This window comes from Diplotaxodon limnothrissa, linkage group LG7 (genome assembly GCF_057381915.1).
Source record: "Diplotaxodon limnothrissa isolate DT_005_m linkage group LG7, D_limnothrissa_male_GT1.1, whole genome shotgun sequence".
Classification (NCBI taxonomy): Eukaryota; Metazoa; Chordata; class Actinopteri; order Cichliformes; family Cichlidae; genus Diplotaxodon; species Diplotaxodon limnothrissa.
The window spans coordinates 60568990-60695781 of record NC_140602.1 but is presented as its reverse complement, the minus strand read 5'-3'; the positions used below and the strand labels follow the sequence as shown (position 1 = coordinate 60695781).

The window sequence follows — 126792 nt, the reverse complement described above, 5'->3', positions numbered from 1 at the left end:
TTTGGGGCTTCCATACAACCCAAAAAAAAAAAAAAAAAAAAAGAAGAAAATAATAAATACCCCTTAAAACCCAAGTGTACATATTTAACCCAGTGTGACTCCAATGCAATAAGACAATCCTTAGCAATAATGTTCGTAGAAATTCAGACAAAGACCTGAGAAACATGACAAAATACAACAATGCAACCCATTCAATATTATTGTACTGTGAGATATGATATCAGATATGATAGTTATCTATTTAAGAAAGAGGGGGGGGGGGGGCAGGAGGGGGAAGAGAATAAAGATATGATGCACCAATGCAGACCAGTTCATTGCTATTAAGAAGTTGGATATGGTTATTGTCCGTGAGAGGGGGGCAGAGAGTTCAGGAGCCTCACAGCCTGTGGATACAGGCTGTTGGCCAGTCTGGATGTTCTGGCCTGTATAGACCTGTACCTTCTCCCTGAGGGCAGCAGATGGAAAAGGTGGCGCGCAGGGTGATGTTGGTCCCGCAGGATACTGTGCACCCTCCTCAGACAGCGAGTGGGGAAGATATTACTGATCTCTGGCAGACTTGTTCCAATAATTCTGCCAGCTTCCTTCACCACCCGCTGGAGTGCTTGCTGATCGGCCTTGGTGCAGCTGGGGAACCACACTAGAAATCCATACGTCAGAACGCTGCTGATGGCACAGTTGTAGAAGTTCAACATCAGAGATCTGGGAATGTGTGCGCTCCGCAGTCTCCTCAGGTAGTAGAGGCGCTGTTGGGCCTTCCGTACAACTGAGGTGATATGGTTGCCCCAGGACAGGTCCTCGGTCACAGTTACCCCCAAGAATTTAAAACTGCTCACCCTCTCCACCGCCTCACTGCCAATGAAGAGAGGCAGATGGTTGTTATGACCCCTCTTCCGGAAATCTACAATGATCTCCTTGGTCTTTTTGGTGTTTAAGACCAAGTTATTGTCGTGGCACCATGACTCTAGTTGTTGCACCTCTGTCCTATAGTTTGTCTCATCATTGTTGGATATAAGTCCGAGCACTGTAGTGTCATCTGCAAACTTAACAATGAGATTGGACGCGCAGGAGGAAATACAGTCATGGGTGAAGAGAGTGTATAGCAGAGGGCTCAGAACACACCCCTGAGGGGCACCGGTGTTGACCACAAGGGTGGAAGAGGTGTTCTTACCCACTCTATGTGATGAATACCTCAGTCAGGCTCTAGCCTTCTTAGTCTCTGTGTTGTTGTTTAATGTCTTGTTGTTGATACTTTGCAATAGGATATGTTAATCTCAATTTTAAAGAAATTGAGATTTTTTGAAATTGGGCCTGGGCTTGTCCATAGTGGACACTTTTATTAACCATGTATCCCCACAGTGTGCACACACTACATAAAACAAGAAAGTCTAGTGCACCACAGTAGTAAAAACTCATACTTACTTTCCAGAACGCACAGAAACCAGTTGCACTGGTTTTATGGTCTTGTACTCTGAGAGAAAATAACACAAGTGGAGTTGGTCCCACTGGAATGAGGACATGTTGTGCAATTTACAGACATAGTCATAGACCTGTCTTGCTAGATTTTCACTTTGCCTGAGGATGAGAAACATCATGAGTATAGAATTTCCGTCAACAGAGTTTCTATCTCTGTAAGCATCTAGATGTAAGTGAATACCAGCGTGTTGACACGTAGTACTCAACTCTTTTTTTTCTTTCTTTTTTTTGTTAATGCCATCAGTGGCTTTTAAGTGGCTGTTTGAAGCAAGAGTGAATCAGGTCAGATGTGCATGGTCCAGAGGTCATACAATAGATTTGCCTCCATTTTCACTGTTTGCTTTCCAAACAGACCAGTTAGGACTCTGTGAATGTTTACAATTCATACACAGGTTCATTTGGGGAACACAGTGTACAACATCATTAAAAAACACAGCTGAATCATCTTCAACACCATTGTGTTCATTCAGTTTGTCACGTGGTTTGTGCTCTAAAATATGAGCGGCATATCGTGAGAAGTACACTCAACAAAAATATAAACGCAACACCTTTGTTACTGCTCCCATTCCCCATGGGATGGACGTAGAGACCTAAAATTCATTCCAGATACACAATATAACCATCCCTCCCAAACAGTGGTCACAAATCAGTCCAAATGTGTGGTAGTGGGCACATCTGCCATATTGAGATAATCCATCCCACCTCACAGGTGTGCCACATCAGGATGCTGATCTGACATCATGAGTAGTGCACAGGTGTACCTCAGACTGCCCACAACAAAAGGCCACCCTGGAATGTGCAGTTTTTTGCGCTATTGGGGGTCTGGGGACCCAGAACCGGTCAGTATCTGGTGTGACCACCATTTGCCTCATGCAGTGCAACACATCGTCGCATGGAGTCTATCAGATTGTCAATTGTGGCCTGTGGAATGTTGGTCCACTCCACTTCAATGGCTGTGCGAGGTTGTTGGATATTCGTGGGAACTGGTACACGCTGTCGTATACGCCGGTCAAGCACATCCCGAACATGCTCAATGGGTGACATGTCCGGTGAGTATGCTGGCCATGCAAGAACTGGGACATTCTCAGCTGCCATCTGCCCTGAACAATGTGAACCATGATTCATCCGTCAAGCGCACACCTCTCCAACGTGCCAGACGCCATCGAATGTGAGCATTTGCCCACACAAGTCTGTTACGGCGACGAGCTGGAGTCAGGTCAAGACCCCGATGAGGACGACGGGCATGCAGTTGAGCGTCCCTGAGACGGTTTCTGACAGTTTGTGCAGAAATTGTTTGGTTGTGCAAACCAATTGTTCCAGCAGCTGTCTGGGTGGCTGGTCTCAGACGATCTTGGAGGTGAACCTGCTGGATGTGGAGGTCCTGAGCTAGTGTGGTTACACGAGGTCTGCGGTTGTGAGGCCGGTTGGATGTGCTGCCATATTCTCTGAAACGCCTGTGGAGACGGCTTATGGTTGAGAAATGAACATTCAATGCACGGGCGACAGATCTGGTTGACATTCCTGCTGTCAGCATGCCAATTGCACGCTCCCTCATTGCTTGTGGCATCTGTGGCATTTTGCTGTGAGACAAAACTGCACATTCCAGGGTGGCCTTTTGTTGTGGGCAGTCTGAGGTACACCTGTGCACTACTCATGTTGTCAGATCAGCATCCTGATGTGGCACACCTGTGAGGTGGGATGGATTATCTCAATATGGCAGATGTGCCCACTACCACACATTTGGACTGATTTGTGACCACTGTTTGGGAGGGATGGTTATATTGTGTATCTGGAATGAATTTTAGGTCTCTACGTCCATCCCATGGGGAATGGGAGCAAAAACAAAAGTGTTGCGTTTATATTTTTGTTCAGTGTAGATGGAAAACAAGCTAAGCGCCTGTTAAATTCCCCCACATATTTACTAAGAAGAAAAGGGCCATCAGTCCATCAACAAAAGGAGAAGCATCAGGGCGAGGCATGAAATTGTGCATGAAAGTTTTTTATCTTTTTACACTGAGTGCCAGTAGGGACATGATGAGTTGGAGTCTTGTTTCAAGGTTGGTTGCATAGCAGGATCAAGGAAACTGAAGTCAGTCTATGGGATAACTTTATAAGTGCTGGGAGTAGATCCAGGATGGGCAACACCGCCACTGAAATCTGACTCTGACAGCAGATGACTGTCATATATACTGAGGTTAAACAAAATACACAACTGTGTTTTTGTGATACACACAGACACACAAACAAACACAGACAGACAATTTCCTGTGTTTAGAGCAGGTAAACACGCTCAAAATTGAATGATCACATCCACCCTAAAGGTGCACTTGTATATTTGTCTCGGTCGATCTGCTCAAAGCCTGCAGAATGCCATATCATAGATGCACCTTAATCCGTGTCTGCTGTGTCTGACTCATGTAGCTACGTCTGTCTGTCTCAGTTACCCTGCAGAACAGTTACCAAGACCCCCAAGAGACCTGGGAACAAGTGTAGCAGAATTTTATGGTCATTGTAGGAGGCTGATGTTCAGCTGACAGACCTCTGAAGTGGTGGGTGCTTTAAAAATAAAATAAACAGTATATTAAAGATGGACAAATTGATAAAAAAATGACTTAAACGTCCATTCTTTCTAACACCTTCAGGAAACAGTTTACAGTCTCAATCATTAGTTTCACATTTAACTGAGTATAAAATTATGCTTTTAAAACAGACTTGATTCTGTTCATCTGGACATAGCGTTTTCAGTGGGAGAAACAATTTGTCACTCATGCAAGTGACTTCTTCAGTCTAGAGACCGAAGATTGCCATTTCCCTTTCAGACGTGTATTTCCCACAGGTTTCCATTTACATCCTACCGACTAATATATTAGGAATAATGTCAGAATGAATTTAGAGGTTATTCATGTTGAAATTCTTCACATAGCACAGAGTTGGTTTACAGTGCTGACTCTGCATTACAATTATGAAAACACATTCCCACAACTGTCCCAGACATAAATTTCACCGCCCACTTCAAAGGAGCGAAAGGATTTTTTTGTCTGGGAACATAAAGTTGTCCCTTCAAGAGGGAGTACAGCACTGATGGGAAAAGGTTTGGGAAGCGAAGACGTGACAGAGCGCTGTGGGCGAGTGCCTGTTCGGCAGCTGTTTCCTGTTCCTTTTCAAAGGAATCTGAGGGTAGGCTGACCAATGAAATAATCAAATACACAATAAAATATACAGTCAAAGTCAGGACTGTTCAGTGCTTCCCATCATTCTCAGTGATACTTTCTTGCAAACCTGTGAGATATAGCAGTAGAAGTGGCATTTAATACACCTTCCTTGCTGTTGAAATGGTAGGTCACAGTTTTGCTGTATTAAGATTTAAATGACTTTTACATAATGCTTTTTCTTTGAACTGGGCACTTTAAACATGCATTAATCAACACTTGACTTTTACAACTGATCCTGTGAGATATGAAATTAGTCAACAGTAATCATGAGGCCTAAGAGAATAATTAACCAACTCAACAGTGGGAGCCAAATTGTTCTCAGCAGAAGGAGGTGGATGGTTTTAGTTCGAAAAATGTTGTGGAAAAGCAAATCCATGCTAAACAGAAAGGTTAGAGTTTAAGTTGTGAACATGTATACTTTGAGACTATAAACTTCTCTGAGTCTGCGAGGTGTTAGGTCAAAATTTAGCTTGTTCTTAAACATGTGCAGCAAACAGAAACTTTCAGTGGTAAAAAAAAAAAGAAAAGACACTTCCCCTCTGGTAACTCAGGTAACCAAACTAGACTTCTTGAACATATTTTCTCTAGTGTGCCCTTTAGAACATTTTTAAATAAAATTATTTGACAAACACCATTACTTAAGTTCATAGAGAAATTCTGCTAGTGCCTTGGTAACCATGCTAGCTAATATTTTTAGTTAATGTTAGCAAGCATTAGCATTAAATGTTAAACAAGAAAACTTAAGCTGAGGTTATCCTGTTTAAATGTGGTCATTCTGTCTTCAAAAAGTCAGGACAGTGATACCCATCTATTCGAAAGCTAATCCTATCCTGTCCACCAGAGAGCTGCAGTTTTTTATAGAAAAAACTATTAAATTATCTAATGGCACTCGTTAGCCTATTGTTAAAGTTAGCTATTTTCACAAATAAAAAAAAGTAAAATATATATATATAAAGAATAAACACAAAGTATTAAAGAATGAAAGAAATATAACGAAATTGAGTTGTTTTACCTGTTTAGCTGATATCAGTATATCTACTAATAAAGACAAACTAAATCATTCATCACTGTATGGCTCAATCCCACTAAAGTAAAAAAACAGACATCAACGTCCTTGAAGCTAAGAAAAATCTGTGGTTGCCTGATGATTTGATTAATTAATATTTTTGTGTCCATTTGCAAGTAGTTGCAGCAACCAACTGTTGTCCAGAGATTCACCTTGCAACACCCTCAACCTCTAGTCAACCACTTTAAGCTCAAGTTGACTGCACAGGTTACCTGATGGGTGGTAACCTGTCTCGAGATAATCCTTGACTGACTCAGACAAACTGCCAATGGTTTGCAAATAATTGCCAACATGGTGCAATCAACCCGAGTCAGTCTGCGCTAATGAGTCCAACTCATCTGCTTTGTGCAATGGGGGATTTGACTCAGCTGGTTGCCACCTCGGTATATTGTAGTTGTATTCCTACATAAAAGCAAAATTGCCTGAATATTGAGCACATATGTCATGTTGTTAAATTGCCATCATGCAGCAACTACGTTGCTATATGTAGAAGAATTTATTTTCAAATCTGTGAGTTTTGGCTTCACTTAAGAAGTTTGAATTTCTGTGTATGTGGACAACAAAATATTTGCAATTTTCCAGATTTATTTCAATTTATTGCCGTATTATCACAAACAGATTCGAAAAATATGCTGAAAAAACAACATTTTGGATACATGTGACATCTGGATATAAGGGACCAAAAACCACCAATGCATACTTTGAGGTGAAAATGTTACTTATTTAGTTACATATAGTAAATTATTCTACTTTAAAAAAACAAAAAAACAAAACAACCTGTCGTAGCAGATGACTGACTCTCCCTGAGCCTGGTTCTTCTGAAGGCTTCTTCCTGTTAAAAGGGCGTTTTTAATTTTCGTGGTCAACACCCTGAAATTCAAAGGGGCATGTTTGATTGTTGGGTTTTTTTCTGTATTATTATAGGGTGTTTCCCTTAAATATAAAGCACCTTAATCGACTGTTGTTGTGATTTGGCACTATATGAATAAAACGGAAATTTTAAAAATTTTATCATTTTGTCCGGAATTGCACATTCAGTGCAGTTTCTATGTGACATAAAAGAAGTTTCAAGTTTCATTGTCATGTACAGATAACAGTGTAGCCACATTTATCCATAATGAAATTCTTTGGCTTGTGCTCCTCAGCTTTACATGAGCATATAGAGAGTGTGCATTTACAGTGGGGCAAACAAGTATTTAGTCAGCCACCGATTGTGCAAGTTCCCCCACCTAAAATGATGACAGAGGTCAGTAATTTGCACCAGAGGTACACTTCAACTGTGAGAGACAGAATGTGAAAAAAAAATCCATGAATCCACATGGTAGGATTTGTAAAGAATTTATTCGTAAATTAGGGTGGAAAATAAGTATTTGGTCACCTCAAACAAGGAAAATCTCTGGCTCTCACAGACCTGTAACGTCTTCTGTGAGAAGCTTTTCTGTCCCCCACTCGTTACCTGTATGAATGGCACCTGTTTGAACTCATCATCTGTATAAAAGACACCTGTCCACAGCCTCAAACAGTCAGACTCCAAACTCCGCCATGGCCAAGACCAAAGAGCTTTCGAAGGACACCAGGAAAAGTATTGTAGACCTGCACCAGACTGGGAAGAGTGAATCTACAATAGGCAAGCAGCTTGGTGTGAAAAAATCAACTGTGGGAGCAATCATCAGAAAATGGAAGACATACAAGACCACTGATAATCGCCCTCGATCTGGGGCTCCACGCAAGATCTCATCCCGTGGGGTCAAAATGATCATGAAAAAGGTGAGCAAAGATCCCAGAACCACACGGGGGGACCTGGTGAATGACCTGCAGAGAGCTGGGACCAAAGTAACAAAGGTCACCATCAGTAACACACTACAACGGCAGGGAATCAAATCCCGCAGTGCCAGACGTGTTCCGCTGCTGAAGCCAGTGCATGTCCAGGCCCGTCTGAAGTTTGCCAGAGAGCACATGGATGATACAGCAGAGGATTGGGAGAATGTCATGTGGGCAGATGAAACCAAAGTAGAACTTTTTGGTATAAACTCAACTCGTCGTGTTTGGAGGAAGAAGAATACTGAGTTGCATCCCAAGAACACCATACCTACTGTGAAGCATGGGGGTGGAAACATCATGCTATGGGGCTGTTTTTCTGCCAAGGGGACAGGACGACTGATCCGTGTTAAGGACAGAATGAATGGGGTCATGTATCGTGAGATTTTGAGCCAAAACCTCCTTCCATCAGTGAGAACTTTGAAGATGAAACGAGGCTGGGTCTTCCAACATGACAATGATCCAAAACACACCGCCCGGGCAACAAAGGAGTGGCTCCGTAAGAAGCATTTGAAAGTCCTGGAGTGGCCTAGCCAGTCTCCAGACCTCAACCCCATAGAAAATCTGTGGCGGGAGTTGAAAGTCCGTGTTGCTCGGCGACAGCCCCAAAACATCACTGCTCTCGAGAAGATCTGCATGGAGGAATGGGCCAAAATACCAGCTACTGTGTGTGCAAACCTGGTAAAGACCTATAGTAAACGTTTGACCTCTGTTATTGCCAACAAAGGTTATGTTACAAAGTATTGAGTTGTATTTTTGTTATTGACCAAATACTTATTTTCCACCCTGATTTACGAATAAATTCTTTACAAATCCTACCATGTGGATTCATGGATTTTTTTTTCACATTCTGTCTCTCACAGTTGAAGTGTACCTCTGGTGCAAATTACTGACCTCTGTCATCATTTTAAGTGGGGGAACTTGCACAATCGGTGGCTGACTAAATACTTGTTTGCCCCACTGTATATTGAGAAGAAAATAACAGAAAACAGCAGTGGTAGTAATATAATAATAATAATAACAACAATAAAAAGGAGAGGAAAGAGTATTAAATATTAGAGAATTTAGTTGATATTTGCATTTAAGACAAGTTGGTATTTTATAAAGTACCAAAACCCAACAAACCAGTTTAGACTGCATTCAGAACCAAACAGGAATCCCACTGACTGAAGCCCTTTGTCTCAAATATCTGAAAAACTAAACAGGCACATCAGAGAGGCTGAAGAGGACACATGAGAGTCGATGAGGAGGAGGAGCAGCTGGCCTGGAGTTCAGAGGAAGAAAGGGGCTCTGGATGCAGGTTCCTGTTTATATCTGTGCCTTTAAGTAGAGGGGATTGTGACTTGTTGACCTAAAACAATTCCCCTCGAGCAAAGATGAAGATGAGGTCTCGTCTTTGTTTCATCTCCCATCTTCACTGACGGCCATTAAACAAGTCACTATGGTGCAAACCAAACCTGCCTTTGTTACAAGTTTCATTTAAAACTATCTCAGAGTGGACGGCAAAAGAGGCATTTTTAAAAGTTGATGAATATTTTAAGACAGCATCTCACCTGTTTAATGCTTCTTCCTGTTTCTTGATTTGGGGCATTTCTTTCATTAGAGCATCCCAAAAAACACAGAACTAACCACAACGTTGAATGTACAACCCACTATGAGAAATTCAAAACTACCTTGTCGTCACATCGTGTCAAACTGGACTACAAATGCAAGATTGTGGAAGCTGGTTCTGTCCAAGTTTTCTGATATTGTCAGTTCAGCATGCCCTGTTATCCTCTACACACACACACATATATATATATATATATATATCCTGTATATAATCGTTGTTGTATATGCTTTGAAGTCTAAAATTAGTCACATTCATTGAGCAGGTTTGAAATCTTTTGGTCATTCATCCACTTCAAAGACACGTGCACGCTTATAGTACACACACGCAAACATATTGTACAGTTCAAAGCAGAGGGGTGTCCAGTCAGTCTGTCCACATTCATACAATCGTGGGAAGCCTGCAGACCAGTAAACACAATAAACACCCCCAGAGGTCGCCTTCAATCGCCTCTCCTTAGGCTCGACTCAGGTGGAGAAGCTGAGCACACCCTCCCACGGTAGCCGTGTAGAAAAGAGGATAAACAATCCATCCCCAGGACCCCAGGCGACTGGGTGGGGGCCAGCAAACATCCCCTCTCTGTGTCATGAGGGTTTCAAAGGCAGCTTGAGGCAGTTAGAAGTGGTTTTCATATCTCAAACATGTTTCTGCCCTGGTTCCTCAGTGTTTTAGGAAAGAGGTGTGTTTTTAAGGAACAATGGGGGTTGTTTAAATTTGCTGAAAAGACTGGAGCTGAACCAGCACTACAAAGATTGTGTGGATGAGCTGCATCAGAGATGGGGTCTAGCAGACAGTTTCCTGCTACTGCTACTTGTCAACTAAAGTAACCGGGCTCCTAATTCTAAGCCTCAAAAAATTAAAGTGGTTTATTTAAAAAAAAAAAAAAACTTTTCAGTTTTTTGGATCATGCTGTAAACAAGCCCATTTCAGTGCTGAAGTTAGACATTTTGTAGGAAGCGACTCATTTATGGAGTCAGTCTCAAATGGGCATTTGAGGGATTGCACTTTTTGAACAATTCAGCTGAATTTCGTTTATACTGAGAGATTGCTGCTTGTGAACCTCCTGTGACTTTGACGGGCTGTTTAGTATGCAGCTGACTTAAGAAAAACAAATAAAATCATAAAATAAGATAATAATAATAATAATAATAATAATAATAATAATAATACAAAGATAGCACAGGAAGCATTTTTACATCACATGATACTTTATTATTTTACATCATTTATTAACATCAGTCTAACTACAATCATGTTTCCATCGATGTTGGGTGGTTTTCAATATCGCCACCTGAGGATCAGGAGGGTCTTCCAACATGCACTGCTGGATGGCCTAGCAGGGCCCTGCAGGGCAGGAATGTGGGCTACACACTCAACAAATAAACAGCTAAAATATGCACTGCATACAGTGTACACATCATACACCTGCTAAAACATCACAGTGAGCCACAGAAGACTAGGAAAGATGAAGTAAAGATGCAAAATATTTTTTAATAAAGTACAGTAGAACCTGTAGTATCTCCATGATTAGAAAAGCAGGCAATGATATGGATTAAAACACAAAAAAATGGAAGACTTTATATTCTATTAGATTTCATTGATGCAAAAATATATATAATATTTAGCAGTCAATCAAGAAAAGCACCAAAAACAGATTTCTAGTGCCTCATACTTTGATAGATCAATCCATTTAAATAATCAGTCTGCACTGACTGTGAGCATTGTAATATGTTAATATTAACAGCACTGCAATTTTTTTTAAAAAGGCATAAGAAAGTAACAACATGAGTAAAAAGCCATGAAAAACCACAGCAGATGATGGTGCACAATTCAAATACATGAATAAAATACAGCTGTACACGATGAAGGCAGCACTGGGTCCCTTGTCTCCCGTGTTAGTACAATACACTGAACAAAGAAGAAGAAAAAAACCCCAAGCACACCACCATATCAAATTCCACTTCAACTTCACGCTAAAATCTTTTCTGCCTTCTGCGGGCCCCTCACTGTTTATCTAGCCAGTCTGCAGCCGTCACAACAATTAACATCACCCAGTGCACATCGCATCTTTTCAATACATGTCCACTGAAGTCCAGTCGCTGTGCAGCTTCGTGCTCTGCTTCGACTGGGGGGCCAACGGATGACCCGCGGGGGAGATGGAGCAGGGCGTTAAAGAATCACGTGAGCCTCGGTGACAGGAGGAGGGCAAGTTTGGATAGTTGCATTGTTACAGAGGGATCATTAAGACAGCCATGACCTCTCACCCCACTTCACCACCCGGTGGCGCCAGTGTCCGGCAGCCTCGCCTCTGTCAGTGCGCCCCAGGGTGGCTGTGGCTACAATGTAGCTTGCCATCACCAGTGTGTGAATGTGTGTGTGAATGGGTGGATGACTGGATATGTAAAGCGCTTTGGGGTTCTTAGGAACTAGTAAAGCGCTATATAAATACAGGCCATTTATTGGAGAAAACCTTTGCACACAGATGACGTTAGAAGTGGCCAGATATGGTGCGATGTTCCAGTTTGCAGTCCTGAAATAAGACCAATCTCAGAGCCAGACAGGTCTCTGCATGCATGTCTCCTTCTATCGTTCCATCAGTACCCTCCTCCTCTCTCAACTTTACCTCAAACTTCCTTTTAGCTTTCTGACGTTGCTGCACAGTCCAATTTCGAGCACTGCGGCTGCTGGACATGAGCCAAAGCATGACAACTGCTAAACCTTTCTAGATGATGTAACATTGCATTAAAATCGTTCCCGATTTCAAAACCTTTGTGTCCCTGCACTGGATCTGCATATCATTTTAATTTATTCTAGTTTACATCTTTAAAGGGAAACTACTATGCTTTTTTTCTTCATATTCTGTCATATAATTATGCTAAAATGATGAATCTTCATATTCAGTTTTAAATGGTGCACTGTGAGACAAAAAACAGGCTTATCGCTGCTCTAAATGGCAGATATTTTTGCCTGTACAATGTCACAGGTGACAAAGCACTCTGGCACACAGCTCTCTGTGAGTGCAGAATCCCCACCCACCTGTTGTTTATGAACAGCAGCCAATCAGAAGAAAGAAATTCATCCTGAACCATGAATTAACCAAAGCTACTCAAGTAGAGACCAAGAATAAAAATATGTCGATGGAAACAAGCATAATAGGTCCCCTCTGGATAGGTTACAGGTGAAACTCAAATAGTGGAATCCTTGTATATAAAAATAAAAACATGCTGCAACATTAGAGGTAATTTATCCTCCTGTGACCTATCCAAGTACATCCTGCAAAAGGTCTTTAGCTTTAAAACATCAATCGTAATAATAATAATAATAATAATGATGATGTGGATTCTACATTACATTTTATGCTAAATATAACTGTAACTTTAAACCCCTTCCAATCCAAAAACAGCAGACTGATTTGTTCTATCACATTAGTGCGATTAATCTTCTGTTAAAACACAACAACTGCACCACAGAGACTAATAAAGACAGCAGCTTCCTCCCAATTACAACTCGATTCATTCAAATTACCAGACAGGTGTACTATGAAGCAAGTTCAACATAGTCAGGCTTTCTTTGTGTTGGCTGGTTCAACAAAGCCTCAAACTGTGGTTAATCCAGACTGCTGGCCTGCTTTATTCAGAGGTCAATAAAACCAACAGTGATGTTACCAATAAGTCATAAGCTCAATGCTGAAGAAAACTGTTAATTCTGGGATTTTATATGCAAATACATCTTTAGGTTACCATGACAGCTGCAACTTTAAAGCTTTACACCTGTGCATGCAGGTCTGATGCCGTCCCATACTGTAATGAAGAGAGATCAGTGGAATCAGTTTAGTTTTTGGCCAAGCCAAAATGAGCTGAACTGATAACTGACTCTGCTGCAGACCAGGTTACGAGTTCACCATAAGTAGGTATAGAGCGCAAACAGAGCTTCCTTTGTAACACTGAAAACTGACTCTTCACTTCTTAGTACACCTGTCTGGGAAGTAAGAGGTGAGCATCGCAGTAAATAGCAGCTGAGCCTCCACCATTTCTGAGAGTGACCACCAACCACTGTACCCGAGCTATATCTTGGGGGAACAGATACTTTCCATCCTGAGAGGGGTGAGGGTGAAGCTGCCAAAAAGCAGTGAGCCACACAGAGAACATTTAAAGGCACGGCGGTTATAGTGTCTAATGGAGATCACTGTGAGCCAGAGTAACTGGGTGCACCAGTGTGACACAGGTACATGCACTCTGGGTCAATCAGGATGCGTGTATGTGCTATAGTAACCAGGCATGATTGTGCGTATTACACAGGTTCTATGTAGAAGAACCAAAGCTTAGAGTCAGCTTTCAGACTCTTTAAATTATAGGATGTCCGAATAAAACAAAGATGTATAAAGTATAATATATAAATGACTCTTTATAGGCTACGACACTAAAGGTTTAAAGTGTGTAGATGGAAAAAAACAAAACAGTAAATCTTACAACTTTAAGAATGAAAAAAGTGGCATTGTGGTACAAGTGGTAAAACACTGATGATTTTAGATATGTTGAGTATTTTACTGGGGAGGCACGTTCCCCCTGACGGTTTGGTAAAATCTCCAGGGCATTGTGTTGTAAACTTACAGTAGCTCCTGCCTCCTTATAAGGATAAAAACATCACAGCGAGGAGATCAGAGCACTCTCTGCTGTAGCTGTGACCATGAAGTTTGTACCTGCAGCTCGGTGTGACTCCCTACACACAGCTGTAGCTACAAACTTTACATACAGTAACTGAAAAGACTGTAAATATAGAATAAATACCATTCTTATCAATATTCTTTTTCCCCACAGCAAGCATCCCTTATTGGCTTTTGGTCTGCAACAGTCAAACCAAATTGTAAAAGAAAATAAAAACCGCAACCAATCAGAAACAGTTTGCTTACATCCCCCCTACATTGTGCTACACTCTAAAAACCTGCTTCCAGCATCAGATGTTGATGAGCAACAACATGTTCTGACAGCATGAAGAAAGGAAAACAACAGAAGTGTGGACAGTGGTCACTGTGTGAGTTACTCTAAGAGAAGACAAAAGGGTCTAGCAGCATCAGTGGTTGTGCTTGTCGCCTTCAGTGGATGGCGCCTCCTTCAGGAAGGGATTGAAGGAGGAGCGGACGGCACGGCCCCGGAGAGGCTGCTGCACACGGAAGTTGTTCACCATGCTCTTCTGCATATCCTCCTCGGCTGAGGTGAAAAGAAGGCTCCGGAAGACAGCCAACTATAGGGCAAGAGAGTCAGCGGTAGACAGCAGAGATTTATATCAAACTTCTTCAAAAGATAATATCTTTAGTTTCTGGGTAATTTCAATGAACTGGGAATCCTGAAGCTGAAATGTTGCTGTGCTGGTTTTTATGGGTGTGGGTGAAAATAAACACACCTTCACATAAACCTCAACTGTCATCGGAAACCACTACTGAAAGTTACCTTGAAAGAACAGTTGTTCCCAAAACACAACAGCACATATCCAAAGGTTGGTGTGCAACTCAACTTAAAGTTGCACCAGTGATTCGTGCCCACCATGGGGCAGCAATAACTCTCATACAGCCATTTTCCACTAGTACCTGCTCGGGTCAGCTTGACTTATCTTAGTTTTTAGGGTTTCCCATTAGGTGGTATGTACTTTTTTAGTACCTGCTCGGCTGGAATTCCAATCGATCTGAGATGATCTGAAAATGTGACATCAAGAGACTGCATGCCACCGATTGGCTAGTCAGTGGCATCATGAATCATTAGAGCATCTCACTCACAAAAATCAAAAACCTGGCAACGAGGGAAACAGCTACACAAAGAAGCACTACTTTGGCAGCAGGTATGCCATTGCCTCAACGTCCTCCACTGTTGTGGTGTTAGTGTTGCATACAAATGACAGGACGTTTGGCCACAATGTTGTTATAACAACCTCAGACTCTATTGTAATGCCAAACATCCCAAACTGAGCCATGTTGAGTTGGCTGAGTAGGTACTAGTGGAAAAGGGTTAATAGTAGTCATGGATAGCACGTTAGCAACCAGTTCTACACATTTGGAACAGTGCTTATCCTCAATTTTGATCCCCACTCACTCAAACATGTGTTAATACAGTGTTCATTTACATCTCTGCCCTTATTTGTCTGTATTTGGTCTTAGGATGGACCACATCCTAAGATGTTAAACCTTTTAACATCTTAGGATTTTAACAGAGGAAGGTTTAACAGAGGAAGAAGGATTGAAAAAAAGAAAACAGACACCACCAATCACACTGCACATGAAACGTCGACCCATTGTTAACATTCTTTACTTTTTTGTGTTGTGATTCTTAAAAACATCGTTCTTACCTGCTCATGGCTGACTTCTATGTGCTGTTTCATAATCATCCAGGTAACAGACTCTGTCAGAGGAGGCGTGGTCAGAGAGCCGTGGTACGTCCAGTAGTCATCTGTGTTGGTGGGCAACAGACAGCCGGGGTCGAACCGGTTAAACGCTACTACACTGTTCTGCAGAAGACCAAAGAAACAAATATTCAGTTAAAGCTTGTGGACTTTGCATGATTCACACTTCAAACTGATCCTTAGTTCTGCCTGAAACAAGCCGTTTTAGCTCCTCTCCCTGTGAGTCAACATTTTTCTGCGTACGTCTCAAGTTCACAGCTTCCACTCACAGCCGTGTTGATATTAGCATCCGCAAGTGTAACAGTACAAGTATATTACAGAAAATACACAACAGCAGACTGGATGCACTCTGTGGAAAATTGTAAAATTTTTAAAATCATTAAATGTTGACTATAATATAAATATATTTAAAATTTGTTTGGTATGTGTTACACAACATCTGTTATTTAGCACACACTTCTTATTATATTGTTGAACCAACATTCATATCAGACCTTATTAGTGATAAGCTGTGAATTAGTAGTGATAAAAAACAAGGGGAAAATACAATCTGCAGTGAGTCACCTTCAAAAACTACAAGCAACAGTGTAAAGGAAATATAATCATATCTCAGGACAGGTCTATAATGACAGATCAACATGTTAAAATCAAGGGAAAAACTATATCACACCACCACCACCATTAGCAGCTTGAACTGTTAACACCACGCATTGTGGACCACGGATTCGTCTCATTATCACCAAATTCTGACTTGACAATCTGATGTGGGAGCAGAAATCATGATCTGTCAGGACAGTCTGTCGTCGTTTCAAGATGAAAACTGTCTAGGTATGGTAAATGTGTGCCCAATATAGTCTTGGTTTCCTGTTCTAAGTTAATAGAGTACAGAGTGCTGATGCAACCGCCCGCTTTTGCACGCCACCCTCTACAGCTTTCCAACCACAGAACTGTAGTTTATTGAGTGTTTGTAATTTTCTGCTACACTCTCTGAACTAGACTGTTGTTCGTGGAAAAAAAGCAGACCAGAAAAAGCATATCACCAATAATCAATAATTTCTGCACCAATAATCAATCCAAGGTTAAAAGCACTAAGCTCTTTTGCTTCCTCCCTGTTGTTTCTTGCCTGCATTCTTTTCATATAGCGAGCTGCCTACATATGCTACATTTATTAATGCACAGAGCTAGTGTAATTTACCTCATCTTCAGGTCCTTGGATGCAGTGAATACACAGCTACTGATTCAGTTTGACTTCAGTTCTTTTGACTACTTGGTGAAAAAAAAAAATGAAATTCTCTGTGTGAAAGAAAGCCTGAACCACTAGAGGGCACCACCTCCCTATAAACTGACAGGTACAGAATTGTTGGTCTGTGATGCTCTTTGTCAAAGGTAAATACACTTTCTCATTAAAGCAGAGAAAAAACACAACAGGTATACACACATATGTGTGTGTGACTAACCTTGTGTCTGATTGCAGGCAGAGCGTCCACCAGTTTCTGCAGCCCCTCGTGTCTCTTTCCCACCTATGCAAAGATTAGACCATAATCTGGATTATCGTCACTCACAAATCAGCTGGACGGCTGTTACCATTCTCTCACATAAACACACTGCTGAACGCAAATCAAAAGTAACCCAAAACATATGATTTTGGTCATTGTTTAAGGACTTGAAAGACAGTGTGTGATGTACCTTCAGAAAAACTCCAATAACCGCCAGCCCGTTATCCTCCATCACTGCCTCCTCAAACAGACTGTACTTGTCAGAGTTCCAGTGGACCAAGTGGAGCTAAAGCGGCACACAAAGCAAAGACATGAGTTTGTCTGTATGTGACCCAAACTGTAACAGCTATAATCTTTGTTTTCCTGTTAAATCCTTCCTGCCTTCTTATATTTTTATTTGACCTAGTGTAAAAATTACAGCTTTATTAATTGTATTAAAATATGACACAAAGATCCCATGAAGCTGTGACTCATAACTGCAACTTGATGCTCTGCGCGCGCACACGCACACAGTCACTGGAGTGGAGCTTCTTACATAAGTGTGCGTGAATGTAACGGAACAACATGAAAATAGATGTTCTATATACAGGACAAATGTACGAGTCTGTAAACTCAGATGCTGACAGACAAACACACACTTTGAGGTTCGAGTCCGAATTTGGCGATATAAAAAGAATTAGAGAAACACAGCTGGATGAAAGAACCACAGTTGTATGGCTTAAACAATGTAACCAGTTTTGCACAACGCTTAAACATTTGAAGAACAAACAATTCGAACAGGGTACATGAGTACATATAAAAGGACCACAAACTAAGGCAATATTTGCGCTGTTTCAACAGCACACTGTTGTTTTTTCCATTACTCCTCTCTGTTAACCTTAAGAACTAAAAACTGACTTATACTGAAGGATATTACATGTAAGATTACAAATAGTAAGCATAAAATACCTGCATGACTAATCTCAGTTTTAGCTATGGGCAGTTGGAATTGTTACAAATATGTTTTTTTTTTAAATACTTTTCCGTTAAATCTACGTTCTAGTTACATCGTAAGCACAAAACCCTCTGAAAACCTGCAATGTGGCCTACCCTAACCCAACACGCACTTCCCCTGGAAATACAACGACACGTCCTGCAGCTATCGTGACGGGCCTGTGCAGTACTGCCAATGTCTCTGATGCATTTGCAGATACGTTTTTCACAGTTTTTCAATCAAAAAAGAAAAAAGAAATCATAATATTTATCACCTCAATGTAAGGACAAACAAATGTCAGGTAGTTGTGGGAACTATTAATGTCAGGAAACATATGAAACGGAAAAACCTGTGGGACAAATATGTTCATCACCAAAAGTTAAAAAATAAAGTAAACTGAGCAAACAAAGAATGAGGACCCAGGAGGGGAACAAAGTCCCAGGTTTAAATTTGTTTCCCCCATGGGAAGCACCACATAACAAAGAAACATGAGCACAAGATAACTGACAACATGTAAAAGTAGATTACGTCGTAGGCATGAATCTTCCAAAGTTTTATTGCAGAAGTTTAAATGAGCTGTTCCACTGTCCACCTTTTAACAAGTGTCAGAGGTACAGACCCACAGACGCTCAGACTAAGAGGACCACCGTGACGCTCAGGTGTGCAGACAACTGCTAACTCAGAGCATGACAACAGGAAAAAAAAATTAAATTTAGACCCAAGAAAAACCTGCAAGGGTTTAGTTGAAAATCGTTATTTTACTCAGGAAAAAATGTCAGAGACTTCATCTTAGTCGCATCTTTTCTTATTGGCCACATGCCACTGCGAGGAGGCTTGTTTCTCTGTTTGTGTGTGTTGTATTAGCTATTAAACATGTGGGTTGAGCTTTAGTTATAACATTCTTGTGTACTACACTGAGAGGAATGCACTGAATGAGCAGCCTAACAACCTGAAAATAAACTGTACCTCTAATGAGCAACTCCACTTGTCTCTGAAAGGATACATTTACATTTAAACTGAGTGATTGCATTTTGTTTAAAGGAACATGAATTTTACAGGTTGGTGTCAATGTAAGAGCCTTAGGAGCATCCATTGTAGTTATAAAAAGTATTTTGCCGCTTACAAATAAACCTGGTCAGCTTTTTTTTCAGATTCTGTGAGAAATCTACATCATAACTTACGACTCCCCCATGCCGTCAGAGATGGAGGCTTTGGAACCAAGGACTGATAACAGGCAGGATAGTCCTTCTCCTCTTTAGGAACAAATTTTCCAGACCTTTAAAGACAGTTTATCACCTTTATTACGAGACATGTTCATTGAGTCATTGGTTTCAAAATGTCTTCCCCTAACGCTTCGACAAGCGACCATCTCACTCCTATTGAAGCCAAATAAGGATCCATTAGAGTGTACATCATATCGTCCTATATCACTCTTAAATGTAGATTTTAAAATACTGTCAAAAACACTTGCTCTCAGGCTAGAGAAATATCTACCATTGTTAATTTCTCCAGATGAGACAGGTTTTGTGAAGGGTAGGCATGGTTTTTTCAACCTGCGCAGGTTTTTAAACATATTACACACCAAGTCAACTACAACCCCTGAAATTGCCTTATTACTCGATGCTGAGAAGGCATTTGACCGGGTGGAGTGGGATTATCTGTTTTATACTCTACATAAATTTGGATTTGGCCCTAATTTCATTTCATGGATTCAGTTACCTTACTCCTCACCTATGGCACGTGTTAGAACAAATTCGTTATTCTCTTATTTCCCACTTCTCCGTGGTACGAGACAAGGTTGTCCCTTATTCCCTCTTCTTTTTGCATTATCAATTGAACCACTGGCAATTAAACTGCGAGCTGACAGTTGCATTAAGGGCATCTTCAAAGGTGACCAGGAGCACAAAATATCCTTATATGCTGACGACCTCCTGCTGTATATGTCAGAGCCTTTATGCTCTCTTCCCCGTGCTCTTGCCATTTTTGAATGTTTTGGTAATATTTCAGGTTACAAGTTGAACCTGCATAAAAGTGAACTTCTCTGTGTCAACTCTATAGCCAGAAAGATTTCATTTTCAGATTTTCAATTTAACGTTAAATCAGGGTATGTGACCTATCTGGGGGTTAAGGTTACCCACAAAGATCTTTATGAAAGAAACTTTGTCCCGCTGCTTAAAAATACTGAGACAGATCTTCAGAGATGGAACAATTTACCACTGTCATTAACTGGCCGCATCAATTCTATCAAAATGAACATACTACCCAAGTTCCTTTATTTATTTCAATGTATCCCATGCTACTTACCCAATAAGTATTTTATAACACTGAATAAGCATATCTCTGCATTTATTTGGAATGGCAAAAGTCCACGAATTCGTAAAGATTTCATGCAGAGGACTAGGCCACTGGGTGGATTAGCCTTGCCAAACTTTCAGTCTTATTATTGGGCAGCAAATATTCGTAATATGCTGTACTGGATGAGTAATGTTACTACAGAGACTCCAGCTTGGCTCCAAATTGAGTCAATCAATTGTGGCAAAGTTTGCCTATCAGCTTTGTTGAGTTCAGCTCTCCCATTAGAACTATACACCTATAAACGTAACCCTTTGTTGTATGACTCGCTCAGAATCTGGGTGCAATGTAGGAAAAGGTTGGGGTTACACTTAATGTCAATTAAAGCACCTACCTGCTCAAATCATATGTTCCCACCCTCCATGATGGATTCTGCCTTTAAAACATGGGAAAGTAATGGCCTTAGAAATATCAAAGACCTTTTTGTAGATGGGATTTTTGCCTCATTCACGCAGCTCCTGAAGCAGTTTAATGTTCCTCGGCAAAATTTTTTCCGCTATTTACAAGTTCGTCACTTTGTAAAGAGTCGATTTCCTTCATTTCCGGAACTACCTGAGGAAACTTCTTTGGATAAAATTATTAATATAAACGTTCATAAGAGAGGGGCGATTAAAGAAATCTATGCTATACTATTAGATCTTCAATCTCCTTCTCTCTTCATCCTTAAAGCACAGTGGGAGAAAGACCTTGGGATGACTATAACAGATGAGCTCTGGCAATCTTTTCTCCGGAGGGTACACTCTTCTTCGATATGTGCCAGGCATGGGCTCCTTCAATTTAAGGTCCTACACCGATTACATATCTTCAAGGAAAAGTTAGCCAAGTTCTATCCAGGAGCTGACCCTCTGTGTAACAGATGTAAAGCAGAAACAGGTTCGCTCCTTCATACCTTTTGGACATGCCCCAATCTTCATAACTATTGGGTGTCTATATTTAGCACTCTGTCAGAGATGTATAACGTTAAATATGATCCTTCTGCTCTAACGGCTATCTTTGGGGTGATACCTCAAGACATCACTTTGCCAAAATGCTATTCGAATTCTATTGCCTTTGCTTCACTTATCGCAAGGCGCCTTATACTTTTAAGATGGAAGCAGGAAGCTCCTCCCACACATGAACAGTGGCTTGCAGAGCTCATGAGGTTTTTACATTTAGAAAAGATGAGATATACACTGGCAGGTTCAACCACCAAATTTCTTAAGGCATGGCAGCCATTCCTGATGTACATGGAAACATTTAAAATGACCACCTTATCATGACCGGATGCCATATCTCTATATCACTATCATAGTTAACTGTACACTGAATGTCCCTTATACATTTTATTTTTATATTTGTTTGTTGTTGTTTATTTGTTTTTTGTTGTTTTGTAGGGGTTTCTTTGGTTTGTTTGTTTTTTCCTTTTCTATTTCTGTTATCTTTTGGGGTATTGTAAATACTGAACAGCATACTACTGTATGCTCAATGTTTTTTTGTTAACATGCTGCTGTGACTGAAAATAAAATTTATAAAAAGAAAAAAAAGAAACAAATTTTCCAAAAAGCATTTCATAGTTTGATTTGTCTGATCAAACAACAGTTTTCCTCTTTGCCTCACTCCATTTTAAATTAGATTTGTCCCAAACAAGACAAGCATTTCCAGATCATGCTCATATATGGATTCTTCTTTGCATGATAGAGCTTTAACCTGTGGATAACAAGGAATCTGAAAATTGTACATTTCCTCAGTTCAAACACATGATATATTGTTCTATTAGAGATGGCACGATACCACTTTTTTATGTCCGATACCGATACCGATATCATAAATTTGGATATCTGCCGATACCGATATGAATCCGATATACCGTATTTTCACGACCATAAGGCGCACTTAAAAGTCTTAGATTTTCTTCAAAAAGTACGGCGCGCCCTATAGCGCAGCGCGCCCTGTGTGTTGTAAGGAGGACGTAGTAGAGAACACCATGAGAACGCTAAAGGGTGAAGTGTGGGCGTTGATCGTATATACCGGACAATCGCACATACCTGCATAAAAGGACAGATATGTGCATTATGTGGAACATCGTTGTTTTAACAACCCTGAAAATGGCAAAGAGACATGCTTATGAAGCACAGTTTAAACTGAAGGCCATCAGCTATGCGGAGGAACATGGAAATCGAGCAGGGGCGAGAGAATTTAAGATTAACGAATGGATGGTTCACAAATGGAGGAAGCTAGAAAACAAGCTCCGGCAGGTCAAGAAATCGCAGCTGAGTTTCCGCGGACATAAGGCGAGGTGGCCCGAGTTGGAGGAAAGACTCGAGCGGTGGATCATCGAGCAAAGAACGAGCGGGAGAAGCGTTTCGACGGTCACCATTCGGCTAAAAGCAGTTTCACTAGCTGAAGAGATGAACATTGAACATTTCCTTTTTTTTTTTTTTTTTTTTATTTCTTTTTTTTTTTTCCATTTGATTCACCTTTTATTGTTTATTTTATTTTCACTTACTGAATACGGGACAGACTTGACTGGGGGAAAGAAGGGGAGAAAGAAAGAGGGAAAGAGAAACAGCTGAGAAGAGGGACGGGGGAGAAGGGCAAAAGACAAAAACCAACAGAACGGGCAGAGAAAAAAAAATGCATATATCAATCACCTGGATCACCTGCTGAGAAAGAAAAAAGAAAGCAAGCAGAAGAGAACAAGTAATAGAATAAACAACATCACAATGATATATGGGAATATGACAGTAAATACTAAATGTTAAACATTATTGTGCAGCACATAAGATCAACAGAACACAGTGTGCTTTGAGGTAGGAGCCAAAAAGGGTGTAGTTTGTGGGTGTGATCACCCGTGTGTACACCTGTGAGCATGGACGCGCTTGTTTTTTGTTTTTTTAAAAGGTTCCTTCATGTAATAATCTGCTAGAGGGTGTGGGGGGGCCACAGCCCCGTCCTCCAGGGCGTGAAGCAGGTGTGGAGGAGATCAAAACTCCAGACATCCAGAGGCCCCCAGAACACAAGAGACCAAGGAAGACCAACAGAGGGGCAGCTGCGCCACTGTCCCGGAAAGAGCTGAGGAGAGTCCCAGATGAGGGCTCACTCAGCAGCCGCGGAGCAGAAGCCAGGGGGAGTTGCAGTGACGCGCCCGTGAGCTCCGCCGGCAGCCAGCTGCGCCTGAGTGACCGAGCCCCAGGCCGAGAGGCCGGGGGCACCCCACCTCCGAAGTGGCCCGAGCGAGCCCCAGGCTCCAGGCCCCGATAAGCGGCCGCCAAGGAGTGAGCCGGTGTGTACCTGGACGCCCATCCCCGGACACAAAGAACCACCAACGCACCGATGTCTGAGGGGGTCCGCCACTGGCAGGGGAAGTGGTGGTAGGGGGAGATAGGCCTCCAAACCTTGGAGGGCCTGAGATGTCCCCAGAGAGGTGGCGCCTGACACCCAACCTGACATATAGACACAGACATACAGGCACACATAGATACAAACATCCATTCCCACCCTCATGCTCTCATATGCACTTACTCCACACTCAACCAACGTGGAGACAGACATAAAGAGACGTTGTACACACGATCACACTCCCCAAGCGTACTCTACAAACCGGGTCTAGGTGCCCCCGCCCCTGGAGGGGGGAACTGCACCCAGACCCAGGTGGTGTTTCCCTTTTCCCTGCGGTGGGGGGAGGCAGACCGCCCCGACTCCGCAGCAGCAGGAAGGCTCCACACTCCAGACCGCAGTCGGACGGCCAACTCCTCCTCCTAGTCCTAGCCCCCCTGCTCCAGCAGGTCGCAGAGAACGGGGGTGAGAGAAGACTCCAAACCTCCCTCCACCCGCTCATTGTAATGTTGATGCATGTGTGTTCTAAGGTGCATTTAAAACCCAGGAGGGCATGGAGCTACCTGCCAGAGAGCAGCAGGTAAGCGCATGGTCCCTCCTGCTAGCCCTCAATGTCTACGTGTATTTAAAATTGAGAGGTGGGCAACGATGCCAGGGGTGGGGTGTACACCCTGATGGTACTTTGGACTCCGTGTATCGTGCCCACCCCCAAGATCCTATATGTATGTGTAATGAGAGTGTGAGTAATGTGAATGTCTAAGTTGTGGGATAAAATTGAGGCAGAGGCAGCCAGAAGGGGACAGAGGGGGGGGTAGCCTCCTCTGCACCCTGGTGACATACCCCTACTCCAAGGCCCTGCATGTGTGGGTGGTTGTGGTGGAGCGGGAAGAGGGAGGCAGCTGGAGATGGGGAGGGAAGGAAGGGAGGGGCAAGTGACCCCTCCCTGGGGCCAGCTCCCCCGCTGACCCCCATACTCCGCGACCCGCCAGGGAAAGGGGGCCCAGGCCCATCCAGACCGGGCCCAGTGCAGCAGCGCCGCCCGGCCCCACAGAGCCCGGGACAGTCCACCCAACCCCACCACAGAGAAAACTGCACCCACCCCACCATCCACTCATCTTCCAGACTACATAAGACAATAAACACCCAGGCTGAGATCTTCCTCCACCTCTCCTGTATCTCCCCCTCCTGCAGAGGGAGCTCCTGAGGAGAGGAAAGCTCCTGCAAGATGTGACAATCTCCCCCACCAGTTGAAGAGCCCCCCAGGTGGCTCGACGCACCGGCGGCACCCTGCTCCAGGGCTGGGCCCCCATGCACCCACCCGCCCACAACCCCGGCAACACACCAACCAGGACCCAAGCCCCCGAGGCCCGGTCCGGGTCCCAGCCCAGAGACGGAGCGTCCCCAGAACCTCACGCCCATCCCGGACCCACCCAGGGCCAGCCAGGCTACCAGGTCAGTAACCCACGTCCGTCAGCACAGACCCTCCCCTAGCCCCGCTGCACGCAGCCGCGAGGAAACAGTCACCGGAGAGCCAACAGAGCCCCTAACCGGACATGACCGCTACCCCGGGTTGAGCCCCCCAAGGAAGATGCCTCCGGGGAACCCCCCGACGCCCTAAGCCTGTCCCTACCCCCACACCAATCACAACAGTGAAGGCGGGACCAAACTATGACCCCCCACCCCCACTAGGTGATGGAGCTGATCAAAGGAGCCCAGAGCAATTGATCTGATGTGGTGGCAGAGGCTGTATCAAGACTAATGTAATCTAATAGATAATTTCTATATTGGTTAGAATTAAGATTATTTTTATTTTTCCAGTTCATGAGGACTGTTTTCTTGGCTATGCATAGGGCAGTGAAAACCATATGGGCGATATTCTTTTCTGAAGTGACATTATCTAAGCTGCCCAACAAACACACTAAGGGGGAAGTTGGAATGTTACATTTCAGACACTTCGATAAGTCTTCACATATCTCGCGCCAAAACTTCTGAACTGGTGGACAGAACCAAAGAGCGTGGATATAATTGTCCGGTGAATTGGTTTGGCAGTGTGAGCAGTTGTTGGTAGACGTAAAGCCCATCTTGAACATCCGATTACCTGTATAGTGCACTCTATGTAATATTTTGTATTGAATTAATTGAAGACTGGGATTTCTAATTAGATGAAAGGTTTTTAAGCAAATCTGAGACCAGAAGTTTAGGTCTAAGTTAACTGATAAATCCGCTTCCCATTTTGCAATAGGAAGTGATATTGATTCATCTGTTTTAGAAAGCATTCTGTATATTTTGGATAGTAATTTGGGGGGTTTAAGAGTAAGAAATTGAACCACACTTGGTGGTGTTTGTAGTTCAACTTGACCCGGTTTAAATTTCTTTTTTACTATGGATTTAATTTGTTGATATTCTAAAAATCTTTTCTTGTTGATCCCATATTGTGTAACTAGTCCGTCAAATGAAATAAATTCTGTTCCTTCTAGTATATGTTCTAAATATTTGATTCCTTTATCACTCCAATCTGAAAAGTTTATCATATTATTGTTTTGTAATATGTCAGGGTTGTTCCAGATAGGTGTACGTTTGCATGGGATTAATGAAGACGCCGTCAATTTTAGAAACTCCCACCATGCTGTCAGAGAAGAGCTGATGTTGATGCTTTTAAAGCATTCATGTCGTTGGATGTTTGAGCTGATAAATGGTAGGTCTGAGATCTCTAGATTATTGCAGAGTGCTTGTTCTACATCTAGCCAAGGTTCATCTAAGAGGGTGTGTTTTAGCCATCCTGAGATAAACTGAAGCCTGTTGGCTAAGAAGTAGTGCTGAAAGTTAGGCAGTTCTAGTCCTCCTTTATCCTTGGTCTTTTGTAGTGTTTTTAAGCTTATACGTGGGGGTTTATTTTTCCAAAGGAATTTGGACATACATGAATCTAGAGATCTGAACCAATCTTGTGGCGGTTTAGTTGGGATCATTGAGAATAAATAATTTATTTTTGGTAAGACCATCATTTTTATAGCGGCAACCCTTCCCATGAGTGATATGGGTAGACATTTCCATCTAGCCAGATCATCTTCTACCTTCTTTAAAAGTGGGATATGGTTTAATTTAGTTAGATCTGCAAGCTTGGGAGAAACATTAATACCTAAACATTGAACATTTCCAAGGAGGTCCGTCTTGGTGCTTTCGTTTTATGAAACGGTGCCATTTTTCCATCCGGACCAGGACTACGGTAGCGCAGCAACTTCCAGCGGATTATAAGGAAAAGCTGGCCATCTTCCGCTCCTACTGCAGCAAATGCATCGCCGACAAAAACATCCAGCCCAGCCACATCACTAACATGGACGAGGTCCCGCTCACTTTTGACATCCCGGTGAGTCACACTGTGGAGAAGAAGGGGACCAGCACGGTAGCGATACGCACAACGGGGTATGAAAAGTCTTCTTTTGCTGTTGTGCTTGGCTGCCATGCTAATGGACAGAAACTGCCGCCTATGGTGATTTTTAAGCGAAAGACTTTGCCTAAAGAGAAGTTTCCAGCAGGAATCATCATTAAGGCAAATGAAAAGGGCTGGATGGATGAGGAAATGATGAAAGACTGGCTGAGGGAGGTGTATGTAAGAAGACCAGGTGGTTTTTTCCACGCATCACCATCGCTCTTAATCTGTGACTCTATGCGTGCCCATCTCACAGCCGATGTGAAAAAACTAGTGAAACAAATGAACTGTGAGCTTGCTGTCATTCCGGGAGGCCTGACAAAGGAGCTCCAACCGCTGGACATCGGTGTGAACCGCCCGTTCAAAGTAAGGCTGCGAGCGGCCTGGGAGCGATGGATGACCGATGGAGACCACAGTTTCACCAAGAGTGGAAGGCAGCGCCGGGCGAGTTACGACACAATTTGCCAATGGATTGTAGATGCTTGGGCTAACATGTCTGCTGGCACTGTTGTTCGAGCTTTCGCAAAAGCTGGCATCATTTCCAAGGAGCCGCACGGCACGGAAAGTGACTCTGACAGTGAAGAAAGTGAACCTGGCATGTTTGATGGAGATTTAGCGCAGCTGTTCAATTCAGACACAGAGGATGAGGACTTCGATGGGTTTGATTGATGATAAAAATGTGAGTACCAAACTTTGTTTTGCTCCTGCTTTATTTTTAAATATGCACACTTGTATGCTTGTGTGTTGTTGATGATGACGATTACTGGTAATAAAAATGTGAGTAAGGTACCGAACTCAGGTTTGCTCCCGCTTTATTTTTAAATACGCATACGGTACTTGTATGCGCCCTATAATCCAGTGCGCCTTATGTGTGTGTTAAATACAGTAATGGCACACATAACTGAGACTGCGCCTTTTAGTACAGTGCGTCTTATGGTCGTGAAAATACGGTAGTCTTTTTTAATCAACAAAACTGTTTTGTTTTTTTAAATATCTTGCTGCATTTTGTATAAGTTCATACTCAAGTTTAAAACAACAACTACACTAAAGCTATTCTGTTATACCTATATGCAAAAAAAAATATTTCATAGTTCCGAAATACTGATCAATCTAATAAACTTAAACCTACACCATCCTCCCTATTCTGGTATTTTAAAGAGTACTTAGCGTAAATATTAAGCAACCTAACTAATAGGGTTCCAACTCCCAGCAACAACAAAAATAAATAAATAAAAAATAGGGAACCACCCCCCACCCTCCACCTCATGATGCTTAATCGACGTAATCAACCTTAATTTGATGCAGTGTGAAAGAAAATGCACAGAAATCAATTATTTTTCAAGAAATATTAAATAGATTCAACATCTTTCTTCAACAAAATTGCAGACTGCACAGATGGTACCTTCCCAAAGGAAAAAGTACTATAGCTTACTAGGGTATATATATATTAGACTTAATAGTCACTATATACAGTAATTGACTTCTATTCATTTTACATCAAATTAAAACTTTGGGTGTCAGATAATTATTTATTAAAAGCTAGACATTTTAAATGAGAATAAGAAAGAAAAGTATGACTTTGTGTCCCTCTTTTCCCTGTTAATGCCCTATCGCCCCCCCTGGCTAAACTTTGATCCGCCCCTGCACAGTTACCAGCTGTCAGCTACGTAGAAAAGGATCCTCGAGTAGAAAGTAATATTAAATACATTCTAACAACAGCTTATCAAGCTTAAACGTGCTGCTGTTGTTCAGCCGCTGGTTTCCTCTTTCTGGTGCAAAGTGGGCCAAAAACAAAGAAGAGAGATGGAGTCCCGACAGAAAAGCCGATCAGCTGATCGTTAAGCAGTTTCATGATTGAAGTAGCAGCAAGAAGAGGCAGTCGCTTGTTAAGCTTAACGCAGGAATGCTTTACAAACATTCAGAGATGGACTTACACACTTGCTTTACTTCTCTCGGGGATAACTTTGTCGGAGATGAAATGCCGGGTTGCTAGCGAAGCTCCACATGCTATCCAGACCACCGACAGGTCCCACATGCCACAGCCGCTCTATCACGTGATGCATACTGCTCCGACGTGCTAACGTTCTGAGGCGAGTTACGGCGTGTTGCAAGTTTTGTGAGGTGCTTTCGTGATATTTAATGGATCGGATTACATTTTTTATTTTTCTCCGATATCCGATCCAGTAATTTAGGTCAGTATCGGACCGATACCGATACGTAATATCGGATCGGTCCATCTCTATGTTCTATATTGAATAAAGTAGGGGTTTATAAGATTTTAAAATCCCTCTATTCTGTTTTTAGTTACATTTTAAACAGCGTTCCAACCTTTTTGGAGTTGGGGTTGTAATATTACTTGAGTTGAGTTCAGGCAAGCATCAATACAATAGTGGGTTCAGTGAGGGGTTATGTAAAGATCCAGTGATGCAGAAAGTAATTGCAAATGACTGACAGCGAATTACCCCCCCTCCCCCTCCCCTCTCTCTCAATTACCTGCTTCTTAAGTAATACCTATGTGAGTTTCCATTCAGCGGCTCGTTAAACAATAGCATACAGTGTGCAGTGCTTCTGCACTTAGCATGCTACATTAATCCAGCTGCTGCAAGGTCAGGGCTTTTTAAGCATCAACAGAGTGTGTGCATAGGGGAACACTGCTGTTACAGGTATGAACACGCTCATGTACTTGGTGGTGTTTTGATCTCAGGTGATGCTAATATTGTGGCTTTTGTTAAAAAAATAAAATCTTGTAAATCCAAAATCTGTAAAAAAAACAACAACAACAACAACAACAACAAAACAAACAAAAAACAATCTTATTAAAAAGCATCTAACATCTGAATTTACTGCACTGATGCTGAAGTCCATTCAGTCAGTCACTAATAGATGTGCAACAGACTTTTAATAAGAGAGAACTAAAACAATGCCTTTCAGGCTGAAGTTTTAATGGTAAAGAAGTGGAATAATCTCCACTGGCTCAGTCTCTTCCCCGATGTCAACCAGACGGAGCTGAACATCACTAAAAGCAGAAAGACCCACAAACAACCACTTAAAGCAGCCACAGTGAAGGTTAGCAAAACACCACTAAGGAGGAAAGCCAGTCTTTGGTGACGTCCATGAAAAATAAGCACTTCTGTTATTGTTGTGCGAGTTTATCCTATTAAAATTAAAACCCAGAAAATAAGGAACTGTGCATAAAATAGCTGCATTTTGACATATTATTATTATTGCATATAAATATTAATGTTCAACTTCTTAAATTAAAACCTTAAGAGTTTCCAGGTGAGCCTGTCTTAGTTGTGTAACTGCAACTTGTATATGGTCAGCATAAATTACAAATCCCACAACACATAATCTTGTGCATACTTTCCAAGTAATATATAAATGTTACGAGCTCTTAGATTGACCAGCGACATAATCAAACAACATTAGTGAAAATTAGTGCACATCAGAAGGGGACTTGGATAAATTCATGGTAAAAATGATGGCTGTGAACATTTACGTGACCCCATGTTTTCCATGTGTTTGTGTTGGTGTATGGAGGTGGCAGCACTGCTGTACCTCAGCGGGGAACAGCTTCTTGTCCACGGTGTGCTCTGAGCCCCAGGCGTTGGTCTCACCCCAGTGGAAGTGGAACTGGCAAAGCCTAAATTTGTCTTCCATGGGGCCCCCTTGTAGCGCTGAAACCATAAAGTTCAAGGACATGAAAAATCAGTGCATCAAACATGGATTCGTCCAGAGGAAATAGCTTATGTTTCAAGGAATTTTTAATTACTTGTTTCCTCCTTCAAAGGGTGGAAATTATCAGACAAAGACTGACTGTTCAGAAACAGGTTGTTCAGGGAGTAATACTGACATCAAACATCCAGGAAACATTAAGGTGAGAACGAGGCTATGAAAGAATAATGTTTTATTGTCCTCACAGTATCTGTACACTGACAAGGCCTCTCGTTCTCCAAATACAGCAGCATAAAGGTTTCTGTTGTCAAAAAAATAAAGGCTAAAGTTCTTCACAAAGTGAAGTTTATAAACCTGTTATTGTTCTCGCAGACTAAGCTTTAAAGCTTTTAATACAAAGACTGGCAGCATGTGACACCCTATAAAGTGTATTGTTGTAATCTCACCAAAACATGATTTATATTTAGAATCTTAATGGGTAGTAAAGTTAGTGTTTTGGCACACCCCAGTAATTATACCAAAATGACACTTTAAGGACAGGGTACGTTGCACTTTTAAGGGTCAGCACAAACATACAAGTCACATGACAGCCCACATGGCACCTTTAAGAGCAGTATTGCTTACTGGATTTTCCTACATATTGAGTGCTCTTTAAGGGGGAGTGCAGGAAAAGATAATCCCCTTGTGTAGACCAAAACATACATTCCTACAGCTGAGATTTCCCTTAAATTCTTCCCGATTTAAATGGAAGCTACAGACCTGCTGCCATCTGAGCAGGCAACAAAGAGGAACTTACATGGTACAAACTGTAATCTTACTTTCTAGGTTTCTAGGGAGTAATTACCTGAATAACTTAATGTGTACTGTTTGGAGTATTTTAACTAAATATATACATGCAGATTACAAAAGAGTACTTACTGGACTTGTCTGTAGTGTCATCGTACTCGACCAGAAACGAGTAACCGTTGTTCCAGATTTGTTGGCAAGTATGCGGGTCGTATTTGGTAACCAGAGGCTTCAGCTTTGAATCAAAGATGCTCTTGCGTACGACAATATCAATTGGCGACTGACGATCCCCTCCTGGTACCACGAGGGGTCCCTGCCACATGGGATGCACTGAAGGAGATGAGAAGGAGGAAGAGGAAAATGTAAAAAAAACAAAACACAAGTTAGTGATATTGAAGATTATCGTTTTCCAGTCAGAGTTAAAAATTCTTGACAAAGGGAACAGCAGAAAAGATTACCCAAAAAAACCCTTAAACCTACTTTTCATGTTGCACTCCGCTGCTTCCTGCATTTTTGTAAAATCCATTATTTAAAAAATAATAATAATTAAAAATGCTTCATAAAAAGAAGATTCAAATGGTGACAGTATTAGAAAGACAGGTACAATCCTTCTTCCCCGAGCTCTTAAAAGGAACTGACTGAAAAGTCAGCAAGTAAGCAATCTCACTTCCTTTTAGTCCGCTTACTTTTTTTTCCCTAAAGGAAATTACTAAATAAGAGAGAAGTGGGCCGGCTGTACAGAAAGTGACACGCGGAATGTCTTGGCACGCCCTCAGCTCGCCTCCACAGCAGGAGAACCTGACCAGGACCTCTGGCCAGTCAAACTGCATGCTCAGTCCAACATCTGTCAACAGACCTGACTTCTAATTACTCAAAGCTCTGCTTATTCTCTCTGCCTCCCTATTTAGGTGTTGTGCCTCTGCTATTGAAATACATCCAAAACTATTTTAAAAAGTCTTTTCCTTAGAAAAAGAAAAGGACACACACAGTTTAAAAGACTATTTCACTCATTTATCTGAACCTAGATCAACAAGAAAAAGAACATGCGCAGTTCATAGGGCACAAAGGCAGTTCAGTCTTTTATTTTCCTTATCATTCATTCTCTCCGGAGCATAAGGTTTCCACTGAGAGCCAAGCTCAACAGGTCCGACTGGGACATGACCTTCATCTTCATGGGATTTCAGTGGCTCCTCCTAGGAGAGTCGGCTGCCTGTCTCAGTTATTGCATGAACAATAACTGCTTCCAAAGCCATGCATGCTCTTGCACTGCAATTATCAACTGTGGAGTTTATATGGCCTTGAATCCATAAAAGGGACTCACTTCAGGAGCATATCACAAATCACTTATCCTAATTTAAATCAGGGTGGAGGTACCGAGCAATTGCTCGAGTTTTCCTGGCACAGGACAAGATGTTTATATCTTGCCTTGCAGACATCAGCGAATCTGCCAAGCTCGCATTTCATTTCCCATAGACGCATCATAATAAAAGCTTCACAAATGCAGGGGAAAAAAAGTCATACCATCCAATGTGCAAGACTGGTAACTGTGATATGATAGTGTCGCTCCACATCCTGGACACAGGGACCTGAATCTTTTCAAAGACTTTCACAACAGTCTTGAGTAACCAGCCTAATAACATGTTCTGAGCCAATTAGTGTATTGCACCTCACTGGGGGACCATCACAGCTGAGCTCCAGTCACTCCTGCTACCAAACAGAAGAGTGTGCTTGGAGTCATTCTTCTTAATTAGCAAACAATCTCTGATATAAGCGAGCTCGTAAAAATAATAATCTGAAAGTTTTTAACAGGTTCTGGCAAATTAAACTTACAAATAAGGAATTAAAAAAGAATTAGAAACGAATGATCTGAGTAATATATTACATAAATGTCAAATAAAATGGACTCCTCGCCGACTAAATGATTACTATGTATAATGGTTCTGAAAGAAGGAATGGTTTCAGCAAAAACAGTAACAAAATACTGTTTTCTCTGTATACTCCAAAGACCTCAGTAACTCCAAAGCTCTGCAGCGAAAAACTTTGTGCCCTGAGCTGAGGCTTGCAGGTAGAATCTCTTTATGTTCAGGCTTGAGGTCTGGACTGAGTAAACCATCTGAACCCACTGAGGTGAAAATTTTTTACCCAACAGGCACTACTGAGGGAACAGAGTGCACCATTGTTCTGAAGCTGGCAAGATATCAGTATGCCTCCCTGCTACTTTTGTTAAGAGTGTACGAAGAGCGAATGTGTCTTTACACAGATATCAAACTGAAGACCAAGCAACTAGCAAAAAAGAAGAAAAAAAATCCCACTGACCAGTTCAAAACAACCCAGTCTTTTGGTAATGCTTTGTACAGACACAGACGGACACAACAAGCTGGTAAAAGTTAAATATAAACTCTAGTTTATTACAATGGTTGAACATAAAAGCTTTGCTGGAATGGACAGTTTTTCTACTCCCAAACAGCCAACTACTCATTTAAGTCTGACCAACAACATTATTTTTCTTCCAATAAGAAAGCTGAGAGGAGCTGAGACTGATTTATTTTTATTTTAGGAACAAAAGACTCCACTTCAAGAGATTCAGCAAATAACCACAGCTTTCCACAAAAAAAATCCACACAGAAAATTGTGTAAAACAAACAATAAGTAAGAGTGTAGCACACCTGGCACATTTTTTAATATACATCCTTGAGCTTCAGCTGGACGTCAGTCAAAATTATAGTAAAAACTTTACCTTTTAATAGGTTTTTCCCTTTGACTATTTTTAAAGCTACTAGTAGAACTTGTTATCACTTTTTATTACTTCACCAGTTTTTTTTATTTTGCCTTTTTACTAAGTGGAACATAATGGCCTTGCCATGTTGGTCCATTTGATTGACCTTTATTATTATTATTATTATTATTATTATTATTATTATTATGCATTTATTTTATTTTCAGTTGTTACAGATGGGACAGACATGACTGGGAGAATGAAGGAAGGAAGGAAGGAAGGAAGGAAGGAAGGAAGGAAGGAAGGAAGGAAGGAGGGAGGGAGGGAAAAAAGACAGAGGGGAAGAGGGACAGTGAGAAAGGGCACTTAAAAAAACCTGTTGAGAGAAGAAAAAACAGAAGAGAAAACAAGCAAAGGGGAGAGCAACATAATAAACACAACACCATCGCAATAATCTAGCTAACAGTAAATAACAGCAGCCAACTGCGCCAGAGTGGACAGAAACCCAGGTCCAGGGGCCAGAGGCCTGAGGGCCCCCCACCCCCCTGAACTGGCCCAACCAAGCCACGGGCACCAACCCCTGTCATCTATCTTAATTGCCCCTTGGGGATAAATAAAGTTGTTTTGACTTGACAAGCAGCCACTGGGTAACCCGAGCGCCCAGCCCTGGATACCAAGAACCACCAATGCACCGACATCTGAGGGCATCAGCCACTGGCAGGGAGTGTGGTGAGGGGAGATAGGCCTCCATACCTTGGAGGGCCTCAGGATGGCCCAGCTTTAAAGTAGGTATGTCTATTAGGGCTGCCACGATTAGTCGACTAGTCACGATTATGTCGACTATTAAAATCGTCGACGACTAATTTAATAGTCGACGCATCGTTTGAAGCTTTGTAAGATCACAAAGGACGCAGGAATGAGTAGCAGGATTTAAGAGTGTAATAACGGACTGAAACAGAAGATGGCAGCACTGCATGTACAAGGATGCCAGCTGCCGTTAAACCCCGAAGAAGAAGAAGCTGTGTCCCAGAATTCATAGCGCAGCCCAGCGCAGTTGTCAACAATGGCGGCAGCTAGTTAGTTTTAACTTTACTCTTATTATTCTTTCTGGGTCACAAAATAAACGTTTAACATATTTTCAGGCGAGAATGTAGCTGTGTAAACCTCAAATATCTGCTCAGTTTATCAAGACACCACATATTTTCAAAAGCGCTCCGACGTTTTCGGAGACGTCTGTTACCCACTAGCTCGTTAGCTAGGCGGGGGCAAGGCTAACTAGAGCCGTGAGAACACCGGACTCCCGGCAAATCGTTTTCAAACCCACCGCCGTCTTTTGCTAGTCAGGTTAAACATATATATAAGTCACTTAGATAACTTAAAAATGTTATTGTTTGGCTTTCTTTAGTATTTTATTTGTTCCTGAGTAAATCGGTTTGGCTGAGATTAAAGTTATAGTTTTTGCACAGCTAAAACTGTCAAGCAGACAGCTGATTATCAGAAGTGTGAGACTCTGGAGAATATACTCCGGTGTCCTGTTATATTTTAGAAAGCAAGGAGTTTATTAAACTTCACCGAAACAATCTGCAAATTTCATTAAAAATTAATAAACTACCATCTTGTCTTTATTTTTAGTTAGCACAAACACTTCAAGCTGTAAGCTAATGATAGTTATATAAGACCAGATGCTGCTGGTGCAATAAGCTGTACGTCCAATGGATGATGATCTGATTAGTCGACTAATCGCAAAAATAATCGGTGACTAGTCGACTATCAAAATAATCGTTTGTGGCAGCCCTAATGTCTATTAATCCGAAATTATTCATATTCCTGTCAGATTTTGATCGATGTTTTTAAAGAAATTTTTGAGATGTCAAATTTAATTTTGCACAGTCAAATAAGAAAAGGTGGCATACAGCTATGAGAAGTACAGTCACGTGAATTTGATAGATTTAATACTTTTAAGTATTTTGACAAATTTAAAAATAAAGCATGTTCATGTCCATACTGATTCATAGCCTCTCTTAGTAAATGCCCAGAAAACCTTTTATTTGTGACTATAGCACAGGTCACCTACTAACTATAAAAAGTAAGACAGCTGAAATAAATAACAAACAGGAGAAATATATACAAAACAGAAAATAGAGTGGAGACTGCGAGTCAGGCCAACATCAGAAATTACAATAAATAATTCTAAATATTGTAGAAAGCCTACCCAGAAGAGTTTAAGCTGCTATAGCTTCCAAAGGTGGGCTGACATCATATTAAACCTTATGAATTAATAATGAAATGTCATTCAAGTTTATATGCATGTTAAGGCAATCGAGCAATTACTTTCGCCAATATACTGCATTTTTCAATGTTGACTCTTGTACTTGGCTGGAGACAGCAAACAAGGCAATACTGACATTACCAGGGCGTGTTAGTGAAATTATTAAAACTGCTCAGACAAGCTTGAGTGGTTCAGAAAGTCTGTGGTCTCATGAAAATAAAAGGTGGTGACTCATTAGTTGTGAAACATGCGAATGTTTCATGTCACACATCTGCCAGGAGCACAAGTACATACTGTAATGTAACACGTGACAATTTTTTTTAATTTTTATGTGCTCTCAATAAGGATATGCACAGTGGAAACGGCGATTAAGGCGAAATTTCTTTAGTATGACATAAAGTGCATACAAGTAGAAGGTATATAGGTCAAAGGGCGTCAAAGGGCCCCGGTGTGGGGCACACCGATCAGCGGTTATCAATAGGTGTTTGGAAAACCTGGAGTCTGAACACTGCCGAGTCACCAGAGAGGCGACTGATCGAAATCCAGGGATGATCAAAGTCCAGCTCCAGGTTTGCACAGCTCCCCGCGCTGCTGTGGCATGAAAACAAAAGTGACCAACAAACGATGCTGTGTGTCAGCCGCAATGAATGAAACAAGCCGACCACTGCCGAGCTGACACACACACACACACACACACACACACAGTGAGGGCTGCAGAGATAATCTGTGTGACAATGACCAGCTGACCGCCGGCTGGCAGGCAGGATGCCCAGCTAACGTTACCACACATGCCTTATAAACAAAAGTACTCACTCTGAGACAGCACATATTTGCTTGAGCACGCAGTCAGGTTACATCCTCTGACAGGCGTTATCCGGTGACTCCTGGCTTGTCTGGCGAGCTGTCGGTGAATCTGTGAAGCCAGAGGTCTAACCAGAGCCGAGAAAGTCATCATTTTAACCGAGTTACCTGCTTCCCTGCAAACGAGTCGAGTCGTTAGCTTTTACACTCTCCTAAAGTTAGCTAGCCTGCCGAAAACAATATATCGGCTGGCTTCCCTCCTCCTCCCGTGCCCTCCTCCTCCCGTGCCCTCCTACCGTTTTTCTGAAGTCGGGGGAAACAACACACATTCAAATTGTGACCGCAGAAAGCAAACAAGACTCTACTAGGCTTTACAGTGAAGCAATAGCACCAGAACAACACGGTTAAACACACTTGTTCTCGGCGCACACCTTCGATAACCGATAACAGGGTTGTCGTTTGCGCTAGAGAGGTCGGCTGGGGAGGGGGTGTAGAGCGGACCAATCAGCGACGTCCTTCGATGGGCGTTAACGTGCACGATGACGTCGAGAGGAAGTACAGCCCCCTTTGAGTAAATAACATTACGTGAGGAAATTTTTCTGGGATAAAATTACTTATATCTTTGAGCTTCCCTTTGAAAATTTATTGTTTTGGTTTCTTAAGATTCTGGAAAAGTGTAATTTTTTTCAGCCTCCGAGTTTTATATCCACAAAACAATTCAATATAATTCACTTTCTTTCTTACTGCTATTATCGTTTCAGTACGAAAAACCTTCATCGGGTAGTTGTTTGATGAAGTTTTATATTATAATATTTATATTTATATAAATGTAAAACTATACTAAACTACACATCAAGTCTATATTAACAAGAACAATCAACAAAGAAGCTCTTTGAATTTTTAAGTTGCGCTGTTTTGTATGGTGGCTTGTTTCTGACACCAATTGTAAATAGATAAATGTTTCTTTTTTCCATCCATAAGAAAAAAATTTTGAGTTATTATTTTAACATTTGGATTTAAAATCTAAGATTTTGAGTTTTTATCCTAAATTGTGAGTGATTATTTCAACATTTTAAGATAATAACCTTTGGGGGAATATGTTCAAACCTGGCACAAACATTCATGAGGTGGGAGTCAAGTCAAAGGTCACTGACCAAGCATGATTTAGGTCATTACTTAAGGATTAATGCACCAGTTATTAAAAAAAAAAAAAACAACCCCAAAAAAACCATTTAATGCATGATTAATTGAATAAAATTAAGTGATGAAGTTTTACTTCTAAAAGGTCAAAGATCAAGTGCGGGCAGACAGGTTTCCGCATGTGAATGTTAATACTAACAGGGGAAGCTGCTATGTTTACACATCCATGAGGCTTACAAGGACCTTCCGTGCCACCACCTCAGCGATTGCGACTGTATTCATGGTTCCTGCACACAAACCCCACTTAAAATGCACCAAACCACACAGCACGAACATCAGTGTGCCTGAATGGTGTTGTTTTGAGCTTTCCTTGCAACAACTCTGTGATTGGGGATTAGAGATGTCCTCTCACTGACATCATACAGAGCCAAGAGTGGAAAAAGATGTTTGAAACTGAGCATTTAGAGCAGTGTAAGGTCTGAGCTTTCAGCTCATATAGAATACTTGTACATTTTATTGACTTTATTTTCTGTCTCTTGAATCATGGAGCAGTGAACCTTTAGGCTTCCTGTACACATATAAATGTCCAATCTCTCTATTTGTTAGCCATAGTTCTCTTTAAAGTCTAGTTTAAAATAATTTATCCCTATCAACAAATCATACTATATAAGCAACACATATTATTATTTAGTATTTCTTTTTTATCCTACATTTTCATATTCTTATCTTAATTTTCTACTGGAAACAGTGACATTTAACCTAATCACGCTACATTTTCTTAAAACTGTTTATAGTAAAGTCTAGTCTCTGTTTTGCATCACAGGAATTTGGCTCATGCATATCTCATTCTTTAAAGACACTGTGAGTATTTAGCGCATATCCTGGAATGAGGGAAGGGTAAAAAGCTACAATCTGTTTATTTAATTTCTTTTATTCCAAATGGCAGTTTGCATTTTTTTCTATAAATGGCCTGTATCTGTATAGCGCTTTACTTCACACACACATTCACACACTGGTGATGGCAAGCTACATTGTAGTCACAGCCACCCTGGGGCGCATTGACAGAGGCGAGGCTGCCGGACCCTGGCGCCACCGGGCCCTCTGACCACCATTAGAATAGAATATGAGATCCATATTAGAATTATGGATCTCATATTATCACAGCCAAAGTTTCAGTTGATGATGTCAGAATATGTGCTGGACATCCCTGCAAGTGTTTCCTTCACTTGGGTCTGTATGAAGCCATTGAGAGGTTATATCGCTAATACAACCAACTCAGGCAACATGGTTATCATAGTTAACTAAGATTCAGTTCAATTCAATTTTATTTATATAGCACCAAATCACAAGCTGCCTCAAGGTGTTATACAAATCAAACTGAACTGAATTTTATTGCCCTAAAACTAAAAACTAGATGTAAAGAAGTACAACTAGATGCGAAAAATGCAAAGTAAAACCTGGACTTTTGAAAAAAAAAAAAAAAAAACCCAAAACCCTAAATAAATTATGTTATGAACTCAGTAAACTAAAGAAAAATACAAAATATCCTTAATAAAGAAGAAATTTCCTCAGTTTTAGCATTTGTTTAGTTTGGTAATTTCGTATCAAACTTGTCAGAGACTTTCATGGATGTGTTTATTGACACATAGAGAGTCAGCTGCTTTAAAAAGTTGTCTAAATCCTGCTTGTCATACAAACTCCCATCTGTTTTCATACACTTGTCCAGTTCAGGGAGTCCACTCCTGGTCGATGCCAGAGTCTCAAAAAACTGGCCTCTCATTTCCTGAAATCCCTCCCGACATCTTCTGTGCTGTTGTGTTGGTTTAATGATCTTTCTAAACCCTACACATATGAAGTGTTCAACCACAGAAAACCTCCTGGTCTATTTCAGATATACTTTCCCCAATCAGGGTTTCCATTACCAGAAGGCAACAGATTCACATGGACACAAAGACCTGACAAAACAGGAAGCATCTGCAATTTTTGAGTTTATTATCTTCATCAAATTGGTCCAAAGGGCTCTCATAGCTTTTCAATAAGTCAGATCACAATAAAACATGAAATTATGGACATCAACACAAGGGTTAGACGGGAGAAGACAGCAGGTCATGAAGTGCCCGTGGCTCTCACGTTATTTAAGTGCAGGACACTGCTGCCAGACAACCTAGTTTAACCTCTGCAGCATCAAACAGGACAAACTGCTGCTCTGTTTTTTAACCGTTTCTAGACTCAAACAGAGCCAAGAAAAATAAAACTGTAACATGTTTAACATTGAATTACTACTGCCTTTAAAAAGTGTACAGTTCAGTCATTGCCATTTCCCCAGGGAGGTGTGTTGTCTCGTCTCCGTGGCTGTTCGAGTAACTTGTTCTCTAAGAGCTGGACACCTCACTGCGATGAAGTGATGGAGGGCATGTTTACCTTCTTGGAGCCTAAACATGTCAGTTCTAGAAAAGAGGTAGCTAACAAACACCCCTTGGCACAAACTTGCCATCAGTGCCTCTGTGCTTTACTGACCTGCTGACAGACGTCAACAGCACCTACAGGCCAGCCCCTGTCCACACCCACCCAGACTGATTCAGCACAACCTGCCCCCCTAACCCCTCTGTCCCCATCTTCACAAAAACTGAGATCAATATTACAACCCAAGAAAATGTTTTGGTTTTTTAAATCTTATTCCTTTGAAACTTGACATCAAAGCACAAAAACACCCTGACTTGTGTAGCATGAGAAATACAGTACGTTTATAAAAAAATACAAAAAAAATGCACTTTTTGTTTATTTAACCAACAAGAGAAGTAGAAGTGACATAACAGGAAGTCTATGTATTTTTTTTCGTCAAAACCTTTTCTCCCCCCCCCCCGTAGGATATATTGTAGGATCTATTTACAGCATCATGTCAGAGAGTGGAGGGAGTACCAAAGCACAAACACATTTGGGGGGGGAAACTGTTGAAAGAGAAGCCCGGGTTGTAAACGGTTCTTCATGAAGGAGGTGTTTTATTTAAACCTACTGTCTGTCTCGAGTCAAAATTACGAGCAGTCAAAGAGTTTGCAGTCCCTCAGGAGAAAGGGAGGGGAGTTAGTCCAGAGCGATTATGTCATCGTCGTCATTGTTGTCGCCTGCCGATTGGTCTGTCCGTGGGCGCTTGGTGGAGGTCTCGCCAGTTTCGGCGTCTGAGTGCTTCCTCTTTGTGCCACCCGTCGCTGCTGCTGCTGCTGAGCTGGAAGCCGCCCCATCCTCCTCATCAGAGTCGACTATCATGATGTCGTCATCCTCTGACGGAGCTGAGATCGAAGAAGAAGAAACGATACAGGTTTATTTGCACAACAGAGAACAAACAACGATTGCCCTTTTAGACCGTAGTGCTCAAAAACAAGATAAATAGTAGAAAAAAGTAAAAAAGAAAACCAAGCCATTTATTTTGGTTGTTCAGCTAAAATATGTCCACTTATATTCACTAATTACTGCAGCGGTTACCCTAAAGTCTGGAGCAGGACACAGCTCTCACATTATGCAGTGCTGCAAGTGGATAGTGCTCCAATAGGGCCTAGTTTTTGCTGCACTGGCTTAGCTCGCTGTGTTAAGGAGAAAACCCATTTTCAATAAGACTAATGCAGAGGCTGGGATTGCCCCAGCGCTCTCTCCACTGGCCTGTCTCAACAAAGCCTGGAACGCCCCAAAAAACTATTGAAACAAACAAACAAAAAAAACTTTCCATTCGATGGAGCTGATAAGAGGGACACTTAAGTGCTCATTTTTATTTATACTATCATTTCTTTCTTTCTTGTTAAAATAAGCTTATATAGTCATTTTTAGAATGTGTGTTTGTGTGCGTGATTATTTTAAAGTAAAACTAATCCATCACAGATTTACAGTACAGTAGTGACACTGACCCTTGGTTGGTCTTTTTGCCAAACCTCCACAACTGCCAGCTTATTCAGGACTGATCTGTTGAGCACACCTATCGGCTTGAGAGCTCAACTTCTGACACAGAACTAAGTCTCTTCTAACTGCTTGTGTCAAAGTGTATATATAATTACAAAAGGACAGCAGAAATGTAACATGAATGTGAGGTGAGCTTTTAGAGCACAAAAATAGTGTACATGTAGGCAAAGATGTGCTCTAGACGAAGAAACTCAAGAGTTGTTTGGCCATCACAGTGATGGGCATGCTGAATGTGTGTTTTCAGGAAAACACCCTCATGCCAACTGTGAGTCATGGTGGTGGAAATGTTACTGTTTGGGGTTGCTTAGCAGCCTTGCTGCGAGACAAACACCCAGAAGTCAGTGGACCACCAAGGACCAACTCAAAAAGAGGAAACCAAAGCTTATGCAATGAATAAGTTGAAGCTGAGAATCTCATCAAAATGTTGAAAAGCATACAGATAATGACAGCGCAATGGAAAACCCCGAAGGATCCCCAAACTGAGGCAATTTTGAATAAACTGGTCAAATTTCCCACCGTCAGATTCCGATTTTCCTTCAAAGAACTTTTGGCTTCTCCAAATGTCACACTATTAATATTTGTCTTGATTTGGACTAACATATTTCTGAAATCTGTATCTGTAGGCTTTTCTGTAGGAGGACAAACGTACTGAAAACGTCCACAGCAGTTCCAGAGGGCGTCACTTTATTATCATTTTTACAAGACTGTATGTTAACGCCTCCAGTCATGGCATTAGCATCGTGACCACTACGATGCTGACCTTTAGAGGATGTTGACGGCTGGGCGGAGTCCTTGTTGCCGTTGGTGATGCTGTTAACCTCCTCTTGGTTAGTCTGAGGGGGTGGAGCCTTATCTGGGGCCTCACCTACTACCTCGAATTCCACATCCCGCTCTAGGTCCTCACTGCCAATAAGGAGAGATGCACACACTTTTCAGCTTTGGTCCCTTAGAGAGGCTGACTGTAAACTGTGAATTTCATTCATGCGTTCATGCACACAGGTACATACACGTGCAGGACATTAATGAGGAGTGTGTAGTCTTGGAGGAAGTCGTCAGCTTGGAGCCGGCTGCCGTTACGGATCCCAAAATCAGAAAGAAATTTGTTGTTGTTGCCTGTGAAGAGAAAGAATAAGTATAAATGTAAGGAGAATGCATTCTTGAACCTATAAAGACCGTAAATAACACAATTTCATAATTTAACTACCAACTACTAACTAACTGTTAGTAGTTAAATTAATTCCTACTATAAAAAAGTTATTATACTCCTTTCAAACACTGTATCAGTTTTATCATTAAAGCTGTTACAAATTAAAACGGAGATCCAGCCGACTAACTGAGGCGTTTCTGTTTTTGCCCTGGAATGACTTTTACCTACAGACATCCTGACAAATGCTATTAGAGCACCCTCTTCTGTCCATATGGACACTTTCCACTTGCACTAAATGAAAAACAACTCCCATCTATATCTCTATAGGCAGATATTATCTTTAGCATCATTGTCTGGTACGTTTTATTTTGCACTCCTGTCTTGTGGGTAAATGATCTTACTCTTGCTAATTATCTACTGCTAATTTAAGACTAGATTTAAACAACCGTAGCATCTGCAAGATAAATACCATTTGTGCAAAAGAGGAACTGTTCTCATGAAGATTTGTTAATGCACTAACACTTCCCTATCACTAGTGAGACTTACATAGCAACAAAAACAGACAAAAGGCAGCATGGTTTTACTTACTCTTGCCTGTCCCTCTTCTTTTGGTCTGTCCATCCAGTCTTTCCTTTTTACCATCTCTCTCTAGATCTCCTTTGAGATGTGATTACAACCATCATTTTCATCTTTTCTTCTCTGCCTTGCCTTTTCCTCTATCCTCTAAAAGCCCCCGGTCAAAGCTTAAAGTCTTACATCCCCCCCGCCCCCTTCTTCCTTACCCTCCGTCTCTCCTTCCTCTGAGGAAATGAGGATGGTTCCCTTTCCATCTTCTATCTGAACGTCTGGAGCCACCATACCAAACCTCTCCTTCACAATCTGCACAGAAAGACAAGGAACACAAAGTAAAAAGTAAGTAAAACAACATCCTGTCATGAAAAAAATGACATTTTTGTGACGCTTTACAATCCCATGTAAAACTAAATACATCCTTACTGCTTTCATAGGAATTACAGTATAGTAGCAGCCAGGCGCTGATAATCATATGCACTTGATTAACTGATTATTAAAAGCAGTGTTTACTGAGCAGTAATACACTCTCACTAGCACATTTATGAGCTTCAGTTCAGGAAGAAAAATGTGAGTCTTGCTCAACAGTTGATCGTTTTAAGATATCACAAAGACATGTCACATTCCATATGTCATATTTCTATGGGCCAGTGAATTACAATGGAGGCAGTGAATTAAGGTACTGGAGCTCTTTAGTTAGAGGCTTTTCCCCATTACCTACAAATGCACTTAACCTGCTAGATGTAATTGAACTGACTCTAACCAGATTTCTGGGACCAAAAACTTTAAGCACCGGGAAAGATTCATCAGTGGGACAAGGTGTAATCTGTCACGGCAAGATTTTACGATTCTACAAAAGCATAAACTGACACAGTCGATACTGGAAACTGGTGCAGTCTGAACAAGGCAAAGGAAAGGTGTCTGACAGGATAAGCGATGCTCAGGAATTTTACCAATTAATGACATCGTCTTCGATACTGGACGTGCTGTAACATTACCTTGTCTTGCAGAGTGAGCACCATGGTTTTGTGCACGTTGAGTTTGACCGTGACTTCAGGTTTGCTGGCGCAGACGTAGCAGTTAGCGCTGGGCGGGTCTAGCACGCAGGGGACCAGCAGCTTCTTCCTGAGATTGGGGCACTTGTTCAGGAAGATCTGATGCAAGAAAAAATAAGATGGACATAAAAAGAGGCTTATTATAGGAGCCGTATTCTAGTTATGACAAACTCTGGTGTAGTGGCTCTTAACATAAAAAACTAGGCTGCTCTTTGTCGCTTGTGTATGAAAGTTGCACAGGACAATAACAAAAATATGCAGGCATAAAGTCAGAACAAATATTTGACAATATTTTTCAACATTACACTTAAATATACTCCCCCATTCTAGGTTGCTTTAGCAAATCACACGTTTTAGGAGGGTGAACATACTGGTCTATTACCACCTGTGGGTTGGACAAAATGCTAAGGCATTTTCATCTAACAGTGTGCATTAAATTTGGCATCTGAAGCCAAAGGCAGTAGGTACACAAGTGTCAAGAGTCATATATGATCCACTGCTAAAACAGATAACAGCAAACTGACCGTGCGACAGGATTCCAGTTCCCCAGATAAAATCTTGAGCCCCTCCAGCACGATGAGTCCAGCGATGACAGCATTGGTTGTGGCAATAGCTGGGATGATGTTACCTGCCATTGCTGAAGAGAAATTAACAAACACATTTAGAATAGAATAGAATAGAATTGAATAGAATTCAACTTTATTGTCATTGCACATGCACAGGTGCAAAACGCATTTAGATTTTTGGTACTGATTTGTGAATAAAAACTCTGACATGACTGTTTTGTAGCCTTTGTGCGTGACTTACACTTGACATCAAAGCGACTTTTCATGTTCATACTGAAGATGTGCATACGCAGGTTGGCTGCTGCAGTAACAAAGTCCATGGCTGGAGGGTCATCCTGACAGGAAGAGGAGAGGGAGACAGGTAGAGCAGGGTGATAGGACCAAAAATATTTATCACGATATACATTTGAAAATTTGCGATAACGATATAACTGACGATATAATTGACACTACACAAAATACTTTACAACTCCACAACGTTATTAGTGCAAAAAAAAAAAATCAATGTATTTTCACTTAAACAAGCAGCTGTTTTTTATGTGCATTAAAGTTATATAAAAATTTAACAGTGCAAATCCAAATTTCTTGCAGACAGTTTAACCAAAAAGGCATTTCCAGTGGAAATTGGCCGACATATCCTCAGCATAACCATGTATAATATCACAAAACTGCCACAAAGCAGATAACAAATAACAAAAAAGGTTATATACACACAATACGGTAATATTATGTTGAAGCTCATTACGTATCACTCCGCGAGGCTCCTACCTACGATAGTCGTAGTGCTCCGACAATCCATCAAGCGGTGCGGGTTCGTAGCTCAGCAAAGTCGTACTAAAACATTTGACAGATTTTCGAGCGCCGTGTACCACATAAACTCATTTCGAGGTCAGTAAACACAACCAGAATTCATACATAAGGCACACGGGATTATAAGGGGCACTGTCGATTTTCAGAAAAATCAAAGGATTGATTTTAAGTGTGCCGTATTTTCCATAAACCACGGTAATAACGACGGTCCGCTAGCATGTGCTACCAAAAATAGTGCTTTGTTGTGTATCTGACGGACGAAAGCTAAACCAGTTCCACACCACTGAAGTTGCAGCATTTTTACAAAACAATTCTGGTTCATCCGTTTCATTCAACGATCCACTTTCACCCTTCTCATTCTCCTTCGCCGCTGTGCTTTTTCTGGCATGTGCGTATGAAAACAAACAACATTATACCGGTATTACCGTGAACGGTATGATATGACCCAGCATTAGAGGCAGGTATTCATCATCTGTGTGCAGCATTTCATTACATCTGGAGCAACTTTCTACTGGAGTAACATTGTATCTGCTGGCTGTCAGTTTGCAAAGCCATTCAGATGAATGTACAAAGTACAATTACTATACTAACATACCAAATGAAACCTGCCCAACAAGTGAAGCTCAGCGACCAGGGTTGACTATTATAATGTGTACTTATTCTGGCAGCCAGCAGAGTGCAGCACTACACTCACAACGCATACTCCACTGAGTGAATGGGCTGTTTTATGTCCACCAATTTTCATTCATTGTCTTAATACATCTTTATTGTTTCTGCAATACAGTCATACTGTGTCATTTATTTAAAGCACTGGCTACATTGTATGTTTGAGCATTTTAAAAAATATTACACTCAATTATGCTCATAGGTCCCGTTAAGCTCATTTCCAACACCATATTTTTGGACTGTAGAGTAGCTTTGCATGAATAATCATCTACTTCATTGACTAAAACAATTTTAGCTCCTCTTCCTTCAAGCCAACTTACTTCTGACTGGCTCACACTACACAAAAATAGATTTGAACAGTAGGTTTGTTGGGCTTTTGTGTGTACTGCCAGAACTATTTTCCTGGGATTACGGATAGCCACTCTCATTGACATGATACAGAGTAGAAAAAACAAAGACTGAGTATCCAGAGCAGTCTGACCTCATTTTCAAAGCTGTGGGCATGTTTCATACAAGCATCCACCATTTTTATATGGAAAAATCAAGTGAAAAACTAATTCACAAGAACGTCTTGTCTTTACCTTATCCCAGACCAGCTCAGCACCCTCGCCCTTTTCCTGCAGCTGTGAGCGGAGCGTCTCCACGCTGTGCTGGAACAGCTGGCAGTAACCCCAAACATCCAGAACCTGCTGGTCCTTCAGACCTGAAGCTGGAGTCCCCTCCTTAGGACACTCTAAAGCCAAGAGAAAGGCACACAATATTGTGGTTAATGAAGCCTTTAAAGCAGTGACCCTTTTTATAATTAATATAAATCTGACATCTCGCAGTTATGTTCCTTGTGTAAGCGAACTGTAAACATAAGTAAATTCCTCCACAGGCTGCACGCTGTGCAAACAGCTGTTCTTTATTACATGTGTCATGTGCTTTTGTTATGTTTGTGAGGACACAAAAAATATTTGCTTCGTTTAAACTTACAGCTAATGTGCAGCTCAGTATCTTCCCAACAAAAAGAAGCTGGACATGTTCAGAAGTAAAACTTATACACAAGTAATAAACTCACAATTTAAAATATTTCGAGTTCTTTTCTCGGTCTTCCTGACTCAAACAAGTTGAAATATGGCCCCTAAACACACATGCGCGAGCACAGGTAACGCCAGGTGATGCTGAAAGCCTGGATGGGCTTAAGCTCCGCGTGCATAAAGGACATACCACTGTTCTCTAGCTGGTGCCAGTCTAAAGGTGTAGGAGCTTTCCTCTTCTTCCATAACTTGTCCATGGTCAGAAGGTACATGATGTCATCTTTGAACAGCTGGAAAAAAAAGGAGCAATCATAAACAACTACTCTACGTCCGTGGTGATGCTATGCTAAATGACTAAACTCTAGGATTCTCAACATTTTCTGCAGCCCACATAAGGACAGAATGATCGCTTCTTCAACGGTTGTGTTCTTGACGAATAATCTGCTAGTTTTTAAAGGAGAGGGGAAAAAAACTTGAAATTTAACTAGTCTAAAAGAAAACAAACAAATATTTGCCAAGCAAACTGTGTACTTCGGGTGTAATATGAAACCATTAATTCCTTTCCTCATTAATCTAACGTTCAAATACGTCGAATAGCAAGGGCAACCACCAGTCTACTCAACATCTCGTGCCCATCCCATTTATACTCGCTTGCTTATTTATTACCTTATTGAAGAGTTTGACAGAATCATATCCGGTGGATCGAGCCCATTCCTTGGTGGAAACACGCTTGATGTCCCCATCTTTATCTGAAGCGGTGGCACGAGCCGCCGTCTCTTCGGGATTCCCTTTTAACCGAATTCACAGCTTTTACACAGCAATTAATTTTAACCTACGTTAATATTCATCCTGCTGTGTGACCAAACAATCAAAAAGGATCCCCGCAAAAACCAAAACAGGGAATTCAAAATTGTGAATCCACATTAATGCCACTCTCTCTCTCACTTACATGCAGCCTCTGGGTCCGCTGTGTCCGGCGACACCTCTTGATCTGCATCTTCTTCTCCAAACAGTTGACTGTAGTGGCAACATACAAACAACAGAAGATGACATCATCACACAGCCTATTATCCGCTGATGATTCTGAAAGATCATCTGATGGTTTAGAAATGGTCATATCTAGATTAGTGATTAACAACTGACGAGGTCCCATCTAATCGTAAGACCTCATAGCACTGAGTCACTCCAACAGTGCACTTTGTTCTCAGACTGCTGATTTACTTTTGGTCCCTCAGATATTTGTGTGGGAGGCAGAGCCTCCAGCTTTCTGTCTCCATCCCCTTACTCCCAGATGGTCACAGCAGAAGGCTGCCCCTCCTTGAGCCTGATTCCACTGGAGGATACTTCCTGTTAAAATTTAGTTTTTCCTTCACACTGTTGCCAGCTGCTTGCTTATAGTGGGTCGTCTGATTATTGGGTTTTCTCTGTATTATTGTAGGCTCTTTATCTTACAGTATAAAGCACCTTATGGGCAACTGTTGTTGTGATTTGGTGCTATATAAATGAAACTGAATGTAGTAATTTTCATACACGTGCAGGAACAGTTTAATCAAGATCACACTCTACTCTACGTCCAGTCTTAACTGGAAAAAAGAAGATAAAACCGCGTGTGTCAAAAACTGCACGCAGAAAGTGATCAGATCATGCAGAAAATATCCGATTGTTCAGTCTGACGTCACTAGCCGTGTCTGGGTCTAAACTCCGCTGCAGCTCCATATATCAAACGATCACTGTGGCATTACTGAGAGTTGAAAAACTGTCTAAAGTCTTTCATCTTTAACATCCAGGCATCCATGAAAACGGAATTTATGACATTTAACGGAGTTAGAAGTTAGCAGGGAGTTAGCTCGCTAGCTTCTATCTAAATACAATATAGTATGTCCTGACTGCGGGGTTTTGGAAACAAATTAAAACGTACAGCTCTGTTAGCGACACAGCTATGTTAGCATAATATAAACAAGCTAACTTTTTTTCCACTCGATAAAAGTTAACGTGTGTGTTCACGGTGGTCAGGAACAAATGTAATCGCATGGCAGGATGCTGTAAAAGGACCAAACTTCAGCCAGGAGAACAACTGAGATAATCCATCCACAATACGAGGTTAGTCATTCATGCTGCTGCATGGGCTGGGCTGTAGTTACATCCTAAGGTTTTAAAAACTGAGCTTAAATAAATGATTAGCGGTAATAAAAGCCGAGGGAGGTCAACAGGGATCACTGACTGTTTTAGGAGCTTTTTGAGATAAAATAGAAGAAAATACATAACATTAAACATGTTAACAACACAAAAGCCATATTAAACGCAGACTACTTTAGACCCGGAAGTAGGATTCGTCGCGTCATCACTGAACAACCGGATTTAGAGGTAGTGAGGCACAGTGGGATCACATTTCATGATGTGTTTTTCACCTAACCTGTCCTCTTCCTGCAAGATCAAGCCTGGCAAAAGCCACTAATATTTGCTAAACTAATACGCAGACTGCAATCAAATGTAACTTGAAGCCCAAGAATGCATGCGTAAAAAGAACACGGCTTACTTGAAGAGATATTTGGCCCAGACGATGCAGTGAATGGGCTCAGATGGTGTGTTTCTTATGGTGCATCCTGGGAAGGTCTTCTGTGCTGGTTTCGGCTGGCACTCGTAGCACTCTGTCATTCCCTGGGTAAGAAGCAGCAGAGAAGAGACATGTTCACCGCCCTTGCTCAAAAATCTGCAGCACAGATCAAAATCAAGGCCCTTGATGAATTTTAGTCTGACCCCCATTTCCCTTTGGGTTCTTGGCTACCTTACACACAATGTAAAAAGAGCTTAAAGACATGCAGCCAAATTGTTGGTTCTCTGTGTGAAAAAATATCAGTGCTACCTTCTTGATGACCGTGACCTGTCCCAGGTATCCAGCAGTGCCACTCTCTATCAGAGGGATATCAGCTGCCAAACACATCCTGTTGACATGGTTACGGGCAGCTGGGGAGGCAACACGTGGTTTTATTTACCTCATTTGAAAGCGTTAGCAGTAAAAGAAGATATTTCGGTAATGCTGTAAGACGAGGGTACCTCTGTTATCCAGGGCGTTCATCACAAGCATGAATTTTCTGAAGAACTCCACGTTGTATTCAGGGCTGTTAAGGAAAAAACAAACCACGGTCAGTCCCACATCAGTACATTCTTGAAGGAGCTAACCTCAGACTGACCAAACTGTGAAAAAAAAAAAAGAGAAAGAAACGTGCTTCATGATGCTGTCGTGGTATGCAGTGATGTTGGCACTGGGGCAGAACTGCAAGGCGCTCTCTTTGGCCACCTACAAGACAACAAGAGTAAGGGACGGATGTATAAAGTGCACAGAGGACGTTTAAAATAGCAGCTCAGACAGAACTCTGCAGCCTGCAGGACTAGAGGTGAGTTACATACCTGTGCTTTAGACTTGCCTACATGCTTCTTCTGAAAGAGGAACTGACGGTTCAGGTTGCTGACATCAATTGTGTCCAAGTCAATCTGCCAAAATCAACAGGGTTGTAAAGTCAGTCGAGTCCAATCCAACAATCAAACACTTTTCTATTTGTTTGAACAGAAACGCCTGCTAGGTCACAACAAACAGGGGTAAGTCAGTGCGACAATCAGAGGACTGCACGAGCATTTTAAACACCAAGAGAAACAAGTAATTCTCTGCTGAACGTCTTTCTTTTCATATAACTATTTTACTGCATTTTAATTGTTCTAGATTTGCATTAATGTGTTTTCTATGTGCTGCGTTTGGATACAAAGTTAGAGAGGCAAGACTGAGATAGTTTGGACATATGCAGGAATAGATAGATATGGATATATTGGACAAAGGATGCTGAATATTGAGCTGCCAGGCAGGTGAGAGGAAGACTGCAGAGAAGGTTTTGCACAAGGTTGGTGTGAGAGAAGGGGATGATAGGGAGAGGGTGAGACAGAGTGTTCTGTGTGTATAGCACTGCTGCTAATTCAGTCGGTGACAAATAAAAGTTTCACAATGTTATCTCAATTCTAGCCAAGAGGTTAATTAAATTATTTAAACAGTAGCTGGTTAACTGCTACAGGATTACAGGCACAAGCAGCAAAAAAACCTCACACAGGGTGTTTGCAGGTACCACTGAGATGATGACAGTAAAGTAAAAGATAACCAGAAGACTTTACGACCTGTCGTTGACCCTTTTTAAGAGGGAGAGGCTGTAGTAGCCTTAACTAATGAAGTCTGTGGTGGATGCCAGATGACAAAAAAAATGAAACTGTTTATGTAAAGAGCGAGGACAGACAGGATGGATTCTACTTTCATAAATAAAATACTGCAGCGCCGGTTATTTTGGCTGCAGACATTAAATGCACGCAGTCTCATGTTTGACTCTGGGAGACTGATACCAGCAGGATAAGAGAGAAGGCGAGCACAGGCTCAAACAATGTCATCAAGAGTTTACTGAGACAAACTAGACACTCCTGACTTTTCTAGCTTATCATGTCAATGTCATTCTCAAATGTCCCCCAAATACAGGACACTACACTCAAGAGAGGGGTAAGCAAATCTGAAATCAATCTGCAGGTTCTTATTTGGTTGTATCAATTATAATGTTACCAAAAATATAATAATTAAATAAAGAAATACAATAGCGTAACCAGTGCAAACTGCTTCTAACAAGAACAGAATAAGGAATAGGAGCAAACTTGAGACATCACTCTCTAGTTTGAAAACCAGAAGCCTCACAGACCCTCAATGGTGACAAAGTTCAACGCAGACCTTGTCACTGTGAAAAGGAAATGTCTGCGTTCCCACTACATTTACCCAGCTTCCTGAAGAGAATGGCACTTGCCGAGGTCATGTAGGACCCTCAAAACACCAAAACCTACTTTTGGGTACTCTCTTATTCACAAAGGGTTGCCACAGTGGGTCAATGCACATCATTTGATCAGATCTATTGCTTGTCAGGCAAATGTGTAAACCACTACTCTATGGACAGTGACAAAAGAAACAGAGGTCAGAGGGTGCCCTGACACATATAAGATCTGTAATAGGCACAGTAATGCAGTAGTTAGAAATGTCCCCTCACAGCATGCAGGCTTCTGGCTGAGGTGACTGTGTGTTAAGTTTGCATGCTCTTGCTGTTCACTCTGGCTTCACAGTGAAAAGATATGCACATTATGTTAATTTATTATTCTAAACTGACCATTGATTTGAGGTTGGTAAAGAGTTTTAAGTGTATAGATTATGATGCCCAAAGAACGTATGGTTAAGTGCCCGAAGTGTTAATTAATAACAACTTAATAATATAATAACTGGTAGTTGATATAGAAGTAAGCTCTAATTGTTATACATAATAAATCTCAACAGTTCCAAAGTGCTCTTGCCATTTCCATTTTCAGTAACACATTTCTTAAATCAATGTGGTGGTTGTGTTATATCTTAGGTACAACAGTGTGATGACAATACAGTGTGCTTGGTGTTTTTTCCTCCTACCAGTGTTGTGAAATTTAAAGCCTCTATTTATTAATGTCAGATTGGCCATTTATGCATTCTGCAGTTAAAAAAATGAAATGGTACAGACACAAAGGGGGGGGGGGTCCTTGGCTCTAAACCACACAGTACGTAAGGGAGAATTTAATACACAATTTAACAGCACTTTCTGAGCACCCGTGAACTCCTCACGCTCAGCCCCCAACCAGCACGCACATACATTCTATGAATAAAGAAACTGAGCGTTTTGCGTTGATAGATACAGTGAGGATGTTTTTTCCCTATAATACACCGTCCATGGCTAAGCACGGAGATGTCTAAGCACCTCCATGGTGGCACACAGCCCGCGGTGTCCTTACAAAGAAGTTGACTGGCTAACTTAGCAGTGATAATGGCGCCAAATATCCCGGCTACATCGCTACGATCTTGTTCGACTTTTTTCCACCCTCACAGATAGATATCCTTGCCGGTCCATTTGACGCTGTTCACGCGGTGTTAACAAACCACCAGCGAGATAGTAATACAGCTCATCTTTGAATGCCACGTCTCAGCAATTAGCCTGAGCCCACACGTCTCCTCTTGACACACTCATTGCAGCACAAAGAACCAGTTAGCATGCTAGCCGGCTAGCTACCAAAGACACAGCCACACAAACAAACAGCGTGAACAGGACGGACCACTTCGATGTTTTTGAAGCCGGTGAGTACAAGGTTCTTCAGCAGCTCGCAGCCGATCCCTCCTGCTCCCACTACCAGGACCTTGCAGGTGGAGATGGAATCAGCCAGCTCTTTTCGGAGGGAACCCACAAGTTGGACCATGTTGATGGCTAAAGACAGAACCTGCAGCTCCCGGAGGCTAGCTGTTAGCTTCTTCTTCTACACAACCCAAGACCCACCCACTTCCGGGTCACACACTTTTTCTTTTGTGAGAAAAAGTAGTAGTTTGTCATTTTAGCGCCCTCTTCCAAATGCCACTAGTATTTACGATATAAAAGATAAGGCTTTTATAATAGGGATTCGCAATTCCAGGCTTCAACGGCTGGTGTCCTGCAGGTTTTAGATGTGTCCTTGATCCAACACAGTTGATTCAAATGGCTAAATTACCCCCTCAACATGTCTTGAAGTTCTCCAGAGGCCTGGTAATGAACTACTCATTAATTCAGGTGTGTTGACCCAGGGTGATATCTAAAACCTGCAGGACACCGGCCCTTGAGGCCTTGGAGTTGCCCACCCCTATTGTATAAGATATATATAAGATAAAGCTCCTTGAATAGCATTGTCTAAATCTAATTTCTTGTCATTTCATTAGTATTTATACTTAACAGCAATTCTCTTCTCGTTCCCCTCACCCCCCAACCACTCACTGCAGGTGGCTGCCCCTTGCTGAGACTAGTTGTGCCAGTGGTTTTTTCCTATTCAAAGGGAGTTTTTTCCTCTCTACTGTTGCCAAATACTTATTCATAGGGGGTTGTTTGATTGTTAGAGGGTTTTTTCTAGTATTGTAGGGTCTTTACTTTACAATATAAAACACTCTGAAATGACTGAAATGACAGTCCTGTGGACTGTGATGTCATATTTGTTACAAATTCTGTCAAAAATGACATTTTTCGCGTCATTGGGACTTTACACCTAGATACATTGGGGTTATATAAAAGTCACTTTGCCAAAAAAAAAAAAAACTGATTGGGGATCTACCTTAAGACTAAAACGTTCTTTCTGGCTCAGAACGACTTATGATGTATTTATCCAGGTTAAACGGCTCGTTGACAGTAAAAGTGTGTTGTTGTTGTTGTTTTAAAGAGAAATCTGGCCAAGAGGGTAGCAGAAATTGAGAATAAGTCATTTCATTATTTTAAAAATAACTCCTTCTTAAATCCTGTAGACTATAAGATAATTACCCAAAATAAATAAGGATATTGAACATTTAAAAAATGTAAAACATCAGGAATAACCTTTTGGGGGCAGATGATCATTTTTATATTAAAGTCTTTTTGGAAATCTCTCTGTGCATACATTCAAAGCTGGTCTGTGAAGAGAAGTGGGATACGTTCACTTCAGCTTCACGTTGCACACATCACATTTGGCTTTGCTTGCTTGAAAAAAAAATCAGAACATTTTCATTAAAAAATAGTCTTTGTCAATCATTTGCCTTCTGAGGCGTAAATAAACACACGTAGGAGGGATCGATAGGGCGGTGTACCCGTACCGTACACGTTTTATTTGCTCCTGCATGCCACTCTGACCAGACACTCTTGGCGCAGACCTTGAGAGAATTAAACGTGGTTCCCGCAGCACTCAGCAGCCCAGGACGTGTGGATGCACTTTTACTTCAGAGATGGTAAACACAGGGTTTCCTCTGGTGTGACCTCGCGTGTTTTCTTCCCGGCTGGCCCGCCTCTGCCTCCGCCTCCAGCTGCAGCGCACAGACTGAGCTCCGTCCAGAGCGCCACAGCTGCCCGAAGGAAAAGATGGGATCCGCAGGACACTTGAGCTTAGTGCTGCTGCTTGCATTTCTGCTGGGGCTTCATCACTCCTCAGGTTTCTGGATCGTCAACGTTGTCTTTCCTCCCCCAGCCAAACCTAAAGTACCCAGCAACAGCACTCCTCCACTTATTATCGGTAAGTACAGGGTCTGTCTGTTTGTTAATATGTATGGAAGATTAAAATATACTGCTGTGATATATACCCGAGATTTATTGTTGATTTAGCTGGACATCTATGCGGAAACATGTAGCACGAAGGTCCAGTACAGTCGGGGGGTGGGGGTGTTTTTAGGTCACACACAGCACTCTGTACATTTGACCCTGCAGGCAATATCAGTGTTTTCTCATCAGGAAAGCTTTAGGAACACAATTTAGTGACTGTGCTTTGGATAAACCTCCACGCTCAAACTGAAAGACTATTAAACCTGTTCTTTTCCTACATATAATTTAAAATAAATCGTCCTCTCTATCTCAAGAAATTTCTTTTAAAGTTCAGCTTGCCTTTTTATGAAATCTCAAACATCCAGAGAGAGACATTTTCGCCTCAGAATTTGAAGAAGTGGTATTTTTATTGTCTTTGATATGATGATGTTTAAACACTGGACTGACCAGATCGCAGAAGAACTGCTGTGTACGCGGTGCAAATAGTGTAGCTGGGTAACGGTAAATCATGCAGCTTCTCCTGTGGGTCAGGGGTCAGTTTCGCAAATTCAGAAACAGATCCAAATATTTGCATTTCACAAAACTGTCTGCTATGTCAAATACACCTTATTTGCTGAATTCTGGGTAAATTAAGACTAAAAGAAAACATGTGACCACATCAAGGTAATCATCGTAAATCACCCACCCCGGGATAAAGTGTTTTGGTAGGTTTTGTGCTATTAGAAATTAGATGATGTTATCCCTTTTAGGCTTACACTGTACCATTTCCCTCTTTCTGCTGCTTGTGATTCACAGTTAGCAGTCAAAAAGTCATCGTCCAGTCAGGGATTTGTGCAGTCTACTGCACAGGAGCTCCAAGTAAAGGACAGGCAAACAAAATGAGGAGATTTTGACTAAAAGGAGATAAAGAAAATGCTTTGAGTTCTACATTGATTGCTTTAAGTGAACCAATCGACTGACATTTATTTAAACTCAAAAAACAATGTGACTAAACAGCACTAACAGTTTTACCCATGACTTCAATATGATTTTGTGAAAAAAGTAAGTGAAATAAGTGGAAGAGATGGGTGTAGAAATGTCCTTACCTATAAAAAAAGGCAGATTACTGTCGGCTCGTTTCAAGAAAGACTGGTAGGTGTCAACCGACAGCTTTGACAAGACCTTAAAAGTGTTCAGCGAGAGTAGAAGTACCAAAGAGTCAACATGAAACACCTGCAGAAATCTCTGCAACTTCCTGAAATATATCTTTAACACTGAAAAAGAATGGTGGTTATGGAAGGACAAAGAAAGGAAGCAACCACTCAAAATGAAAAACAAAAACAAACAAACAAAAAAAAGCGTTGCTGAAATTTTAAAGTTTGCAAAATGCCACCTCGATGTTTCACATCACCTATTTAGCAGTCGTCTTGTGTGCAAAGATGCTAAGTCTGAAGGAATAAAGGCAACACATCATCACAACTCTAAGGCATGGTGGAGGGAGCATCCTGGCATGGGCCCTGTACTTTGAAGCAAGTTCAACATTACCAGGTCACCTTTCTTTCTCTGGTTTCAGCATTAGCAATCAGGCTAAGCCGTCGATCAAAGGTGATTATGAGCTTGATAAGTTAACCCAGGATTTATCTATCGAAGCACGAGTGTGTTCGCATGAAAGGGGCGATATCTGGGAGCAGAGCAACTGATTCAGGTAAAACTATGTTATTATAAGAGGTTAACCACATAAAAGCAGTGATGTGAGCGACTGCAACATGAAAGGAATCAGACAGTAAATTACAGCACTGAAAACACCTAAAGTGTGTGTTTGTGCTATAAGTGCTCTTTCATTAAGTCATAAAAGAACAGATGTATTATAATTGTTATTACTCATATTTAGATAAGCAAAAGATAGTTTTAGTTTTTATCATTTTCAGCTGCAGCCCTGGTGATGTTTAAAGGTCTGAGAGCAACCAAAGAATAAATCTCAGACCTTCCCAACCGCAGACGTTTCCTTCTTAAAGTGAAAATGAGATCATTAATATAACAACATTAGATAAATTGGATTCCACTGTTTGTTTTTGTTTTGTTTTCTAAATTGTAGTGTGGTTTTTATTTCCAACTTAAATTATATAACTCTTTAATGTGGCAGGAAATTAGCTTATCAACATCTGGTCTCAGGATCCTCCAGAGCAAAGCAGCTGTGCACATTTTTTAATTGCAAAACAGGAGACAGAATATTGACAGGATATCAAGGAGAAACAGAAAAACACAATAAGACAGAGTGTAGGTAGGGGTTATTATAGCTTTGTATTTTCTAATTAGTTTTAATTTTAATTTTATTTTGACCTGTTGTTTTGAATTCTGACTGAATTCTATATATATGAAATTTAACAAAATTGAAAAATAAAATACAAAAAAAAGTACAGGATAGTGTATACTGTATACATTCCCAAATTTAGTTGCAGATTTTAATTCAGTCTTTCTCCAGTTCCTCAATGTTCCCAGTCTTTAATCTCAACGTTCCCAGTCTTTAATCTCAACCTCCCCAGTCTTTAATCTCAACCTCCCCAGTCTTTAATCTCAACCTCCTCAGTCTTTAATAGCTCCAGAAGCATCTTCCAAATGTCAAAAAATTCTGATGATCTTTTCCAAAAAGTATAGTTTTTATTTTTATTTCCTATGACCAGTGATCTATAGCAGTGGTTCCCAGCTCTCTGAGCTGGTGACTCTTCATCATGCAAAAAGTCACTTTGCAAACTCTTATCACAGCTTTAATTAATGAATAATCTCTTTGATTTCTTTCAGTTCAATTAAATGATTCCTCAGTTTCATGTTTCATATTTCATACAATATGAAACTGAAGAAGTCAGAGAGCTTCTGATTCCTTCTGATGACACGCAATCTGTAAAAAAAAATATGATTAGGATCATTGATTTATGACAGCTGTCTGGGAAGTCCATCAGTTCATCAGTTCTTTGTTGCATGGTTGTTAATAGACCTCTCTGCATTGAATCATACCTGTTATTAATCTCTGTCTCTCTTCCACAGCATGTCTTAATCCTGTTTTCCTTCCCTCACCCCAACCGGTCACAGCAGATGGCTCCGCCCCTCCCTGAGCCTGGTTCTGCCAGAGGTTTCTTCCTGTTAAAAGGGAGTTTTTCCTTCCCACTGTCGCCAAAGTGCTTGCTCATAGGGGGCCATTTGATTGTTGGATTTTTCTCTGTATGTATTATTGTAGGGTCTACCTTATCTCACAAAGTGCCTTGAGACGGCTGTTGTTGTGATTTGGCACTATATAAATAAAATTGAATTGAATTGAATTGGAAGTTTGCTGAACTTCGGCAGCAGTTTGCAGTGCTGTGTATTGGTCCCACTTTTTCCTGCAGTACAATTAACATTTGACACACTGTTGTGTTTGCATGTGCCCTCCTGCTCAGTACCGGGGAACCTGGGGAACCGTCTGGAAGCCAAAATAGACAAGCCGTCACTGGTCCACTGGCTGTGCTACAAGAAAACTGAGAAATGGTTCCCACTGTGGATCGACCTCAACATGTTCATACCCATAGGTGTGGACTGCTGGATCGATAACATCAGGTGAGACCTGCTGTCTGCTCTCACATCCACGTTTAAGCAGTTTAACAACACCTTTGATCTACAACTTTGCCTTACTGTAGGTGACAGCTGAGGAACAGACTTTTATGTTATGCTTACGCTTGTCAGTTTTGTTTATCTTTAGTCAGGTTTTTCATCACTGAATACATGTTTTGCAGAATTTGAAAACTTAGCCATGTGTTTCCACATTTGTGCGTCCTGCAGACTCGCTTACAACAGGACAACTCGGCGGTCATCCAACTCACCCGGGGTGCAGGTGCGAGTGCCTGGATTTGGGCAGACCTATTCCATTGAATATCTTGACTATAACAGACTGGCTGGTGAGAAAAATACATCTGTGTTGGTAAACTGGTAAATTTGGGGGACTAGTTTCTGACATCTTTTAATGTATTTCTACACTGAGTAACAGAGAAATGTTTAATGGTCATGAAGGCAAAAATATAAAGGAACATGTAGCCCAGTGCTTTATTTCCATACTAGATTTGGACTCTTAAACTGACCGAGTCTGCTACTGTTCTCTGAAGGTTACTTTTACACCATGGTGGAACATCTGGTCAACGTGGGCTACATCCGAAACGAGACCGTCCGCGGAGCACCGTATGATTGGAGAGTAGCTCCTAGTAAGTCTGTATTATTTTTATGTTAAGAGAGAAAGCACGGTGCTTTGCATGTGTTTGCTTACGAGTATACAAAAGAAGTTTCCTGAGCAGCTCAGCTTCTGCTGTTTTTTCTTTTTTTTTACTAATTATGCCACGCAAGGGGGGTCAATGATAAAAATCTACATTACTAAAGAACATTAACTTATGCTTTTATTTAATCATGTATTAAAGTCATGTTACTTTTTTTAATACAATAGGAGCAATTTTCAGATGTGCTTCCTAGTATAGTACAGATAATTGTGGTAATTACTTTGACTTTTAATGTCTCCCAACTTCTGAGAAGAAAAGTCTTCACTAGCCACTTTAACAACTATATACTTCACTATGTTCTTCTGCAAGTTGCTGAATTTAGTGCTGGAAAGGTGAGTTTGTTATGTCGGTGGGAGAAGCAGGATTGAACCAAGCGATAAAGTTGTCGGTCGAGAATACTAATATATGCTGATGCTACAGTATTGTACACCCCATAATTTGGTAGCGTGTAGCAAATATAACTTCAAGTATTTGTTTTCTGTGTGACTTTGTTAGATTCTTACATTGCTGTAGAGGAAGTTTGGCGCATTCTTCACATTATAACAACTCTTCTTGAAGTTTTTGGGCAATTGTTTTTGATGTCCTGCCACATTTTAATCAGGTTGAAGTCAGACAAATGGTTTCACATTTGACTCTAGAATACTTCTATATATAGAGTTCATGGTTGACCCAACTACTGAAAGGTACCCAGGTGCTATGGCTGCAAAACAAGTCCAAATCATCACCTCTCCACTACCACTGGATTCAGTTGAAAACATTTAATATGAGGGATTTGTGCTGATATGTTGTATTTGGTTTATGCTACATGTGATGCTGTGCATTATGGTCCATATGTCCACTTTTGTCTTATTTTTCTAAAGGACATTGTTCCTGAGGTCTTTGCTCAGATGCAACTTTGCAAACCTAAGAAGAGGCTTTCTGTTGGCAATCAAGCCAAACTTGAACAGCCTTTTTTTAACATGCTGACTGAGACCTGTAGAGTCTGAGATGTAGCTCCTGGGGTAAATTTGCTGGTATGTAGATATCATGAATGTTTTCGTCTTCTCACTGTACAATGATGGACTTCAGACTGTATGGGAATGGCCTTATTGATTATTGCTGATATATTTCCTCCTTATGGGCGATCGTGGCTTAAGAGTTGGCAGTTCGCCTTGTAATCGGAAGGTTGCCGGTTCGAGCCCCAGCTTGGGCAGTCTCAGTCGTTGCGTCCTTGGGCAAGACACTTCACATGTTGCCTACTGGTGGTGGTCAGAGGGCCCGGTGGCGCCAGTGTCCGGCAGCCTCGCCTCTGTCAGTGCGCCCCAGGGTGGCTGTGGCTACAATGTAGCTTGCCATCACCAGTGTGTGAATGGGTGGATGACTGGATATGTAAAGCGCTTTGGGGTCCTTGGGGACTAGTAAAGCGCTATATAAATACAGGCCATTTGTCATTGTGTTAACACATATCTGAATGCTGCAGACCATCAAACTGCCAAAATCTCAATAATCAAACGCTCTGATTAGCAGCGCCTGGCTGCTATTTATCCTATTAATTCCACTGGAAGTAAAAGGAGTGTATTTTGTTTTTCACACACTGCTTCTGCATGTTGGTTTAGCTTTTTAAAAATATATATTGACACAGTGTAGCATATCACAGGTTGCTTTTCATCTGAGGTTGCAGTTACCTCATTTTAATACCTGCTAAGGACCACGTGATTTTTATTTACCAGCTGGTTCTTAGAGCTAACCCTAGAGAGAGGAGTGGATTTTCTTTTAGGACACCAAAACTCTAAAACAAACTCACTAGTTTTTATTCACACACTGACTGTGAGTACATTTGGTGTTGCATGTCCTGATTGTGGCAGCAGGTTCTCAAGTTATTTTGACCAGATGCAACCAAATTTTAATTACACTACATAATGACGTTTGATGTGCACCTCTTAAGGTTCTTGCTGTGAGCCTGTAACGTTTTTATTTCCCTTCGTCCCCCCACAGATGAGAATGCAGAGTACTTAGCAAAGCTGCAAAACCTGGTTGAGGAGATGTACAACCAGTATCAGGAGCCTGTCTACCTGGTGGGACACAGCTTGGGATGCCACTATGTCCTCTACTTCCTCAACCAGCAGCCTCAAGCCTGGAAGGACAAATACATCAGAGGCTTCATTTCTCTAGGAGCGCCATGGGGGGGTGCAGTAAAAGTACTCAGGGTCCTGGCTTCAGGTAATGATAAGAACGCACAGAACAGAATACAGATGGAGGGGCTAGAAAGCGGTGTGAACCTGAAACTCTTTACAGGAGTAAATGATGGCCTCTCGATGATTTCGAACCTAAAGATTCGGGAGGAGCAGAGGATGGTAACCACCAATGCGTGGATGCTTCCTGTAGAGGGCATCTGGCCAAGTGACCACGTATTCATCTCCACGCCGAACTTTAACTACACTACAAAGGACTACCAACGGTTTTTCAAAGACATTGATAATGAGGAAGGCTGGTAAGAAACAGTTTGGTTGGTTTGGTTGGTTTTAGAAAGTCTTGATTGCCAAAAGTTAAAAAAGCAGACCAGAAATTGTATAGTACCAGTGGTCATCTGTATTTACTGCTTTACCTCTCCTTTGAGAGCAGAAAGTGTGAAATTTCTGGGCTCTTTGTCTTCTACTTCTATTTCTATCTAAATGGTAGCATCTTGCTTTTTCTTGAACTATACCTTTTTAGCATATAGATCAAATACTTCTCTTTTTGGTGTATTTTTTCTAATAGCAAACAATGATCATGCCCTCTTGTTGGCTCCAGGTATATGTTGGAGGACACCAAGAACCTCACTAGTGATCTCCACCCTCCTGGCGTCGAGGTATGGTGTATGTATGGCATGGGCCTTCCAACTGCCGTAACAAACATCTACGACGAGGTCTTTCCCAACGGGGACCCAGTGGACTTTGTTTATGCCGATGGAGACGGCACGGTGGACACGTTCAGCATGAGTTTATGCAAACGCTGGGTGGGGAAGCAGGAGAAGCCCGTCCATATCACAGAGTTCAGAGGGCTGTTCCATCTGGATATGGTGTTTCACGAAAAGGTGCTCAACCAAATCCAGGACATCCTGGAGGGCAAATCGGACACACCCACAGAGGTTGATGTCAGAACTGACACTGAATACAGGCGTTCAGGAGTTTGAAGCCATTTACAGTGCTAGAGTCTCACATAGGTGACTTTTGAGCCAGATCAAACATCAAGCTTAAAACAAATACCAGTACCGTCTCTTATCTCAAGCAGGTACAACAGCTCAAAACTAAACGCTGCTGACTCAACAATGTGGGTTTTAACCCTGACCTGATTATTACTAAACTGAGGTCATGTGTTTAGTTACCTTACGTCTGAAACTTGGTGGCAATTATGGAAATATAATAATCACAGTAATTAAAAATGTAGTAAGAAATTTTTATGATGGTTTTAGTTTTCTTGTTTTCATCTGTGTCCTCCTGTTACATCATCATTATCATTTTATTATTTTCATGCATAAAGACCCAATAAATATGAGACATTTTGTTGTGTGAGATTATTGGATTATTCCCTCAGAAACTTTGTTTTTGATAAGTTATGAGCAATGATCATGAATATTTTTTGAAGTGCTGTTGTGTAAACAGCCGTCTGAATGGTTCACCTTAAAATTACAGCATTTAAGGTCACAAAAGTCCACCTGTGTGGGTCACTTGTTTGGTTCCAGTACAAAAGTCAAGCCTTTATCTCATCTGTTGTTCGACAGCATCTGCTGCTGTGGACTCTTGACTCGCTGAAGTTGCGTTACAGCCAGGTGTAGTGCCAAAATAGTTGCCCCCGTCAGAAAGTGCCTTCCCATCCTCAAGAGAGCGCAGAGGAGCAGGAGCCACGGCGCGTTCATGACTGAAAGAAGAGTTCGCGACTCCTCTTTCAAAATAAAGTCTGTCCTGCAATCAAGTGTTTTAAGAAATAATCTGGATAATTGTGGTCAATATAATTTAATTTCCTTTATGTTAACTGCAGAATTTTAAACTGTAAGGAACACATAATGCTAATCTTTAGACAAAGCTAAGATTCATAGACATATATATTATTATTCTTTTTTTTCAGGAGTCATTGTGCAACAATTATGTACATGCAGGACAAATAAAAGCTTCCTATGCTGGCGGATATTTTACACTGATGTCACACTGAATCTGTAAAATAATAGTTTAGAGTTAAAAAAAGATTTCAAAGGAACTCTAAATAACTTGATGCCAGCATCACACTGTTTTTCCCTGCAGAGGGACATTGATTTGTCTTGTCACATGTTTCACATGTTCTTTTTGTTTGTTTGCTTGTTTGTTTGTTTTTAAAAAACAGTTTATACTGTATACTGCACTTATTACTTTACTCAAGACCCCACATTATCATATTACTTCAGAGTAGTTTACTCTCAGACTGCTGGTTTACTTTACTTGTGGTTCCTACAATAATTAAAAGTAGAATGTATCAGGGCGAGGACACTTGTGACAAAGACTCCACTTGTGTGGAATGTTTGTGTCACAAACTCCAGCTTGACATATGGGCAGGTGTAAAAGTCATGCAGTGTTTATTTGCCATTTATTATGTGTTAAAAATAATAGAGTTAACAAAAGAAAAATGTGGGGGAGGAGGACCAGGTGGTTGAGGCAAATCAAAGAAATTAATAGTGCCTACAGCTTCTCTAAAGGTCAAGTCAACCAATGCTCAAACAAAAAGGCCCATCTACACAAGGGGTCAGTCAAAACCATTCAAGTGTTAAGAAATCAGTTTCACCCCGGTTCTTTTTATTCCTCGGGCATCCAGAGACGGCACCGGAACTCAGTAGTCATTTTCACAAAACCTTTATTCATCTTTATTCATCTTCATTTAAGCATGCATCTCCTAGAAGGGAAGACGTGCAAGAGTAAGAGTAATCTCCTCACCTAAGCTACACCAAATTCCTCTACACAACAGAGAAAACAGAGTTAACATATTACAAACACTGGTAACTGGTAGACCCCACCCAGGTCTCCCCTGGGGAATTTCCACTCAACATTAACTTCTCTTTGTCTTACTTTCACAGTTCAAAATGGGGAAGGGCCTCCTAGAAATCTACTCCTAAATTCATTACACACTCAGGCCTTTATTGCATCCAGGGCAGTGTCAGTGTCTCTACAATAATTCTACATCCTACCTAACACATTTTTAAACTCTCAAATAAGCTACGCATATCTTCACAAGAGAGGTATCAACCGCACACCCTAGTGTTTCTAATAACTGTTCCTCTGTTACATATCTACAGGGTACCCCCAAGCTTACCTGTCCAACCTCCTAACACAACCATTCTATTCACACACAAAATCTACTAAGTCACAGAGAGTCAGAAGCAGCCTCAGCTGGCCAGGGAGCTGCCCTTTTGTAATTGGCTTACTACGCCCAGATCAGCTAATAGATGTATGCCAATTAAGTTTGAATGGGCCAATAGTTGGAAGCTCTACACATGGAAGACGAGAGAAACAACAGCGCCACTTATTGTGGCATAAAACATAAAACATAGGCTTTCAAAACCTCAGCTAATTTGAATAACTGACAGGTACAACCACGTGATCTAAGAGGTTGGAGTTGGACTGACTTGTTAAGGAGAAAGATCTTTATTTTCATGAGTAAGTTTTTTTTTAATGTATTTGCTAAATAAAACACATTATGGTAGAAAAGAGAGGATGGATTATATGGATTATATGGATAGAAAGAGGGGACACTTTTTGGTAGCGTATAGTTTAAGGTAAATAATCATCCAAACGGTACAATTAATATATCCATCCATCCATCCATCTTCATCCGCTTTGTCCGGGGCAGGGTCGCGGGGGCAGCAGCCTAAGCAAAGAGGCCCAGACCTCCCTCTCCCCAGCCACCTCCTCCAGCTTATCCGGGGGAATACCAAGGCGTTCCCAGGCCAGCCGAGAGATATAATCTCTCCAGCGTGTCCTGGGTCTGCCCCAGGGCCTCCTCCCGCTGGGACATGCCTGGAACACCTCACCCAGGAGGCGCCCAGGGGGCATCCTTGTCAGATGCCCGAACCACCTCAGCTGGCTCCTTTCGATGTGGAGCAGCAGCTGCTCTACTCTGAGCCCCTCCCGGATGGCCGAACTTCTCACCCTATCTCTAAGGGAGAGGCCAGCCACCCTTCGGAGGAAGCTCATTTCTGCCGCTTGTATCCGCGATCTCGTTCTTTCGGTCACTACCCACAGCTCGTGGCCATAGGTGAGGGTAGGGACGTAGATCGACCGGTAAATTGAGAGCTTCGCTTTTACACTCAGCTCCCTCTTCACCACGACGGACCGGTGCAGCGTCCGCATTACTGCAGCTGCAGCCCCAATCCGTCTGTCGATCTCCGGCTCCCTTCTCCCATCACTCGCGAACAAGACCCCGAGATACTTGAACTCCTCCACTTGGGGCAGGAACTCATCCCCGACCCGGAGTGGGCACTCCCCTCCTTGAATCGCTACCTTATCGTGGTGGAGGGGTTTGTGTGTCACAGGGATCCCAGGGGCTATGTTGTCTGGGGGCTTTTGCCCCCTGGTAGGGTCTCCCATGGCAAATTGGCCCTGGGTGAGGGACCAGACAAAGAGCGATTCATAAGACCCTTATGAAAAGGACACCGAGGGAACAGTTTACCCTGCCCGGGATAGGGTTACCGGGGCCCCGCCCTGGAGCCAGGCCCGGGGAGGGTGCCCGAGGGCGAACGTCTGGTGGCCGGGCCTTAGTCCATGGGGCCCGGCCGGGCACAGCCCGAAGAGGAGACATGGGCCCATCCTCCCGCAGGCCCACCACCCGCAGGAGGCGCCATAGGGGTCGGGTGCATTGTGTGCCGGGTGGCGGCCAGGAGCGGAGGCCCTGGCGGACTGACCCCCGGCTGCCAAGACAAGACAATTAATATATTGATATTAATATTATTATTTCCTCTACTTGTAGGCCTATCAGAAATAAGAAGCTTGCAGAACAGTGGAAGCTTTTACTTTGAAAGAGGTGACTCCTCCTACCCCTCCTGTGGATGGCAGGAGGGGCACTTTCTTAAAGGCGTAACTGTTTTTCGCAAAACACCGTGTGCTCTTAAAATCCGGAACTCGTGATCGTCCACAGTGGTAGTTTACTCGCAGCAGTGGGCTTTAACGGCAAACCGCAGCCGGCTCCACACATCGCGGAGGTATTATGCTCTTCAGGCTATGATATATCAGGAGTCATGGCGGGTTGGCACCGGGTAACTGCCTTCTGTGTCGGGCTTTTATTAATGCTGTTGTCGGCACCCAGCTCCGAGAAACCGGCGGGGAAATGTCTCGGCGAAAAGCCTCGTCCATCCCCAAAACCCCCGGTCGTCCTCAGTAAGTGTTTCCTTCATCAATTTATTCCTTAGTTTGTCTTCTGTTGCCAAATAGTTGCACAACTTGCTGTCGTCCGTCAGTTAGCTAATCGGCAGCTGGCGATTTCGAAAGGAGACCAAACTCCATTTAAAGGGGGTCAAATTTAAGTTCTCCTGATGTTTATCAGCCATCATGTTAACTTAAAAATAATTCTGTATTTATCATATTACTACTTGGCAAGTCTTCAATTCGGCTTCAACATATTACACATAAGTCAATTCATTTTGAACTTTTGTAAATGTTTGGCCTGTTGTTGTGCTTGTCATCAGCTGCCAAAACAGAGAAATCCTCGTGTGTGCATCTCGGTGTTCAAGACTCTCTTATGATCAGATAATATGACGTTTCATTATTTTAGCTGTGCTGTATCAAAATAAACTCTAAAACACGTTCCCACAATAAATGCAGAGTTAAAATTTGCTTTCAAGCGAGACGTCCTTAAATTGTTGGCTTCTTGAACGAGGGTTGGTTCGATTTACATAAGAAATAAGAAATAGGCTATCTTCATCTATCTGAAAACAAAAAAAGACATATAGCTGTACTGCTGTGGACAAGACTGACTGATTAACGTTATTTGAGGAAAGATTTAAACCTGCCAGCTGCGTCTGTGCCTGTGTTAAAGGGTAATCGTTTACAGCTCAGCCATCAGGTCATATGACAGAACGCGACTCTTCAGCTCAACAGCCAATCAGCTCCTCCAGACGCTGAGGGAGTCTCCCCTCATACCTTTCTGGGCCATGTAACCTTTAGGAGTGACTTTAAAATAAATAAGAATAAAAAATGAAATGGGTTTTACCTCAAAATCTCATTTTTCATTTCATGTTTTATACTTGTTTGGCTGTACTGTAGACTTTTCTTTTTTTTTTATACAGCTTACAGAATGAAAAGCACAGGTGTAGTGACTTGTTTTATTCAGCTGAAACCTTCCCTGACTTCTGAATGTAAGCATAGCTTGTTAAGAGTTATAATTACACCTGTACACATTACAAGTACTATGTCCGGCATTAAAAATGCCATAGCTGACAGACAGGTAGGAGTATATTAGAAAGAAAAAAAGAGCGTAGTGGAAAAAGGAGAAAGATGAGGATAAGGGACAAAGCGCCAACTGCTGCATTTTTTTATTTAAAAACACAAACGGCACTTGAAAGAGAGAAGGGGAAAAATAAAAATAGATATGATCGTGTGAGTGTCACGAAACACATTTTATGAGGAAGAGAAAAAAACCACAATGCCAGAGGCAGAGAGGCCCAGGAGACCCGGACCATTTGTCCCACCCTCCTCGCCCTGATGCCAAGGGGCAAGAGCCCCACACTATCGGAGGTAACTGGGAGTTGACTCCTCCAGAGGCCGCCCATGCCGTCATGAGCTGATGACGATCCCAAGGACGAGTGATTTTCAAGACACATCTGTATCTGCAGCCTCTGGCGCCCCAGTAGTTCTTGTTCGGATTTTTGTCAGAAGGGAATTTTTGCTTCCTTCTTGATACATATTACAGTTTCACACAATCACTCAGCTTTGCTGTTTCTGATTCAGATTCTGTGCTAATTTGAAGTAGTCCCAGTTTCTGTGTGGTTTACAAAATCACTTAATGCAAGCACCATATTGGTTTTTTAGGGACTTCTCCTGACAGATCATGTGTCCTACACGACAGCTGCTGACATCTGGCTGAAGCCATGAATTGTTTTTGTTTTTTTGGGGTTTTTTTTGCAACTCTGTGTTTAGATTTTATATTTCCTCATTTATTTAACCAGTGGGTCATCCGCCTTGGTCAGTTGTGGCTTGCTTCACACAAACTGCAGTTTTCCCCCTTAACGTCCACCCGTGTGGAACCTGTGTGCAGAAACTGAGCGTCCCTTTGACAGAAGTCTTTAAAGGATTTATTTGTATTCTACTTCATGGACTAAAATAAAAGTACAGTTCACATGGTGTCCACCTATAGTTTTGATTAAAGTGTCACTGGGGAAGTTCTGGGAAGGTTTTTGGAGTATGGGAACAGTAATACAAACTCCTCAACTGCTTCAGACCAAAGGCTGAATTGCAGCTGAATGTCTAAAGCATGTTTTTAAAATTATTGTACAGTCAGATGTGCTGCATGCATGATGAGACTGACTACTCTGCTGGATCCATGGCTTCTTAACCGATACATAATGGCAGATTAAATTTCTGCAGTTCATCCACTCCTCCGCTGGCTTCTTGGGATTTAGAGTAATTTGCACAGCTTCTATATGGTTACATAAGTGCATGTTAATAGTCTAAAGGCTAAGTGCTGATCAATGTCCCTGATAAGTGAATCATTGCTAATGTTGCTCATTGCAGTTCCAGGAGATCTGGGAAACCAGCTGGAGGCGATGCTGGACAAACCCACTGTGGTCCATTACATCTGCTACAAGAAGACTGACACATACTTCACACTGTGGCTCAACCTGGAGCTGCTGGTGCCTGTAGCCATAGACTGCTGGATAGACAACATTAGGTGGGTGTCGGTGCCTGAATTTGTCACGTGAAGAAGAGAAAAGTGCTGTTTGTCAGTCGCTGAATTAATTACCATTAACCAAGTTGCCCCTTTTTACATTACTAGCTTTTATTGTTGTTTGTCTTCATTGATTGTAAAAAATATAAAATCTTAATGTGCTGTTTTTTGGTGGAGAAATGCTGAGGTGCCAATACCTGGATAAGATAGTCCTCCCCTTTATCAACAAGGTCTAGAGGATAACAAAGTGCAATCTGCTCAAAGACATCAGGAATTGAGTAAACCTGTACTTTAGTACAGTCATAAGAATGATAAAGTAAAACATCTGGAGAGAGACGTGTAAGACAAATTCTTACTTTAGTCCTACTTTGGACTCGGATTGACTAATCTGGGTTGACTAAATCGATCATGGAAATTTTAACCTGACTTTCTTTGCGCTGCAATTTATTTTCACAAAGTATGAGCTTTTATTTTGAAATCAAAGCAATGGGAATAGATCGGTTCTCACCTGACTGAATGATTTTTCTGCAAGCAGCACATTTGTACTGCAGCTTGACCAGGTTACCAGGTTTTCAAGGGGTGACTGTATCCCATTATTGTGGCTCTGTGGCTTCAGATCATGCCAATACCACTTTGCATCTCTGCTGTAGAGATCCCTGGAAAAGAAGTGCTTATATTTGCCAATGTTGTTAGTGATCTTCACTTACTGTCATTTCAGTTTTGTTGGAAAAGTCCTTATTTACCCACATTTCTACAAAGGGATGGAAACTGCTGAAGGAGTCAGTCCTACACACATAACAGAATTATTAACTGGAAATACCCCAACGTAAAATGTTAGTTTGGGTTACAGCAGGGTACCTCCACTTGTTGCCTCTATAGTACAATGTAATGGCAGATTTCACTCGAATAAGGAACATGACCAAATGCGTTTAAAGCTTGGCATGTTCTCAGATGCTCATTTCTGCTTTTCATACCAAACATCTTTACTTTCATCTGCGTTGTATATCTACAAACCGCACATGTGGAAGTTGTTGTCACACATAAATAACAAGAAGGTGGAATAACGGAGACCTAAAACGAGAAGTGTTTCTGTTGCCTTGTAAAGGGCGCGCGTGTGTGTCTTTGGTTGACCACAGATGCAGAACTGAGATAAATTGAATATTGCAAACTTGTGTGTGCAGGCTGATCTACAACCAGACCACACACACCACCTCTTCCCCACCAGGTGTGGACATCCGCGTCCCTGGGTTCGGGAAGACCTTCTCAGTGGAGTACCTGGATCCAAGCAAACGCAGTGTGGGTGGGTTAAATGGCCACATTTTTAACTGACGTCCTCTCACTGTGACCAGATTTTGTTGCTGATCAAATTTACCCTGATACCATATTTAATGCTTAATGTTTTCTCATGTGTGTGTGTGTTGCAGGAATGTATTTCTTCAGTATAGTGCAGGCACTGGTAGACTGGGGTTACACCAGAGATGATGATGTGAGAGGAGCACCCTATGATTGGAGGAAAGCGCCCAGTAAGCTACCACACTTGAAAAACCAGGCGGAAACATGGCCAGAAGTGGTGCATATTTAAATAAAATAAAAAATCACAAAACTGTCGAGGGTAACAGGTGTATTTCATATATTTACCAGAACTGCTTTGCTCCAGTTCCCCTTTCAAAAGTTGATTCTTCTAGACCAGAAACCTCTTGAGTTTTGGTTTCCAGCAGTTGTGAAGATAATGATGGGGATTAAAATTATTAGTTGTATATTTTCTGCCCTCAAACGGGGTCAAATTTCCTTTTACATCCATGCCCAAAGTGCTTGAAGTGAGCGTGTCATGCAAACCGACGTCCACTGTTTATTTTTGAGCAGGTGTCTTTAAAAAAGATCCCTCATTTCTAACTTTCCTCCATAGACCACTTTGTGGTTGTTGCCCATTGTGATATAAGAACAGGCCAAGCATTCACCTCGGCTCGACTGGCGCTCTCGAATTTCCAAATTGGAAACTGCAGTCTGCCTTCTTATATTCTCAGTCTAACTGTACCAGAATGGAGTGAAGCCACCACCAGCTCATTTGTATTTCAGTCCACAGTCTGTTAGAAACAACGCAGTTCAGGCGTGATGACCTGTGGTATCTTGGACATGTGATATTTCAACTAGCTTATTACACAAGCATTAAAGATCTATATGCAGCCAGCTGTTTTGCAGCAGCACATGAGTGACTCCTCAATATTTGGTTGGCCGGGACTTTCCTTAGTTTTCTAATGAACTAGTCTTATGAGGTGATTGCATAACTCTTAACATGCATCTCTTTACTGGAACAGAAGGACATATAAAGCACAGTAGCCAGTATTTTGAAGAACATGTTCGTGCTATAAAGCAGCTGACACATTTGTCATGCACTGCATTTCTGCTTTCATGCCCTGAGCATAAAAAGGAAGGTTTAAGTCTTCCATGATGGCTTTGTCTCTTGAAAAAGTAGACTTGTGTAGAAATGGATGTGAGAAAATTGATTAAACCGTGAGGGCTGACTGGGTTTTCTTGAGTGTTCTTCTCATACTAAAGATTTGCCATCTAGTTTTATTTGTTTGACAGTCGTGAATGTCATAACGTTTTGTGTGTGTCATCATCTGCTCTCATGTCTTCGTCAGATGAGAATAAAGATTATTTCTTGGCGCTGCAAAAGATGATTGAAGAGATGGTGGAGAAGGCTGGAGAGCCCGTGGTGCTCATCGCGCACAGCATGGGCAACCTGTACACTCTGTACTTCCTCAACCAGCAGCCACAGGCTTGGAAAGATCGGTACATCAAGGCTTTCGTCTCTCTCGGAGCGCCGTGGGCCGGCGTAGTGAAGACCTTACGTGTGGTCATCTCTGGTAAGAGACGAACCAGCATTACAAAAAAAGTACTGATATACATGTTGTTGACTGCCCGGCATAGTCACAAACTCTGTGCCTCGGCACCAGAATACTGTGAACAGAACATTTTTGGATCAGACATGCTTTTAAAAAAAAAAAAAAAAGTCTCATAATTGGCTTATTTGTGCATAAAATTAAAACAGTTAATGTAATGTAGAGAGGTTGTTCAACCAGCTCACAGTTTGCCACTAAAGATGAAACATTTACTGATGGGAATATTCAGACATATTAGATATACTTGGCTCTATGTTTAGATATGTTACTGTAACAACTGTCCTGCTAATTGAGCTACAGCTACTAGCCCTGACATTAGCTTCCTCATTCATAGTTAGTTCTATGCAAAATATATCGTATGTATAATTAATGCTGAACTGTAGCATCTTAATCGCAATTATCAGACATTTGCTGCTTTAATTGGCCAAAGATTCAGACTGAGAATCCCAGCTGAGCACCAAATTGAGGGCCCTCAAAACTACATCAGCAAAATGTAGTTTGACTGGTTTCTTTCTAATTGCAGATGCAGTCTTCACATTAAAAATGTGTGGAACGTGAAGATGAAAAACATCTTTGCATGCTAATCTAGAAGTTTTTTGCATTTTTGGAAATGCAATGATCAGCTAGAAAAATATTAGTTAAGTCCATCTTTGTGTAATCTTCATACACTAAAACATTTTTTGTCAAATAAATGTCTGGTTTTACAAAGGATATTAGGCTGCAACTGAATTTTACAGGCCAGTGTATTGGTTTATTAATGTCAGACCAAATCTATAATCCACACCGGAGTTTACAGGAATTTAAAATTCTCTGCGACAGCAGTCTTCCACTTTTTGCTCTCTGCTAGCCTACTCGAGAAATGTTCACCAAACTAAAACTGAAACTGACAACAAATATTTGAAATAAAATATCTTCTGCAAGAGCATCCTGACCAAGAGACTGAGGACTGCGGCATATATCAGGTGTTTGCCAGGACATGCTTCCCTTTTCTAAGTCACCACTCAACGAAAGCTTTAGCTATCTTTCAATTCTCCATCCTTTTATTTCTGTTCCACTTTCTAGGTGATAATGACCGCATCCCAGTGATCAGCCCGCTCAGGATTCGCTCCCAGCAACGTTCTGCTGTCTCCACCAACTGGCTGTTTCCCTTTGTCCGCTCCTGGCCCAAAGATAAGGTGTGTGTTTGTTTAAATGGGAATTAATTTTTCCTTCTATGTCAACATAAACTTATTCCTGACACGTTAGAGCAGCCTTACAGCAATGGTTGGTGATGTAGTTTTAGACAGAATATGATCATCAGAGGTGACCAAATCAAGTGTTTCCACCTCCAGGTCTTTGTCCAGACACCTACCGCCAACTACACTGTGCAGGACTACCATCGCCTCTACTCTGACATCAATTTTGAGGACGGCTGGATGATGCAGCAGGACACAGAATCGCTGGTGGCTGACTTCACACCCCCCGGCGTGCCTGTCCACTGTCTGTACGGTGTAGGCATTTCCACTCCTGAAGCATTTCAGTACTCAGAAAAGTTCCCAGACGTGGAGCCCACAGTGTTGACCGGTGAGGGGGACGGGACGGTGAACCTGTACAGTGCCCTCCAGTGCAAACGCTGGATAGGAAAGCAGAAGCAGCCTGTGACGTTGGTTGAACTTCCACAAAATGAGCACGTTGACATGCTGCTCAATGTGACAACTGTGGACTATATTAAGAAAGTGGTGTTTTCTCCGTGATGCTGGCTGGCAGGCAGACTGCTCTGTTTGCCTTACACTGACACGCGGAGCAAGACGGGAACTGACGTCTCACCTGTCTGAACAATGATTGCCAAATATTCCCCATTTATGCCACAATGCTCAAGGAAAGTATTACGGTTCTTTAGGACAAATGTAGGTTGATATATATATTTTTTTTTGGATTTTTATAGCTGTTACTCTAAAGTCTACATGCAAAGAGTTAAACTCTTTGCATGTAGACTTGCATGTGCTTTAATAAAATGGTTGATGTTTTGATCTTCAATGAGATTTCTGAACTCTGACTGTATTGTGGTAAAATTGTAACTAGTTAAAGCAAATACTGAATTTACAGCCTTTTCATTCCAGCTGATTTTTTATTTATTTATTTTTTTTAAATATAAATCCTGCCTTTTTTCAAAATTTCATCTTAGCTGTATATCGCTGGTTGTTAGGATTCATGTTACAAAAAGCGCGTGCTGAAGGATTAGACCCATACACATCTGATTTCTAGGTTTCAAAGATGGTTGAATTTGATATCTTCTTGGACTAAAGACTTCTCCTTTCCCTGATTTAAGCCTTCAAACTGTTCCTGAGGGAAGATGACACACTATTGGTCATAAGATGGAGTTTATATCTACCAAATGGAATTTAATGTTTTTAACTGATTAGTGATTTAATTTGTGAAACCTAGGAGTTTTATCAGTGAAACTTATCGATTGGGTCTCATGAGGACAACTTAATTGGCTTACAAAACTCATAAAGTGGCCAAAGCAACATAAAAGCTACCCTAAGGCTCAGATTTACCAATCAAAAAACTCTTTGTGAGGCTGCATGTAAGGCAGAAAGTCAACTGAAGAATCAGTGCAGTCTAGACACCGGCCCGTAGGACACATGCTGCTCTTGCCATCCTGCTAGTATGGGGTTATCTTATCATTTAAAGGTGGCATTTCTGCTGAATACTAGAAGTATTTCTGGTTTAAACTTTAAATTTATATGTATCAGATCAGTGGGTACCTCAAGGCACTTCACACTGGAAAGTCAGCAGAATAGAAGTCCAATAATCAAACAATCCTTGATGAGCAAGCATTGGATGACAGTGGAGAGGAAGAAATCCCTGTTTAACAGGAAGAAGGCTCCAGGTTAGGTTTGCAAAAGCCATGATTTGGCTTAGAATAAAACTTTTTTTTTTTTTTTTTTTTTGGGTCTTACCTTCGTTTACTCAAACACTAGAGGTGTCTCACACACATGACACTGACTTCATAACTGATTGTTTACATTTGTGGGTTTAAACTTTACTCTGTGCAGACCTATCAAAGGGTCTGTTTTGGGTTTCTCTCAGAGGGTGAGCCCAACCTGGGCTGGCTAGTCAGGGGAAGAGGGACCCCTTCTGTGTCTGCTACTGAATACACTGAATGCCATCATTTAAAGAGCTGATGCTTTTTTGAAATGCTAAGATGGTTTGTTCAGGACAAAGATTTTAATAAATCCTAAGACTTTTGTATATATCAGGACCGAATGATTCAATAAATTAGTTCTTGACACCAGATTTCATGCTCTGAAGCTTAATTACAGCCACCGGGGGATGACTCAAGACCATGAGATGGGTTTTTCTTTTGTGGATGTGAAAAGTTCAAAATTGGACAGTGTGTTCTGACGTGACTGTATTGTGCCATGCTGCCCCTCACCGGGCCAGACCAAGATGATCTACTTATTCACGTGCTGCCTTCTATTCATTAAATTCTTTCAAATATTTGCAGTGAATCCCTCTTGTATACCTTACTCTAAAGCTCTGTTTTATTTTCTCCATGTATGGATGTTGTTTAGGAAGATTAGGACTATGTGAATTATATGATCAAGTCAGGCACACACAACATTTGCTCTAACCACAGGAAGCCCCAATATTTCTGTTTGCCAGGGGGAGCTAATCAAAAATGTTGAACAAAAACAGGGAACTAAAATTAAAAAAAAAAAGGCTCAACTTTAAGAGAACTTCACTTTGACTTCATTCAATATGTGAAATCTAGATTTTGACATTTAAACTTCTTGAATATGAGTGAAACCAGTCGCTGAATTCCTTCCACTGTTCTGGTAAAACGTACAGCTGTGACACTTGAGGTTTCTATGCTGACCAAATCCACAACTTCCTTTCAGCGATTCAGTCATGCATATGCCATAATTCTTCAGCGCTCTCACCACTGTCCCATACGTAATGGAAAAATACAAAAGAAGTAACGTCTTTATTTAAATACATAAAACATTTCAATACTTTTGCAGTTAGCTGTGATTGTGTTCGTTGGGGCGTTTCAGGAGTTTTTAAAAGGACATTTAAAATGTTAGCAATTCAGTGAACACTGGAGTCAGAGCTGAGGTAACGAGTCTCCCTCATATCTGTGCAAAGACAACATCAGCTTTACTCCATTAGTAACTTCATGTTTTAGGATTCCAGAGCAAAGCGGAAAGTCTTGTTTCCCGTCCTGCAGCGAAGCTCCGAGCAGTCCAGCCTCAACACAAATGGTCCGTCTTCGTGGTCGTCTACTAGACTCTACAACATATTCAAAAAATAAAACAAATTCAGTTACATCTACTGCAGCTGGGCTAAAGAACCTGTGCTCTAATTTTGTTAAAACAGAGTTTGATAACTCCAAAATGAAGGAAACTCTGGGTCTTCTGCTCCAGAAAGAGGGTTAACTTTAACTTAAATTCAGTCAGTTAAACTCAGGATTCTGTTAACCAAACCTGCTCGCTGTCGGGTTTCCTTCAACCCGAGTTTCTCTGAGCTCCCCTCTCATCAAGCCTGAAGCAGCTGACTAAAGCGTAACACCTTTTCATTTGTATGTTGATATTAAAGCACATACCAGAACAACTTATTTCACACATGACCAAGGACACACAGATCTTTGGACACGTTTGGATTAATTTTCCAAAACTCTAAAACTGTGGCATTACGGCAGCTCAAACAATTACAATACATAACTGAAATTTTCCCTGTTTAAATGAAGCATATTTAAAATACAGGATTACACTATATCCAATTTTATCTTATCAATAAGTAACTGTGAATCCTCCTTTTATCCGAGCTTCACTGATAACTTGTGAAAAGCCAGACTGCTGACCAATCCTTGTTTAGCAGATCCTTTACAGTGAAAGACAACGAGCTGACAATAAAGTAACAAAAATGAAGAGAAGCTGATTTTATGTAATTACTGCTTGGCCACTACAGGTTTTCATATCCCTGTCTGGGTTTAAAGTGCCATTTCTCACAGACAGGAAATGAAAACGGTATATCAGCACTGATGTGTGACCCACTATTATCATAGTTTTAAGAATAATTCAAAAACATTTCAGTCAGACTGTTGCTTATCTGAGATATACTGAGTTTATTAATCACACCTGGACTCGGCTTGCTATGACAAGCAGACTGGGCCCTTAAAATCAACTAAAGAACTACAAAAAAAATCTAACAAATTAGGAGGAACAAAGAAATCATATAAAGATAATACAAACAGATGTCAGTGCTGGGATTTAGGATTTAGGAAAAATCACAAGTTGTCCGAGTACCTGCAGCTCCTGCATGCACTCCTCCATCTGCACTGTCTGGTCTCCCACACACCAGGCCAGACTCACGTGGAAGGATGGATCCTATGAAACACATTAAGGAACATTATAGGCTCTTTCAGTGCTTTTTTTCTAAAGATGAGATGATAAAATTATTTTTCTTTTTGTAAATTTGCTGTTTGTTCTCTGATGTGTCATATTAAAGTTGCTGCTTGGTATCTGTGTTTAACACCACGCCTGCCCTTCGATCAGAATGAAGAGGCCGGTGCAACATAGAAGAACATCGCGCTCACTAATCAGAACCCTGCATTTAATGTGGCATTACTCTACTGCATACAAAATCATCACACAATAGTGGGTAAAGCTGCAGATTTGTTTGTGTGTGTGTTTAACTGACCTTGTAGAAAGTCTCCAGGCGAAACTCTGTCATCGTCCTGTCAACAGCTCGGATCAGATCCAACATCTGAGCATGCCCAGTTGACACTTCCATCCCCAGGAATGTCCTGCAGGCAAAACACACACACACAGAAACTGGAGCAGCATACTTTTTGGCAGCAGATCTGAACAGTCTGTGCAACAATGACAATATGTGTAAAGTATGAGGACAGTTGTGCATCCAGTTTGATGATATACTAAATGTTATGTTTTCCCCTAGCTGGCTGATCTGGGGTGGGTTTTATTTCCTTGTTGAGGAACGCAGCTGTGAGCTGCAGCAAGAGTGCCGCTAACTAAGTCACATATTTTGACTTTCAGCTGTCCAGGATCGATGTCTGTCCACCTTCAAGTTTAGAAGGAAAGCTTCTTTAAACATTTGCTTTCGCAATCTAATCTTTGTTAGTTGCACAGTCAGCTCTTTACTTCTAATGTTCACAGACATCTAAACGTTGATCCTAAAATCTACACGATCTCACAATCAACACCGAACCACGTGGAAGCGCTTCTGTGCAATTTTGTGGCTTTGTCTCAAACAAAGCTCAGCATGCATGTTTTATCAGTACACATGTCAGTGAGCTGGTGTGGATGTGCTGAAGCTGTGTAACGGTCCAAATACTTACAGTCTGACTTCTGTTCGAATTAAAAACTCAACTGTACCTCGTTTTCTCTGCATTAGAGTACACGCGCAGTCTCTCTGCCGAGCACACGAACCTGGCGATGAGCAATACAACCAGAATAAGTGTGTCACCAGAGTTATAGATGTCTGCATTTTTCTGCACACTGTTTCCTTTATTTTTTCCTCTTTTTACCATCTGGTCTTGTGATTTTAGATTTTTAAATGTTAAAACTCTTTTGCATCTTATAAAATAATGCCACCTTACTTACCAGTACATTAGTGTTGTCACAATACCAGTGTTTCTGACTTTGAAAGCTTGACATTTAAAGCTGGGAAAATGCAATAAAACTTCTGATTTTTATTAAAATTAAGTATATTATAGCTGTGCCATGACAACAAGGTTCATTTTATCATATTAGCACCAACATAACAAACTGCTATTAGACTAAAAATTTGTCAGTCACAAATCATTAACCCATGAGTGGGCTTATTTAATACAGCTGATAATCCTATATTTGACACATAGATTGACCTAGATTTATAAAATCAACAATTTCTTACTCAATCTGAACCAAAATGAATGACTGAGTCCATAAACTCAGCAGGGAAGTGTTTACAGAATTCTGTTTTTCCATACACTTCTATAGGACCTGAGTCTTTTCCCCCCACAGTTATCGCCATCTAGTGGCCTAAAGATTGAATGCAGGATTTTAGGCACTCTGCACTGGCTTCACTTCTCCTACACAGAAGTGTGGCCATGTTTATTTATTTATTTATTTTTTTTAACCACCTGTGATCAAATTCACACAGAAGCTTCTTGGGGATGAAGCCAACACAGAGATGCCAAAAGCTGCAGCTCCCTCCAATGGCCACTTGAGGGTGGCTACAAAAGCAAGCCAACACCCACTGGGTTGTCCCGCGTTAAAATACCCAACTTCAGAGATCAAATCTAGATGTTTACAGCCTGGTACACAAAATGTTTTTGACTCTATAAATTATATTTTCAACTTATTTAATAAGTCATTCATCTGGGTTTTGTTAAGGTTTAAAAGTTAAGAGTTTTCCGAAAACTAAACTGGAGGCTTTAAGAAAAAGCAGAGCTGTACTCTACATTAAAAAAAAATATAGCTCTCTTTTTGACATCACTGAAGTAAATAATTAATCCATATCATTATAATAAATTAAAAAAAAACAACATAAAACAACCTTTTGCAGCCTGTAAGACTTGACTTGAGGCTCTGTGTGAACGGCTGGATCCAGTGGTGTCTGAGCACCACTGTCTGGGACAGGCTGAGGTGGAACTCATCCTGCACAGTCAAAACCACACCCCGGGCACATGCTGCCGAGAGAATCCCATCCAACAGCTCCCCAAACTCCTCTTCAGGATGATCTGAGGAGACAGAGAGCAAAGCAGGCACAAGGTGAGAAATCAAGACGTGAGCTTCGTTGACCGGTCGTTGGTGTACACAGTGACTGCCTTACATGGGAAATAAACGTAGCTAGCCCAGTTTCCTCTTTCATGCTTGAAGGAGCGGATGCGTCCACCATGAAGAGAGCTGTCTTCAGTCTGTGAGTCCACCTCATCTGGAAACATGGTCAAGACACAGCCAGGGAGAGGCAGTCTGCAGAAAGCACAGCCAGGATGGAGTAATTCTTTTTACCCAGCACGCTTTAATATAATTTATATTTTCCTCAGCTGTGACGTAAAGAATTCTGGGCGTCCTGGGAAACGCAGGATTTCTCACTCAACGGTCACTTTTGTTATTGCTTGATTGAACAATTATTTGCTCCAATTTATGTTATTCTATCTGAAAATTTTGTATCAGCCTTGTAAAGATGGAGTTATGTTTTCTCACCTTTTGTTTTGTCTGCGTGAAAAATCCAAAGATAGACACCTGAAAATCTTGCTTGACAAAGAAATGCATCAAATCCTCACAAGTAAAAAGTGGGAAAATAGCAGTTACGTAATTACTTTAAAAAGTTCATAGTATTCAATTATGAAATCTTTTTGGGTTTTGTTCACTGTTTATGATTTATATGGGTATTACTGACCTTCACAGTTTATGTAGTTAGGTCAGTTTGGTGCCAATGACGAGAACTTCCGTTTTTATGACTATTCAATTTGAGAAAGTTGCAGGGAAACCAGGTTATGATCTCATGGGGCAAACAAAGAGGCAGATGGATAGGACAGGTTTGAAATAACATTTATTTATTTATTTATTATTTAGTTTACTTCACATTTTATAGATTGCCCGTTGCCCATACTGTTTTATTCTGTTATATATTTATTTATAGTTTGGGCAGGTTTGGTCTTCCGTAGTTTAGCTATATCACCAACGCTAACACCCGAGAGAGGGTTACACAGCCATGAGACACACCTTGATTTGCGGCTCTCTTCCTCAGTTTTGGGTTTTTTCCTCGTTGGCAAACCATCATCTTCCTCTTGGCACTTTCGGCAGGTAGTTTCACTCTGATTTTTCGCTCCTTCAGCTTCACCGCCAGCCTCACCGTCCTCCTCCGAGCTGCTGCTGCTGTAGCCAACCAACATTTTAAACTACCTGATATTCCGCCACATTATTTAAAATAAGAGATCAACTCACGGGAGCTCATATAACTTTTTAAACCATGCACATAAGAAAGGTGCCTGCCTTCCAGCGCCTTCTGCGCTTCACTTCCGATATAAACAACCTGTTGTAACCATAAATTAGGTTCCGGTGTAACATAACGCCTGCTGTAAATCAGTTCCCCTTTCGATGGTTTGTGGATAAAGAAAATGTGTATATACTGTATCAGCTGTGTATCTTATGTGTATTAATGCAGTGTGAGCTATTCGGAACAAAATATACCAAGTTTAATAGAGTCATTTAGAAAATGTTTTTTTTTTCTTTTTTTTTTCTCTATTCTTTAAAGTATAGATACGGAACAGGGATACTTTCTTTTTTTGCTAAATCTTACATTAAAGCCTTCACACACTGGGCTCTATACTTGTGTGTGTGCGTGTGAGCATGCCAATTAACTCTTGCTTTATTCATGTTCCCGTGCGCGCGGGCAGAGGCTCAGTAGCTAGTCGATACCAGGCTAGCAACTTCTTACAAAATGCACATCTTTCCGTGAGCCGCGAGGATGCCCTAGGAGTCGGACGCACGTTTACGTGAAATGATGCTGTTTGCGGGGCTGATGGTGAAATCGCGGGAGAATTTCCGCGTGTTTTAATGAGCCGCAAATCACATTTTTTTCGCCCCCCCGAAGCCACAGCGCTTGAACAAGAGAGCATCCGAGCACCTTTTTGCGGATGTGAGGAAGGGACCCAGCGCTTTTATGGGGAACAGCTAGCCTACGATCACACAGAGAATACTCAGCAGCCTTGACTGGACACTCCGGGTATGTAAATCTGGCATTTTCCCATCGTTGTTTACATGAAGGGCTCGTATAACTAGCGTGTTGCTGTTGCTGCTACCTGGCTCTTATTTTGCTGTGACTAGCCTGCTAATCTCCATCGTAAGCTCCTGTGGATGCGTTAGCAAGTGGCTAGGCTAGGTAGCTAAGCTAACCTGGTTACAGTGATCTTCGCCTGGAGACGAGAAACATTATGATGCGCAGACGCTGCTTTCCACTTTTTACCGTGAGTCGGTGGGCATTTAGTTTCGTACATAGAGAGGGGAGGGGACTTCACCGCCACTATTATACCATTTAAATAAAAGCCGGCTCTAATCTTTGCGATCTAAGTCTGTATGTTAATGAGTTCACTTGCTGCTGCTTTCATAGACGTTGCATATCTTCAAACACCCTCACTGTTTACAGCCTAATTGCGCTGGCCTCACCTTGACCAGTATCATTGATCTCGTTGTCATTGCCATGAATATATGCTTTTTGAAGAATGAATGTAAGTGAAGGTCTAATGATGACTGCAATGAGAGAAAGTGCCCACATGTGTAGTTACCCGCACAGTCTGTCATTCACCTGTTTTAAACCTAATGGACATATCTAATGATTGCTGTAAATTTTTAGCTTCATATGGCAAGTAATTTAAAATTTTCACACTTTGAAATCTGAGGCAATGTTTGAACACAAATGGCTAAAAACTATTGAAGATAAAAGCCTGATATTTTTCCAGCTTTTCTTACCATAAAAGAGAATCAGGAACTGTAATTTGGGACAGTGGTATAAAAAATGTCTCGCTTGTTAAATATGAAAACCAATTCAAGCAGACCTGTAAAGTCTCATATTTGAGCCCTTCTCCTCCTCCTCCTCCCTTTGATTTGCCTTGATCTCACCCTCCTCTGTCACAACAACCCTCTGCATGTTTTCCTTCACTAAATCCATGAAGCTCCCTTAAGGTCTTCCTTTTCTCCTGCCTGCAGCTCCATCATCAATGCCCGGTATATCCTCTATCCCTCCTCTGCACATGTCCATACCATCTCAGCCTTGCCCCTCTAACTTCTCTCTCCAAACTGCTCAACCCTATCTGCCCCTCTGATGTACTCATTTCTGGTGTAGGTCTGGCTTTAAATTTTTGGTTAAACATATAAAGACTGAACAGATTGTTCAGTCTGGGTGTAGGGCTGGAATCATTAGCTTAAAAAAATTATTATCATTACTGAATGCCAGTTGCAGTGTTTGTTATAACCCACTTTAATTCTGTTTTTAAACAGATACCACCTGAAGGCAAAGACTAAAGTGAAAGTAGTTGATTTACCTTTACTACTTCACACACCTGGTCATCTTTTCCCCTTGGCACCTGGCTGTTTTCTCACCTGCATCTCCACCAAGCAGCCTTTGCATTCCGGTGCCAGCTGCAGACATGGAGTGAGTTTATGTTTCATTTCTCCTTCACAAACACAGAAGCTTTTAGCTTGTACTTTGAAATACCTGTTGCTCTCCCTCTCTTCCTGCAGTTGGGCCACACCAGCTGCCAAGCTCAATCCTTACACTCGAGCCCGCATGACAGAAGCCTGGCAGCAGCATGCAGTTGCACCACCTCAGGTTGTCCACACCATCCCTCCGGGTGCTGAGAACGCATTGGGCTGTGCTGTGTATGGTATCGTACTACAGCCAGACACTACGTCGCTACAGCAGCATGGACAGCAGAGCCAGCATGGACAGCAACACAGTGGGAGTCAGCAGCATGTAGGTGGGCAGCACAGTCAGCAGCAGCAGCACCCTGCCCAGGCCCAGCAGACGTCCCTTCAGGTTGGGACAGAGGGAGGACACAAGTGTGGGGCTTGTGGACATGATATCTCCCACCTGGCAAACCCACATGAACATCAGTGCATGGTGACTCAGGACAGGTCATTCCAGTGCACTCAGTGCATGAAGATTTTCCACCAGGCAACAGACTTGCTGGAGCACCAGTGTGTTCAGGTGGAGCAGAAGCCGTTTGTGTGCGGGGTGTGTAAGATGGGCTTCTCCCTGCTCACTTCTCTCGCCCAGCACCACACATCGCACAACAGCACCAACCCAATGAAATGTTCAATATGCGAGAAGACCTACCGGCCTGGCTCTTCTGGCAGCGCTACACCCAACTCCTCGAGCAGCTCCCAGCAGCCCAGCAGTGATGGGGCGTCAGCCAGCAGCAGCTCGTCCATTCTGCCGTTCCCCTCGGCCCGAGACCGGCCCTACAAATGTTCCGTGTGCCAGAAAGGCTTCAAACACCTCTCAGAACTGACACGGCACGAGAGGGTTCACACGGGGGAAAAGCCCTTCAAATGTGACACGTGCGACAAAGCCTTCAGCCAGTCGTCACACCTGCAGCACCACCAGCGAACACACAGCAATGAACGTCCATTCAAGTGTGCTGTCTGTGAAAAGAGCTTCAAGCACCGCTCCCACTTGGTGCGCCACATGTACGTGCACTCGGGTGAGCACTTGTTCAAATGCAACTTATGTGAACTGCACTTCAAAGAGTCTTCAGAGCTCCTTCACCACCCTTGCCACCCGCAGGGTTCTCGGCCGTTTCGCTGTGCCACCTGCGGTAAGGGTTTCAAGCGGCCATCTGACCTTCGCCAGCACGAGCGCACACACTCAGAGGAGCGTCCGTTCCACTGTGACGAGTGTCAGATGAGTTTCAAGCAGCAGTATGCACTGGTGCGCCACAGCCGCACTCATAAAGACCCCACAGACCGCCCATTCAAATGCAATCTGTGCGACAAGGGCTTCATGCAGCCCTCTCACCTCCTCTACCACCAGCACGTCCACGGCATGGACAACTTGTTCAAGTGTGCCTCATGCCAGAAGGAGTTCAGCCAGTCAGGAGAGCTGCTCAGGCACAAGTGCGGGGAGTCGTCCAACAACTCGCCTGACAAGCCATACAAGTGTGACGTTTGCGGCAAAGGCTACAAGAAGAGTTCCACGTTACAGCGTCATCAAAACTCGCACTGCCAGGAGAAGCCCCTCAAGTGCTCGCTCTGCGACCGCCGCTTCCTGTCCTCTTCAGAGTTTGTGCAGCATCGCTGCGACCCATCGCGGGAAAAGCCACTGAAGTGCCCTGACTGTGAGAAACGTTTCAAGTACTCGTCGGACCTGAACCGACACCGGCGCGTGCATACAGGCGAAAAACCGTACAAGTGCGGTCATTGCAATAAGGGCTTCAAACAACGCGAGCACTTGACCAAACACCAGAGCACGCACTCCAGAGAGGGTCAGTTCAAGTGTGTTTGGTGCGGAGAGCGTTTCAGTGACTTGGGCTCCTTGCAGGACCACACAGTGCAGCACACAGCTGATGGAGGGGGCTACCCTGTGCCCCAGTGCATATAAACCCTTGACTTCTTAGTTTGAACTTTTGTCTGTCCCTTCTGGGCTATTTATTCAGCCTAACATTAACCACACTTTCAGGAGAGTCCTGAATTGTTCTATTCATTCCAACAGTGCTACATCAGGGTTTTGTTGCTCTGCTAATCTGCCCAGTTAATGTTACTCCAAGTCTTGTCATTCCATAAAAACTGAACATTTTTTTGTCTCTTCTTAAATCTGGTCCTTATTTTAATAAACCCAACCCTTACCACAACCACATAACTCCCAGGAACAAGTGCCATATTGCAGGTTGATCTAGCAGATCCACCCTAATTTCCTCCCCTCAGAAATGAGCAGCAGAAGCATCCCTGTTATGTCAGTAAAAAAGTAAGACAGGATTTGTTGTTTTTAAAACAGTTTGGTAGGATGTTTAAGAGAGTATTGAGTAAATCATTCAGGCTGAGTCGCAACTTTTAGTATCCACTAAAGTGGAGTCCTCTTGTTTTTCTTCTTCCCCCCCCTCTTGCTACTATAGCCCTTTTCAAACATGGGATGCAAAGCATTCCATTAAGGTGATAGCAGATTGTCATTCAGGCATAGGTCATATTTACGTTATTGGCGCCCATGGTCTCATTCAGACATGCATCAGACCTACTATGGTACTCATGCAAAATCTTTTCATACCTCAAGAAAAAAAGCTTGAGTGTCATCAGCATTGACTCCAGACTTTAGATTATTTTCTCTGTGTGCGCTGCAGCAGAGAGATGTTTCTTCTGAAATTGGAAAAGCAGAAGAGCATCACAGAGGAATTATTTAACTATAATTCTAGAAACTAGAATTTGACTTAAAGAGATCAAATGTTTTGCACACAATGAACTGAGGAATTCAGGAAGTCACGTGTGTAATCTCAGTTAACGTGTCCACTTGTCCTGTATCAAAACTGATACTTAAGAGTTTACGAGGTCTGATCTTGTAGGATTGCCATTGCGACTTTTACATAAAAGTGACCCGAGTGCTCATTTACATGAAGTTTACTCATTTCGATGGTGTCAGTTTAATGGAAAAAAACTGCATGTCTGCAATGGGTTTGTGATGACTGCTCTTGGCCTCCCTTCAGTTTCTCCCCCTCTCATTATTACCTACATCTTTCCTCTGCTTCCTGCTCTTCCTGACTCAGCCTGTCACTGTTTAGTATCAGAAGTTTGCAAAGTGTGACTTTCCATACCGCCCTCCAAGACACGCATGCACTCACTTTAATATCTTTGGGTAAAGAGTGGTCTGAAATGCTTTGGGTATCCTTAACCTCCATTTTTATTTTTACTCTTCTTATTAAAGAAGTGGCCAGTGAAGGCCTCATTTTACACCAATTAGCAATAACATAGCAGCCAAAGGTGTTGACCCAGTGTGTTGGAACAAATTCTATCCACAGAGGCACCACAGGCCCCCAAAGATCTGCTGCCAATGTCAGAGCTTTTTTTGGCTCCACGAGAGGCTCTAATGCAATATTAGGCTGGTGGTTTTAATGTTATGGCTGATCGGTGTATGTGAAGTGAAACGGCATTGGGGATTTGGGAATGCGTTGTCCTACGGTTAAATAATTCTATGTGTGAACAGTATAAAGCTACACCCTGTGGTGTGTAGACTAATCAGCCAGCCCAAATTTAAGTCTGCAAAAGCTTCAGCTGTTCTAATCCTTCAATACAGAAAAATATATTTCACACTAATGTACTATTCCTGCAGAGGTCAGTGCTGTCGTGCATTTAAAAGTGTCAAAGTCTCTCATCCTCATCCTGTATATAACTCTGGATGTGTGGGTGTGCTTAGCCAGATGAGTCGGAAATGTCTTTCCTATGAAAATAGGTATTGAAGAGCTGTTTTTGTATTCTTGCTACTTTTTACCACGTGAAATGTTATGAAAAATGCTTTTTTTTCTTTTTTTCTTTTTTTTGTATTTCGTTTTCATTTTTGTAGTCCATGTAGTGACTGTGCCAGTGCGTCGCGAGGAGTCTCAAAGAGAAACCCGCACATGAGTCTGAATGCGTGAATGTAAACGGTGTTCTGTCAAACAGGGAAATTCAGACTGAAGTGAATTGTAGTAGAATTATTTCAACCAACCTGCCTTTTTCTATTTCTTTGTTATTACTGTTGTTATTACTAACTGTACTGGTCTTTGTGAGAGCTGTTTCTGCGGGACTGTCCTGCAGCATGTGTTGAATAATTTCCACGGTTTGAAAGACCTGTTAAATCTGTTTGTCCTGCTACGTACGACGTCGTGTCTGTCAGGGTGGGTTTATTACCAGAGAGATTGGCTCCTTCCTCTCCTCTGAAAGCTATGAGATTGTAGTTGTGCTTAAGGGTCCTGGAACACCAGTTAGTTTACATGTTGGGTGTGAACGCCGTGAATGCTCGATTCATGGTTTGAGTGCAGTATTGAAAAGAACCGAGTACACACTGAGGAGACAGAAGTAACTTTATTTTTTTAAATTCTAGCTTGCAGTTCTTTTCTTTTTGTTTTCGCCTTAAAAGTGGGGCCGCGGTGCCTCTCTGCCTCATCTACTCCTTTCTGTTTCTATCCACCATCATCATTATTATTATTATTATTATTATTATCATTAATTATTTTTTTACTTTTATGAATCTGGTATTGAACGATGTTCAGAACAAGGTGGATTTGAGGTTTAAAAAACAAAAGTACTGTAAGTTGTTTGTTTGTTTGTTTTTTAATTAATGTTATTTGAATTGATATGAATATCTGTATTCCTGGAGGGAGAGACCAGGGCCTTGGGGTAGGTGTGCCACAGCTTTGGAAATGCAGAATTACTATGACACACACACACACACATCAGGAATCATTGGGGCTGGGTTCATATTTTGCCAAGAAACGCAAGTGTGCAAGGACTAGTTGATCGGTGCTGACACATCATTAGATGTGTATAATAGAAAATAGTCGCTCAAGTTGCAGAATAATGACCTCACTTATGTGTATTAATAATAATAACAACAACATACAAATGTATGTTCCAAGCCAAAGATTAACCTAATGCCAGCCAAGCAGCACTGTTACAGTGATTAGTACTCCTGACCTTGGCTGCCTGGATGCATTATTTTATTTCTTTTTTGTTCATTTTTTTATGTCGTAGAGTACTGTTTGGGTCGGACCAAAAGTTACAGCGAGGAAATCTTCAAAATCAAGTGGGGTGGGTGGGTTTTTAAAAATTTGTCGTATCTGATGAGCAAACAGAGGAAAACATTTTGTACAAGCACAAATGATTACTCCCTACCCTCCTGCAGTGAAAGGCCAGTAAAGGCACCAGTTAACCCACCCGTTGTTTACTGTTTCCTTTTCAGTTCCAATAAATAACCCCGTCAGACCCTGGTGTCTCTTGCTCTCTGCATGCTTGCCGTGTTAGTTCCTGTGTTTCTGTCTTTGGGAACCAGTGTCACCAAGCCCTTCCTCCACACAGCGCCATTCCCTCAGATATCATTTCTTCTTTTTTTCCCTTTTTTTTTGTCCAACCCCTCCCTCCCAAATTGTACTGTAGTTCATGTGAATGATGTTGAAAACAAACCTTTGAAAAGAAAAAAACTTTGTGGCGACATACAGTACGTGTACATTCATGCTAAGATTATCTGTATGTATGTAGCATTCAATTACAAACGGCACTAACAAATAAAACTTTTTTTCCATTTATAAATCTATAAGATTAATGAAGTTATTTGGTAAATGGCCTGTATTTGTATAGTACTTTACTTAGTCCCTAAGGACCCCAAAGCGGTTTACACTACATTCAGTCATTCACCCATTCACACACACATTCCACACACTGGTGATGGCAAGCTACATTGTAGCCACAGCCCAAAGCCCATCGGTATTTTGGAACTAAAGCCTTCCTGGAATTCGCACGTTCACCTCGTTAGATACCGAGAAGCCCTTCGACCGTGTCAAAACCTGTATACGTCCATCTGAAAACAGTTTTTCTTGGTTAAAATAAAAATCTGAAATCCAGTGTGTCAGATTATTAGACCATTTCATTTCAATTACCATTCAGACATTACAAATGTTATACAATTCTCAGTTTAGTTCAGCACATACAGCTTCAATCATGGGGAAAACTGCTGACTCGACAGCTGTCCAGATGACGATCATCGATTTGCTGAAACAGCTGGCTGTTTGCAGAGTGCTGTACGGAAGCATATTAACGGTATTATGCACCTTCTACCCTATTATGGTAGGAGACACTCCTGAACCAGAGACGTCAGAGGCGTCTTACCTGGGCCAGGGAGAACAACATCTGGATGTGGACCTCCTCTTAGATGAAGGAACAGAGCGGTAGTGAAGTCCCATGTGAATGTCCTGCACTGTGTGATCATTTGTGGTGCAGTGTGGTGTTGTTGGTGGTTGATCAACTCCAAAGTCAATAGAGTGTCTACCAGGACTTTTTAGAGAAATTCAGTAAAATCTTCTTAAGAGCTTTATGGAGACAGCAATTTCCTTTCAGCTTCTACTCATAATGCCAAAACTGCTACCAAATAGTTTGGTGACCATGTTATTACTGTGCTTGATTGACCAGCCAGTTTACCATCACCTGAACGCCACAGAAACTCCGTGAAGTATTGTCCAGAAGAAAATGAGAAACACCCAACCCAAAAACACAGATGAGCTGAAGGCTCATATCAAAGTAACCTGTAACACCTCAGCAGAGATTGCCTCCATGCCACACTGCACTGATGCAATAATTCATGGTAAAGGAACCCCAACCAAGTACTAAGTGACCACGCTTTAGAATTGGAACATTTCTCTATCAGGAATCCTTTTTTTGATTAATACTGAATTTCTGATTGTCAATCAATAATAATTAAAATTAAAACAAAAGAAGCCTTGATATGTCTCATGAATATTGAATTCATCCATGAAAATATATGAAATTTACCAGACGTTTTCGGCTTCAGATGTAAAATACTATTTAATATTACGTTTGAAATAGCTGATTTTTTTTTCAATCATGTTCTAATCTGTTTCTTTCTTACATGAAAGAAACACAGAAAGCATAGCAGGGTTGTTGTTATTATTACTCATTAATTAACAAAAAATGGAGAATATTATTGTAGAACTATTACAAAATACTATAGTGAGATATGTATATTCTTTAAGAAAATCCATGCTACCAAGTTCAAATTTAAGGCCAGAGTTGAACTCAAAAGGTAAAATAGAAACAATGAATTGTATTTCATACTTGAGACAACTCCAATTCATATGAGACAAATTTCGTTAAAACAGAGTGAACAGCAAGGGTGGCAATCTGAAAACTGAAGGTTGCTTTTGTAGAACCTCCAGGGGACCTTCAAGAATGTTCCCAGATGTTTCCCTAAAGGTTATTTAAAAAAACAAAACAAAAACAAACAAACTTAAGGGAACCTCCAGGAAAAGCTTCCTAAAGGTTTTCCTCTAGAATGTTTTCACATTTTGGAGAACATTCTAATTGAGCAAGGTTGCGCTTTGCTGGGTGAAAGTGTGAAGATTTTACAATTTTTCCAAGTGCGCTCGAGAGCATATCTAGTTTTAGGAAAGTGACAGGAGCAACTAAAATCTAACGAGTTCTGCCTTAGAGAGGTAGTTTTTGCACCTTGCTTACAAACAGACGAGACGACACCTGTTACATACCGGAGCCAGCTTTGTTTTTGTTTTTGTTTTACTTACTTTTGCACTCCGTTTTTAAATAGTTGAGAAATCCGTCACATCCTTTTCACCAGGGGGCGCTGTGGCCCGGCTATCCACTGGAAGGTCTCGTTCCTCATTTTCACCCCGGCAGCCAGCGGCTTTCACATCCGGGCGGCTCTCTTGCGCCTCTTCAATCGCAATCCGCTTCCCTTCCCTGCGCTCTCGACTAGGGGAGGTCCGCAGGTGCAGAAGAATCCCCTTGAATCGTGGGGTCTCCGTGAGCGTGTGGCACCGGGCCTCCGAGACGCTGCTTACCCCGCACAGCCGATCGCACATGACGCTGTCTCCGCCGATGGTGGTGCACGGCGCCGAGCGCTCCCCGTCGGTGCGACATCCTCGCGCTCAAGTAGCATCGCAGGCTACCGTTAGCTAACATCATCGATCTCTCCGCTACTCCACCCCCTCCTCTCCCCGAGATCGATCCCCGCTGTCGATCCATCACATCGGTTTTCGGTTGATAGCGAACACCGGCCCACGGTGGGCACCCCTCATTCCCGGACCAGCGCAGGAAGGCCGCCTGTTTCTCCTCGGATTTGGGGCCCGCAAAGAGCAACGTTAGCCTCGGAGTTTAGACCCGTAATTTTTAGACCACCGACTTCCTTTCCAGCCCCCTCTGTGGCCTTTCAGGGGTCCGGTTCTTCTCTACCTCAGTGCCCCGATGCTTCCCCGTCCCTGTGTGTAACCTCAGCTGCTAATCACTCCAAGATCCACCACCCCCTCCCCGTCTCTGCTGCTTCTGTTAACCCCACCAAGGAGTGCTGCTCGGCGGGCAGTGACTGCGGCTTTTCCCGGCGGACATCCCTGGTTTTCTCATCATTCCTGCCTCCACTTTTCTGACTCTGGTTGCTTATCTCTGCACGATAGCTGGCTGGCCAGCTCCGCTTTACACCCACACACGTTATCCCCATTCATACAACCCCGCCACCCCACCCCCCCATTTTAGTCTGCCATCCACATCCCAGCAGATCTCCGTGACAGGCGCCCCACGGCACCCGAGCCACGGGTCTCGCCATGCCGGGTCCGGTGGCCGGTAGCAAAGCCCGTGTGTACGCAGACGTCAACACGCTGAAGACCCGCGAGTACTGGGACTACGAGGCCCACGTACCCAACTGGAAGTGAGGACATTTCTGATTACTGCAGCGTGCATGATAATCGTATGATAAGGGATTTCTGTGGAGGGGAAATATGGCAGATGGGCGTCTATTATTATACATTTAGCTGTGAGGGTGTGATGACACCATGTCTCCCGACCTTCAAGCCTGCTGTTCTTCACTGTTTGACACTTTCCTCCTCCTTACCTCCATCTCTTTCACCTATCCAGCCTGACTTGTATAACATTTTGGCTTGGTATCAGAACCAGAAGTCAGCGGGTAGAACATTTAGAATCAGCTTATAGACTGGCTTAATTGTATGTATCTGGAAAAAAATTCCTCTCTCCTCATATTCCTGTTTTTCTGGCTGTCCCTATAGCAACCAGGAGGACTACCAGCTGGTTCGAAAGCTGGGCAGAGGGAAGTACAGCGAAGTGTTCGAGGCTATCAACATCACCAACAATGAGAAGGTGGTGGTCAAAATCCTGAAGGTGAGCAGATTGATTGGGACAGCACTGCCATCATGGGCATTTTTATTACATTTTAAAGAATAACTATTATTTAATAATATTTTATTGCCAAATATATCTGCAATAGAGCCTTATACTTACCATACCACCAGTTGTGAAAAGCTATTAGATAAATACACAGACTGTATATAAAAGGTGGGAGAATTCTGTGTAATTGTGTATGCATTTGTCTATGCTAAAGATCCTGAGTTCGATCCCAACAGGAAATAAAAATCTCTCAGGCATTGCATTAAGTTAGATATGTGGATCTACCTGCTGTAGTGAGCCCTTGTGAATATGGGAGTAGCTAAAAGTAGCTTTTAGTACTTAAATACTACAATTTCAACAAAACTCAGGGATAAACTTGTTATAGCACATTTAAATCCATATCAGAGCATTCCATTAAAATGCTCCTAAACCAACAGCACAAATGAGGGTGAGAGAGCTGTTGGCTACAGCTCTTTGCATTGAGGTGCATTTCACCCCTATATAGTTGTTATGAAAATGGATTTTAGCTCTTGAGAACAAAACAGTCTCCTGTAGCACAAAGCAAACATCCTTATTTTTGCTGTAAAGTTTGGTAATTTAACATGGAATCCTTTTGGGATCGATTTACTTCTGGAACAGGCCTCAAGTGGCCATTTAAGGAACTGCAGTTTTTGGCCGTGGAGATTTCGGCTTCAATTAATGTGAATTTTAAGAAAACCTCAAAGCAGAGTTTGACCAGCTGATGATGTATGACTGCATACATAATTGTTAAATTAATGAATAATGAAGACATAGCTTTTTTTAGTCTTGAGTATTTCCTGAATAATTAGTCTTTTGCTAGGCTAGGCAGGTTATTCCAAACATCCCTTTGCCTGAGTACATTTTCCACCTCCTCCTGGAAGATCTTGAGGCGCTCCCAGACCAGATGAGATGTCTAGTTTCTCCAGCGAGTTTTAGGTCAGTTGTGCGTGCCCTGAAAACCACCAAAGGAAGGCACCTACCACGCTTGGGGGGGGGAACTCTTCCCCCATCATTTTGCAGTAGAGAAACCTGGCCTCAGTCGTGGTGTTGCTGACTCTCATCCCAGCTGCTTAAATGAACCCAAAGACATAATTCTTAAAATTCTGGCAGCGTGAAAGGATTATTTTTTGTCTTAAACCCTGCTAATGCGCTGAGACCGTGTAAGCTGAAAATAGATGCACCTTAGCTTTCCAGTTTTCCTGCATTTGTCAAGTTTAGATTACATGTTTGTTGAATTAGTGATTAAAAAAACTCCAACATCAGAGTCCAAAGTTTTTTCCTGACAAACATTTTGCCAGATGGAAAAAAACAAACAAACTTGGGCCGCTCTGCCCGATCGCCTAAACAGCTAGCGGGCCAGTGATGGCAGCTCTGGGTCACTCAATCACTGCTGATCTGGAGCTAATTGCAGCCCTGCAGTTAAGCCAGCGAGCAAAGCCCCCTGCTGCTTTTGGAAAATCCCAGATGAAGATTAACGAAGTTGGTTCCAGCAGGATGATGACGTGTGGTTACTGTGCTGCAGAGAACTGCCAAACATTTGCATCACATCAGTAATAAATATAACTAATAATAAAGGCAAATATGGGAAATAACCAAACTCCTTAAATTAGGTGCTGACACAAAGCTCCATTTGTAAGACGTAGGTGGTGCGAACACTACAACCGGCTTGGATTGACTGGCTCTATTACTGCTGCCTCACTACTGGTGGATTAAGCTAATTGAGTACACAACATTCACATATCCAAGTCATTTGAGCCCTTCTTAAAAACAGCCACAGCATAAATATCTAGATTTTTAGCTGTAGACCCTGCGTTTGATTCGTTTTTGTCTTGTCACAGTTAGTAGTCACTATTTAACATGATTACTAAACAACTATATGACTAAGTGCAAGAGGTCTAACCGCTAAAAAAAATTGAGTGATGCCTGTGACAGATGAGGATTAGCTGACAGTCACTTAAATGGAAACCTCAGACTGAGTGAAGCTAAGAGATGCTGAAGAATGCAGCAGCAGCGACAGTGCAAGCAGAGTCAGCAGATATGAGGCGGGAGTGAGAAGAAGCAGCAGGGCAGCAAACCTTTCAGATTTTACATCTTTTCCTCTGCTGTTTTTCATTTATTCTGAGACTGCTCTGTTAAATCTTTTTATTAAATCTGGCTGTTTTGTTTTTCATGCTTGTTTTAGCCTGTCAAGAAGAAGAAGATCAAGCGAGAGATCAAAATCCTGGAGAACTTGCGAGGAGGGACCAATATCATCCGTCTGGTGGACACAGTGAAAGACCCAGTGGTAGGCTTGCTAATAGCATGTTTATGTTTTTATGAAGTGTCAAAATGAATCGAGATGTAAAACTAGGGCTAGAGTATGAGCAGCCACAATGTCAGCCAGAGATGCAGCTACTAGATTAAAGTTCCGTCTTTCTGCCTTCTTTGTTTCCCCGTCATTCTCTCAAGAAAACAAACTGTCCCAAGCTCACAGCATTGTGAATAATTACATTTATATTAGGTCTTTGATTTAATGTCAGCCAAATAAGGGATGCGCCATTCTCACTGTTACTTTCCCCCAGATTAAAATGAGTAAACCGGGTTGACTGGAACCATTTCTTTTAAGCTACAAGTTGGTGTCAGTTTAGAGGCTGCAGTGTTTACCTTGAATACTTCCAAGGCAGCCATGTTGTTCTTCCCATTGTATGTTTGGAAAATTGCTGCACTTCTTGGTGAATTGCATTTGCTGACTGTCGGTGAGTGGAGAAGTGTGAACCTAATGGTACAAAAAGATTTTGTAGTATGTTTCAGCTCCATAGGTATTCACACTGTTGTTTTATTATTATTACAGCCAGTTCCCTCTTGTTTTGTTTTCTTTTGGGGTGGCGTTGAGCCAGAAGGAAGCAAATGCTAGCTGCTGTGGTTAGAAATATGCAACTGTAGGTTTTCTGGTTGCATCACACAGAAATGCATGTAAAGGATGATTTGCTTCGCCTCATAAGTGCACTAGCACCACTGACGAGGTGAAGACGTTCAGTTTGGTGACGAAAATGATCTAAAGCGAGGCTGTTGTGGCGTTTCATTTGCCTCTGAAGACGGATGGTTGAGCTGGGAGTGACTTTACTCTCAAACTGTATTCCAGTAGTGAAGTTGGAAAATCAAGGAAAACATGATTTGCTTTGCTCCTTAGTGAGGTCGAGCTCTTTGTGCGTCAGTAGAAATACAACACGGGGCTCTTTTTGTGCTTAAAAAGGTGCTGCAGCACATTCACGGATAGTGCCTGATCAATGCTCTGCGTACGGCTCATTTAGCGAGTCACAAATGCGCTGCTCTGACTCGAAATCCTACTTCAGGGGCATTGCAGTTGAAAACTGGGAAGTTACACTTCAGCTGGAACTCTATCATGCTAAATTCTGTACATCAGTCTAATGAAAACTTATGAGTTATAAAACAAAATAATTAAATAACCTCCATGCAGTCGTCATAAAGGGCCATCGTCATAGCAAGCTTGTTTGCCTGCTGCTGTAAAGTTGGATATTTTAACACGGCCAGCTGTGTGAAATCATTGCTTCTCTTTTGTTTTTGCCTCAAGTGGCCATTTGAGGAACTGCAACTTTTCTTTTTAGCACCTGGATCGCTGGTTTATTGTGCCATTGTGTGCTCACCTGAGCATTTGTTTGTTCGCATGACAAATACTGCAGGAAGCCCCTTACGACATCGTTGTCTTTAGCAAATGATAGACTCTGTGTCGGCACGAGAAACAAAGTAATCTTATAATTCCAGTTTTGCTGTAATTACCGTGTGATTGTTTTGGCTCTCAGCTTCCCATCGGACCTAAAATTTGTGGCGTTTTAATTTTTGTTTTGTAGTCAACAGAAGTTACAGGAGTTTTATCATTTGACCACTTATTTGTTTCTATATTCTGTGTTTTCAATCTGAAATCCACCGCGACGACCAGACTGGATATCTCCGTTTTACAATTTTCTGAGCTGGGACACATCAACCGACCAGGAAGGAAGGATATTTTTAGGCAGTGGAAATGCTCTGACTAAGCCAGGAGGCCTTGTTCCAGTGCAGCGGTGGGAACCCTGCGGGGTCCTTTGTCTGTTTGTTCCTGTGAACTTCATTGGGTTAGAAAATGATCATTGTATGCACAGCTTTTTGAGTGCACGGCTGAGTATCAGGGATGATTCAAATGGTTGTATCGTTCGTCCCGTTTGGGTTGAAATCACATGGTGGGGGCTGCCAAATCACTGGTTTATCAGGTGATTGAATCAGAAATAAGCGTATTCCTGATTTATATATTTCTCTCTCTGTGGTGTTAATTGTTTGTTTTTCCTCCTGATTTCTCTCCACACCCTTCTCATGCTCTCTGTGGTGGCTGTATAGTCCAGAACGCCAGCACTCGTCTTTGAATGCATCAATAACACAGACTTCAAGGTACAATCCTCGCCTCTTTCCTTCATTGCTCGGTGCCAAGTCTCTCATAGCTGCAATCAGTAAGGCTGAAAGAGCAGCAAACCTCAGTGCTTATTTGTGTTATTTTTCTCCCCCTGCAGGAGTTGTACCAGAAGTTGACAGATTACGATATCCGTTTCTATATGTATGAACTACTGAAGGTGAGACATCTCAGCTTTAGCAAACATCGTAGTTTTGTTTTGGATGCTTACATTATTCTACTTTACAGAAACAAAATAATTTCACAAAAACCAAAAACTACCAGTGTCAGTATTGTTAGCCCCCTCGTCTCCTGACCAGTTCTGATGGTATTCTGGCACGGCCCTTGGGCTTCAGTTCACCCCGCAGATTTCAAGTCAGGACTTTGTGCAGGCCAGTCAGTAACGGTCACTTTGGTCTTCTAGAATTCGTTTTTCATCAGGAGCTACATATGTTTTGGGTTGCTGTTGTGTAGGAAGACAAAGCGATGACCCAGACCCAGTTTCACTCCTGACTGCTTGAGGTTTTCTTTGAAAATCTTCACAGATCCTTCTTCCTTTTCTTGATTACTTCCACCTCGACGAGATTCCCGGTTCCAGACTCGCCAACCTCCGCTGTGGGGACGGTGCTTTTCCTCCAAATATAAGCAGTGTCTCTCTGCAGTATATATAAACTTTCTTTAGGTCATTAAAGTTTTAAACTGTTTACAAATTTGATGATTAACCTAATTTTACAAGCTTTGAGTATTACCAATTTAAAGGACGTCATTTCGCAGCAGTGTGTTTTGTTATGGCTTAATGAAAAGGTCTGTTTTTCAGGGGGCTAATAATATTGTCTATAATATTTCTGTTATAGAAATAATTAATGCTGTCTAAAGAAAACTAGTGAGTTTAGAAATGCTATCTTGAAAATCTGTTCTGTTTACCAAAAAAAGAAGCACTTTAATACCTTTTTATGTTGGTGTGTATGTGTGTGTGTGTCAGGCTCTGGACTACTGTCACAGTATGGGAATCATGCATCGTGATGTCAAACCTCACAATGTGATGATCGACCACCAGTTGAGAAAGGTAGGCAGTGCTCTGTGTAGTCTTATTTTGTTCTCCCCTCACACCCCCACACTCACCCTCCCTCACTGGTTATTTTCACCACGGCTTTTCATTCCCATCTTTTGTTATCTCTCTTTTTTTTTCTTTTTTTTCCCATTTTGAAAAGCAGTTGTTATTGCATTAGCGTGGGCTTTCAAATACGCAGCGTCCCTGCGCGAGTGCATTAGGCATGAGAACCTTAAAATAAACACAGATGTAATTTCCATCTACGTAAATGTCAGGCTCACTGCACACTGTTGGTGCATTTTCATTAGCTATTAGAATCAGATAATTAAAGCGTTTATGATCATCAGTCTGCAGATGCCTCAGGTCACTTTTTATAGGTTATGATGTTACTTAAAAAAAACAAGACCTTTCCAACTCTCTCGGTTACTTCTGACAGCATGTAGTCCTACGTGTATGTGAAGGACTATGGATCTATTTTCTGTCGAGAGTCGCTTGCTCCCGAGTGCCGAGAAAGGCACTCCGTCTCTCTCGTCTCTCTTCCACTTCCAGTGTGAGGAGTGAGCAACACTAACAGAAAGGAAATCCACTAATCAGCACAGCACAAACACCACAACAAATCAAAAACTGGTCTGCTTTAACTGCTCACAGCTTTAGTGACTTAAGGTTAGGCAGCTCGCTGCCACACTGGTTATAGATTATTTTAAATACATGAAGATAGATACTTTGATCCCACAGGGGAAATAATTGTTTAAAAGCAGCAGGATAAATAATTCTATATGAATTATGAGGATAAGTAACAGAATGCACCTGAGTGGTCATCAGCAAATAGGAGCGCTTCTATTAAAACAGACATTTTTTGCAGTGTGCTGGTCTGGAGCATTCGGGTGTATGAATGCACCTGCAACCCACAGGCTACATCTCAGTCTACAGGCCTCAGTCAGCATATTAAAGGTTAAAGTTCATGACAGCGCAATTAGACAAACATTGAATCAGGTGTGGCTTGTTTGGAAGTGTTACCAGGAGAGAGTACGGTGGCCCTGAGAGGTCAAACAGACTGCAACATAAGAAGACACCAGCAAATAGAAAAATTGTAAAAGCTCACAAACCTCTGGGGACCAAATAACGTTACAGAACAGTGGCGGAAGTGGCATGCTAACAGTAAACAGCTAATGGCAAACATGTATGTACAGTATTATATGAATATGTGATTCAAAGGGTTAGGGTTAGCATCTATTCTCATTCACAGCACGGTTGAACCTTCTGCTTTGAGTCTTTTTGTTTCTGTCACTTCTGCCGCTGGACCGTCAAGTTATTGTGTCCCGAGAAACACTTTCTGTTGTGCTAAATTCAACTTTTGTTGTGTTTCGTGTGCTTTCGCAGTGTTTGTCTATTTTCTGGTGGTTTCTTAAGTCGCGGTATATTTGACGTCTCAGGGCCACTGTAGGAAAGGATGTTCTCTATAAAACAAGAACATCGCAGCATGGTTTAGGTCTGTAAAGTTGAATGTGAACAGATGAGATCGAAGTGAAAATGCTTGGTCACAACATGCAGCAGCACATTTGGTGAAAACCAAAGACAGCAAGCATATCAGGACAAATACCGCATATGCACTTTGGCGACAGTGGGAGGGAAAAATGTGAAGCGATTTGTCAATTTGGCCCAAATTGGAATAGAATAATGATCTCGAGCACAGCAGGATTGCTGAAAAAGAAACGAATCCAGGTGCTGCAGTGGTCCAGTCAAAGTCCAGACCTCAACCTGATTAAAATGCTGTGTCAGCACCTTAAGAGAGCCATGCATAAACAAATACCTGCAAATGCATTGAACCAACACTGAACGGAAGAAAAGGCCAAAATTCCTCCAAAGCGAGACTGATGAAGTCATCAAAATATTAAAAGTCCTGTATGCTCAGAGCAAAGCCATATTTAACTCTGACACATTTGGCATTAACAAGCCTTCACCGGGAAGTTAAATACATTTAATGCCCCAGAAAGCCCGCTTTCTAATAATGTATTCACAATAGGAATCATTGACTAGTTTGATATTTTTCATTTTAAAGCCAGTAATATTTATATATCAGATAAGAAATTACATGTTTTATTTGTTTACATCATGGTTTTTTTTGTGCTTTGTGTGAAAGCAGTAGCAGATCCTGTTTCCTGATTGAAAACAATTCGGTTTTTAATGTTGCAACTTATGTAGGTCGAACTGCGATCTTGAGTTTACTCAGAAACAGCAGCGTCGCGGGAATAAAATCTGATGACAGAAGGGGGAAAAAATGGGTTGCTGCAGAAGTGACAGAAATCAAATTCATCAAAAAATGTTGCCAACAGTTAGCATAACAAAAATATCCAAAGGATGTCATCCCCTGTCAGTAAGACGTCTCAAAGGCACACAGGCATTTCCAGCGGTGCCACAAGGAAATGAGCAGCAATGTGAAGCTGAAATGCAGAAATCTGCGTGCAGCAGACGAAAAGCCGACTTCCCCTTGAAACGTGGAGATGTTCGGAACAAGCAGAGTGTGGACTTGCAGCCAAAAAGCCTTTTCTCTGAACTGGCAACAAAGTGCTCAAACTCAGCTACACACACAAAGCTTGAGAGCAGAAAAATGGCAGCAGGGAGTCAAAATTTGAAGTATTTGGTTTGAACAGACCACATTTTGTTCAGTGAGCTGGAGGGCACTTCAAGGACGAGTTTCTGCAGGGAACAGTGAAGCTCAGTGGAGGCTATGCTGGGCAGAATAAGTTCTCTGTGGAAAGAAATTCAGACTGCAGGTTTATCTTTATTACAAGAAAAGAAAAACAGACTGTAAGATGTCCAGTAGGGGGCAGCAGGCTGATATAGATGTGACTTCACCCAATTTACCCTTAAATTGCATTAACAGGATGTGTCTCTGCTGTGTGTGTTTTTTAGCTACGTCTTATAGATTGGGGTTTGGCAGAGTTTTACCACCCATCCCAGGAGTACAACGTCAGAGTGGCCTCACGATACTTCAAAGGCCCTGAACTCCTCGTGGACTACCAGGTAACACGCACACTGTTTTCTCACATGCAGATAATTGAGATGTCTGTTTTGTCCTCATCTGCAGTGCTGTTTGATGATTGTGTGTTCCAGATGTATGATTACAGTCTAGACATGTGGAGCCTGGGCTGCATGCTGGCCAGTATGATCTTTCAGAAAGAGCCCTTCTTCCACGGACAAGACAACTACGATCAGGTGCCTGTCACACGAATTTTTATACGAGATGAGACAAAAGAGTAAACATTAAAAACTGATTCCATGCACACTTGCGTTAAAAAACTCAGAGGGTCTGCCTCGGCTCATGGCACAAACACACAGCTGTTTGTGGTGTCCTTTTCTCAGCTAAAGGTACTTTTTGTAATTACTTTTTGTAAAATGTAATTAAACCTTTCACCACCAGGGGTCCTCATTTTACCAGAAGGTTTCAGTGCAGTTGCTCATTCTAACTTAACTTCTGTGGGGAACCTTTGTAGAGCCTACAATGTAACCTGTTTAATAGACGATGTAGTGAGATAGTGTCCTGATGTTTTCATATGTGGCACTAACTTATAAACCAATAAATGGCAGGGTTTGTCGCTGAAGCATAATTTGGCATAATAAATGCAGTAATTGGTCTGAGTTTCCCACAGTTTGGTAGCATAGACTATATATTAAAAGATGGAGGTAACCACTGTCTTAAAGCTTGTGTGTTACAATTTTTAATGTTTTGGAAGGTGTTAAAAGTCTGCTCTAACATGTATGCTCTTCCACTGTTGTTTTTTCCAGCTGGTGCGGATTGCCAAAGTCCTGGGGACAGACGAGCTTTTCGGCTACCTGCGTAAATACCACATTGAGCTAGACCCACGCTTCAAGGACCTCCTAGGACAGTAAGTTCACTCGGCCTCAAGAAAAATTACATGAAAATCTAGAGAAAGACAATCGATCAACTCATAAAAGACAATAAAATTAAATAAAACAACAAGGGAAATAAAATGAAAGCAAAACATTAAACAAATAAAATGTATTTGTCTATAAGGATGCTACACTTGATCCAAATGCCAAGAGGAATAAATGTCTTGTTAATAAAGATTTAAATGTGTGTACCATCTGAGCTGTACGGATATGGAGAGATGGATTATTCCATAGACCTGGTGCTAAGAGCAACTGGGTAGGTGACCTCAGAGTACTTACAGGTGTATGAATGTGATGTTCAAAGCTTTAAAAGTAAGCAATAAAATCTTAAAATCAATTCAAAAACGGAAAGGGAACCAATTAAGAGATGTTTGTGCTTTTTAATACCAGTAGAGAGGCAAGCTTCCGCATTCTGGACTAACTGCAACCAAAGATGACTGTTCGATACCAAAGGGAATTACAGTAGTGCAGGTGGGAAGTGATTGAAAATATCAATAACCTTTTCCAGGTCATTTTGCAAGAGATAAGGTTTTACTTTGGAAGTGACTCTGATTTGATAAAAGTAAATTATAGAGGCAGTCCTTATTTGTTGATCCATTTTAAAAAAAAACTTATCAAAAATCATGCCCAGGTTTGTTTGTTTTTTTATTACAGCAGCATGACAGTAATGAGCCGAATGACTCGGCGTGTCAGAAGAGTTGATTGAGGGGTGAAATTTACCAAAGCAAATAACCTCGGGCTTTCTTTCATTAAGATATAAGAAATTTATCATCACACAGAACTTAATGTTGCTAAGAAAGCTGAACTGATGCTCCCATGCATCTGCTTGTCAATTGAATGAGGATATATGCCTGGATGTTATTAGCAAAGCGGTGGAAAGAAAAATTATGTTTTCTAAAAGTCAAACTTAGAGGCAACATATACAATGAAAAAAGAAGTGGGCCCAGGATGCACCCTTGAGGCACTCCATAAGTGAAAGGTGCTGTTGTAGAAGAAGAATCTCCCACATGTACAGAGAAACTTCTATTCTTTATGATTTGAACCAAGTCAGAAGCATGCCTCCAAAAATGGAAACATGTTTGTCGTCATTTGCCTGCAGGCAGAGCAGGAAGCGCTGGGAACAGTTTGTGCAGACGGAGAATCAGCACTTGGTGAGCCCCGAAGCTCTGGACCTGCTGGACAAGCTGCTACGATACGATCACCAACAGAGACTGACCGCCACAGAGGCCATGGAGCACCCCTACTTCTGTAGGTTTTTTGGGTTTAATGACTAAATCAAAAGGAAATCTATTATTCTCAGAGATATTCTGGTTTTTAAACATGGTTCCCTTTCCCCTCGCTCCTGCAGACCCTGTAGTGAAGGAGCAGTCTTTGTCGAATTCTGACAGCAACATGGTTTCCAGTGGCAACACTACAGCGCGATGAAACACAGGTAACGGCTTAAAGAACATCATCAGAGCTCATCCGTGAGGAGTTGAAAGCACACACAGAAGTCCAAACAATAATCAGATGAAGTTTTCACGTGTGCTCAGATTTTAAGTTTAATTTTTCACTGTAGAAAGAAGTTTTTTCCCACGCAGAGTGTACAGCGGATGTTAATGTTGTCACTTATTACGGAATCAAACTCAAAGTATTGTTAGTATTTCCGAGCTTTAAACGCTGCACGGTTGTACTGTTTACCACACTCCATATTATCCATTGTTGATCTACACACGTGTTCGTTGTTGCCATGGACGTTGCACGCTGTCGTTGTCGTGTCATTGTCATGAGACAAACAAAATCACAGTTTAGTAACGCAACGTGCTTACAGGAAAGTAACAGTAATCTAATTACTTTTTTGCAATAGTAATCCCTTTATAAACTCACTGTGCTTTTACCGCCATATCCAAAATTAGCTGAAAAAGGTGGATGCACACATTAAACGTGGCCAAAATCTTCAGTAATGAGGTAACAAGGAGTTTGCACAAGGATAATCCCCAGGAGCGAAAGGCTCAGGTTGGCTCTGTGTGATGTCAGTGTCTGAAAAAGGTGGACTAAAGCAACTCGTTTGGGGTGGAGGATGGCCTGAGGGCATGTAGTAGGCCTCAGAATCAGATAAATATGTAACTAATTAGGAATCGGTATTGTCTTACAAAGTGTTTCAGTCAAAAATTCAGATTCTCCTAATTGTCAGGTTTCATCCAGGTGTCTGCAAGACTGAATTTAAGTGTGAAAAGTCAAAGTTGATTATCAATAATGAGCATATCGTGATTTAATTTGGCATGCGGTGAGCTAATGGCATCCTCATAAAGCCTGCCAATCGTGAAGCTCCGTGAAGGTGCCTCATTTCCTTGTTGCTCAGAAACAGAAAGTGGAAGGCGACCGGTATTGGCGCTACAGCTGCCCGTCACGAATGAGCTAACTGCAGCGTGCTGTCAGTGTGGTTTTACAAACGATGAAATCCTCGTGTTACGGCTTTATTATCAGCACAACACCAGTGTTTATGTTTGTTATACATCGATAACTCCCTGATGATGTCTGTCTTCTGCTTTAAAGAAGCCTGGAAGCAAAACGTCCGTGAGTTGCTGCTTTAATTGATTCGACTCCTCTCACTCGTTCTTTGTCTCTCTTCACAGAAGCGGAAAAAGAAGTTTGTTACCTCAACTTTGTACCCGGTTGTGACAGTGACTTTGACAAGTGTACAGTGACAATGGATCAAAGTAACTCTGACCAGTTACACACTCACAGATACACACATCAGTGCAAGCACACCTCTACATGTACAAACACAGATGCAGACGTGTATACATAAACCCTCCTCCTCTGTATCAGTCTGTGATTGGCTTGTCCTGGTTCCCTGTCCAGCAGACCTGACCAGTGAGCTTGAAGCTGCTCCACCCCCTCCACCCATTGTCCCCCTCAGCTGGTCTCTGTCCTCACAGCTCAGTTTCATGTTGGCCAGTGAAGACAAACTACAATTCAGTCCCTCCTCCTCCTCTTTCTGTCCAGCCCTCCTTTATAGCGCCCCCCTCTTTGTTTGCATCAGCATGGAGAATGAACAGGAGCGTGAACCTGTACAGGTCCTGCCCCCGACCCTAACTCGTCTGTCTCCTTCCTGTTTTTTCCTCCCCACCCTCTTCCCCCTTCAGACAGACAGGCATCTTAGCACTACTCCAGATCTGAAAGTGGCATGGTGGACTCTCTCTAGATAGAATGATGATGATGATGACGATGATAATAATATTAATATTAATGAAAATTAAATGATTTTTATTTAGATGAACTGCACACGTTGTGAGTGATTTTTACTGCTCATTTGTTTTGATATGGCGTGACATTTATTATGATTATTTTATATTTTGGTTAATAAAGGAAAATGGGTTGAGTTAAAGGGTTCCAGTTTACCTAAAATACACAAGATGGCCTTTAACCAAAGATATTTGGGTATTAAAACAACATGTGAGCAAAAACTGTGTAGTGCATTTAGTTTTGATGGATAAAAGCCAATATTAAGGTATTTTAAAGTTACTTTAGCTCGGGATGATGAACTCATTTTGCACTGTGGGTCATACAAAGCCCTCTTTGATGTCAAATAATTGCCAATTGATTAGATTTAATGAAATTTAGTGTTTTTCATTTGACAAAATTACACGGAAAATATACATGCAATCAAATTACTTCCGTGTCAGCATTTTGGGCCAACTTTCAGGTAACGCCCAGACTCTCTGTCCAGCCGCCGCCTCCAGCTCTTCTCAGGAGATACCGAGCGTGTCCTGGGTGCGTTAAAGGAAATGGAAAACCTGCACTCAGTGTTGTAAGAGGACACAGACTAAAAGTCGGTGAGCTAATCAACAGAAGTGATGAGGACGTTTGTGCAGTTAGTAACACAAACTTTTAGATGATAGAAAAAATTAAATTTGATGCTTGGGGTTTAAAAAAAAAAAAAAGACCAAAGAAAAGGGTACCTTCATTAAATTTTTAGTTTTACGACATCTCAAAACATTTTCAGTTCAATAAAACGCCTTTTGCATGTTCATCATATATTGGTGTATAAAAGTCTTTAACTCAATTCAATTTTATTTATATAGCGCCAAATCACAACAAAAGTCGCCTCAAGGCGCTTCATAGATACAGAGAAAAACCCCAACGATCATATGACCCCTTATGAGCAAGCACTTTGGCAACAGTGGGAAGGAAAAACTCCCTTTTAACAGGAAGAAACCTCCGGCAGAACCAGGCTCAGGGAGGGGCGGGGCCATCTGCTGCGACCGGTTGGGGTGAGAGAAGGAAAACAGGATAAAGACATGCTGTGGAAGAGAGACAGAGATTAATAACAGATATGATTCAATGCAGAGAGGTCTGTTAACACATAGTGAGTGAGAAAGGTGACTGGAAAGGAAAAACTCAATGCATCATGGGAATCCCCGGCAGCCTACGTCTATTGCAGCATAACTAAGGGAGGATTCAGGTTCACCTGCTCCAGCCCTAACTATATGCTTTAGCAAAAAGGAAAGTTTGAAGCCTAATCTTAAAAGTAGAGATAGTGTCTGTCTCCCGAATCCAAACTGGAAGCTGGTTCCACAGAAGAGGGGCCTTTAACAACCCCTCATTCGTTGCATTTTGCTTCCAAAGAGCCAGACTTTGTATTTTTTAAAGTGGTTTTGAGCAACTTTTCAGGTTGTCACAAAATACACAATTTGTTCCCATTTCGTTAGTGAATTTATGAAAAATACCAAAGGTAACCTAGTTAGAAGTGGTGATTCTCAAAGAGCTATTAGCAAAAAACCTGGTATATCGCAGCATGGGGGACAGTGTGTCCTTAAAAATGGGAGGAAACCTTTCCTGATGAAGGGAAACAAGGAGAAAAGGCTTAGTGATCCCAAATTACACAAGAACTGGACTGTAAATCGGTGACAACAAGTCTTATGGAGCGATGTGCTGTATTTCCAATAGGTTTCCAATTTTCCCAGCAAAATATAAAGAAATGAGGGATAGCTCCAAAGTTTTGCACAGTGCTATATGTAGTCCCATTGCTACTGTTTAGCTGATGAGGGGGTATGAGCCTTAATCTTTTGCAGCCTGGTCACTAACTTGTCCTCTGCTGTTTGGTGTTGTCCGTGAAAGTGTGCGCATTTCTCTGTGTAAAAAAACAAAAAAAGTGGCAGAAAGTAAAACCAGTACAAGCTGAAAAATACATAAGTATTCAAAGCATCGAGGAGGACTGCAGTGGCATGGTAAATATTTGCATATTCAACACGTTTGACATTGCAGTCACTCACTCACCATCACAAATCTGAAACACTGTTATTGTTCTTTTCAATACTGTGCTAATAAATTGGTTTGATTAGCCAGCAGAACCCTGATATTGCTTCAAATTCACATGACTTTGTCATAGTTAAAACACATGCTCCTGGAATATGTTTGCTGCCTGTATCTGGAGGGCTGCAGGGAGTTATGACTTGCAAATTATGCAAATCTCAATTTGGTGCCCAAAACAGGAAAAGTCACAAATTTCCTGCATGTTACAAGATAACAGGGAGACAAAATTTTCTTCTTCTGTTCCTCATCTGTTGGTGTTCACTATATAACATTTTTGAAAACATAACATCAAAAGGTTCTGAGAATCTGGAGAAATCAGGAAGACTTTCAGAAATTACAGTTCATCCACAAACCCAGGTTATAGCTCTATCATGCAAAGAAGAAGCCATATGTCCCAAGACCAGGAAAGGCACTGTATTGTTCATCCTGATTGTCAACACTCAGTTCAAGAGGCTGCATATTTCATAGTATGGGGGTGCAGCTTGCACATCTGGAAAGGCGCCATCGTTGCTGAACAGTATGTACAGGTTTTAGCATCTCCAAAAGCTGCAGCTCTTGTGGGGTGCAAGAAATTAACAGTGCTGATCCAGTGCAGGATCATGTGGGGTCGAAGTTAGTGATGCATGTGGGGAGCAAAGGCTGACCCATGTGGTCCAGAACAGACAAATAGCAGAAAAAGTTCATGATGGTTCTGATAGAAAGGTACACAGTGCATCGCAGTTTGTCGCATATGAGATGAAGGTGCACCGATGCTGACCCCTGTCCACCACCGAAAGTGGCAACAATGGTCACAACGACAGACAACAACAGGAATGGAAGAAAGTGGCCTGATCTGATGAATAATGTTTTCTTTTACATCCCGTGGATGACTTGGTGGGTTTGCATCGCTTACCTGGGCATCACCTGGCACCACGTACGCCGTAGACCACGTAGACTAACGGTGCGGTACTCCCTGATGGATGCGACCCCTTTCAGCAGGATAATGTGCCCTGCCACAAAGCAAAGATGGTTCAGGAACTGACACAACAATGAGTTTGAGATGTTGACTCAGCCTCCAAATTCCCCAGATCTCAGTCCAATCAACCATTGGTGGGATGTGCTGGACAAAACAAGTCCAATCCATGGAGGCTCTACATTCACAACTTACAGGACTTAAAGGACTTTATTGGTACGGACTTGGTACCAGATACCCCAGCAAACCTTCAGTGGTCTAGTGGAGTCCATGCTTCCATGGGTCAGGGCTGTTTTGGCAGCAAAAGGTGGACAAATACAATATTAGACAGGTGGTCATAATATGATGTCTGATTGGTGTATGACAACAGCAGGGCTTCATATGAAAAAAAAAGTCTGTGTTCCCTTGATTGGCCAAACCTTTCACCATTTGGTGCATCATGAAATACAAAATACACCAAAGAAGAACCAGGACAGTTAAAGCACTAGAATCCCGAATCAGACAAAGTTCCTCTCACAAAAGTTCGGCAGCTTGTTTCCTCAGCTCTCAGACTTAGACTATTGTTTATTAAAAAATGCTACACAGTGCTAACTTTGACATATTTGTTGCCATCAAATTCAAAATTACCATTTTTTCTTTAAATTGTACATTTTCTACATGTTTTCTATTGTAAATGAATACCGGTTTTATTTAGCATTGGTTTCAGAGACTAAATATGAGATTGTGTTACAGCACAGTCAGGGGACTCCAGTCTATTTGACCTGTTGTTTGTTTATTTAATGTTAAACCTGTACAATGAATGGTTGATCACAATGTATAGCTGTCTTTTACAGGTCACCAGCATTAGTTGCTGTTGTTGTGTCCAGGTCTGAAGTATTGGCTTTCTTCTTATACTGAAAAAAGGAAGGCTTCCTGTCCTACAACCTGACTCCTCGCTCACGTTCGCTTACTCTCCAACACCAACACACACATCAAACTTTTAACAGTAGTGTTGTGTGATCAGCGGTGGCCACTGCACGCTCTCTTTGTCCACACACACATGCTCGTGTGCAAATGTACAGGTGACCTGTAGTTTCCACATTATTTAGCCAGCAAATGAATAATTCTGGGCTGTAAACAAACAGCGAGTTGTGAACTTTGTGATCCTTTTACAGTGACTACTTTTCCATCTGACTGCCTTTCTGTTGGTTCACGTGATACCTCTTCATCAACATGTTTACTTTTACATAGAATTTGGGTCTTCTTTTCTTTGAATAATATGAACACTTTAGCTTCTTTAGTTAAAAAATATTGTGGCTTTATATATGACACCTTTTTGGATTGACACTTTCAAAGAATTCTAGAAATAAGATGCAATTAATAAAGTGAGCAATGGCAGAATTCCATTTATCTACCACAGATTCCTAATATTGTGTAGGTTCGCTCTGAGCCTTACTAGACTCTTTAATAGAACAAAGTCACTGTTAATCTCATTAATTACATCCATGCTTTTATTGCTAAAATGGTGCCTCACGGCTTCTTTGTGTGTTTTGTTCATAAATTACATATTGCTTCACATCTTTGCTGCAACCCACATTTGTACGTCATGTTTGAACTACTGCAGATGCTGTATCGGTCAACAGAAAGTTGATCGTAAAAAAGCCAAGCTCTCGATTTACAGGTCGATCTATATCTCTACCCTCAGTTATGGTCACAAGCTCTGGTTAGTGACCACAAGGTCAAGATTGCGGAAGCAAGCGGCAGAAATTAGCTTCCTCTGAAGGGTGGCTGGTCTCTCCCTTAGAGATACAATGAGGAGCTCAGCCATCCGGCAGGGGCTCAGAGTAGAGCTGCTGCTCCTCGAAAGGAGCCAGTTGAGGTTGTTCGGGCATCGGATAGGGTGTCTCCTAGGTGAGGTGTTCTGGGCATGTCCCACCAGGAGGAGGCTCCGGGGCACACCCAAGACATCCTGGAGAGATTATATCTCTTGGCTGGCCTGGGAACGACTCAATTTTCCCCGGATAAGTTAGAGAAGGTGGCCGGGGAGAGGGAGCTCTGGGCTTCCCTGCTTAGGCTACTGCCCCTGCGACCCGGCTCCAGATGAGCAAAAGGAAAAGGATGGACATGAGTGTTTTCCCCCAAAGCATCTAATTCTTAAGATCAGTAATTAAGCTGTCTTACTTTACAGGTGCATTAGGGCGCTGTGTGACAGTCTTGTCACTCCTACATCTCTTTTTACTTTGTTTCTTAGAATTCAGACTTCCTGGCTCCTGGCTTTGTGAAGCTCTTTCAAAGTTTTCATTCCAGTCTGTGTACCTGATCACTTTCAAAGGAATGTTTTGGGTTTTTTTTCTTTGTTTGTTTTTGAGCTGTTAACACTGATCAAAACCGATCAAAACCCAAAAGAAAGACGTGGCAGCAGATGAACACCTGAAAGTAATTTCTTTAATAAATAGGAAAGAAATGTAGCAAAGACCTGACACAGGACCTTAGAGGTCACGAACACTGGATTAAAAGCAAAAAGTGTTTTCTGGTTAGCGCTACTTTCTCTAAGATGACTCTGTATGAGCCTTTCATTATTATAATGCTTTTCTACTGTAGCCGAGGACTCAGAATGCTTTATGCAAGCCACATTCATCACTCTTTCATACAGCACTTTATTCTACGCCTTTAAGTTCTTTCTAGCTTACACCCACATTCACACTCTGATGGATGGATTTGGAGGAATTTCGGGTTCAGCATCATGACAGAATAATTCAAAAAAGACTGAACAAGAGTGGCTTGTTCAAAGGGCTGTTTAAGAAAAACATTGTAGCAATCTTTAGGTTTTAAAGTTGCCTCCGAACAATGTCCTTTGGACAGATGAGACCACAATGGAAGCATTTGGCCATAATCCAATGCCACATTTGCACAGCATCTCAGCAGAAACACCTCATACCAGTTGTCAAGTACAGTGGTAGAGGGATGATGATTTGCAGTTTCATTGACCATGAAATCCTTTGCATAACAAAGCATTCTAGAGTCAAAGTGAGTGAGGCCATCTGTCTGACAGCCTAAAATGCTGTGCATAAAACTGAATGCCCACAAACCTCAATGACTGAAAACATACTGCAAGTGATTCCTGCTAGAGGAGAAACAGCAAGCTACTGAGTCATTGGGTGCACTCAATACTTCAAATTCTCTGTCTGATCAAAGATAAGAAGATTGCCCACATTTCACAAACAGAACACCATAAGATGCATTTTTACCCTTCGAGGATACGTTACATAGTCTGATGTCATGTATACTGTTCTTATAGTTTGAACATTTGAATGTAATAACTTTTAATAATATATGACTAAACTAACCAGATGGAGGTGGATGTTGAGTGTGTTAATATGCTGTGGAAGTCAAAGGCTACTTTGAAATCTTTAATTTTAATCTTTTTTCTTTTGTTTTTATTCAAAAGCAAAACATTTTATCACTAACTTCTTAAAGCTTTATTGCACAGATAAATAAACACACAAATAAAACACTGCATGTAAAGAACAGCACAGAGGAATCAGCTGCCATTTTACTATTTTAAACTTTAGGATTTCTGAAACGGTTGACTACCATCACATCTGCCAGAGGTGGCTGTGTCAATACTGAAAGAAACATATAGAACACGCTTTTCTTCAATAAGCAAACAAGGTATAATTATCAAACTGGTCTAAAGTGTTTGAAAAGCAACTACAAAACACAGTTACAAAAACATGTCCAGAGGTAAAGTGGAGGTTAAGTAGAGGAAATTTAATAAAAGTTTGGAGACTGAAGGGGACAAATTGAATTAAAAATAAACATCAAACAATCCATCAAATGATTCCCACCAACAATATCTGGCTTTAAAAATTGTAGCTTTAAGTATTTTTGTCTTTAAAAAAAATCTTAAGAGGAACTCCGCTTTCTAAACCAGGAGGGAATAAGACCATTTCATCCTCTCCTAGTGGGCTGCAAGTCAAGTGTCTGCCCCTCCAGCATCATTAGATAATTCATTAAAGCCTTTTCATTGGAGGGGGACTGAAGATGATGATCTCCCACGTCACCGTGAATGTGATAGTAAATAGGTTTCTTCTGGGTAATAAGTTTGTCTGAAGTCATCCGGGTGTCACGGGTCAGCTCACACGTTTTATGCTGCGCTTGCGCCTGAGACAGCTGGGGACACATTTCTTCTCTGACTTGGCGCCTGGAGACGCTGGAGCCGGAGATGCAGAGCCCTGCTTCCTGTGGACACAGAGAGAAACCAGACACAGAGAAATGAGAAGAGGAAGTGTGATTGTTTGTTCTGGTGGTGACACGGGAGCATTTAATAATTAACAGCCGGCTCCTGTGGCCTCTGCTGGTAGAATCACTGATGTGATCACTGTCCAGTCTGGGGCAGCCAAGACCAGCACAGACACTGTGGTTATTACCCTCATGCATCAATAATGTAGTAATCATCCTAATGGGTGGACACACAAATCTGCATGCTTTTCATTATCACTAAAGAAACTTTCTGAACTTTGCTTCAATCGTACAGATACTGATAGTCAAGGTTGGTCTTTAGGCGCTGCAATGTGAAGCTTTAATAATAAATTGCATGCATCAGCCTTATGTGAGCTATTAACTGGCTCAACCTAACCCAAGCAAAATGGATGAATACAGCCCAGAATCCATTTATTAATGAATTACTGAGCACTCGTTAGTTAATATTTGTTGCTACATTATCACCAGGCAGAAAGCTTTAATACCTACATTAGTTTTTCACTTATCACGCCATCAAGTCTCAATAAAATGTATTTAACCATAAGTGAAACCAGACAACAAATAAATGCTGTTAAATTGTTTTTGTTTATTTAAAGGTGACTTGAACATGGTTTGTCTTATATTATTTAAACATAGTCAGTAATATTGCCCTTTAGTAAACTTGGCCTCATTTGAGACTTTTGACAGTTTTTAGAGGTAGCAGCGTTAGTAAGTACTCAGTTTGTTTTACGAAGTCTTTTTGTGTTTGTATCCTTTGAAACATTTCTGTTCTGTTTCATGTCTTATAATTAATGAACCTTAATCACAAAAGATGATACTCAGAAACTCCAGGTGATATTATTACTATTATTTTTTGAACGCGTGCTACACAGTGTAATGATCACCAGGCCAAAAGCTTCACTTTGTGTTTACTGCTAACCAACTGCTGTTGGCAAACTATTATCCTAAAATAAGATACAGAATGCGATACACACTATGGTAACACTATAGGTTTTGGAGACTGCTGCTTTTTGGTGACAACATACAAATGAGGCTTGGACATTGCACATTGAACTTCAGGACGCTACACACACCCGTATTGACTCACCCAGTTTTACTATTACTTTACTTTACATGGACAATAACTTACAAAATAAATAATATACTTTTTTAAACAAACAAACCGTAAAATAACATTTGAGTTTACTGCAAAATACCCAAAATGTTTACTTTATTAATAATTATCTGAGGATCATTATCTCATAGATTTATCATAATTTGTCTTTTTTTTGCAAGCAGTGCACACACCCCATTCAGGATATTACAAAGAACGCAAGCTTCAGGGACTAGTTATTTTATATACAATCCACACACCACATTGGATCAGCTGTGCTAACAAAAAGAAAAAAAAAGAAAACACCAATCAAAGAATACAGTCCTTCTCTAGTCCTACCATCAGCTGACTTACAAACTAGTATTAGCCTCTTTATTACAAGAGAGCTAAAAATGGCGCCAACGATTAGGCTAGCCACTTTCTAAGTGATCATTTATGATACTGCAATTAAAAATATCTCCTGCAACAAGAAAAGTATTTTTCTGTAGACCTCTATTATGAAGGAGAGGACCTAAAACCGCAAACAATATATTTTGTTTAGGCCAGATTTAGGTCATTTTTTTCTCCCTCTCTTTATCTTACACATAGGATGGAGGTTTTATATATATATATATATATATATATATGTATATATATATATATATATATATAAAAACCCCTCTATATCCTCTGAATAAGAAATCGTTTTGAATTTGAATACTCAGTTCTCTTTAATTCTTCAATGATTGCACCTGTTAGTATTTAAAGCTACAGTTACATTCATTTGAATTTTTAACTATTTTCTGTCAATCACAGCCCCGGTTATTGATCACAAACTAAAGATGTAAGTCACCTGGTGGGAGATGCAGCGGCAGCAGCTTCTCTGTTCCTGATCTGCTTCATCACCTTCAGCATGCGACAGATCTGCCGCAGGGTCATCTTAGGAGCGTGGCATGCCAGGCGGGGACGCGGGGCGCAGCGGGGACCCCGATTTGTGAGAAGCGACAAATAGTTGCCCCCTCTGGGTCCCCTTCCGAATAGCTGCAGGGGCTGAACACTGGCATAGCAGGACACAAACTGGGATTCAAGGATGGAGAGTTTGTTATTTTTAGCATATGCACAAAGTATTTTCCTACAAAATCATTCAGTGTATGAATCATGTATTATAGCAGCTGTGTTCAAGTTCTTTTTATACCCAATCGTGTCACTGCCTGTTGTTTTACCCATCCCAACACTTTTGAGATGTGTTGCTCAAGATTCAAATTAAGGTAACGTTTGTCATGAAATAGTAAAATATGTACGTTTAAACATGATATATTGTGTGAGATTATTACATTCACGAACTATTGTACCTGCTTTTTATTTACATTCTACACAGTCCCAACTTCTTTGGAACTGTATTTGTTATTTTTGTTCTGCTCTATTTTTGCACACCCTGTTATCTAACAAATCATTCAACTGCTGATGCATCATGGGAAATACAGATAAGTATTTAATTGCATCTCGCTATTGTTGGCTTCCCAGCCTGTTAATCTATTGGAGCATAATAGATACTGTAGCTCAGGCAGCGGAACACAATAGGACCACGCAATCTTGCCTCTGACATTCACACTTCAAATGTTACACACCCTCACACACACACACACACACACACACACACACACACACACACACACACACACACACACACACACACACACACACTTTTAATTAGCACAGGAGTGGCTGTCTTCTTGTCACTGACTTGATCGACCTCTATGTCAGAAACTCACACACAAAGGAGGATTGATCTCGCAAAGAGAATTCAGCTCTGCAGATTCATTTACAGGACTGATACTTGATCGCTTGCACTGGCCTACCAACAGTTCTTTATTAATGCAGGCATGATCACACACGCACACACACACTGATCATGCACAAAGAAATCAATACCTTTTCTATTGTCCTACAATATTTAAAATGGTATTACATTTGAATAACATTGAGGATGAAACAAAATTCCCATGCACTCATTCAGCCACTTTCACTGATTCTGCAGCACCACAGTTCATTGACACAATGAAGAATACAGAAATAACAGAACTGACCTATTTCTGATGATTAAGACACCTGCATGGACACACACAGACACACGTAGATACTCACAGGAACGACAGCAGCCATGGAGAACGGTTAATGTAGTCTGCAATAAAGAAATAAGCATGAGTGTGTGTGAGTGGTTTCCTTTTTATACATGGTGGCATGGCCAGGCCACACAACGAGCCAATCATACTTCAGAAACCACAGACTAACTCCACCCACACCACATCACTTCACATCACATCACAGTGAGGTCACTCTCAAAGCACACACACACACACCTGTTGTTTCATGTTACATAGACACCAACTATTATTGAGGACTCTTTTGTTTTGCAGGATATATTTAGAAGCAGCTGTTGTTCAGAGAAACATGGGATAAAAACATGTTTTAGAGCGGGGGGGGGGGGGGGGGGGGGGGGGGGGTTGGGGAAGAGTGACAGAAAGAAGAAATGATAAAACTGGGAAAAATATAGTGATGGAGACAGAAAACTGCTGAAAGACAAAAGACTTCGTCAGTGCGACCTGCCTTAACAATGCGCTGCACTGGTGCATAACATATTGTCAATCAGTAGGATCCTCATCACTGACAGGAAGTGACAATAAATGATTAGACAGGCACTGCAGCTCTGATGCGGTTTCTAGTTTACAGAGAAAACTGTCTCTTACACTTATTGTCTAAGCTCATTGAAATACTGTAAAAAGCAGGAGGAAGCATCACCGCCACCAGATGGTGTGCTGCAGATGTTTACTACTAATATAAGAATACTTTTTAACCAGCGTATAGCATCAAGCCAGTTAAAACTGGGATATTGATCTGCTCGGTTAATTAGCAGAGGGGGTTGTTAATGTTTGGTGTTAATGAAATTAACATGCGGTAGGGTAGAGGGGCAATAACCCTCAAAGTAGAAAGGATTATACAGGTGGAGACCACTAACAGTTTTTCCCTCCTCATCTTTCTTTTTTGTTCCACTAGTTTTGTATCAGTGTCTAATTCCAGGTATTTTCTTTAAATCAACAAATAATACCAAAAATTAATTAATTAATCAATAAAGTACCACCAAAAAAATTACATCTCAATTTCTGCTTTTTTCATTTGCTGTCAGATTGTATGTAAAAAATGTACATCCTTTTCATAGTGTGTTCATATGGTGAACATATATAATGAGGTGAGTGAGTGAGGTGAGTTCCTTATCTCCAGGTGTGCAGGATGCAAAGGCACCCGTGCAACAGAAGATGTGGTTATAACACTGAGAAAGTTCAAAAAAGGAGGAAAAAACGCAAATCTTTTACATAGAAAGAAAAAAATCTCACCTTTCCTTTTCTGACTACCGAAATTTAGTTTTTTGAAAATCTTAATTTAAATCTTAAATGTATTCAAACTCTCCAAAATGCCGTGTACGTGTAGCATTGTACATGTGCCATAACTAACTGCTATACTCATACCTGGCTTTATTCCAGTGGGATTCAATACCCCATTTACCTTAAATATGATAATGTTTGGAGTGTTTTTGAAAGAAAAGAAAGCTAATTATGGTGTTAATGTGTTATCAATCTTGTGCAAGCAATTTATACATAAATGTCGCTTTTTTAAGACTAAATCAACACTAGCTTACTGGAAAAACGACTTAAACCTGTTGGTTAAATCTTTTAACCTTAGTTAAAAGAAAAAGGCTGCTTTTTTTGTTTCCTTTATAGAAGATTTTGATTTAGTGAGTTAATAATCTGTTAAATTATGTGACCCCATCTTTATATTTTCTTTTTCTTGTATGAAAGTTGCTAATATGTAAGAAATGTCTATTCTCTGAATCTGTAATATATGGTGCATTTTGTTTGTATGTTCATATTACTAATAAAAAAACAAAACAAAACTAACTGCTATACTAGCGCTGCCGTATTGTGTTACACTAAACGCATGTCAACAATTTATTTTTTTTTGCTAGCTAAGAAAAAAATAATGATAATTTTAAAAAATAGCATGTGTAACTTACACATACTGGGAAATTATTTACTACTACTATTTATTACTACTACTTGATATCTCTATCTGATAAGAAAACTATTCAATCAGATAGTTATTTGTGGTGAATGAAATACAATTATAGTTTCAAGCAGTTTTCAAACCTGTAGGTTTGCTTATAATAATCAGTCCGCTGTAACTGTATGCCAGGTGTTTATTAGCAGTCAACATGAACGTCCGTACACTCGTAACCGGAAGTACACATAACCCCTACAGAGAACCACAGCGACACCTGCTGGAACTCTCCGTAACAGCAGCAACAGGAGGCAGTATGGACAAACATAACATTGCTGTTATCTACATCCCCCTTTTCAGTTTTTTTTCCTTCTTAATTTTGCACTTTTCAGGCAAACCCAAATCAAACAACACCACCGTAATGGAAGAACTTATCAGGTTATGGATTACACAACAAAATGAAGGTTCAAATATCAAATGAAATTCACAGTAATCATTGTCATAACTGCGACAAGTATGCAATAACATAACACGAGATAAAACACATTTCAAAACAGAAAATACAGCACCAGTGTGCTTTTAATCCACGTATTTACTATTCGGTTTAAACACTCTACCAGATCTGGTTCGGTACAAGTTGTCATCAGAGCGTACTTGGCATTTTGTAGGTGTTATCATCTGTTCTGACTGCTTTGTGCCATGTTGTGGTGGGTCGAGTTGAACTTGAATTGTTTCATGTTTGTTGGTTTGTGTTTTTTTAGGTTCAGTTTCATCCGCTCGTCGAGACGTGTCCAGTTCATCTTGTGTTGTAGTGAGCTTTTCGGGTTGAGGCTCACTCACAGGCAGAAGATGTTGTCTGTTGCGCCTGTATTCTTTTCCACCCAACTCAACGACATAAGAGCGAGGTTCAGCACATACCTTACTTACAACTCCAATCTTGTCATGTCCTCTCTGTGTTTGTAATCACCACCTCGCTTGGTGTTAATGGACTGAGCAGCTTGCTGGACTTGTCGTAGTGCTGTTTTTGAGTTTTACGCTTTTTTGTGAGTTGAGTTTTGATAGTGGTTGTCACTTTTGCTGTTGGTGTTAGCAGTTTTTTGCACACAGGAAGGGTTGACCGCGTTCGTCTTGATAGCAGCCTCTGTACTGGTGTGCCAAGAATGTTGTCTCGTGGCGTGAAAGAGAAATAGAAATAGAAATCAGTTCCATCTCTTTTTGATGTTTCAAGGAGTCTTTTAGCACTCCGGACAGCTCTTTCACTGAGTCCATTTGACTGAGGGAACTCAGTGGCTGTGATGGACCAGGGAAGATCAGGAATTTGGTGTAGTTTCAGGGGTTGTTTTTGTTGGTGAGGCTTTAGACTGTTGCAAATGCTGCATGATTTGACTTTGTTCTCAATGTCAGAGTTTATTGTCAGCCAGAATACGCTGTCCCTTGCTCTCCTTTTTGTAGACTCCATGCCTGGATGTCCCTTGTGTAGTTCCTGCAGATAGGTATCATGTAGTGATGCTGGAACGATGGCTCTGTTGCCTTTCATAATGACATTGTTGTCGATGATTAGTTCATCGTGGTAGCTGAAGAATGGTTTTATTTCTATAGGCACACTACTTGCTTGTTTTGGCCACCCCTGCTGGATGTAGCGAGCAAGTGTCTGTAGGGTAGCGTCCTTTGAGGTGTGTTCGGTGAGCTCTTGTAGGCGTTTTGGTGAGATGAGCTGAAGTGACATTACCTCGAAGTCGCGCCTCTCTTCCTTTAGAGGTTGCTCATCCAGCGTTGGTGTGTGAGAGAGTGTGTCTGCGATGTAAAGGTGTTTGCCTTTCTTGTACACCAGAGTCAAGTTGAACTTTTGTAATCATGCGCTGTAGCCGTGCCGGGACTGTGAGGAAAGGTTTGTTTTGGATTGTGACCAAAGGCTGGTGGTCAGTTTCAATGACCACTGGCTTTCCGTAGATGTAGTCATAAAACCTGTAACATGCGAACACTACAGCTAGTAACTCCTTCTCTATCTGAGCGTACCTTCTCTCCGTTGGAGTTAAAGTTCTTGATGCATATGCCACAGGTTTGTCGTCCTGAAGGCATGCAGCCCCTAGACCATGCTGGGAAGCCTCACATGTGAGAGTCACTGGCTTGTGCATGTCATAGTATTGAAGTACTGGTGGGCTAGTGAGGCATGCTTTAAGTTTGTTGGAAGCATCCTGCTGATGTTGAGTGAAGCTCCACACCACATCCTTGTGAAGCAACTGGCGAAGTGGTGCTGACAGTTCACTTAAGTTTGGGATGAACTTGCCCAGGTAGTTGATCATTCCCAGGAAACGTTGGAGAGACGTCTTGTCCTCTGGTGGTGGCATTTCATTGATAGCGGAGATTTTAGTTGGATCTGCTTTTAGTCCTTCGTCAGTGAATATGTGTCCCACATAGCTCACTTCTTTAAGTCTGAACTTGCACTGTTTTGGATTCAGTTTGAGTTTTACTTCTCTGGCCCGCTCCAGAACTTTTTTTTAAATTTTTGTCATGCTCCTCTATTCCTTTGCCTCCCACTAGGATGTCATCCACAATCACTGCTCATGGATATCCCATGAATATTTGTTCCATGGCTCTCTGGAAGACTTCAGAAGCGGTGTTGATGCCAAAGGGCATCCTTAGGAACGTTTGGAGTGAGTTTCATTGAGTAAGTTACAGGTAAGTCACCGACTTCGTCTTTAAACAGGTCTGTGTATTCATGAAACACTTTCTGCGCCAGTGTCTCATCCTGATCTGTGTCAACCTGGTAGACTTCCTTGCTGAAACTAACCAGTTTCATTCGCACGCTGTCCTTTAATCCGATGGGTTGCACATCGTGTTTTACAACTTGGAATTGCAGGTCATATAACTGTCCAGCTAGCTTGCACTTGAGAGTAACTGTGCCTGTGGTCTTGATCCTCGTGCCTCCGAAAGCAACGAGATTTACCTGTTTTTGTGAGCTCGCTTATTTGGCATATACGCACCGCCTTGGCAAGAGTGAGTTCCGTCTCTTTAAGCAGGGAACATCTGACGCTGTCACTGGTTATACCACATACTAATCTGTCTCTGATTAACTCGTCTTGTAGTGCACCAAAGCTGCAGGTTCTGGCCATGTTCTTTAACGTGCTCACATATGCTTCAATGGTTTCACCGGGTTTCTGTTGTCTTTTGTTAAAGTTATGCCTCTCCATTATGACATTGGTCTCTGGGTTGCAGATCTCCCTGAACTTTCTCTTTAGACATGCGGGGTCTTCCCTCAATTCCGCAGCGACTTCTACTATGCCTTCAGCTGATATGACTGCGGGGGCATACGTGAATGATCGCTCTCTTTCAATGGCCTCTGGTCCCGCCAGATTGAGGAGTAAATAGGCCTTAGTCTTAGCATTTTTGTCACTGTGGGCAGCGGCGATAAAGATGTCATATTCGCGCTCGAACTTACACCAGTTTTCAATTTAATTGTAGAGCATTTGTCATATTGTCAGAATGCACATTGTCTGGAATATATGTGCAACAAGTTGTATTGAACAAAACACACAGTCCACCCTTTTCTGCCAAGATCATGTCCAGGGCAACTCTGTGTTGCATAACAGTTATTCTTATGGCATCAATTTCCTGATTTTGCTCTTTGTTGATGGTGGTCGATACATTTTAAAACAGCCCAAAACGATAATCCAATAGTCAGGGGGTCGCTGTGGTTTAGGACAATTCCTGAATATTGATAACCTAGACTGGCAAAGCTTGTTGTGCATGTCACTTGAGTCATGTTCATAGGTCTGCCATATAATATAGCATGCTGTGTTGTAGCAGGCATGTGTGAGCATATATAACAATCTTTGCCTTCTGTGCAATTATATCAAATCAAATCAAATCAAATCACTTTTATTGTCACATCACATGTGCAGGTACATTGGTACAGCACATGTGAGTGAAATTCTTGTGTGCGAGCTTCACAAGCAACAGAGTTGTGCAAATACAATAATGTAAACAAGCAAAATACAAGAATGGCTACATCTGAAACTAATAAATATATGTACAATATATAATAGTATATGCATTTCTGGATGTGTATACTAAATATTTTTCTACGTGTGTGTGTGTGTGTGTGTGTGTGTGTGTGTGTGTGTGTGTGTGTGTGTGTGTGTGTACATATTTTACAAATTAAATAGAGTAAACAATAAATAAAATATATAAAATAAATATACAGAGTGAGACATGTGCAAAACAGTGGCATTACTGTGCAGTATGGAGTGCATAATGTTAAAGTTCCAGTAGTGAAGCTGAGGTGTCTATGAAGTGTTCAGCAGTCTGATGGCCTGATGGAAAAAGCTGTCTCTCAGTCTGCTGGTACGGGACCGGATGGTGCAGAACCTCCTTCCTGATGGAAGTAGTCTGAACAGTTTATGGCTGGGGTGACTGGAGTCCTTGATGATCCTCCCCACTTTCCTCAGGCACCGCTTCCTGTAGATGTCTTGGAGGGAGGGAAGCTCACCTCCAATTATCCGTTCAGAGCACCGCACTACTCGCTGGAGAGCTTTGCAGTTGTAGGCGGTGCTGTTGCCATACCAGGTGGTGATGCATCCAGTGAGGATGCTCTCAATGGCACAGCGATAGAAGGTCCTGAGGATGCGGGGGCTCATGCCGAATCTTTTCAGTCTCCTGAGAAAGAAGAGGCGCTGCTGCGCCTTCTTCACTGTTTTGTTTGTGTGTACTGACCACGTAAGATCCTCAGCCAGGTGTACGCCAAGGAACCGGAAGCTGCTCACTCTCTCCACAGCAGCGCCGCTGATGGTGATGGGGGTGTGTACTTCTCTGCACCTCCGGAAGTCCACTATCAACTCCTTTGTCTTTGCGACGTTGAGGGTGAGATGGTTGTCTTGACACCAGTGGGTCAGGGCGCTGACCTCCTCCCTGTAAGCTGTCTCATCACTGTTGGTGATAAGACCCACCACTGTAGTGTCGTCCGCAAACTTCACAATGATGTTGGAGTTGTTAGTGGCTGTGCAGTCGTAGGTGTAGAGTGAGTACAGGAGAGGGCTATATTATCTATACCAGGCGTTGTTCATCCAGGGATGGATGTGGTCCTGTGTCACTTCAACCAGGTGTGAGTTGTCATATGTCCATGCCCTCCTATGCAAGTTGGCTTCTTGATCCTTTAAGTGCATCAGGGTCCATGCTGAAGGCAGCAGGGCCAAGGTGGTAAACAGAATAATCTTCATGATTACCAGACACACCGATTTACTCTGGTGAGTAGACTACAGGCGAGAAGTAGAAGGCGGGATATACCCAATCAGCCCTCCCTTCACCTGTAGATCACCAAAGAGTCGGGGTGGTGGTGTCTTTAGGTTGTGCTGTCACTCACTTCCACCTTTTTTGCAATAGCTCTGGTGGATCCAAAAGGGCCTCTCAGCGATTTTGCAAGCTGTTGGTGTCATTAGGAGTACTTGGTATGGACCTTATCGCCTGGGTTTAATCTGCAAGAGACTTGAGAAGCGTCGCACAGCAGTTCAAAACAATTACAATCTACAAACCCTCTGTAATTCAACTAACTTTTGATCTAGAATGTAGCGTCATTCACACAATAATTTCATAATCCTCTCACACACACTGCCTTTTAAATAAACTAAACTCTTTGCATTTTTATCTATTTCAGGCATTTTCTGAGTCTCTGTTTTATGGTACCGTTAGTTCTCTCTACTAACCCTGCACTCCATGGGTGATAAGCACAATGATTTCTTATGCTGAATCCTAGTGCTTCAGAGACCTTACTGATCACATCATTGACAAAATGTGTCCCATTGTCTGATCTTACCAGAGAAGGGATACCATATGTTGGAATAAAATGATTACATAAACATTTTGCAATGGAGATTGCCTCGGCTTTTTACTGGATATATCTCTGGTCAGTTTGAAAACACATCTATGATCACTAAGGCATATTTTGATCCTTGACATTCATTCAATTCAATAAAATCCATGTGGATGGTGTGGAGAACTGGCCTCTCTTAGGTCTTAAGTTTCCTTGTGAGTTGTGTTTTTGACAGAATAGGCATGTTCTTACAAATTTTTCGCTAAAGTTTCAAAATTTATAGTGTAAAAATTTATAGTGTAAAAGTGTGTATTGTTTATCTATACTATATTTCCCTCCTGTTGACACATGTGTTACTTCATGTGTCACTACAACCGCTGTCCTGTGTAACGACTCTGGTAATATTGGTTTTCCATCACAGACCATTAAGTCATCTTTCAGTGGTGCTCCACATTTCAGCCACTTGTTTTGTTCAGTGATTGTTGCAGCTTTTTGTTCGTCTCTTAGTACGTCAAGTGGTATTTGTGTACAACGTTCGGATGTTAGAAGCGTTATCATTTGTTGTGCAGCCTGCTTTGCTGTTTGGTCTGCAAAGTTATTTCCTTTTGTGACAACGGAGTTGTCTTTTTGATGTGCTGCACATTTGCAAAGTGCCAATTCTTTTGGCAAGGTGATCACTTCCAATAAGAATTTTAATAAGCTGCCGTGTTGCACTGGGTTACCCGTAGAGGTGACCATACCTCTGTTATGCCAAATTTTTGCAAAGTGGTGCACTGCTGAAAAAATAAACTGGCTGTCAGTGGATATATTTATATTTTGGCCTGTGTGCAATTCATATGCACGTATGACTGCATACGTGCAGCTGACTCTTTTACTGCCTCTGCTGCGGCTACGTAGGCTTGCACATGCAGGCAGGCCTGACGCAACAGTCTAATTTACACGAGTCTAAGTTTCACTAGGGATGCTAACGAGCGTTGTTTTTCTCCAAATGCCTGTGCTATTACAGCTTTCAGATAATGAGCATGTGTAACATGCTCATCAACTTAGCGGTGTCCACATATTTAATTCAGCTTCTCAATCCTGTAACTTTAGCTGTTGTCTACAGGGTTTGGCTTATTAGTTGTTATTATAGATGTGCTCTATATCTCAGTAATATTTTATCTAGGATAAATGACAGGTTTTTAAGCAGGTTAAGTGCCTCTATGCACTTAATTAGTTTAGATGGTTTCTTTATTTTCTTCATCTCATATGTCATTATACTGAGTTTGAGCAAACCTTAAGCTTGATGCAGACTACTGCATATCAATCGTCCACCTCACATCATAACTGACTAGGTTGCTTCTTATTATTAATATTATATCATTATTAATATTATCATCTTTTTCTTTCTATATGATAACAATAGTATATTACAATATTTTATTAGTGTATATCACTATACTACTACTGAGCCAATTTAATAGTTAGGATCATCTTACTCAGCAAACAGATAATTTAGAATTCATCCAATCTGTGCAAATTTGCTTTTTCTCTGAACAGGTTTGTGCCTACCTTTTAGACTGGTCTTCTGTTTGCCTCATCTCAGATCCAACCTTCGGTCACATTCATTCTCTCTGTTGCATGTCGAACCAAGCAGTTTATTATTATATATTTTATATTTTATTTTGTATCCATCAAGGGCTTCGGGTGATCTGCAGTTTCACCCTTTCCCAAGCTTGAGACATTTACCTTTTCACACACTTTCCTTGGCTGAACAATGACACAGCCTTAATGTACCTTATGCATCTCTCTATTTATTTAAAAGGTTCTCGTGTGAATTATTTCCTTTTATTCATTTTATACATTCTGGGCATGGCCGTCATGCCAACTATGTTTCCTTGTTAATATCAGTTTACAGGTTGTTATCCTTCCTATTATTAGTTTCAATACGTTAAAAATAAATTCTAATGTAATTTTGTCTTTATTTATTTTATTTTTGTACTTCTTATATTTATATCTATTCGGTGGGGTCTGTTTCCAACCTTTTTAAACTACTTTAAACTACTTTGATCTCTAGTTTTCATTTAATAAGGGTTTTATCAGTCACTGCACTGTAGCGTGACCTGATGCTGATTTTACTATTAAAGTATCTTCTGAGAATTGTAC

The 126792-nt window shown here is 41.5% G+C and overlaps 7 protein-coding genes across 8 annotated transcripts; 4 read left to right on the top strand and 3 right to left on the bottom strand.

The window, feature by feature from the left end:
- Nucleotides 1-11642: 11642 nt before the first annotated feature.
- On the bottom strand, nucleotides 11643-37826 carry ca5a (carbonic anhydrase 5a). Its single transcript, XM_085360098.1, has 8 exons — nucleotides 37675-37826; nucleotides 37391-37554; nucleotides 31725-31922; nucleotides 30690-30808; nucleotides 17255-17350; nucleotides 17026-17088; nucleotides 15515-15673; nucleotides 11643-14419 (listed from the first exon to the last, which is right to left on the bottom strand). The coding sequence occupies exons 2-8, from the start codon at nucleotides 37530-37532 to the stop codon at nucleotides 14249-14251; spliced, it is 948 nt and encodes a 315-aa protein (XP_085216224.1). The 5' UTR covers nucleotides 37533-37554; nucleotides 37675-37826; the 3' UTR covers nucleotides 11643-14248.
- A 3409-nt stretch (nucleotides 37827-41235) lies between these two features.
- On the bottom strand, nucleotides 41236-54631 carry uba2 (ubiquitin-like modifier activating enzyme 2). Its single transcript, XM_085358588.1, has 17 exons — nucleotides 54444-54631; nucleotides 51708-51791; nucleotides 51527-51597; nucleotides 51354-51418; nucleotides 51163-51263; nucleotides 50836-50957; nucleotides 49249-49316; nucleotides 48966-49087; nucleotides 48490-48589; nucleotides 47862-48013; nucleotides 46046-46139; nucleotides 45763-45875; nucleotides 45182-45337; nucleotides 44396-44492; nucleotides 43474-43579; nucleotides 43227-43369; nucleotides 41236-41805 (listed from the first exon to the last, which is right to left on the bottom strand). Exons 1-17 carry the CDS (start codon nucleotides 54582-54584, stop codon nucleotides 41600-41602), a joined length of 1941 nt encoding a protein of 646 aa, XP_085214714.1. The 5' UTR covers nucleotides 54585-54631; the 3' UTR covers nucleotides 41236-41599.
- Nucleotides 54632-55996: 1365 nt separating this feature from the next.
- lcat (lecithin-cholesterol acyltransferase) lies at nucleotides 55997-63947 on the top strand. The gene is made up of 7 exons (XM_085360096.1): nucleotides 55997-56384; nucleotides 59821-59977; nucleotides 60200-60315; nucleotides 60520-60615; nucleotides 62659-62883; nucleotides 62959-63154; nucleotides 63454-63947. Exons 1-7 carry the CDS (start codon nucleotides 56234-56236, stop codon nucleotides 63833-63835), a joined length of 1323 nt encoding a protein of 440 aa, XP_085216222.1. The 5' UTR covers nucleotides 55997-56233; the 3' UTR covers nucleotides 63836-63947.
- A 3830-nt stretch (nucleotides 63948-67777) lies between these two features.
- pla2g15 (phospholipase A2, group XV) lies at nucleotides 67778-75410 on the top strand. Its single transcript, XM_085360095.1, has 7 exons — nucleotides 67778-68039; nucleotides 70392-70548; nucleotides 71727-71845; nucleotides 71970-72068; nucleotides 73188-73412; nucleotides 74511-74623; nucleotides 74780-75410. The coding sequence occupies exons 1-7, from the start codon at nucleotides 67901-67903 to the stop codon at nucleotides 75179-75181; spliced, it is 1254 nt and encodes a 417-aa protein (XP_085216221.1). The 5' UTR covers nucleotides 67778-67900; the 3' UTR covers nucleotides 75182-75410.
- Nucleotides 75411-77456: 2046 nt separating this feature from the next.
- Nucleotides 77457-82494, bottom strand: usb1 (U6 snRNA biogenesis 1). Of its 2 annotated transcripts, XM_085358586.1 has the most exons (7): nucleotides 82166-82494; nucleotides 81270-81409; nucleotides 80994-81177; nucleotides 79829-79882; nucleotides 79134-79239; nucleotides 78740-78820; nucleotides 77457-77723 (listed from the first exon to the last, which is right to left on the bottom strand). In XM_085358586.1, the coding sequence occupies exons 1-7, from the start codon at nucleotides 82333-82335 to the stop codon at nucleotides 77616-77618; spliced, it is 843 nt and encodes a 280-aa protein (XP_085214712.1). In that variant the 5' UTR covers nucleotides 82336-82494; the 3' UTR covers nucleotides 77457-77615. The 2 variants fall into 2 exon arrangements, with proteins under 2 accessions (XP_085214712.1, XP_085214713.1); XM_085358587.1 differs by lacking the exon at nucleotides 79829-79882.
- A 1954-nt stretch (nucleotides 82495-84448) lies between these two features.
- On the top strand, nucleotides 84449-86540 carry znf319b (zinc finger protein 319b). The gene is made up of 2 exons (XM_085360093.1): nucleotides 84449-84593; nucleotides 84683-86540. Exons 1-2 carry the CDS (start codon nucleotides 84589-84591, stop codon nucleotides 86538-86540), a joined length of 1863 nt encoding a protein of 620 aa, XP_085216219.1. The 5' UTR covers nucleotides 84449-84588.
- A 5827-nt stretch (nucleotides 86541-92367) lies between these two features.
- csnk2a2b (casein kinase 2, alpha prime polypeptide b) lies at nucleotides 92368-106443 on the top strand. Its single transcript, XM_085360094.1, has 12 exons — nucleotides 92368-93350; nucleotides 93706-93817; nucleotides 96027-96128; nucleotides 98213-98263; nucleotides 98383-98442; nucleotides 99244-99327; nucleotides 102226-102336; nucleotides 102427-102528; nucleotides 103099-103199; nucleotides 104324-104472; nucleotides 104573-104656; nucleotides 105840-106443. The coding sequence occupies exons 1-11, from the start codon at nucleotides 93247-93249 to the stop codon at nucleotides 104647-104649; spliced, it is 1053 nt and encodes a 350-aa protein (XP_085216220.1). The 5' UTR covers nucleotides 92368-93246; the 3' UTR covers nucleotides 104650-104656; nucleotides 105840-106443.
- The last annotated feature ends 20349 nt before the right edge of the window (nucleotides 106444-126792 follow it).

Excerpts from the sequence above, each read along its gene's own strand:
- lcat (XM_085360096.1), top strand. The coding sequence starts at position 56,234 with ATGGGATCCGCAGGACACTTGAGCTTAGTGCTGCTGCTTGCATTTCTG. Across the intron at positions 60,616-62,658 it reads TGATTGGAGAGTAGCTCCTA|ATGAGAATGCAGAGTACTTA; the intron begins GTAAGTCTGTAT and ends GTCCCCCCACAG. Across the intron at positions 63,155-63,453 it reads ATTGATAATGAGGAAGGCTG|GTATATGTTGGAGGACACCA; the intron begins GTAAGAAACAGT and ends TGTTGGCTCCAG.
- usb1 (XM_085358586.1), bottom strand. The coding sequence starts at position 82,335 with ATGTTGGTTGGCTACAGCAGCAGCAGCTCGGAGGAGGACGGTGAGGCT. Across the intron at positions 79,883-80,993 it reads AGTCTTACAGGCTGCAAAAG|GTTCGTGTGCTCGGCAGAGA; the intron begins GTTGTTTTATGT and ends GCTCATCGCCAG. Across the intron at positions 79,240-79,828 it reads TCTAATGCAGAGAAAACGAG|GACATTCCTGGGGATGGAAG; the intron begins GTACAGTTGAGT and ends TTTTGCCTGCAG.
- ca5a (XM_085360098.1), bottom strand. The coding sequence starts at position 37,532 with ATGATGACTTTCTCGGCTCTGGTTAGACCTCTGGCTTCACAGATTCAC. Across the intron at positions 31,923-37,390 it reads CAAATATGTGCTGTCTCAGA|TGCATCCCATGTGGCAGGGA; the intron begins GTGAGTACTTTT and ends CATCTCCTTCAG. Across the intron at positions 17,089-17,254 it reads TTATTGGAGTTTTTCTGAAG|GTGGGAAAGAGACACGAGGG; the intron begins GTACATCACACA and ends ATCTTTGCATAG.
- csnk2a2b (XM_085360094.1), top strand. The coding sequence starts at position 93,247 with ATGCCGGGTCCGGTGGCCGGTAGCAAAGCCCGTGTGTACGCAGACGTC. Across the intron at positions 93,818-96,026 it reads TGGTGGTCAAAATCCTGAAG|CCTGTCAAGAAGAAGAAGAT; the intron begins GTGAGCAGATTG and ends TGCTTGTTTTAG. Across the intron at positions 103,200-104,323 it reads TTCAAGGACCTCCTAGGACA|GCAGAGCAGGAAGCGCTGGG; the intron begins GTAAGTTCACTC and ends ATTTGCCTGCAG.
- uba2 (XM_085358588.1), bottom strand. The coding sequence starts at position 54,584 with ATGGTCCAACTTGTGGGTTCCCTCCGAAAAGAGCTGGCTGATTCCATC. Across the intron at positions 45,876-46,045 it reads AAGTCGCTTTGATGTCAAGT|CAATGGCAGGTAACATCATC; the intron begins GTAAGTCACGCA and ends ATTTCTCTTCAG. Across the intron at positions 44,493-45,181 it reads TGCTCACTCTGCAAGACAAG|ATTGTGAAGGAGAGGTTTGG; the intron begins GTAATGTTACAG and ends CTTTCTGTGCAG.
- pla2g15 (XM_085360095.1), top strand. The coding sequence starts at position 67,901 with ATGGCGGGTTGGCACCGGGTAACTGCCTTCTGTGTCGGGCTTTTATTA. Across the intron at positions 71,846-71,969 it reads TCCAAGCAAACGCAGTGTGG|GAATGTATTTCTTCAGTATA; the intron begins GTGGGTTAAATG and ends TGTGTGTTGCAG. Across the intron at positions 73,413-74,510 it reads CTTACGTGTGGTCATCTCTG|GTGATAATGACCGCATCCCA; the intron begins GTAAGAGACGAA and ends TCCACTTTCTAG.